Source organism: Solanum dulcamara, chromosome 4 (genome assembly GCF_947179165.1).
Source record: "Solanum dulcamara chromosome 4, daSolDulc1.2, whole genome shotgun sequence".
Classification (NCBI taxonomy): domain Eukaryota; kingdom Viridiplantae; phylum Streptophyta; class Magnoliopsida; order Solanales; family Solanaceae; genus Solanum; species Solanum dulcamara.
The window spans coordinates 81827202-81969800 of NC_077240.1; the positions used below are offsets into that span (position 1 = coordinate 81827202).

General features: G+C 34.6%; 16 protein-coding genes across 19 annotated transcripts in view; 8 read left to right on the forward strand and 8 right to left on the reverse strand.

Moving 5' to 3' along the window:
- The window catches only part of LOC129887942 (uncharacterized protein At4g14100-like), a 3698-nt gene extending 2107 nt beyond the window's left edge, over positions 1–1591 (forward strand). Inside the window, exon 3 of the mRNA XM_055963198.1 lies at positions 1233–1591. Coding sequence (XP_055819173.1) covers positions 1233–1423 — 191 coding nt within the window. The 3' untranslated portion in view covers positions 1424–1591. The remainder of the gene's footprint in view (positions 1–1232) is intronic.
- A 3700-nt stretch (positions 1592–5291) lies between these two features.
- Positions 5292–8949, forward strand: LOC129887944 (sterol 14-demethylase). The gene is made up of 3 exons (XM_055963203.1): positions 5292–5447; positions 6278–6756; positions 7805–8949. Exons 2-3 carry the CDS (start codon positions 6292–6294, stop codon positions 8801–8803), a joined length of 1464 nt encoding a protein of 487 aa, XP_055819178.1. The 5' UTR covers positions 5292–5447; positions 6278–6291; the 3' UTR covers positions 8804–8949.
- A 610-nt stretch (positions 8950–9559) lies between these two features.
- LOC129887943 (histone acetyltransferase HAC1-like) lies at positions 9560–25759 on the reverse strand. 4 transcript variants are annotated; one of them, XM_055963200.1, is made up of 18 exons: positions 25516–25759; positions 24082–24422; positions 22390–22498; positions 21799–22069; positions 21190–21708; positions 20513–21061; positions 19229–20358; positions 18664–18960; positions 18213–18491; positions 17362–17490; positions 15962–16162; positions 15727–15869; positions 15256–15568; positions 14714–14853; positions 12705–12783; positions 12233–12625; positions 11132–11349; positions 9560–10415 (listed from the first exon to the last, which is right to left on the reverse strand). In XM_055963200.1, the coding sequence occupies exons 2-18, from the start codon at positions 24270–24272 to the stop codon at positions 10301–10303; spliced, it is 5076 nt and encodes a 1691-aa protein (XP_055819175.1). In that variant the 5' UTR covers positions 24273–24422; positions 25516–25759; the 3' UTR covers positions 9560–10300. The 4 variants fall into 4 exon arrangements, with proteins under 4 accessions (XP_055819175.1, XP_055819176.1, XP_055819174.1 ...); XM_055963201.1 differs by having other exon boundaries at positions 19229–20352; positions 20513–21067; XM_055963199.1 differs by having other exon boundaries at positions 20513–21067.
- Positions 25760–32929: 7170 nt separating this feature from the next.
- Positions 32930–47354, forward strand: LOC129887945 (uncharacterized). Its single transcript, XM_055963204.1, has 6 exons — positions 32930–34059; positions 43384–43439; positions 43532–43762; positions 45584–45875; positions 46461–46660; positions 47012–47354. Exons 1-6 carry the CDS (start codon positions 33019–33021, stop codon positions 47163–47165), a joined length of 1974 nt encoding a protein of 657 aa, XP_055819179.1. The 5' UTR covers positions 32930–33018; the 3' UTR covers positions 47166–47354.
- Positions 47355–50644: 3290 nt separating this feature from the next.
- On the reverse strand, positions 50645–54356 carry LOC129887946 (phytosulfokine receptor 1). The gene has a single exon (XM_055963205.1). It carries the CDS (start codon positions 53915–53917, stop codon positions 50876–50878), a length of 3042 nt encoding a protein of 1013 aa, XP_055819180.1. The 5' UTR covers positions 53918–54356; the 3' UTR covers positions 50645–50875.
- Positions 54357–67279: 12923 nt separating this feature from the next.
- LOC129887947 (protein SLOW GREEN 1, chloroplastic) lies at positions 67280–68650 on the reverse strand. Its single transcript, XM_055963206.1, has one exon. The coding sequence runs from the start codon at positions 68516–68518 to the stop codon at positions 67556–67558; it is 963 nt and encodes a 320-aa protein (XP_055819181.1). The 5' UTR covers positions 68519–68650; the 3' UTR covers positions 67280–67555.
- A 3084-nt stretch (positions 68651–71734) lies between these two features.
- Positions 71735–76225, forward strand: LOC129887948 (zinc finger CCCH domain-containing protein 17-like). Its single transcript, XM_055963207.1, has 3 exons — positions 71735–72132; positions 73834–73944; positions 74102–76225. Exons 1-3 carry the CDS (start codon positions 71989–71991, stop codon positions 75959–75961), a joined length of 2115 nt encoding a protein of 704 aa, XP_055819182.1. The 5' UTR covers positions 71735–71988; the 3' UTR covers positions 75962–76225.
- A 663-nt stretch (positions 76226–76888) lies between these two features.
- LOC129887949 (uncharacterized) lies at positions 76889–91542 on the reverse strand. Its single transcript, XM_055963208.1, has 6 exons — positions 91294–91542; positions 90373–90517; positions 89569–90171; positions 78322–78811; positions 77824–77905; positions 76889–77332 (listed from the first exon to the last, which is right to left on the reverse strand). Exons 1-6 carry the CDS (start codon positions 91327–91329, stop codon positions 77129–77131), a joined length of 1560 nt encoding a protein of 519 aa, XP_055819183.1. The 5' UTR covers positions 91330–91542; the 3' UTR covers positions 76889–77128.
- Positions 91543–96523: 4981 nt separating this feature from the next.
- On the forward strand, positions 96524–104265 carry LOC129887950 (uncharacterized). The gene is made up of 2 exons (XM_055963209.1): positions 96524–97253; positions 103680–104265. The coding sequence occupies exons 1-2, from the start codon at positions 96616–96618 to the stop codon at positions 103942–103944; spliced, it is 903 nt and encodes a 300-aa protein (XP_055819184.1). The 5' UTR covers positions 96524–96615; the 3' UTR covers positions 103945–104265.
- A 1619-nt stretch (positions 104266–105884) lies between these two features.
- LOC129887951 (UPF0664 stress-induced protein C29B12.11c-like) lies at positions 105885–111026 on the reverse strand. Its single transcript, XM_055963210.1, has 5 exons — positions 110882–111026; positions 109536–109641; positions 107427–107498; positions 106832–107040; positions 105885–106566 (listed from the first exon to the last, which is right to left on the reverse strand). Exons 1-5 carry the CDS (start codon positions 110989–110991, stop codon positions 106455–106457), a joined length of 609 nt encoding a protein of 202 aa, XP_055819185.1. The 5' UTR covers positions 110992–111026; the 3' UTR covers positions 105885–106454.
- A 3412-nt stretch (positions 111027–114438) lies between these two features.
- Positions 114439–115731, reverse strand: LOC129887952 (transcription factor TCP7). The gene has a single exon (XM_055963211.1). The coding sequence runs from the start codon at positions 115666–115668 to the stop codon at positions 114925–114927; it is 744 nt and encodes a 247-aa protein (XP_055819186.1). The 5' UTR covers positions 115669–115731; the 3' UTR covers positions 114439–114924.
- A 3553-nt stretch (positions 115732–119284) lies between these two features.
- On the reverse strand, positions 119285–122295 carry LOC129887953 (sugar transport protein 10). Its single transcript, XM_055963212.1, has 3 exons — positions 121915–122295; positions 120179–121131; positions 119285–119817 (listed from the first exon to the last, which is right to left on the reverse strand). Exons 1-3 carry the CDS (start codon positions 122042–122044, stop codon positions 119371–119373), a joined length of 1530 nt encoding a protein of 509 aa, XP_055819187.1. The 5' UTR covers positions 122045–122295; the 3' UTR covers positions 119285–119370.
- A 1038-nt stretch (positions 122296–123333) lies between these two features.
- LOC129887955 (thioredoxin X, chloroplastic) lies at positions 123334–125789 on the reverse strand. Its single transcript, XM_055963213.1, has 2 exons — positions 125323–125789; positions 123334–123769 (listed from the first exon to the last, which is right to left on the reverse strand). The coding sequence occupies exons 1-2, from the start codon at positions 125665–125667 to the stop codon at positions 123563–123565; spliced, it is 552 nt and encodes a 183-aa protein (XP_055819188.1). The 5' UTR covers positions 125668–125789; the 3' UTR covers positions 123334–123562.
- A 1562-nt stretch (positions 125790–127351) lies between these two features.
- Positions 127352–132473, forward strand: LOC129887956 (uncharacterized). The gene is made up of 3 exons (XM_055963214.1): positions 127352–127535; positions 129429–129594; positions 131878–132473. Exons 1-3 carry the CDS (start codon positions 127463–127465, stop codon positions 132131–132133), a joined length of 495 nt encoding a protein of 164 aa, XP_055819189.1. The 5' UTR covers positions 127352–127462; the 3' UTR covers positions 132134–132473.
- Positions 132474–134988: 2515 nt separating this feature from the next.
- On the forward strand, positions 134989–139923 carry LOC129887957 (prefoldin subunit 5). Its single transcript, XM_055963215.1, has 4 exons — positions 134989–135305; positions 136383–136486; positions 137703–137780; positions 139513–139923. The coding sequence occupies exons 1-4, from the start codon at positions 135128–135130 to the stop codon at positions 139594–139596; spliced, it is 444 nt and encodes a 147-aa protein (XP_055819190.1). The 5' UTR covers positions 134989–135127; the 3' UTR covers positions 139597–139923.
- A 972-nt stretch (positions 139924–140895) lies between these two features.
- LOC129887959 (uncharacterized) overlaps positions 140896–142599 on the forward strand; it is a 3999-nt gene continuing 2295 nt past the window's right edge. The window contains exon 1 of the mRNA XM_055963216.1: positions 140896–141619. Within this exon, the coding sequence (XP_055819191.1) occupies positions 140980–141619 (640 nt within the window). The 5' untranslated portion in view covers positions 140896–140979. The remainder of the gene's footprint in view (positions 141620–142599) is intronic.

Sequence of the window (142599 nt, forward strand, 5' to 3'; positions counted from 1 at the left end):
ATCTGAAATTTGCCTTTTTGTGATATGGTTACATTCTTTTAATCCTATCAAGGAGAGACAATTACTGTCCAATTCTTCCCCATTCCCTCCAACAAAATAAGGAACGACGAAAGGTGGGGGTAACTTGTTAAATTGCTTGGAATCACTTATTAACTTTCTTATTCACATACATATTAAAGTCGAACCTCTGTATAACGATGTCGTTTGTTTGGATAACTTTTGGTTGCTATAGTGAAATGATGTTATAAAGAACATATAATATAACATAAGATGAAAAATTGATTAAAAAAAAACTGTCATTATAATGAAATGTTGTAACAGAGGATGACTGTTATGGAGAGGTCTGATTGAATAACTCACACTCTAATCTTCTGGCACATTAACATTAAGGCATTAGCATATCCCTTAACTTTGCTTGTGCAGCGTATGAGTTTGTTAGTCTTCTCTATCTCTGTTTTGGTTGTTCCCAAGACTATCAGAAGTTGCTAAAATTTAGCTGGTGCCAACATGGGATAGACACAGATGATTACAAATAGAAATTTGAAACGTTCTTTTTTGTTTTGTTGAAATGGTAACATATTTTTGGTTGTTCCCAAGACTATCAGAAGAGGCTAAAGTTTAGCTGGTGTCATAATAGGATAGACAGATGATTACAAATAGAAATTAGAAACATTCTTTTTTGTTTTTGTTTTGTTGAAATGGTAACATATTTTTGCATATATATATTGACATCAGCCTTGTTACATCAACCAAAATGGATTGTTACATCAACCTTGTCCTTCTTATGAGAAATAAGAAAATGAGTTCATGTATCTTAACTCAATCAGCTCTATAGTATTCATAATCAAATTGCATGAAGTCATAGCTTCATTCAGCTAAAAATGACCTGAAAGACCAACGACGTTTATGGATTAGTCACTTGGAGTTCTCAGACACAATAATATCTCTCCGCATTTGATGGAACTACTAATTAAGGACCAACTTGAGTTGAAGAAATCCGATTTTTATGCTAAACGTAAGATCTAATCTGTTCTTTTGTCAATGTTGTATTAATATCCTGACATATAAAACCCAACTAGCTTTCTGAAGTTATTCTCTTATGTACAACTACCTAACATATTCTGGAAAGTTGCGTACTTTTCTTCACAAACCTGTGCAAAAAAAACTTGTTGCAAGATTGATCTCATTGTTGCTATACTCTTTATAAATAATGCTCAAGTTTAATGTTGCAGGAAGGTCTCTTCACGTAATGACTTTCGAAGTGGGAGCAGTTCTTGAAGACGCAAAATGGCAAGCCCCTGTATATTGTTTTGAGAAAAAACAGGTTAAAGATCACGCTGCATCAGACAACAATATTCTGGAAAATGGCTGGAATGGTATTTTAAGAGAGTTCATTCAGCCACGCGATTATGCAAATAGCTAACTAGATGTTTTTAGTTATGTAAATGTATTTGCCTTGTTTTGCTACCTGTATCAGAAGTGGACTGGATAGAAATAATTAGTTTCATCCCTTACTGTATATTGACAATAAGAAGCTTGCTGAAAAGCAGTTAATCCCATCAGGGCTGTGTGTTACAGTGTTTCTTAATAAGTACGTCGACATCTTCGTGGAACTGTGGAGTGAGTTTCAATCGATTCCGTATCACACAACACATGAAGATTCGGTATAATTTCGTAAATAGAGTCCGGAAAAGATTGAGTGTACTTAAACGTTATCCTTACCAAACAAACAGAGAAAAAAAATCACATTTGGAACTTTGTAATTCTTGAAGGTAAACATATTTGCTCCATGCTATTATATTTTTTATTTATTTAATGTTCGATATTTATATTAGAGTTTGATTATTTCAGATTTGCGTTGCGTAGCAACATGCCATTATATTTCCTTTCTAATTAAATGAGGTAGACCACAATTAATCTTTTTTCTGTTTTCTTCCTAATTTAACTTAGTGCCTAATTAATTTTGAATCAAACCATCTGACACTTCAAATTCTCAATAATTTATGATTCATTTCTCAGTCAGAATCAACCTAAATATTTCCTTCCACCCACCACTTAACTATGGTTGGATGGTTATTATTGTTTTATAATGTGTCGTATCTTATTGCGTTATATTGTATTATTTTAATGAATATAAAATTTGGATAGATTATATTATTTTTTATCATTATATAATATTGTACATTAACTATTTGAATGATGAACCTATAAGAAAAATAGTGTACGAGGTATAATTATTTTATTAGAAAAAAATACTTAATTACACTCATTTATTTACCATATTTTTCGTTACTTCCATTCATTTCAAAAAATTTCAAAAATTCTTTCTTTCCATCCGAATACACTAATTCAGTAATCTGAATACATTAATTTTGATTAATAAATTATCTCTATGTTCAATGTATCATGTTTTAAATGTTACCTGTTGATACATAAAAATCTAATTAACGTATCTGGATTACTGAATTAATGTATCCAGATTAATATATTTTTAAGGAATTTCTATAAATTGACAAAGGTAGGGGAAAATGGTAATTAGCCGTTTACATTGTGATTTATGTAAGTTTCCCATATTATTAATAGGTAGAGTAAAAAATAAAATGTGATTATTAAATAATAAGAAAAAACAAAATGAAAAGGCCTAACAAACCACAAAAATTTGATAAAAGAAAAAGTAAAGACAAAAATAAAACAAAAATATTAAGGTAATGACACGATCACACCAAATCAGTCATTACATAAAATGAGACTGTTTTTCAATACTTAACGATGGATTTATACGGTATAATACAATAAATTTTAACGAATAATTAAAATAAATATTATATTTAACTTAACAATACAATACAATACGAGTAACAACCATCCAATCAAAGGATTAACTAGTGTTTGACCATAAATTTTGGATCAAATTTTAAACACCCATCTCCAAAAAATTATTTATCCATTAAATTTAATTAGAATTTAATTTTTTATTTTATTTTTAAGTTCTCAAAAAATTTACTAAAACCAGTTTTTGCGTTTTTAGGACTTTCACTCAATAACTTTAATTTTTTCTAAAGTAACATACATGTTTAAACACAATTTTAAGTTTTAAAATTATTAATCTTTATGTCTCAATTTATGTTGCACTTTTCCCTTCTCAAAAGTCAAACAATCTAATTTTGACTGTAAATTCGAACATGAAATCTTTAAATTTTTTGACACAAAATATATATACGTAAAAAATAATATAAGTCACAATAATTGTCAATTTAAAATATTATATATGAAAAATTATGATCAAAGATAGATTTATTTGAATCTCGAAATTCTAATAAGGGAAATTTACATAAATATACTACACTTATAATACAATTTTAATACATATTAGCGAGAATAATTTATAAAACTCAGATAATACAAGTTTTATTCATGGATACTTTATTTATCACATATTTTAATACACTTATAATACATTATGTTAATTTCTTATCAAACAAGTATAATATATTTTAAAACACTTATAATATATTTATATTGCATGCATAATTCACTTTTAATACATTGTAAATATATCATAATATTGCTATAAATGATAATAAATAAAAAATATCACTAAAATCAGTAATTATTTATTAAAAAGTATTTTTCCCAGTAATTTTTCCTTCTAAAAATGCCATATAAATTAAAACGTATAAAGTATTTCTTAATAAAAGTGAAGGGAAAAGTAACAATTAAAATTTAAAAAAGTCATAGTAGTAGGGTTTTCCCTCGAAGATATCGACCACAAAGAGTTTTGTCATTTACCAAAATTCCAAACACGTTGATATGGCGTTCTAAGGGAAGAAGGCCCACGGTTTTCTCACGTGATCATTATTTCTTTAAGGCATAATATCTACGATTGAATTTAAAAAAGCATAGGCCACGGGTAATTTGTCCAAGAAAAAACTACTAGAATAAAGATAATAATTATTAGTATACCACTAAGATTATTTTAAATAATAATATTACGTGGTAGGTAACAGTAGAAGAGATTCATTATAACGAGGGAAGTTGTTTTTTCGAATCTAATTTGCATTTATTTGATTCGACGAATGGCTCACGTGTTGTTCTTTAGTAGCGAATTTAAGATTTTTATTAAAAAGATTTAAAAAAATAAAAATATAATATATAGAATTTGAACTTTGAATCTCAAAGTGAATTTTGAAACATCTATAAATTAAGGGTGTCAAATGGGCTTTGGGCTAAATTTGAGAATGCCAGAATTAATTGAGTTAACAAATCAAAATTTGTTTTCATATAATTTGTTTGAGTATCTAATCACAAGAAAGATCATTATATTATTATGACTGCAAAAATATATATCAAATAAAAAATGTCTTTCTAAAAATATTTAAATAAAATTTCTCACGAGTCTATTCAAGTTGCATATCAATTCAGATTTAAAATGAGTTGAACTAAGTAGATCAAATGAACCCAGTTAAGAAAATAAATGGGTTGAACTAACAACAATTTCGTAGCTATCTACATATCATGCCTATTTTTAGTAGTACTCCCTCCGTTCATTTTTATTTGTCTTATATAATAAAAATATATTTTTATTTTTATTTTTCACTTTTAGCATATCAAGAGATAAATAATTTTTTTCTATTTTTACCATCAACATTAATTACTTTTTCATCAAATCATTTTTCAAAGCCTAAGATTAAATATAAATCAATTTGATTTTTGATAAATGACTCATATCAATCATTTTTTTCTAAGAGGCGTGCAAAGTCCAAAATCAACAAGCAAAAGTGAACTAAGGAGTCGTTTGATTGTGAACATGTTATTTCGAAATTAATTAATTCGGAATAAGTTATCATACCATGTATTTGAGATAACTTATTTCATTACTATAGTATAAATTGTGAGATAAACAATCGAAAAACAACCTAATACCTTCAATGAAATGCTGAATAAAATAATCTTATATTTTATCCCAAAATTATTATATCTTATATCTCATACTAAACAACTCCTAATAGTTAAATTTAGGTTCCAAAGCATCACTAACAAGATTAGTTTTGTATACTTTAACTAATATTTTCATAAAGAATATGTCAAATGAACGTAATATAAAAACTAAGAAAGTATTTAACTTAAAGGGTATATCAAATTAACAAGTGACCACGTAATATAAAACAAATAAAATATATAACTTGACACAAAATCTAAAAATTAAAAAAAAAGAATCTTTTTAAAATTTTCAAAGAATCCTATACCCAACACAAACTCTGTTGGATGCCAGACAAAAAGAAAATAGTTAAAGAAAACAGCTGTGCAATATAGTCACCACTTAACTCAACTGGTGGACTGAATCTATATAGCTTAAGCCAAAGGAGTGAGAGAAAAAAAATAATAACTTCAACCAAATGAGGTGCGCCTCCATTTGCTAAAATCTCAATTAATTCTTCTTCATTCAGGTATCCAATTACTCTCTCTTTCTTGATTGCTTTGGAATCTCAGATCTTTATGCTGAAAATTTCAATCTTTTTCAAAAAAGAATTGGGGGTATGTGATGGAAATGGGAATGGGGGAGGGGATTAGAAGGTGGGTAATCGAATGCTAAGATTCCCATGTCAAAGTTTCAATCTTTTCTTGAATAGCATGTTTTATTTTCAGAGCCATGGAGTTAGGTGACACCAAGATTCATCATTACTCTCTCTCTCTCTCTTTTTCTCTCTATGTTTCTTTATTGTTTGTGAATCTCAGATCTCTATGTTAAAGTTTCAATCTTTTGAGAAACAAAATTGTAATGGTAGTGGTAGTGGTAGTGGTAGTGGTAGGGGTAGGGGTAGGGGTATGGGGAGGGGTCGGAGAAGGGGGAGGGGAAGGGGAGATGGTAATGAGATTACGAGATGGGGAATCGAACTCTTACTAACAACGTGAAAGTTCAGATTGTCAATCAACTAAGTTGTTTAAGGATCCCATGTTAAAGTTTCAGTCTTTTCTTGAATTGCATGTTTTTTTTCAGCCTTGGAGTTAGGTGACAACAAGATTCACCATTACTCTCTCTCTCTATTTCTCTTTCTGTTTATTGATTGCTTTAGAATCTCAGATCTTTATGTTAAAGTATCAATCTTTTGAGGAAAAAAATTGGGGTAGTAGGAGTAGGAGTAGGGGTAGGGAAGATGGGAATGAGATTACAAGGTGAGGAATCGAACATTCACTAACAAGGTGAAAGTTCAAATTGTCAACTAACTAAGCCGTTAAGATTGTCATGTTAAAGTTTCAATCTTTTCCTGAATTGCAGGTCTTTTTTCAGCCATGGAGTTAGGTGACAACAAGATTCTGAATGTGGGGTTGCTTTTAGTTGCAACCCTTTTGGTAGCAAAACTTATATCTGTACTAATTATGCCCAGATCTAAGAAGCGTTTGCCTCCAGTGATCAAATCATGGCCTATTGTCGGTGGGTTGGTTCGTTTCCTTAAAGGGCCAGTTGTAATGCTTAGAGAGGAGTACCCAAAGCTTGGGAGTGTGTTTACTCTGAATCTACTGAACAAGAACATCACATTCTTCATTGGTCCAGAAGTTTCTGCACATTTTTTCAAAGCCCCAGAAACAGATCTTAGCCAACAAGAAGTTTATCAGTTTAATGTGCCTACTTTTGGACCTGGTGTGGTGTTTGATGTTGATTATACAATTAGGCAGGAGCAGTTCAGGTTCTTTACTGAATCTCTCAGAGTTACTAAGTTAAAGGGATATGTGGACCAGATGGTCATGGAAGCTGAGGTATACTAAATAATTATCTTTTCTTGAATTTGATTGATGACATTTAGTTTTTGTTTATTGATTAATGTTTGCTTCAGTTTTAATTCTTTCATTATAATGGGCTCATGTCTATGTGCTCTGATTTTGTTTCAAGATAATTTGACCTGTGTTAATGTAATTAAACAAGAAAATGTTTATATTGATTGCCTTAGTTGAAGATAATGTCCTTAGATCTCAGAAATCTATGTTTCTCCAACTCTCCAAAAATGTTGTCCCACCTGTGTCTGGATACTCTAAAAATGTACTAACTTTGAAGGATCCTTCATGCAACTTTGACATTTTTGAAGAGTCTAAGCAACATAGTTAGAAAATCGTCTTCTGCTCTTGGATCTTTCATTCTTTCCCCTCTGTTCCCTTACATTGATTTTCTTGTGATTGATTTTGTTTGGTAATCACTTGTTTGTCTCTTTTAAGACTTCAGTTGGAAAGAATAAGAATTTCCTATCAGATCCTTGGCCTAGTAGGAATTGCATGCTGCCATTCCTTACTGTTAACTGCAAGATTAAGGGCTCACTTTTTATGCAATTAGTGTGTGACCACAACATTTGTCCTTCAGTTTGGGAAGAGGTGGAGATATTAGTTTAAATGAACTAGCATTTGCAGCACTTTGAGTGTGATTAGCCCTTTTTGAAAGGGTGGCTTCAGTTAATCATTCATGCACTCTAAGCTCCCCTTTGGCCATAGATTTTGAAGTTGAAACTTGAAAATTTGTGTTATTGAAGTTGTGATTTTTGGATCTTGATTTGTGTTTGGACATGCATTTTACTTGGAAAATACTTGGAACTTTTGTGATTGTGAATGAAAGTGAAATTTGTACCAAAAACCATAAAGTGGCCAAATAGATATTTGAAGATAAATTTTCAAAATCTGTGGCCAAATGGCAAACACTAGCTAAGATGGAGGAAAAGTATGGCAGAATGCTTTTATACTGTTTGCATAATACTTATAGACCTTGAATAATTGTAATTTGATTGACTGGCGGCGTTGTTCTTTCTTTTGACAAATGCAGGAGTACTTCTCAAAATGGGGTGAGAGTGGTGAAGTAGACCTAAAGTATGAGCTGGAGCATCTTATCATATTGACAGCTAGTAGATGTCTCTTGGGAGAAGAGGTCCGCAATAAACTCTTTGACGATGTGTCTGCTCTCTTCCATGACCTGGACAATGGGATGCTCCCTATCAGTGTTATCTTTCCCTACCTTCCAATTCCAGCCCATCGCCGACGTGACAATGCCCGGAAGAAGCTTGCGGAGATCTTTGCAAACATCATAAATTCTCGAAAACGTACAGGCAAGGCAGAGAATGATATGTTACAATGCTTCATTGACTCAAAGTACAAAGATGGACGGCCAACAACAGAGGGTGAGATCACAGGTCTTCTGATAGCTGCTCTTTTTGCCGGGCAGCACACCAGTTCCATCACTTCCACTTGGACAGGATCATACCTTCTCTGCAACAACAAGTACATGTCTGCTGTTGTGGATGAACAGAAGAATCTGATGAAGAAACACGGAAATAAGGTAGATCACGACATCCTTTCCGAGATGGATGTCCTCTACAGATGCATAAAGGAAGCCCTGAGACTCCATCCTCCACTGATAATGCTTCTGCGTAGTTCACATAATGATTTCACTGTTACAACCAGAGAAGGAAAAGAGTATGACATTCCTAAGGGCCATATCGTTGCAACATCACCTGCTTTTGCAAACAGGCTGCCACATATCTACAAGAATCCAGAAACTTATGACCCTGATAGGTTCGGCCCTGGTAGAGAAGAAGATAAGGCTGCAGGAGCATTCTCATATATTTCTTTTGGTGGAGGCAGGCATGGCTGTCTTGGAGAACCATTTGCTTATCTGCAGATTAAAGCAATATGGAGTCACTTGCTGAGAAATTTCGAGTTTGAACTAATCTCGCCTTTCCCTGAAATTGACTGGAATGCTATGGTTGTCGGTGTCAAAGGTGAAGTAATGGTGAAGTACAAGCGCCGAAAGCTCTCCACTGAATAAGCAGATAACATCTGCATGAATGTAGTAATTTAAGATCACTTATGTTGGTTTGTTAACCTTATTTCTGTTTAATGTTGACGTCTATGTTTAATGTTAGTCCTCTTTGTACTCCTATTTTGAAAAGGTTATAACCCGTTTCTCTTGAAGATTGCAATGACTAAGATCATGTTATTGGAGTATGCTGTTTTACTCTTTATGATTTTAGTTAGTTTGTGTTTTCTTCCATTTGGATTTTATCATATTCTCACCAACAATAAGTTAATTCAAACTGTGCAGGAAGTGACCTTCTGAGAAGGTTTAAGTTTGCATTATATTTAGCAGTAGAAAGGTTTGATTTGCATGTTACACTATAAATGGTCAACAATATGCAGTATGTATTCCACCATTTGTTATCCAATACATATAGGGTGTGCTCCAGAAAAAGTTTTCTTATTTTTTCATGTTCGGTTGGTTCAAAGTTTGGAACAATATCTATTTTTTTAAGAAAAACAAGCTCCTTGAAAAGAAGAAAAATTGGCTTCTAACCAAGCTATCTTCGGCCCATCACTTGGACCTTGCCATATTAGTATTATCCAACAATCCCTCCCCTAACACTTGCCAAACATGTCATGTTGTTCCTGATAATCGAACTCATGACCTTGACTTTGATACTAACAATCATGAGGCGCCTTCCTGAGAGGCCTTGGAAGACCAGCATGAAGCAAAGCAACTGATCCATGTAATATATGCTCAAATGAATAAATCAATCTAGACACATGGGACTAAAGTACCAAGTATCACATCAACTGCTGTTTAATTCCAAGCTAGTTATAGCCAACTATAACATGAGAAATTCTCTCTCTATATTATATCAATTACAGCTTTAAGCTCAACTCATATCATCGCCATACAGATAAAAAAAATTGTCAAGCACAAGTTTTAGTAAGGACTAGTAACTTGCTACTTGTAAAAGTACTTTGCATTTTTAAATAAGAAAATCATCTACAAGATTAATTCCAATCTAAAAACATGGAATGGAATAAGACAACTAACTATTCACACGAAAAGGAAAACAGTTCTGTCCTTCCCAGTGTTTAATGCATGATAAAATAAATCAGGAAAAATAGGCACATTTGCCCTCAAAACAGTTACTTTTGATGGATTACAACAGAATGAAATTAAAAAATCACTTATGAGGTACGGATGGGGGATGCTCGGCATCCTATACACTCCCAGAGATGCATTGTTGACAAGAGCAGCTTGGATAATATAAGCATCACAATGGAGAGAACACACAGATGACCAAGTGAAAGAATATGTCCATGGTGGAGATAACCCAGAGACGGGTAAGTGAAAGAACCAACGCACAAGTGATGGTTAACCAGAATAGCAAAGATCCAAGCTTGTATGTTCGTTAGCAGTTTCCTGTACACTACGAGATCTTTTCTTCCAAAAATAGTCGTACCTCCAAGCACAGTGGTAACACCTTGTATGTCCATTACAACTGGTACATTATGGTCACCCAGCACTGTTAGCAACCTCTGCAGCACGCTGTCTCATCATCTCCATAACAGCAGCCCGCCGCCGAGAATCAGCCTGCTGTTGCAGCCTCCGAAGATGTTCTTTCAAATCTCTGTGTGAACGGTAATAAAGTTGCAATTTTATGTTGTGAATAAGATTTAGCTGATATCAACACTGAGATTAATCGAACCAAGGGGAGAGGGATGCGGGGGGGCAAAGGGATTGCACCTACATTATAAATTAGTTATTTACTTCTATAATGACCTTTACTGCTGCTATGTGACTAGGAGGTCACGGGTTCAAGTCTTGGAAACAGCCTCTGGCAGAGGTGCTAGGTAAGACTGCGTACAATAGACTCTTGTGGTCGGGCCCTTCCCCGGACCCTGCGCATAGCGGGAGCTTTAGTGCACCGGGCTGCCCTTTAATGACCTTTACTGCTATTACTACTGCTACTACCATCATCACCCTCAACCTAGTGTGGTTTGGCTATATGAATTCTCAGTGTGCATTTGACTCCATACATAAACATTTCATTCCAATATTTAATAACTTGTTTATTACTATTATCAATTGTTGTTTTTAATAAGTGATTACAAACGCCCACTTGTATACGGGAGCTTCTCCCAATATTAATAAATTATTTACCTTACAAAAAAAAACTGACTGCGAACACCTATACCGGGAAGTAATAGTCAACTGACTACCACCATGGCTCATAGCATAGTGGTATTGGTGGGAGTCTCCCACACAATAGGTGAGTGCGATTTCCACTCCATTCCCACTTCCCCTTCCCCAATCCCTAGTGAAATTTTTTAAAAAGCAACTGACCTGCATCGTGGCACATGACACTCAGATACTTTGCATGCACGGGCATGGAGTTGAAGAAGATACCACATTTTCTTACAAAGAAGACAACCTCCTGAAGCACGTACTTTGCACTGTATACCATGGCGGAAAAGCCCCTTAACTTTCCGACAGTTTGGATATTGACAATGGGAAGAGCGACACTGAGATGCATGCACCAAAAGGTCAAGCATCTTCCTAAGCTGCAGAGTCAAATCGCAAGATCATTTCAGACTTCACATGTAAGCATAACAAAGAGATTAGCATAGTAACAAGAATGTTTTATCATACAAACCACTGCTTATCCTGATGAAATGGAGTCAATATAGGAAAAGTTTATACTTGAAATTGACACCTTTGAACTGAACCAAACACAAGAGTCCAGGGAGAGTTCATAAAAGTTTTTTGAACGAAGTTCAGATGCCAAGAGCTTGTAGTCGTGGCACAAAAGGAATAGGCTCACATACGTAGATGACATGTTCATATAAGTTAATGACCTGTATAGTTTCTGTAACTTTCAGTAGATTCAGATAGGTGGCCCTTTTTGGATTTGTTTCTGTGACATTTTACCTTGCAACTTCTAGGCATGTTTAGCCTATTAGTTAATATCTTACTAAAAAGGGGAAAGAATATCATCACATGTTCCAGAGAAGTATCAACAGTCTCCATGTAATGATTTTGAAGGAAATTAAACATCTCAAAAGATATCATTATCATTTCGACAGAGGATCCCCTTTGCTTATCCACAGCAAGTTATGTCGACTCACAAGTCTTTTGGATTAAGGTGACTAGACAGACAACTTTAGCCCAAAGGTCATGAATAGACTAGAATATCATCAATGAACTCTACCATGACCTTGTCAAGATAACAGTTAAAAAAACATGTTCATTAGATCCATGAAAGCTACAGGAGCGTTCGTTAACTGGAAGGACATAACAAAAGCTCATAAAGCCCATTGTGAGTCAGGAAAGCTGTTCTGAGAATATTCTTCTCTTATTTTTAACTGATGGCTTGGGGGTGGGGGGTTGAGAGACAGGGAACAGCAAAAAAACCACAACCAATATTAATGGCCAAGGAGAATGCACCTGCAGAACTCGTTGTTGTCTAGCTTCTTTATTCTGAGCATCACGCTCAGCAATGGATGGGTGATGAGTTAACTTGTGAGGATGATCAACTCCACCATCCTTCTGATAGCAAGCATTACACACATCATAATCAGGGCAAGTTTCACACCGCCAACCTTGACCTGTTTCTATGTCAAGATGACAAATATTGCAAGTTGTCACAAATGCCGGTGCAGTGGGATTATGAAGGTGGTAAAGGACCATCATTGAGGAATGTTTAGCACGCCGCAGGGTATCATATTGGTAATGGTTTCCTTGACAAAGGCTCAAAAATGCCTGCCTTGTATCAAAAAACTCACTCTCAAGAATTTCGTCTGGATCCTTGGTATCAGCAGGTACATCATCAATTTCAGTCTGCAAAAGTTATTCCTTAATCATCAACTTCTATAATATAGCAACCCTTGCAAAACAAAAACATAAAAGAACTACTTACTGGATAAAGCATATGAATGTCCTTATGATAGAGAGGATGCCTTTCTCTGGCTTCGAGTTGTTGCTCAACTTCATAGCACCTAGAGAATAGAAGTACAGCTAAATGTTACAAAGAAAAGAATAACCTGCTAGAAAAATTAAGAGCTGTCATCCTCAAGCGGGTTCTCTTTCAAACTTATAAAGAATCTAGCAAAAAGAACTGCAATTGCAGATTGTTTCTTCTATTCTTTTTTCCCTTTCATGCAGAGTAATTAGTGAAGTCAACCTATTAATCAAATATGTCTCTCTTTCTTAGGAAGACCATACAATCCACATAACTTACTAAGGACTACAACCTAAGAAAGGATAGGAACAGCAGGGAAAGTGACCTTCACAAGATACCCCTTGGATGGAAAAGTTAAGGTTATGGGTCTTTTTTTATGCTTTGTTTGCGCAGACCTGCATTCTGGAATCTCAATCTTCTATTCAGCCAGCAAAGAGGCTTGCTAAGAAAGATTCATCTAATTTCATAGACCTGCTAAAAACAGTCCTCTACAGCATCCCATTATAAATTCAAAATGAGCTATTTTTCAAAATTCATATCTTCTTAATACTTGGGGGTCGTTTGGTGAGAAGGATAACACCAAATAATCCCGGAATTAAATTATAGTGGCACTTAAGTTGGTGTTTGGTTGGCAAGTCCGGGATACGTTATCCCTTCTCTTGGGTGGTATACTAATACCGGGATAACTTATCCCGAGATAAAATTGATAAATGACAAAGATATCCCTTTAAATATTTTTTATACCTCACTTTTCACATTCATATATATTTACATCATTTTTAATACCATATATAACAACATTCACTCTTTATTTTTATGATAATTCTTTATATTTTTCTATTAAAAAATTACACTATATAATATAATTTTTATTTTTAAATTTATTTGACTAATTCTTATGTTTATTTATATTTTGATTTCTCATAAATCCTTTTTTATTTTAACAAACTTAAAATGAAAATTCTATTTTAAAATTAAATAAGAAGAATATTTAAGGTAAAGAAGATGAAAGTTTTATTTTAAGACTAAGAAAATATAAAAAACTAAATAAAGTGAAGGGTATTTTTGTAAACAAACAACCTATTCTTAAAATTTATGCAATGCATATTATTTTGAATACAACAAACCAAACACTCAATAAGAAATAATCTCAGCATAACTTATCCCATCATAACTAATCCCAACATAACTTATCCCATCATAACTTGTATTCAAACCAAACGACCCCTTAGAGCATTACCACCACCTAAAAGTCAAACTAGTTGGTCAAGATCAAGGATTGCGTGCCTTTAGATCCTGTCTTTCTTGACTATGAATCAAGACAAAAAGGTCGGATGTACTTGTTCAGGACAAGTCTACTTTTGGTCATTCTTTCTGAAAAAACAGAATATGCATCCTCTATATCCATATTCTATTCCATGCTATTTGGTACCAAATTAAATAATGTATGCAATAATATTATCTTTCAAGATAATTAGAAAAATCTCCAAAATTATAGATTCTCTAATTGTCACACTTATCTCTAAACTACTCCCTCCGTCACATTTTATGTGGCACCCTTTCCTAGTCCGTCCTGAAAAGAATGTCACCTAACTATAATTAGAAACAATAACTTTAAACTTCCACTTTTACTCTTAATGAAAGAATTTACAACTACACAAATATCTAAGGATTATTTTAGACCACAAATTTCAAAAGTCTTCATTTTTTTAAACACTGTGCCAAGTCAAATGGTGCCCACATAAAATGGACGGAGGGAGTAATTTTTTCATAAGGTATATAACTTCATTAGACTAGAAAAAAGACACTGCCGAGTACTTTTTGTCTAGCATGGTTTTTTCTCTGTTCCCATTTCAGATGAGAAGATCACGTGTCGTTGATTCACTTTCAAGTGTTTAATAAGCATGACTCCTATTAGAAAAGTTTTACTACTCTGATAAATGACATGAGAGAGACAAGACTCATACTTGTCACAAAGCTGAAAGTTCTTGCATTGTTTGCATACCCAACGATTACCGGATACCATTAGAATACAGCAATGAGTACACGCATGCTGCAAATGGACCATAATAAAATCTTCCTTCATTGGAGAAATAGTTTCACCAAGCTGCGACAAGTAGAAATTTGTGAGGACACAAAAGATTGTATACATAAAAGGAGGATGTTGACAGTCCATCAGCTTTAAACATAAGGAACAAAATAATTTTACAAACAGTCAGTGGTTGATAAGAGAGTAGCAATATATTCAAGAGGAGTATCTACAGAGGAAAAATATTTAATAGTTTAAACCGTTCAAAAGCTGCAAGCCACAAACCGCGATGTATCTTTTGATGACTACACAACATATATTAACAGCAAATCAGTCAACAAACACTCATAGAGGAAGTAGAAAGAAGATTAGGAGTAAATTAAGTGTTTAAAGGCTAAAATTACTTTGTGCATTAAAAGTAGATCCTTAGATGATTTCCAGAAAGATCAGATATTAAAGATGTTTAGAGGATAAAATTACTTTGATCATTAGAAGTATATCCTTAGTTGCATTTCCAGAAAGATCAGATTGACCAGATGCTTTAAGAGCTCTTTTTGATATGGTCTTCTTCATAGCCCCCTTCTTATGATGTTTCCTCCCATCTTCCTCTTGTTGAAGTTGATAAATCATATCCTCTGCTGCACCAGGCCAATAGTCCCCATCAAAATAGGGCAGGCGAGCTGCAGTGATTTTAGCTTTACATTCGCCCGTGGTGGTGAAGAAGTGGTCAAATAAATTTGTGAGATCCACAACAATCTTTTCCTTCACAGCTTTTCTTAACATTGATAAATACCTGAATATAAAATAGTGAACCTAGTCAAGAACATATACCCAAAAAGAACAACAGTAACTCACCATATTAGAAGTTCATCAAACCAGATACCCAAGGATTTGAGATTGAAGGACACATTCTAAAAAAATGATAACAAGTCAAAAAATTATTCAGCTCACCACTCTCTGAGTTTGTCAGATTTTGGAGTTTTCTGGATTTCTGGGTGGCAATATAATATATAATCTTCACCCTTCAGTGGAGGACACGCCCATATATAGCAACTTGTGAAACCACGCTTTTTGCAATATTCTAAATATCCAATCTGGAATGATCAAAATATAACAAGAACACTCTAAGAATCAATAATACAGATAAAGAAATCAACAAACAAAAATGATGGCAGAAGAAGATCACCAAAATTTCATGGTACACATATGTGCGAAGGGCCTCGCCAGATGCAGCTTTGATCTCTGGTCTGAAATATTTGACAGAATCTAGATACGAGAGATAAACACGGCGATGATTTGGTTGTGCGCATTCAGATCCAAATTCCTGAACATACATGCCAAAGAGGCAGACTTCTACACCCTCAATTTTCTGAAATAACAATAACACCTGAAGGATGCAACTTATTAGTCAGCACTCAAACTCTGATCACCTAATTGAAAGAGAAATGAACTAAGAAATGACAGACAGAGATCGTATGACCAAATGCTTGACCTACAATCCTAAGACAATATAATAGTGTAACAGTTGCACATATTTTATCTAGCCAATTTCAACTAGCTGATCAATTGATTTATTACATTTATCAAAGAAAAATGAATAGAATTAGTCCACCATTTTATTCCCAAGACAACCATACAAAAATTAACCTCCCAATCCAATTATTGACTTAGACTTCACTGATGTATAGACTTCCCCCAAATAATCTATTCACGACAGAGCTGGAACTGTTACAAAGTTCAAGGGTATTGAGGCAATATTCAGGTGAGGGGAAAATGAATGAATATGCAGGGAACCAAAACAATTTTTTTACCTATATAAAGCTCTCATCAAATTGCACATCAGGAACATAAAATGAGGCGCACGTTATAGAGATGTCACTCATACCAATGATTTGTCAAAAACAGTGTCTCACAAACCAACAATCTGATCTCTACTCTAAACGTATGAATATCTGGTATTAACACTTTTCAATTTCACTCCAATCATTGCACCCAAACTATCAACAACAATTATGTGACGACTGGATAGCCTTTCAGAGAAACTAGTTACAAAAGTTTATTAAAAACATTTAGTCCAAAAATGATATGTTTCGATGACTGTTATTGGAAAACAATTGTGTTAGGGTAAGATGTTTTCTGAACTCATTAAACTAGAAGTATAACCAACTATTATATAAACTTTCAACCAAACCCCTTATTGCATCTTAATGTTATACTATTATCCTTGAAAACATGCATTCAGTTAATACAAAAGCATTTACAATTACTATAAAGATATAAGAAAATATACTTTAAAAAACAGAGTGAATAATAATTACATTTTGAAGAAAATAAAATAAGATAAAATTAATTCTAAAATATCATAACAGTCATATGATTGAGAAAAATGAAGTTGGAAAAAAATAACTCACAAAAAAGGATCTCAAAGTAATATTTAAAAGAATGTGGCTATCGTAGAGACAAATTTGGCTTGCTTTGATTTGTTTCAAACAACAAAGACATCCCAATCTTTTATCTTTGTTTAATTCTGTTTTCACAACCAAAAAACTCTCTGTTGTAGTAATCAAAAGAAGGGCCAAAGTGTACCTTTGATTTATATGGGAACTCCAACGGATAGTTCTCTTCTTGAAAGACCTCGAGAAACCTTGATTTCACTTCTAACTTTTTGTCAACTGATGACACAACTCTTACAACAAGCCCTTCAGCACCAGGAACCTGGAAATAAAAAACATACACAGAAGGTTAACTAAACATACATAAGTGAACAATTGCTGACGAACATATCAATAAACAGAACTTAGAACACCCGAACAAGACATCTTTTCCAAGAGGAAACAAATTTCTATATTTCATTATGAAAATTTTTAAGCAATTGAGACAGTGCAATCCACAAGCTAATTTATTTCCCTACTGTGGATATGAGTGAAAGCTAATATTTGTCTCGGTACTTAATATTCTCTAAGATGAATGCCACATCTGAGGTTATCCAACTCTCTAAAGGAACACATAAAACTGCAAAATGCGAGGACGGGATATTTTACTCTTTTTTTCTGAAAAAGGAAGACAAGTTATATTACTTATATGTCACTTTTTGTTAGAAAGGTGAAGCCGTTCCATAATCCGGACTTGAGCATAATTAACTATTCCGGTAAAAGTAGTCAATGCAGCATCCACCATAAAGACCAGTGTAGTTTTATGATGTTTAGAATGTCAATTTTCGTTATAGCATGACTTCAGTCCTCAAAGCTGTTTTGGACTCTATTATACTGGGGAGGGTACTGCCTTGATGATGACTATCAATCAAAACTATATGCCCATTTACATATCACAACAATGGATTTGGTGGCCACTAGTATCAATGTATCATTCTCTTATCTTAAAGAACGGAACTTTAACATTCTGGCTCTAGTGTTCAAAACACAAGACACTTGACCTACCTCATCATAACTTTTTCCTTCACGTTCTGCTCTTTTTTGTCGATCATCCTTCAAAACCCTATCTAATCGAACCTCAATATGATCACTGAGACATGTGCGAGGGAGATCTTTCGCTCCAAGAACAGCACTCTGTGGTAAGGGCTTACGCTCACCTCTTTCAACCTCTATAATATAGCAATTGGGACAGGTATATTCAGCTTGCCCACCATCATTCCTCCTACCATTGAACAATGCACAAATCTGATGTTGCCAAGCTTCACACTTATCACATTGAACCCACTGCACAAAACAGTAACTTTTATTTTGACAAAAACAATAAAACTATTCAAAATTCAGAACAATGAAGAGAACATTGTGAGTAGCTGGAAAAAAAATGTAGAACAGGATTTTTCAATTAGTTTCTTCAAAACTGAGATCTTCTGAAGTAAATTCCAAAAGGTAAGACAAATACCCATTCTTCAGTTTCCTCGTCATTTTTCTTTTTCTCCATCCTCGCCTTCGGAATAGTGGTCCCATCAACATTAACAATGTCTCCACGAGCCTCATTATAGCATGGAATGCAAAAGTAGTGTCTAGTATCACCAGTTCCAATGGTATAATACATTGCGTTTCGTTTAATACGAGCACCACATGGAGTACAATATATAGGCGGAGGTTCAAAATTTAGCTTCTCAACTGCACATAATTGACATGAATTTTCACTCATGGAATGTTCCATTGCTTGATTTTTTTCTGCTTTTGCTTTGGTCTGCCAAGTAAAAAATAAATCAGAATCTCATTCCTTGAAATGATAACGTACACTGATCAGAAAATCTAGTAAAATATGTCGGTAGAATATATGCCATAGATATGCATAATGTGGCAATGTTTTCTACCACGTCCTGATGAAAAGTAAAACTAAAATTGAGGTTTTAAATGTCTTTTAAAACATCAATCACCTACTCATTTTAAAACACATGATAAAAGTGGCAGTAAATGAGTATGTCAGACAACTAACAATAGCATTCAAGACATACCTGGCCAACCCATCGCCTCAGACCAATAATGTGTTCTCGGACTTGCTCTGGGGTGAATAATTCAGTCATTGATACACCCTTAATTGTAGGCTTCCCAGACTTAGATCCACTGGTGCTTTCAGAGGGTGCTGGCGTATTTTCCTGTTTAGGCTGATCAATGTCCTTTTCAGTCTTAACATTTTCCTGTTTCACAAGACAAACTGCATTACTTGATACAACAGAATCACCATCAGGCTTTCGAATGCAGGTACCATCCAAATTGTCATTCCGTATGTCAACACTCCCAGGACTGACTTGCACAGCCTTAGCAGGAATTTCCATCATTACGTCGGTGATTTCAGATTTCATTGCCACAGCATTGCCATGCTGTTCAATGAGCTGGGCATTTTGGGTAACATGAGACTCGCTAGTGGTAACTGACATAAAACAATTTTCAGTTTCCAAGATAAGAGATTGAGAAGGTTGTTCAATCTTCGTGCGCTTAAGAGAAGGCTTAAAATCTTCTGTTTGAACAGACACCGAACCCTGCTTGGCAGTCAACCTGGAAGCAATTTCAATGGCACCATAGGATCTACAAGTACCATTTGCAGAATTTGGCATGTCAGAATTGCAGCCAGGACGAGCAACTTTCTGTTGTGTCCGTACAAATTTCCTGACAGGAATGCAAACAGGACAGCTTAGATCTCTGCAACGTCTATAGTGATTAATTAAGTCCCTTGTTGCAGGGCAACGAGGATATTGACACTCAAAAGTGCTGCATCGTTCCATATGCTTCACAAGTTTTTGAGCTATTATGCAATTCTTCTCTGCACATTTCCCTTCAGGAGCAGAACATCCACGTGCATGAGTCAAAAACAATAGCCACTTCTGCTGATTGAAATACTGTTGTTCACGAGGAAGGTTATTAAATCTGCAGATGGAGCTGCTTGAGTTATTGGTGGCAACTGCTCTATTACCAACAGGTTGACCGACCGGTGATCTCTCAGTGCACAAATTATTTGGATAAGCTTCCTCTTTCCTGGATGTTCTCTGACACAAATCCTCTTGCGCACTTTGCTTATCTGAGAAGCTGCCCGGTACTTGACTCCCATCTTGCGACTTGGAATACCATTGACCCTGAAATACTGCATCTGAATGAACCCCATTAGAGAAAAAGCTCAAAATGACTCTTAGAATCAGTAACAAACTGTTGTGAATTCAACAATTGATGCATTTGTTCTGAAGGCTGAGACACTGACAAACGGATATCCTAATGACTAGACAGAGGAGGGAGCAACTGAGTACCTTTAGAATGGTCTTCAATAGAATTTGGCTGAAACTGATTTATGTTGGAAAACTGAAATTGCTCTGCATTGACTCGAGAGTGTTGAGCCTCATCATGATTTCCAGGCTCAGACTTTACCTGAATACCAAGATCAGAAGGTAGCTGAGCTTGAGCATAAGCATTACTCCTTGACAAAGTTTGGTGCTGCTGATTTAGCAGCTTCTGTTGGGGTTGAGGTTGAACAAGTTGATGTTGCTCCTGGAACTGCTGAGGCGGCTGTTGGCAATGTTGATGCTGATAGGAAGATAAATGGTTATCTCCCAGTGAATGCTGGGACTGATAGTTCATCTTCGTTGACTGATCAACTGATTGAACCTTTATATTTGGCATCTGCCCAGAGGCAATCAAGTTTGACTGATTGGTAATCAAAGGAGAGTTTGTTTTGGACATGGACTGTAAGGCTACAGCACCCGGCTTTTGATTATTCATGACCATTCCCACAGAAGAAACAGGAAGACACAAGTTTCCAGACCCCGAAGTATCTGCATGACTGATACCATATCTATCACCTGTCGCTAAAAAAAGAAAAAAAATAGTTCTCATATATTATTGGAAGCTTGAAACATATATTATTTGAAGTTTGAAACAATCAGACTGCAGGAGTTATTTTATCAGCACTTGTTGAAAGTGGGGGTACCTTGCATTAATGGTTGATGCTGTTGATCAAAATGCTGCGGCAATGACTTTGGGGAGTTCCCATACGTGGTTGCTGATATATAGCCCTCAGATGCTGAACCATTCACCAAGTGCAAATTGTTTCCAATCATTCCAAGTCCCCCTCCATTCAGAGGCCCAGTTGACTGTCCATGGGATCTATTCTGAAATCCTGACCTGATTCCACCACCCACATGGCTGCCAACCGTATGCAGTATACGGCTGTTTTGAGCAGCAACATGCTGCTTTTGTTGCAGAGCCTGTGAAACAATTGGGGAATCAACACTAGGAAGTGCAGCAATACTACTGGTTGAGTCCAAACTCATGGAAGACTGTGCACTAGTGTTGCTATTCAAATTAGCACCACAACTGGCATTAAACCCCGGAGTGGGGATCATTTGGCTGGTCATTCTTTGCCCACTCATTGATGGTACCAAATTATTCCCACCCGAACTGACCAAGAAATTGGAAGTTGGCTGTTGATATCCATTTGTCAAACAACCTGCAAGGAAAAGTACAAAGTGAAACAAATCCTAAAATAACCTAGAAAATAATAATACCATCAGCAGAACTAAAAGAAAAGCAAATGTACCACTGGAAGACACATTAGCCATTGGCACAAAGCTTCCAGCGTTGACAGTAGAGGATGCAATGGTACTCCCAGCAGCCATGGAACTGTCAACAGATGATGTTCCAATCAGGGCTGAATTCGCACTTTGTGTCATGCCTGGGGTTGGTATCATTGTACCAATGGAGCCAGAAGAATTAACACGTGGGAATCGCTGGTTATGGTTGTTCATCCGAAGGTTTTTAATCAGGACATGTAACCGGTTCTCCAAAGTTGTTAGATTCAAATACTCCTCCTAATAACATGACAATGAGCTAAGTCAATAAGCAAAATAAATAGAATGTATTTTCATCATAATACTTTCTAGGAGTCTTTTAGCTTTATTAGAGATTCTTATGCTAGTAGGAAATACAGAGAACTTCTAGTACTTCCATTTTTGTTTTTGTTTTGTATAATGTTGGCCTGAGATGAATTTAAATGGGGAACATCGTCAGTAGGATCCATATAACAGAGCCCAACTTATTTGGGACTGAGGTGTTGTTATCGTTGCCATCGTCTTTTCATCATAGAAGAAAGACGAAACAACTACATAAAGAACAGAACTGAATAGCAAACCTTTGTTGAGGCACTTTTAAACAAGCCCTCCTCCAAGCGTTTAACTATATCCATAACCTTCTTTGGAGGTTTCTCATGAGCTTGCTGCCGCTGCATTAGATACTCATAACTGAAAAGCAGCAATGTTTCAAAACTCTCATCAGTTCTCACCATAAAAAACTTATCTGAATAGCAGTAGAATCGATTTCATAAATAGTGGTTAAAAGATTCCAAGTGGATTTAGAAGAAAGATGAACCAACACAGACAAGCATCTGTTGGGATAAACTTGCAGAGGAAACATGAAATTAATGAACATTTAGGAAGAAAAGTGAACTCTTTACTTGGCACATAGAATATCCAGCCACTAAATGAATCGTGGAGTCATTAAAAGCACCAAATAATGTAAGAAAATAAAAGCTCTTTACTTTGGTACACAGAAAATACCTGCCTACCAAATTATATACTTCTTCATGTTATCAGCCAATAATTGGGGAAAATGAAAAAATAAACTGATCAATGGTAGCCCAAGAATTGGATAAAATAACTACACACCAAAAAGGACTGACCATACCATCAGCACAGTAAACGTAAATTTACATGCATTCTAAAAGGGCTAGAACCTCCCAAAATCCATGAGTCAACATGGTATATCCCATGTAAGCAGAAAAGCAGATAGTACTCTCTGCAAACTTAAGTAGTTCATAAACAGTGCCTCAATGTTCTCTCCTTCATCCTTCTTTAATTGTTGTATTTAATTAGGAAAACCCATACTCTACCTATCTGAAGTTAAAGATTCACCCCAGAAGGATCTCACAACCAACAATCAAAACTTTACACTAACCTGAGAGAACAGCTTGCATTGAGGCACCTCTCAAAATGTAAGTCAGAAGAGAGTCATAGGAGGAACCAAGCAAATGAATAAGTATCATATCAGTCAAACAATCAATCATGCCTCCTCTGTCCTCCACTCTACTCAAGTCACATTTCATTCAAATAATAAATAAATTGGCTTAAAAGGATGTTCTTGAAGGGGAGCCTTGGAGTAACTGGTAAAGTTGTTGCCATGTGACCAGGAGCTCACGGGTTCAAGCCTTGGAAACAGCCTCTGGCAGAAATGCAAGGTAAGGCTGCGTACAATAGACCCTTGTGGTCAGGCCCTTCCCCGGACCCCGCGCATAGCGGGAGCTTTAGTGCACCGGACTGCCCTTTTTTTAAAAGGATGTTCTAAATCTAGAAAGTTCTCTAAGTATCACCGATCAAAAAAAGAAGGTTCTCTAAGTATCATAGTCGGACTAAATGTCAAATGCCGAAGAATCAACATGATTTGTCACTATTGAGAGGCAATACATGGAAAAGCCTAGGCAGACAAATGAACAAGGACTAGAAATGAAGTTGAGGGAAAGAATGTCTACAATGCAGATACAACACAGTTTATAGTAACATATGTTATTCTCATATGACCTCCTGACTTATTCTACAATAAAACAATATTTTCTTCTCAAGGTGAAGGAAAGCTAGTTATAAGATATGGCTCATCAACTTTGATAACTTAGTCTTCACAGTATTAATAAGTTAGTCACTGACAGCTTGTTACTTTAGTTTATCTACACCATCCAATTCCCACATCCCTCCCTGCCAAAGGCAGCAGAATAATGGAAGGAAGAAAACACCTTGGAGACATTTTAATGGATGCAAAGAACATACTTTCTTACATCTTATTTGATATAAAAAACCGAGCTTTCGAGAACTCAGGCTCCATATTTGGCACATTACTATGGACAACTGGATTTTGCATCTGCATAGAGAAAGGATTTCCACTCTGCTGTGGTAGCCCAGGCAGAGAAGTGCCACTTTGATTTGGAACCTGCCCTGAGATCTGCCCTGACATATGTTGCAAATTCATTTTTATCTTGTATCCTTCCAAAAAACATGCACTTCATAGCACAGACTATAAGCATTCCATCAAATAGATGAGAATCCCACACTTTGTAAGCTGGGAGGGCATATCTATCCAACCATTTTGCCGTGAAATAAATTTACAGTATCTGTAATACTGCAGTCAAAACAATACCAGGAAATAAGTTAAAGAGTAGTTTGCCTGATTGGTCATTGCATATATAAGTACATGAGGTAACAAGACAATCAAATAACCATAATACACTAGTACACATTGAATCTATATCAGTGGTGGTCACTATCCGAAAGGAGCTTGCTAATTAGACAAAATCAATGTGAAAAATCTTTGAGAAGAAAAGACTGTCGAAATAAAATGATACAGGAAAAGAATGACACCGATGACGAATATTGAATCCTCGACTCTACATTAAAAAAATGTCGTGTTTTCTCCTCAATTCAGTTTGGAAAAGAAATATATAGGTCATAAGAACAAAGTACATTCTTTTCTAATTACACTTGCATTTTCAGACCCATGGATCAACAAAATACACTCATCTATTCATGAAGCTAATATTACACTCCCGGAATCTACTTGACTGAGTTCCTAACATTTCCAGCTTGACCTCAGCCAGACACCAAAATGAAAAGAACAAGGGAGCAAGCTCCACCAACTAAAGACACTTGATCCATTTTATTTTTCTATATTAACCAGTTTTTAAGGTTTAGAAATTAACAAATTACATTCTTTTCTTATTACACTGCATTTTCAGACTCGTTGATCAACAAAATACACTCATCTATTCGTGAAGCTAATATTACAATCCCTTACTCGATTGTGTTCCTAACATTTTCAGCTTGACCTCAGCCATACCCAAAATTTAAAGAACTATGGAGCAAGCTCCACCAACATACCTAGTGAAATCCCACAAGTAAGGTCTGAGGAGGGCAGAGAACCCTCAGCTCGAGTAGAGCTAGCTCCACCAACTAAAGATATGTTAAACCATTTTATTTTTATACGTTAAAACCATTTTTTAAGTAAAACCAATACCTGAACAGACAAAAAACTCGAGTTTCTCAGTAAGGATACCAAAAGCCCCAATTTTTCCAGCTAAAATCATCAATTCTATGAATAATAATAACAACCAAACTACAATATGAGCATAAATCCAAACGCAAACACATATTATTAGCATTTTTAATTACATTACGACAATAAAGGTACCGAATCTTCGAATTTCATAAAACATTACCAAACATTCGCTGTAATTCACCAACGTTCGATTGCAGCCGCCTCTGGCGCAGAAGAGAATAAAATTAGTCAAAATTAACGAGCCTTGGAGATCTCCGGTGATAGTAGATGCTTCGACGGAGGTGGCGTTGACGGCGGCGCCGGTGGATGTAGGCTTGCCGTGGTCCTATGAGGTAAGATGGCGATAACCAAAAGAGACTTGAGAATCGAGATACGATAGAGTCAAAGGGCGGAATTGGAAAGCTTCGGGTACGGAAGTCTCATATATATCAGGGGTAGAAGAGTAATTTGACACGTGACATTTTTTTCCCCTTTTATCAATTTTTTGATGAACAATTACTTCATCTCTTTAATACGGGCAATTTCACAAGCAACTTAATTCTGAAATAGAACGATCGATAGAATATATATTTCACATAAGATGATATACTATCTTTTTTAGTAGGCATGTAGTATATATCATCCGTACTCAATTGTTTTTTTCTTAATAATTACATTATGCGCATAGATAAATGTGTGATACATATTATAATTTAATGAAGAAATTTAAAAAAAATCGATACTAATGCGTCTTATTTTCTTTGTCTCGCTTCTTCACTATAATTATCTTTTTTGAAATATTAAATTTTTAAGGCTATTTTCAGTGAGTATTAATATCATTTGTTTAATTTCTTACAACAAGATTCAGATTTAAGCTCAACCCCTAATAAATTTTTTGAATTTTATAAAAATTAATTATTCATATTCGATAAAAAAAAAATTACCGTCAACTTGCAAAGTTATATTTTCACTATAAAAAGTACATTAGTTTGACAGTTTTTTTAATTGTTATGTCTACATTGAATCTTTCCTTCTGAAAAATTGAAATTTTTGGTAAAATTATATTTTATGTATATAATTTTATTTTCTTTTTCTTCATAGACCTTCAAACGAATGACGATGATGGTTTTTTCGTCATCTCGAGCCTCACTAAGTCAATTAAAAAAATATTAAAATTCAACACACACAATTAAAGCAGAACAATAAAATAGAAACGTACCTTCAAACATAACAATTCAAGTGATAATCATTGCCTTGCACAAACTTTAACAAGAAATAAAGAAGAAATCTAAGAATCTTCTAGCGTATATCTATCACAGTGCGTCTTAGGTTGATATAGCAATAAATATATTTATAGATAGGCCAGAGACTTTTTAGGTAAAAAATTTAACTCTAGAGACTTTATCATAAAATATGTGTAGTGACTCGGAAAGTCATTTTTGAATTTTTTTAAAAAATTATTATTTTATCCTTCTCGATAGTTGTTCCGAATTATTTTTGATCAGTTTGCGAAGTTAACTTTGGAAATTCTATGAAAAATTATAATTTTGGAAGTTTTGAGTTTTTGAAAAGCTTAAGTTGTTTAAAAGTGATTTTTGGTATCAACCGGAGCTACGAACCTCATAATGGAATTTCGTCAGTTCCATAAACTCCAAAATGTGAAAATTGATCTAGGAGAATTGTCAATTTCAGGTGGAAAAAATAAAGTTGTCAATTTCAAATTTGAGGCTGTATCGTGGAATTGAGGTCCTAAGTTGGAAATTATTGAGATTTTAGCCTTTGAGTTGACTTTGGTCAATATCCGGAGTTCGGACGCTTCGAATGGATTTCCAACGATTCTATTGGATCTGGGAGATGATTTTAGGCCTATGTGAGGTCTTGGTTGATTTTTCAGAGGTCTCAAACTTGTTTAGATATTTTTGAACCTTAAGTTAGTTTAGTTGCGACTAAATGAATTTTGGATCAAGGAGACCTCGAATTCGAATTCTAACGATTCCATTGGTTTTGAAATATGTTTTATAACCAATTTGCACTATTGGTTCGTGTTTATAGGGTTCCGGATGAGTTTCAAATGTCAAAAAGATATTTTGAAGGTTGTTCGTGCATACTTTTAGCAACGGAAAATCGACTTTTAGCGATGAAAAATGGGTTTTAGTGACGAAATCGCTGACTCTAAGTTAAAAATTTATCCGAACCCATTTTGTATTTTTGACATTTTGGGAGCTAGGAAGGTCCGTTTGAGGTGATTTTTTATGCGTTTTTCTTCAATAATCATTGGGTACGTATTTCTAACCTTATTTTACTCGTTTCTCAAAAATATCCCATTAATATTTCGCAACTTCTATTCACAAAGTAGAGATTTTAAACACCAAAGTAGAAAAAATTGAATATTGTTGATTTGAAGGTCAATTTGGAATGAGTTTTCATTGATTTTTGAGATTTAAGGTCCTTGTATTGTGGGTAAACTGATTTTGATAAAGATTTTTTAAAATTTTGTTTTAAACCGCGTTTCAAATGTGGATTTTGGGGTTTCTTCCTCAAGTTGGAAAATTGGTTATTCTTTGATTTGGAGCTCGATTTTTATGTTTTTTCAACCACAAGCCCCTTTTTACTTGTAGAACATGATTTTTAATTTAAATTCTGATTTTGACCTACCTGATTTCGGAGGAATTTTTGAATGATTTTAACCCATGTTCCTAACCTTGGCAATATGGGTACCGTTGAGCTCCTTTTGATGAATTCTTTCCATTCTTGATAGTTGAAGATCATTTCGGAGCCAGTGTTTGAAGTTAAAGGCTCCAGTAGAGTGTTTGGGTGAAGTTTTTGGCCTTTGAGATTATGTTGATTTGGCTACCGTTCGAAAGAGGAAAGCTAAAGTTTTGAATTAATTGTGATTTATTAAGGCAAGTAAACCTCTATAACTCCATAAATCTTGTAGAATTCTCGAATTTTATTTTTTGTATGTGCTGGAGAGTAATGAAAATGAGGTGATAGGTTATTATTCATGTCAATTGACCTTAATAAAAGAACAAGGATAACAAAAAGACAATGTATGCTATAGTTGTGATCGAAAATGTGAAGTTATTGACTTTGAAATTGATGTGAATTTGATGAAATGCTTGATAGCTCATTGTGATGTAAACTTAATGAAATTATCAACTTGCTTATCATTGATGGTGAAAATTGACTTGAAATACTTGCTCACCGATTGATCCTAATCATGTAATAAAGGGGTAATAAAACGGAAACTTTGATGACTATAGTGATGTGAATGATGTTACTGTTAATGTTGATATGATATTGATAGTGTGATGTGAATTGCATTGATATGAATTGTGTTTTGAAAGTGAACATCGTCATATTCTCATTACTTGTGTGGACATGCCTATTTACATTGGTTCTGGAACACTATGACGAGACCCGATTGTTGTTTATGTCAAAGAGAAATGGTTTCAGCGATGCCAAAAAGAAAATTGTTCCGACGATTGTTGTTTATGCCAAAGGAAAATGGTTCCAGTGATACCGAATGAAAATGATTCCGACGATTGATATTGATACCGAAAGAAAATGATTCCGGCAAATACATGGACCTTGTGCGTCCCCTTAGGTTCCGGCTTGCTAGTCAGCGAATGTATATCATTAGGAAAGACATGCATCACTTTACTTGACATCACATTGCATTGCATTACATCATATCTGTCATCGCGAAGTGTGTAGATAGCCTTTGTTGTCTCTGTGGCTAACATACTTGATATTGATATGACTTATTTGGTGATGCTAAGGAGCTATTGTTTACCTATGTGCCATATGAATTGTGTACTTTAGATTGGGCTAATTTTTGTGCAGGTTTGTTGTTGAGGAGGTTCGACTGTGATGAAAGAAGTTCTAGTATTTTATTAGATTTGTCTGATTTTGTTAGTTGACTTACTAAGTACTGTATTGTTGGTACTCACTCCTTGCTTCTACACCTATGTTGGTTCTGAGCTCGGACAATGAGTTAGAGTCTTTCCTATTCATCCGAGGCTTTTGAAGAGACTTGAGAGGTAGCTGATTGATGCTGACGATCTCCCTTGTCCCTTTTATTATGCTTTGTTCTATTTGAGAAACAAATATATCGTGACTTGTACTTATCTTTTATTTCTGTTTATCTAGAGGCTTGTACACGTGACAATAAGTCTTGGGGGATTATTTAAGTTTGATCAAGTCTTCCACTTTTCTATATCTATTATATTATTTGCTTCCGCATTATTTTCATTTTTTTTGGATTTTAAGTTGACTTATTCTGGTGGGATAAAACAAGTGCTATCATACCCGATTTTGATTCGTGATAATATGATTGCTTTATGGACTTATAATTAATAATTTTCTTTCATGAAGAAATTTTTTGAATATGCATAACCAAAAATGTTAGATGTTATTTATCGAAATATGTGAAAAAAGTAATAGAACACGAAAAAACAATGACTCGATCATACAACATTTAGAATTGTCATATATTGCGCCAACAAATTTCTCAATAATTAAACAAATAACTAAAAGGTGGCTCTCATATTACATGTTGAAATTCAATGCACATAGAGTCAAACACAACAAAATATTAAAGCAGAAACATGTCGTCAATTATAATTGTTCAAATGTTGTGAAGTGTTATTGATCAAGTTCTTTCATGTTATTCTCTAAAAAATTCTTAATATTTTATCAAATAATACTAAATATTGTATTTTGAATTTAAACTTCTTGTGTTGTTAGCTTACCTACAATATTTATTTTAATTGCTATTTATTATATTATATAGTTAAATTTATTATTAGATAACAACGAAAGTTCCATTTTGTGTAAGGATTGATTTGGCATAATCGTATCGTTATCTTATATATTTATTTTAATTAGTCTTTGATCTTATTTTATTATTTACCACACCTATTTATGTATCTTTTCCCCGCATTTTACTAATTTTAAAAAGTTAATCTATGTAAATGGTACCATCTACTCAAATATTATATTTATTTTATTTAAAAAATTAAGAAGGAAGTGCCACCATTTTGCATGGTCGGCCTTAATCTTTTTTGACTTTGTCTTTAATTTGCCGGAATTTCTATCTAAGAATCACTAATATAGACATAGTCCAAGAAAGCAACTATTATTTAATTCACTATATATTTATTTAATAGAAAACAAATTTAGGATTTAAATAATATACTGTTGAGTTCATGAGTTTTTTCATATTCACTTGATTAATTATGGGATTCACAATTTATTATTTGAAATTATTATTTAATAATTTTTAATGTGTATATATATAAGGTCAGAGTCAAAATTATTGAGTTTGGATAAATCTATAAGTTATCGATTATATTCAAGCATATTTTAAGATGAGTTTAAATTATATATACTGATTATATAATGTATTTTTTAGTATTAGTGTAATTTAATTTATTATAATAAATTAATTAGTATTTATTCCAACCTATCAATGAATAATATAATATATAATTATTTTTTAAGTGATTTAATTATGTAAATATTATTTTACGCTATAAGTGCAAGCAATTTGAACTCTTAGAATTCTAAGCAAGTTATTGTCAATCTAATGGATTTATTCAAACAAGAAAAACTTGCAGAAAATATTTAAAATTCACTCCCCATCTGAAAAGCATAACGTGTCTAATACTAACTAATAAACAAGAAATAAATTTATTAGATAAAAGAATAAAATAAATCCATTTATTGACTCTGTCTTTAAGATGAAATTTGAAGAATTAAACATTTTAAGTTTACTGAATAATATATATAAGATATCTTCATTTTTAACCACGTCTTCCATATTTGAGTCCCGAGTATAGAAACAATATTGTTAAGGAGCGTTTGCCCTTTAAAGAAGTTCTACACGACATATTAATCGAGGCCCTAATAGAAATATGAGAAATAAAAAAAGAAGAAGAAAACGAACAGACCTCTTCATTTAAATAAAGAAATTGAGTTGATGCAGTAGCCTTTTCCGACTCAACGAACATATTTGGGCTGAGCTTACGATGGCATTTCTTATCCCCTCAATTATTTATAAATTTTATTCTAGTCTTCATAATCCATGAGAGATCAAACGTGAATATTTCGAATAATTTAAAATTAAATATAATTATAAGGATTAAAAATAAAATTTTAGCAAATACTGAGGAATCAAAAATATCATTACCTCAAATTTAAATGTTTAAAAATGAAAATATTAAGAAAAATAGTGACCAGGAAGGCCAAGTCAAATGCTCACATTAATGTAAATGATGACCTAAATAATAATAATAATGATAATGTTAGGCAACCAACTTATATAAGATAATATGATTATCATATAATATTAAAATAATTAGTACACTTACCACATACCTTGCTAGACCTAGTAAAACACATAACTTATTAAAGTTTTTTTTTTAAGAAAAATAAAATATAACTGTAAAATTTGTTGTTAATCTATTGCTATTTATTTCTTTGTGAGATTTATATTTCAAATACTTGACTGTATATTCTAAACAAGTCTAACGTCCAAATTTGAAATTCGTCTAATATTTTTTAATTAAAATTGTGTTAAGTTTTTTTGTCTTTTAAAATACTGATTTATGATGTTGTCAAAATTGAGTTGGTGATTTTGCCGTTCAATTTTAATCCCCTACGAAACAATATGAGAGACTAATTCAAATTAGTAACTCTACTAATTGATTTTTTCAGCTCTACGCTATTAGTTTTTTCTTTTTTATATGTTAAAAGATAATTTTCCCCTTGCATACCTTTTACTCCATTCGTTTTTTTTCCCACCTTTTCTTTATTTAACCATATGATGTCAAAAAAAAATAATCAAAACCAATTAATCCGATTAATTCTTACATGTATCGTATAAAACTCAATAAAAGAAGCACACTCTCTTTATAAATCTTTTTTTTCTTGAAAATCGAACTCAAATTTTCTAATTAAGAATTAAAGTATGATATTTGAAAAAAGCTAAAATATTAGATATGGATTTGTCAATCCAAGTAGCTATTGGTTAGATAAAATATACAAAAATATCTTTTAATTTTGTAATGTTAAATAAAAATTAGTTAAAAAGAAAAAGATATTTCTTTTAAAATAAAAAAAATAATCAAAATTACCTTAATTAAAAATTCATTTATTAAAACGAGCTATAAATTTGATATATCAAATTTTGTAATTTTCTTTGCACCCAAAGGTGTGGCCTAATGGTCAATGAAGTAATCGATAATTTTGAGGTCTTTAATTCTCGGTTCTGTTTTTGATGTACAGAGTAATTTGATACCCTATCGAGGTGCTAGCCAGACACCACAATCATTCAAAAGAATTCTCCCATATGTTCTAGTCTTGATGGATAAAGTCTGATATCTATCGAGGTGCTAGCCCAGACATTTTTTTTATTTATTCTAATTTTGATAGACATAATTACCTGATGTGCTGGCCGAACACCAGTATCTTCAAAAGAAAAATTTAAAAATATTTTGTAATCTTTTTGACTTCTTCATAGTAAAACTCCACAATTAAGTCTTACATTTTTTTTTCCTTCCAATTTCACTTTGTCTATAAATAGTAATCTCCCTCCATCAACCTCTTCATGTTTTTTCGCCTTCTTAGAATTTGCCATTCCTAAATCTCTTCTCTTTCTCTCTCTCTCTCTCTCCCTTCAATGGAGAAAATGGATTCTATCAATTTATCCAAAACAGAGGAAGCAAAAGCAGAAGTAGAGGCAGAGGCAGAGGCAGAAGAAGGTATAATTTCCGACGAAAATGGTAACGAAAAAGGAAAATCCAATTCAGTTGATTCTGGTAATATTTTGAATTCCGATATTCACGCAGAGAATGAAGGAGAAGGAACGGAAGATATAAATTCAGCTGTTTCTGGAATAATTGATAATTCAGTTAAGGAAAACGGCAACGTATTAGGTGTAATCAAGCCGCATAGCTTGTTGCCGCAGCCGGAGGTACCTGCCGGAGTAGCGGTTATTGTATCTCCAGGTGAATTGAACCGGTCTCAGTCCATGCCAGAGAGTTTTGACATGCCGGCTATCGGGAAATTCTTTCGTGAGAAGAGTAATAGCTTATCGTCGGCGATAACGAAGCGGTTGGCGACGATGAGGGATCAGTTTGACGATGAGAAAGTGGTGATGAAATCGGAATCGCAGCAGGTGACGGAGTTTGACCTCTCCGGAATGAAAGTGATTGTGAACTTAAAACCTCCGGTGAAGAAGCTGCCCGGAAGAGTGAGTTTCTTCTCGAGATCTAATTGCAGGGATTGCACCGCTGTGAGGTCATTTCTGCGTAAGGAAAACCTAAACTATGTGGAAATTAACGTCGATGTCTATCCTAAAAGAGAGAAGGAATTGATTGAGAGGACCGGAAGTGCAAATGTGCCGCAGATATTTCTGAATGAGAAGTTGTTAGGTGGATTGGTGGCGTTGAACTCGCTACGCAATGGCGGGATGTTGGAGAAGAAATTGGCGGAAATGTTGGCCGGAAAATGCCCGGAGGATGCACCGGCGCCACCGGTTTATGGTTTCGACGACGACTACGAGGAGCATAACGACGAAATGGTAGAAATTGTGAGAGTATTGAGGCAAAAGCTTCCAATACAGGACAAAATCATGAGGATGAAAATAGTAAAAAATTGCTTCTCCGGCGGCGAGCTTGTGGAGGTTTTGATCCACCACTTGGACTGCGGCAGAAAAAAGGTATGCCTGTTTCACATTATTACTAAATTAGATTAAGTGTATATTAATTCAATATTGCAATAATCAAATTTAGATATTTGAAATTTTTTGTCCATTTTTTTTGATTTATTCAAAAATAATTATAAACTATAGGCACCTAACATTCACAACGAATTATATTATTCTTCTACTAATCTTAACTAGAGACGCAATCATGAAAATGAACGCTAATTTTGTCATTTTAAATTTTTGAGAAGTCTTACTCTCTATTTCCATTAGTGATTCATATGATAGAATTAGACGTTTGATCAGATTCTACAATTTTTACGATTTTGAGAAACTATCCAGTGCAGGTATTAATGGAAGTTTTATATCCACCTTATTATATACTAATCCGTAATATATATTATAATATTATAAGTACGAAGTATATTTAGAAGTATTGTTCACTTGGCCGAAAAAGAATAATACGATGGTACGGTGTGCAAGGGTCAACTCTGCTAATTTCTATGTACTGAGATAAATATAACTTTTTTGTTTTCAAAATAAATGTTTGGTAACACGTACGCACAAATAAGCATTTTTATAATAAGAAATAACTTTATAAAAATTATAGGCAAAGAAAAATAGTTTGACTTTCTAAATGTAGTTGTGCAGTGGTGCCAAACAATGTTTGACAGAGAATAAAATTTTTGCATAGACGAGATATGTTTTATTTACAACATGAAAAATCCGTTATCATACCTAAAGTATCAATAAATTTGAGACAGATGAATAATTTAGTATCATAAATGGAAATGTATTTTCTCTGAGTTATCGATGACGTGACTCTAAATAAGAGGATATAATAATTGAAGATTAATTTTTTTCTTCTATTTTTTTATTTATTTATTATTTCTTTGTTTCGATTATCATATTATTTGCTGGTACTACTTGGTATTCTCTTTTTCTTCTTATTTTGTTACGCTTTATTTGAGCCGTCTATCAAAACCAACCTCTCTAGGTAGGAATAAAGTTGCACACACAACTATCACTAGGCATTACGAATTTCATTGAATATATTATTATTGTTGTTGTATAAATGGAAGTGTAAATCGTTAATTTGATATTGAACACTTCTACTACCCACACTGTTTTTGATTTGCCATCATGTGTTTGGTATTAACTGAATTAGTTCAAATTTATGCCAAGAAGTCTTACTTTAAATATAAAACGTTTTTTTATTAAAAAAAATTCACACACTACAACCATTCTTGGTTATTTTAAATCGAGTCATACTATGTACTAGTAGCATGAAATGAGTTTAAAGTAGATAGGCCATAGTTATCAGTTGTACTAGCCTCTGTCAATAGCTACATGCTTTGGTCACCGTCAAATGAATAAAGTCGGGCAGTTCCTACCGAATCACACGTCTACCTTGGCCTCACTTAGAACTCTGAAAAGCTCCGTTATCTCATGGTCCCGTCAATCTTGTGCGCTGATAATGAGTATATTACTCACAGTCCCACACGCTATTGAAATTAGTGCAATCAATTGACTTGGAAATTATGTTGGAAATTAATGTTTCTTGGGTCAATTGACAAGTTATTTGGAAATTGGACTCTTAAAGCATTAGCCTTTGCCTCGACATAATCATAGATGCGTGAATTGGTCTTTTCTCCCACGTGCTGAAAGTTATTCACTGTTCCATTTCTTTAGAAAAAAAATACCCCCTTGGAATTATATGATCTTTTAATAGGATATTGGATCTTGTATTTGTTGGGTTTAATTGATAGGTTGAATGGGAAATTGAGGGAAAAAGAAGTGGAGAGGAAATGATATGTTCTCTCTTATTTTATTAAATAAGCTTTGGTCCCACATAGGTGGTGGAAATGAAAAGTCTCCTATTTAAAAATAGAAGCACTCCTTCATGTTGCTAAAGGGTCAAGAAGAGGGTCTCCCCTCGCGCCGTCGTCGTCGTCGCTCGCTCGGCTCGGCTCGGCTCGGCTTCGGCTACGGCTACGGCTACGGCTTCGGCTTCGGCTTCGGATTTGGATTTGGATTTGGTCAATTGTATTCTGTCTTTGGAGACTAAAACCTGTGTGGTTTTCTACTCCGTATGAAATAAATATTCTGATTTGAAGAGTATAAAAACTTCATTGGAATATTAAAGTTCATACTTGTACAACGATTTGAAGAGTATAAAAACTTCGTCGTTGTTTTTGTAAAAGGTCTGATATTCTGAAATATTAAGACAGTTTGTCTATTTTGACAGTGAAAAGAAATGACAAGTGATACTGCTACTACTTCTGCGACTGTTGCTGCAACAAACCGCACTTCTGTGCCACCGGCAGAAAAACCAGGAAAATTTTCTGGAGCCAACTTCAAAGGATGGCAGCAAAGGGTGTTCTTTTGGCTTACCACTCTTGGTATGCAGAAGTTCACTAATGAAGACCCTCCTGTGCCCGCTGCTGATATGCCGGCCAATGAAAAGTTTATGATTACTGAGGCATGGACACAGGCAGATTTTCTATGCAAGGGTTATATCCTAAGTGCTTTGGATGATGATTTGTATAATGTCTACAGTGCTATAAAAACTTCTAAAGAATTGTGGGATGCACTTGAGAAGAAGTATAAGACTGAAGACGCATGCTTGAAAAAGTTTGTGGTTGCTAAGTTCCTAGACTATAAAATGATAGATAGCAGGACTGTTGGAACCCAGGTTCAAGAACTGCAACTTATTTTTCATGACCTTATTGCTGAAGGCATGGTAGTTAATGAAGCGTTTCAAGTGGCTGCGATGATAGAAAAGTTGCCTCCTTCGTGGAGAGATTTCAAAAATTATCTAAAGCACAAGCGTAAGGAAATGAAGTTGGAAGATCTTGTGATTCGTCTCAAGATTGAGGAAGATAACAAAACAGCAGAAAAGAAGTTGCGTGGAAATTCAGCAATTATGGGAGCGAACATCGTTGAAGATGCTGCTCCAAAGAATAAGAAAAGGAAGCAACCTTTTGGAAAGAATCAGGAGCAGAACAAGAAAAAGTTCAAGGGCAATTGTTATAATTGTGGGAAAGTTGGACACAAAGCTCCAGATTGTCGTCTTCCGAAAAAGGACAAGAGAAAGGGACAAGCCAATATGGTGGAAAATAAAGAAGCTATTGATGATCTGTGTGCAATGCTATCAGAATGCAACCTAGTAGGTAATCCCAAAGAATGGTGGCTTGATTCAGGAGCTACTTCGCATGTGTGTGCAGTCCGAGAAGCATTCTCTACTTATTCCCCTGCAACACCTGATGCGACGATCTATATGGGAAATTCTGCAACTGCAAAGATTGAAGGATATGGGAGAGTATTTCTGAAAATGACATCCGGCAAGGTGGTGACGCTGAACAAGGTGTATCATGTTCCAGAAATGCGAAAGAATTTGGTGTCTGCCGGCCTTCTTATCAAGAATGGATTCAAGTGTGTTCTAGTTTCAGACAAAGTAGTTGTCAGTAAGAATGAAATGTATCTAGGAAAAGGCTACCTCACTGAGGGTCTTTTCAAACTAAATGTAATGGTTGTTGATGATAATAAAGTTCAAGCTTCTTCTTACTTACTTGAGTCAAATAATTTATGGCATTCACGTTTAGGACATGTCAATCATAAAACCTTGCGAAAACTGATTAATTTAAATATATTGCCTAACTTTGATTGCAATAAATCAAAATGTCAAGTATGTGTTGAATCTAAGTATGCTAAGCATCCTTATAAATCTATTGAACGGAATTCTAGTCCCTTAGAATTGATTCACACAGACATTTGTGATATGAAGTCTACACCAACTCGTGGTGGAAAGAAGTATTTTATAACTTTTATTGATGATTGCACTCGATATTGTTATGTATATTTGCTTAATAGTAAGGATGAAGCAATTGATGCATTTAAGCAATACAAGAACGAAGTAGAAAATCAATTGAATAAAAAGATAAAAATGATTAGAAGTGATAGGGGTGGAGAATACGAATCTCCTTTTGAAAAGATATGTTTAGAATATGGAATTATTCATCAAACTACTGCCCCCTACACACCTCAATCAAATGGAGTTGCTGAAAGGAAAAACCGAACATTAAAAGAAATGATGAATGCTTTATTAATAAGTTCCGGTTTACCGCAGAACTTGTGGGGGGAAGCTATCCTTACAGCTAATCGAATACTCAACAGAGTACCCCACAGCAAAACACAAACTATTCCATATGAACTATGGAAAGAAAGAAAACCCAACTTGAAATACTTCAAAGTGTGGGGGTGTTTAGCAAAGGTCCAAGTTCCTTTGCCCAAAAGGGTAAAAATCGGACCAAAGACCGTGGATTGTATTTTTATTGGCTATGCTACAAACAGCAAAGCTTGTCGATTTTTGGTTCACAAATCGGACAATCCTGAAATTAATGTTAATACGGTAATTGAATCAGATAATGCTGAATTTTTTGAAAATATTTATCCGTATAAAACTAAAAGTGAATCCTCAAGTGAAAGATCTAAACGACCAAGAGAAGTTCAAAAGGAAAGTAAACCATCCGAAGAGGATCCAAGGCGTAGCAAACGTCAAAAGATATCTACTTCCTTTGGACCAGATTTTGTGACATTCTTGCTTGAAAATGAGCCTCAAACATTTAAAGCTGCAATGTCTTCTTCTGATTCATCATTTTGGAAAGAGGCAATCAATAGTGAGATTCAATCAATTTTGAATAACCATACATGGGAATTGGTTGATCTTCCTCCTGGAAATAAACCTTTAGGATCAAAATGGATATTTAAAAGGAAAATGAAAGCTGATGGCACTATTGATAAATATAAGGCAAGACTTGTGGTCAAAGGTTATAGACAAAAAGAAGGTCTTGATTACTTTGACACATACTCGCCAGTAACAAGAATAACATCTATTCGGGTGTTAGTGGCACTTGCAGCTGTATATGGTCTTGAAATTCATCAAATGGATGTTAAGACGGCTTTCTTAAATGGAGAATTGGAGGAAGAAATTTACATGGAACAACCTGAGGGTTTCATAGTTCCAGGTAAAGAAAGGAAAGTGTGCAAACTTGTTAAGTCACTTTATGGACTTAAACAAGCACCTAAACAATGGCATGCAAAATTTGACCAAATAATGTTGGCAAATGGATTTAAGATTAATGAGTGTGACAAATGTGTTTACATTAAAAATACTCCAAATCATGAAGTCATTGTTTGTTTATATGTTGATGACATGTTGATAATGAGTAAAGACATTGCCAATATAAATGCTACGAAGCGTATGCTTGCTAGCAAATTTGACATGAAAGACTTAGGGGTTGCTGACTTAATCTTAGGAATTAGGATCCATAAAACTCCACAAGGTCTAGCATTATCACAATCACATTATATTGAAAATATACTTGATAAGTTTAAATATTTAAATTTCAATGTTGCAAAAACTCCAATTGATGTAAGTTTTGCACTTCAAAAGAACGAAGGTAAAAGTGACTCACAATTGGACTATGCACGAGTTTTGGGAAGTTTGATGTATATTATGAATTGTACACGACCAGATATAGCATGTGCTATTAGCAAGTTGAGTCGATTCACGAATAATCCTAATCAAACTCATTGGATGGCAATGAAACGAGTCTTGGGGTATTTGAAACACACCCAAAACTATGCTTTGCATTATAATAAATATCCCTCAGTAATTGAGGGATATAGTGATGCAAAATGGATCACCGGATCATCTGAAGTTAAATCCACAAGTGGATATGTTTTCACTGTTGGTGGAGGAGCAGTGTCTTGGAAATCATCAAAACAGACATGCATCGCCCGCTCTACAATGGAGTCTGAATTTATAGCTTTAGACAAGGCTGGTGAAGAAGCTGAATGGCTTCGAAATTTTTTGGAAGATATTCCATTTTGGCCCAAACCTTTGGCACCCATATGTATACATTGTGATAGCCAAGCGGCAATAGGGAGGGCAGGAAATGTTATGTATAATGGAAAATCGCGTCACATTCGACGGCGACACAATACTGTTAGACAACTACTCTCTAGTGGTGTTATCACTATTGACTACGTAAAGTCAAGAGATAATATATCGGATCCACTAACAAAAGGCTTATCTAGAGAGGCTGTTGAAAGATCATCGAGTGGAATGGGGTTAAGGCCTAGGACAAGTCAACATGGCGGTAACTCTACCTAGTAGACTGGAGATCCCAAGAACTAGGTTCAAAGAGATCAAACAAAGTTATGATTGACGGTTCAACATTGTCAAATAACTCAACCCATTCTCGTGATGATGACAATGTTCAGAAACAAAGGATAAAACCTTAAGGCTTTTAATGAGTTAATAAAGCTTTAAAGGTTTTTTAATGATTATCTAAATCTGACGGAAAATAACTAGATAGTGTGTCTATAGGACTACACGTTTAGAAATCACCTATGTGAATGTGAAGTATAAGCCGCTTCAAGGGGAATGACAGTAAAGGCCCATTCTCTATGCATTCACGAAACCAGGCGGTGTTCATGGCTGAAACGAACACAACCGTGAGAACCATAGATGGTTGATGATTGATTGTGTGACTTATGTTGTCTAGTTATACAACAAAGTTCGACGGTTCAAAGATATCGCATCTACCGATTGATCGAGTATATCCTATATAAGTTCACTATGGAAAGTTCAAAGGGAAACCTACTTATCCAAATGCAATTAATCTTCGCTTGTATATCACACACTTATCCGTGCATTCCTTTATCTTGTAGACATTCCCCATTCATGTGGGGGATTGTTGGGTTTAATTGATAGGTTGAATGAGAAATTGAGAGAAAAAGAAGTGGAGAGGAAATGATATGTTCTCTCTTATTTTATTAAATAAGCTTTGGTCCCACATAGGTGGTGGAAATGAAAAGTCTCCTATTTAAAAATAGAAGCACTCCTTCATGTTGCTAAAGGGTCAAGAAGAGGGTCTCCCCTCGCGCCGTCGTCGTCGTCGCTCGCTCGGCTCGGCTCGGCTTCGGCTTCGGCTTCGGCTACGGCTACGGCTTCGGATTTGGATTTGGATTTGGATTTGGTCAATTGATATGATTGATTGATAATCTTTTTGGACCAAATTTTCTTTAAATTTTTAATTAATTAATATTATTTATTTAATTAATTAATTAAGTGGAAAAAAATCCTGACCCGCGACCCGTTTCTTCCCGGATTAATTTAAAATTTCCCTCCATTTTTTTCCAACGGATTTTTGAATGGTTGCAACCTTGTCCGAAAAGTTGCAAACCTTCTCAACAGGCAAACCTTTTCCCAACAGGTGCCTTTTCTGAAAAGGTATCAACAGTCTATATATATCTGTAAAATCTTCAGAATGTTCCATACGAAATTCTGAACATACCATCTTCTTCTTCTTCTTTCTGCACTTCCTAAAATCGTGTGATATACATCCTTCAAGTGGTTCGCTGTCATCAAAGATTTGCAGTACCTCTACTTTGGTGAGTAATCGTTCTATCCTGGGAGGAAAGATTCCAAAAACCTCGGGTATTTTGAGGGGAATAATTTCCTTAAGGACACACTGTGCACTCAGTGGGCTCGATTCTGTTTCTGCATTAATATTTTCAGATTCTGTTTTTATTATTTTCAGAAGTTTCTGTTACTGTTTAATATTTTCCAATACAGTTTTTTAACAGTATTCAATTTTGTGTTATAATTGGAAAGGAGAGAAAAAGATGAGGTTTGCCTCTGGAAAATCCAAAAGCTCTTTCTTTGGGGGTGATAATACCAAAATACCAAGTTACTACATGTAACAAATAGATTAGTCTTTTCTCTAAATATACTTTCTTTTGATAAGTAAAAGAAAAATGCAAACGAAATTAATATTATTAATTTGCTACTATTATGTTCGAAGGGGAGCCTTGGAGTAACTGGTAAAGTTGCTGCCATGTGACCAGGAGGTCACGGGTTCAAGCCTTGGAAACAGCCTCTGGCAGAAATGCAAGGTAAGGCTGCGTACAATAGACCCTTGTGGTCAGGCCCTTCCCCGGACTTGTGGTCAGGCCCTTCCCCGGAGCCTGCGCATAGCGGGAGCCTTAGTGCACCGGGCTGCCCTTTTTTTACTATTATGTTCTATTATTCAAATTCAATCTACTCACTGAGGTCCTAGGAGATGACGTTTTTTCGTCCTTTTCTTTACTGTTTTGCCATGAAAAAGTGACAAACATTTACTTACCAAAAAGAAAAAAGTGACAATCTTTCCCTTTGGATTTTCTTTTTCTTCCCTTTTTTCCAAACACAGGACTAGTTTTCCTAAACAAAAGAGTTTGAGGTTTTTGAAAACATGTGTTACTTTCAAACTTTTTAGTTCTTAACAGCTTACATGAACCAATGAGTGAGTCCTAACGGCTAACAATGAAGATGGAATAGATCATATGCAACTGGAGTTCAATTTCTAATAGATGCAAAAGATGCTAGGTTAATATTCTTCCCATTATTCTTAACGAGGAGATAGCAGGTACATTCTTTTGACACCCAAGAGTATGGCCTAAAGGTTAATGAAGTTGTAATGCAATATAGATGACTAGAGTTCAAATCTTATCAGTAAAACAAATTTAATAGGTTATCTCTTCCCATTTGACTAAGCTAGTAGGTAGCTCAGTGGTTTAGTCGAGGTGCGCGCAATCATTATTGTAAAAAATGAACTGGACATTTTCCTTGTATGAAATTTCTTTGTACTCACTTATTTTTTGCTTCAAATACAATCATTCTTCCATGATCTCCAGTTGAGTAACTTTCTGGTAGCTTGATATTTTAGTTGAGGTGTGCACAATTTAGTCCGGATACTATCATTATTAAAAATGAACAAAAATTTTCTCATGACATTTCTTGTACTCATTTTCTGCTTCAAGTTCAATTGTCCCTCCAGAAGTAACTTTCTGGTGGATAAATTGGATTGGTCTCGGTTTCTAATTGTTAGCGGAACTGATTCTGGAGTTTTAGCTTCTGTGTAGGCCTTAATCCAGTCCACATGAGTTACTCATTGCCTGCAATTTGTTGAAAAAGGAAAGAAAATGGTAGCACAAGCTTTTGGTATTTCATTTCTTTCAAACAAAACATAAAAGTTATTTCAAGTTCAATCATAGCATAGTGCTTAAAATAAGTACAGCAATGTGGAGTCTGGGAAGCATAATGCAAAATGAATTCTAAAAGCTTATAACTTTAGAGATTGAGAAGTGTGCATGCAACATTACCAGTATTTTGCAATGACTTCATCAATTAGCAGAAAGCCATTGATTTTTAAGAATCCTTAACATATTTATCTATGATACTTCATGGACTCATATTTCGAAGTAATAACTATTTGATATCTAACACAGGCTGTGGAAATTGGGAAGAACCTGGCGAGAAGGCATCTTATTCACCACGTCTTCGGGTAAGAACTTGAAAAAGATTTCTAGAATTGCTGTCCATCAGTGTAGATTTGATTCTATTGACAACATTTTTTTACACTACTGTTTATGCCAGAGAAAATGAATTTGAAGATGGAAAACACTTCTATAGATTCCTTGAACATGAACCTTTCGTTCCCAAATGCTATAATTTTCGAGGATCCACAAATGACAATGAACCTAAGGATGCTGCTGTGTTAGGCCAAAGGCTTGGGAAAATAATGTCTGCATTACTTGAGTCTTACACCTCTGATGATCGGCATCATCTTGATTATATAGGCATCAGCAACAGCGAAGAATTTCGGAGGTACCTACTTTTTATCCTTTTTTTGTCAGGAGCTGTTAAGTGACTTGTATTAATTGACAAGCTTTCAGTGATAACCTCCATTTTAGTTTTCCTTGATAAAAAATTCTGTAGCAACTTCTGCTGCAGCTCATTAAGTTATTTTGGTTTTTATTCTTTTCTGTCAGCCAACATGTAGCAGATGATGTCTTCTCTTTTGCTATTCTTTTCTTTGCTATCTTCATAACCCTAGAAAAAAAATTAGGCAGCTTGCCAAATATTGATTTTATCCTTCATATAATCCTTTGGTTGAATCGGACACATGTTACTCCTGTTGTCCACAATTTTGACAACAGGATTTTTGACCTTCCCATTGAAGCTTTCTCAATGCCCCATTTTCTTTAATCCTTTGCTTTGCTCTTCTCTGTATAGTTATTGTTATACAGTTCCCAGAGAGAGATCTTAAGAGGCTATTTTAAAAGAGGAAGTGGTTTCTGTGAATATATATTACTTCTACCAAGAGCTGAATTCTTTGTAACATCATCCGGGATATGAAATTAGAATGTTTCTTTAGAAGTGCTTTTCCTGATCTAAATCTTAGAAGTGAGCAAAATTTCCTTTCATGTTCATTTCTTAAGATTGAAGCTTTCAAAAGGCTCACCAAAGCAGTCTTCCCTATTTCCTACTCAAGATTGCGGATCTATAGCATTCCAGAATGAATCTCTTGAGTTCGGTCCAAGCACCTGTATAATGAAGATAAATATTTTTAGATGAATCAATAATCATAAATTGTAAAGTAATAGTTAAAGCTCTTCTTTGGCTTAGTCCGATAAGTTAAGCAGTTTTGCTTTGAAAAATTCGCAGAAGAATTTCGGGTGGTAAAGAAGCATGACCTCAATACATTCTGGTTACTTCAGTTAATGAAGGATATGGTCTTTTGCGATTGAATAATGTTTTGGAAGAGTGGACTATTACTCTAAGCCTTCTTATATGTGGAAAGTGATTTGCTTTAGTTGCTAGATGTATAGAAGACTTATTACTAAAGGACAAAACACTATGTTGACTTATCAAAGTAAAACAGAACACTACATACTATGTACTATTATACTATAGGATGATGTGCCTTGAATACAGCTTACAGACAACTCCACTTGATGTTCATTTCCAGAGATATACCTAGGTGCCTTAGCTTCAAATGTCTCCTTCCACACCATGGGAAATTAGATGGAATCTCAACCTCCCAGAAATCTTTTCTCCTGGTAGTATAGTGTGGATTAATTTCATCCAGAGTATGTATCTCTTGATATCATTGACTGAAAGATGTCTCAAAGTGCATACCATATCTCGAATTCTGACTCAAGCCTTCCATAAGCTAATAGCTTCCCATTTAAACCTTATTATCATTGTCCATCTCTAGTTCACCATATAAAGCATTTAAGTATTCTTGCAAGACCCCTAATCTTTGAATAGCATTCTGGTTCAAAGTTAAAGGAGGTGAAATCATCTGCTAGAATATCTTAATCATTACTTCTCAAACATTGTTATAAGTGAGTTTGTACCTTCGATATAACCTAATTAGTCAGGTTTGCATCATGCTGAGAACCAAACGCTAAATTCATAGTCAACTTACTATGGGTAGTAGCAGAATATCTCTTGAGAACTCATCTCTTGACAGACAGACACCTAGTACATCTCTATGTATTTGGCTGGAAAGAAAAAGCTAATCCATCTCTTTTCTTTAGTAGGTTTCACAGTCCATTTCTTTAATTAAACACAAACCAAGACCTTTATATAAGATGGTGGGTTGGTATGATATCTAATCTTTCTGCTGTCTCATAAATGCAGATATACAAATCTGGTTCAGGATCTCCACAGGGTTAACCTCCTAAATCTTTCAGCAGATGAGAAGCTAGCGTTCTTTCTGAATTTGTATAATGCTATGGCCATTCATGCCGTAATCAGGGTTGGTCATCCTGGAGGCATGATTGATAGGAGAGCGTTTTTCTCCGAGTTCCAGTACATAGTAGGTGGTTATTCCTATTCCCTATCAGGGCTAAAAGATGGCATACTAAGAAGCAACCGTAGAGCTCCTTTTTCTCTGATGAGACCCTTCCCTAGCGGAGACAGGCGTCTTGAGGTAAATAACCCTCCCCTGTTTCTTATTTTTCTTTAACTACTGGTGCAACTGTTTAATTGAATACTTTTTATACTAAACATGTACGATGATTCAGTCACTCGAGTTTTTGATGGACACAATGGACTCAATTTGGGCATTTAGCTCAATTACTTTTACATTCATTTTTTCTCCTTCACTTTACTGACAATTTCTATTAGGCAATTTAGTCAATGTTTTCAATGCTTAAAATTTAGCAGCTCAAGTTACAGCCTGATGTCAGTTTAAGTAGGCATTTGAATGATACTATAGTTATAAAAAAAGAAGAGTTTTTGACATTGAAGTTTCAAGAAGCTGTAAGAGTGTTGTGTTGGGACATAAACTTCACTAGGAGAAAAATATATGTGAAAGTTGAAGATTTGTGAGTGAAAACCGGTACTGCAGTATTTCACTTGAAACTCAAATACTGAGTTTTGGGAACTTCATACTGTTTCACTCTCCCTCGGGATTCCACTGTAAAATCTTAAATGTCTAATCATATAAAACCAGAATCCATGTTAAATCTACATTATTTTTCTAATTTTGTATCAACGTACTTCCCATGTGCAGATGGCATTTCAGAAAGTTAATCCGTTAATCCATTTTGGACTGTGCAATGCAACAAGATCAAGTCCAGCAGTAAGATTTTTCACACCTCAAAACGTCGAGCCTGAACTAAGATATGCTGCAAGAGAGTATTTCCAGAGGGATGATGCAATGCAAGTGGATTTGGCCAAGAGAACTGTCTACCTTAACCGAATGATCAAGTGGTAAAGTTCTTTCGATAATTTTCTTTTTCACCCCTAAGATTTGAGGAAAAAATACATGAGGCTACCCCTTATCCTTTACCAGAGGTCTCCAGTTCTAGGCCTGAGAATGAAATCACCTTGTGTATTTGATCTAGCCGAGGGTCTATCAGAAACAACTTCTCTATCCCACAAAGTTAGGGGTTAAGGTCTCCCATACATTCTACCCTCCCCGAACCCCACTTGTGGAATCATACTGGGTATTTTGTTGTTTGGCACACTAGTTCAAGAGTCAGTATAAAGCTTAAACCCGCCCTGCCCAGCCCCGTTGCCATTCATGAAGAGTCTTATGTATCTCCCATATTCACTTTGCAGGTACAATGCTGATTTTGGACAGGAAAAGGAAATACTGAAGTGGATTACAGGTTATTTAGATGCAACTAAAGCAGGTCTCTTGACACATCTTATGGGTGATGGTGGACCTGTTAATGTTGTTTATTCAAGTTTTGATTGGTCTATAAATGGTTGACCAAAATTGTTTGCTGCTACAATAGGTAAACTAACTCTAAGGGGAGCACTTCAGTTTATTTTTTTCTTATAATCCCTCTCATTGTTTTAGTATCAATCTCTCAATATATCATAGGATAGTTAAAATTTGTGTATAGCAAGGGCTTGTTAATGAATTGCAGGTTTGGAATGAGTTCTTTTTTCTTTTAACCACAAATAGAAAGAGTAAGACAATATCAAGATATAATAATTATATTTTAACTTTTTTTAATTACCGCGCAATGCACAAACAAATTAACTAGTTAAGTAAAAAACTTTTGGAAATATCAATCATCAATGGATTATCACTATCACCAGATAGTACTACTACCATTTAAAGGTAGATAAACTGTCGTCTACCAAATTCGACTGACTTTTGGTATTTCAATCGTTTGAAATTATTGATAGTGATTTTTAAAAATAATTTTATCAATTTATTTCTTATTTTAAAATTTTATACTAATTTTTTTTCTAATAGTAATTGGTTTTAAAAATTATAAACATTTTAATTATGATAATAAATAAATATTTTTATATTTTAAGATATAAATAAAAATAATATAATTAAACACATCTTTTAATTAATTTTATTTGTACATATAAATAAAAAATACTATTAATATTTTAAAACGGAAGAGTACTACCATTTAAAGGTAGATCAAAAACCGTTGTCAACCAATAACTAATATCAAAATTTATCTTTACTATTTTTGGAAAACAAAAAATGTAGTCGAACTCTTTTTTTTTGGTAAAAAGGAAAATTTGCAGTCAAATATTCAACTCGAAATGGAGAATAAAATAAAAAATAGTGATCCAAAAGCCATAAATGCGTCTCTACTCTATACCACTAATTTTGACTAAGAATTCTTGCATTTATTTGGGTAATAAAAACTTACCTTGGCTTACGCCGGCTTTTGTCCATTTTTACTTATCTATCATAAAAAAATTTAGATTAAATGTTTATTTTTATGTATTTAATTTTAAAAAATAATGATATTTTATCGTTTAGCTTTTAATTTAGACGATAATTCCGACATTAACTTCACATTATCCCTGTGAAAAAGTACAAGAAGATTTTGAGCCACCAACACACATACACAATTTTAGTTTCTTATTATAGTATTTATTTATTTATATAAGATTAGACTATGGTTTGTTATTAATTAGGTTCAATTCAACATTTTCCTTGGTCTAGAAAAAAAAATTATTTAGAGGAAATTTGATGGAAGAAGATTCATTTTCTAAATAATTAGTTAAAGGGTTTTGGTTCAGTCTTTCTGTCGGAAAATAAATGTATTTTCAAATGTTTGATTTTAAAACTTTTGTTTGATGAATGATTATTATTTTTAACATTTTCATGTGGATCTTTTTATTTAACTTCTCCTTACTTTATCTTAAGTCGTCACTTGTAAAACTAGGTTCAACTAATAAGCAACATAATTCAACCAAGTTCACCTTATAATAGGAGAATCTTTTTTTAAAAAAATTAAAATATGTTTAGCCAAGCTGTTAATATTCGTCTATTTTAAAAAGTGTTTTTCGAAAAAAGTAATTTTGGCTAGCAATAATATGTATTTGGCTAATCAATTTTTTGAAAAAATATTTTTATCAATACTACTCCTTGATTCAACAATAGTTGTTCATTATTGACTTGACAAATACTTTAAGAAACAATAAATAATAGTAGTATTACTATATTACCTTTTAAATACATTAAATTTAATGTTTTGGTAAATGTATTAGATATTAAATAGTATCTAATAGCACGTGTACAATGGACACAAATGGGTAAAAAAAACCGGACATATATTGTTCAACATCTATTTTTAGTATAAAATAGAATAATAATTTATATTTGACAAACGTTTCAAAAGTGTTTCCGAAAAAATGTAATTGTTTTAGATTCTCAAAAATAATTTTTAGTGCTATTAAAAAAATACTTACTTTTTTCCTAAAAACTTGGCCTAACACCTTAATTCTTTAAAATAAGCAATTTTTTCTATAAAAAAACAAATAACGTTTTTACTTTTTAGAAACTTAACCAAACGGACTACCCAATATATTACAGTAATAAATATTGAGATTTTCAGTAGAAATACTAGGTGTAAATCAAGGAGATGAGTCTCAACTATGTAGACTATCATAAATCAAACATTTAATACTTAAAACCTGGAAAAATCTAGTTAATTTAGTACTATCAATTTTTTATATCAAAATTGTTGATTTGTTCAACAACTAATTTGAACTGTTGGTAGAAAAATGGGAAAAATTATTAGACTTTTTGACAAAATTGTAGGACCCAACCAACAACTTTTTCTTCCTTTTCTCCTTATTCTGTTTCCCGTTAGAAATTTCTGACTTAAAATAGGAAAAATAATAATATTTGGTCACTTGATCCCAAAAAGAGGGGATAGAAGACAATATGTCTTTCAAATGGATTTTCTTTTCAAAAAGAGGGGATAGAAGACAATATGTCTTTCAAATGGATTTTCTTTTCAAGAAGCATTAACCAATAGGAGAAAAATGAAGCCAACAAACAACAACCACAGAGATATATTTAATATAATCTCACCGGTAACGTCTGGAGATGATAGAATGTATGCAAATCTTATTCCTATTTTTGTGGAGATAAAAAAATCATTTTCCGTAGAGCAATGTAGCCAAGAAAAAGAAAAGAGGAGAAAGCTAGACCCCTCCCCTTCTCCTAGCTTTAATAGGAGAGATTTCATACTAATATAAATTAATTAGCTTTAAATGTTGACGCCGAGTTAGGATATCTATTTTTCTTTATTCCACTAGAAAGCCACAAGGCGAGCAAGCTCCCACGGACGTCACTTCATATTAATACCATATGAAATTGTGTAAAAAGTCAAAATTACTCTTGAACTATACAAAATGATACGACTTTTCCCTCCATTAAATGTTGGGAGCAAACGTGTCCCCGTTGCTAGATTAGTTCGAATATGCCCTTATCCACTAATGGGACGTTACTAAAAAAGCATTTTCCAAATGATTTAATCGAACACAATCTGCTATTTTCACAAAACACTTATGATAAGAATTACTCTTTTTTTCGAAAAAAAAGAGGCTCATTTTGATAGCTTGGTCAACTTTAGCAAGTTCAGACCAATTTAGTAACACGAAAACATGTTTGACCCCAACTTTTAACGAAGGCAAAGTCATGTCATTTCGTGTAGTTTAGTGATAAATTTTGGTCCTTTAACAAAGAGGATAAAATCAAGAATATTTGTATGTCAGATGTTATTTAGCCTTTGGTTGTGGAAATAACAACGAAAAAAAACCCAGTGTAATCATACAAGTGAGGCCTGAAGAGGGTAGAGTATACGCAAACCTTGCCCCATCTTTGAAAGGATAGAGACGTTGACCTTCGACTGAACAAACAGTGAAAATATAGGTAACATACAAAAATTAAAGAGAAGAAACCACCATAGAATTGAAAAGTGCATAAAGGAATAAACTGATGTTGTCCATCTATTATTAAGGTAAGATAAAAGTCACATCCAAAATTCACAATGTTATTTGTACATGTTTGAGAAGAAACATAGTATATATAATTCTTCAATTCAAGAAAGATACAAATAGGGGATAAGGTACAAACATTTACACCAGAATACACTGCAATATGTGCAGGACATCCGCTGAAAATATAAGTTATCGACGACAAATTTTCCTCTAAAACACATGAACATCAGGTGGTGTGTTTATGTTGTCGAGCCAAGTAACTAACTGCTGCGAAGAAGGCCTTATTTTAGGAGATTCGTGCAAACAAAGGCAAGCGATTTCAAGGACCAATAGCATTTCTTTAGCGTGCTGCTTGTCATATATCAGAGGATCAAAGACTTCGGTTTCCCTCTTCTGTTTCTTCATTTGGATCACCCAAGAGATTAAATCTCGGCTTGCTCTAGGCTTGCATGGATCCATCGGTCTTTTGCATGTTAGAAGCTCCAAAAGGACAACACCAAAGCTATACACGTCCCCTTTATAGGTAGCTACGGAAGCTTGACCATATTCAGGAGGTATATAGCCTAATGTTCCAACAACATCAGTGGTCACATGAGTGTCGTAGGGGAGAATAAGCCTTGCTAGACCGAAATCAGCCAAGTGAGCTTCAAAATTTTCGTCAAGAAGAATGTTACTTGACTTTATATCTCGGTGCAAGATATGAGGCTCGCACGCTAGGTGCAAGTAGGCGAGTCCTCTTGCTGCCCCTTGAGCAATTTGAAGCCTCAGATCCCAGTCCAATAAAGCAGGTCCATCAACTTTCTCGTGCAGCCAATAATCCAAGCTTCCATTCTCCATGTAGGAATAAATTAAAAGCCGGTCAGTTCTGTACTTGCAATATCCTAGAAGATGAACAAGATTTGGATGCTGAGCTCTTGAAAGTGATTCAACTTCAGCTTGGAATTCTCGTTCCATCTGCCCGTAATCACCTGAAAGCCGCTTGATGGCAACTTTCCTACCATCACGAAGGATGGCCTTGTAGACCAAGCCGAAGCCCCCACATCCAACAATATTTGATTGATCAAAGTTGTCAGTACACTTCAAAAGGTCATCAAGACACATCTCTTTATTGTTCTCTTTGTTATGGAAAAATATCACCAGACTTGAGCCTAAGTCTTCCAGTTCCCTGTTAGAAGCATCCAGCTCCTTTTCGTGATCAACTACTTTTCGACTGCTTGCCCGTACAACAATCAAGTACATAAGAGCAAGAAGAAAAGCCGTTCCAAGACCAATGCCAATACCCATGCCAATGACAGTTCCTTTGCGCCTCTTTCCTTTGGCAACCGAATCACGAGGAACTTGGCTGGAATTTCGACAGGGAGTACCATGTTCACCGCAGAGTCCTAGGTTGCCCTCGAAGCTTGAGGTTGGAAATGTTTGGAACTGGCCTCCAGTAGGAATTTCCCCTGAGAGCTTATTATAAGCCACACTGAACTTTGACAGAAAGCTGCATTGGACTAAAGAGGAAGGTATGTTGCCAATCAGATTGTTGTGGGATAGATCCAAATTCTCTACGCTCGCCATACCAGACAGGCTACCTGGTATTGTCCCAGATAAGTTGTTGCTTTTTAGATCCAAAACATGTAACCTTTTCAGATTCCCAAATTCCGGCAAAATTGCTCCAGTGAGAAAGTTGTTACCTAGTTCCAGTGTTGGAGGGAAGCTAAAAATCTGATTATACTGCAATCCTCTGACGCTTACATTTCTTTTCAAGAAAAAGGGAAAATCTGGCGATGGCTCATTCATCGAGATAGGGCCAGAGATTAGGCTCTTCAATCCAGTAATTTCTTTTGGAATCTCCCCCGTAAACGAATTGTTGGACAAATCCAGATAGAATAGAAACTGGAAATCTCCAATCCAAGGTGGAAGTGTTCCCGTCAAACGGTTCCATGACAGGTCCAACAGTTGCAGTTTTAAGCTATTTCTCAACCACTGAGGAACAACTCCAGTGAGCCTGCAATTAGCAATAATGAGAGCTTTCAGCTTGCTAAACTGCAGGCTAGGATCGGTAGGCAACTCTTCATCCCGAAAATTCAGAGTAAGAACCAACGTAGACAAGTTCTTGCAATACTGTAAAATTCTGAGAGCAGCATCAATGTTATGCATACTGTTATTCGAGACTGAAAGGAATGAAAGGCTATGAAAATTCTTGAAACTTTCCGGAAGTTGTCCAGTGAAATAGTTTCTAGCCAAATTGATAGTTTGCAACCTTGGACAGTTGGGAAGATAATCAGGAACTAACCCATGGAACCCGTTTGTAGCCAGATCAAGCGAAACAAGACTAACCATTGTTGAACAATTAAGCTCTATGATACCCCCTAAAGAATTATTTCTCAAACTAAGAGAACTAACAGTCCCAGAATTTGCCAATGAAGTTGGTATATTACCAAAGAACCTATTTGAATGAGCTGACAAATATGTTAAATTCCCTAATCTATGAAACACATCTGGAATGTTTCCTGAAAATCCATTTGAACATATATCCAAATGAACCAAGTTAGAAAGATCACCAATCTTGCTGCTAAGCTGCCCCGAGAATCGATTCTCTTGTAGAGACAATACAGCCAACCTTGGTAGCGTGAACAGTTCATCAGGCAAACTACCAGAAAGAAGGTTAGAGCCAAGGCAAAAAAGCTCCAATGAACCACAATTCCCAATTCCTACTGGAAGACTACCATTAAAATAATTGACCCCCATCTTAATAACAGAAACTCTAGTTGAATTTTCACAAATACCCAAAGGAACTGGTCCCTCAAAGGAATTATCAGATATATTGAAAACTTGGAGTGAAGGCAAGTTTATGTTATTAGGAAACAAGCCAAAGAAATCATTGTTGCTCAAGTCTAATACTTCTAATTTAGACAAATGCAACAGTGTAAAAGGAACAGGTCCTTTGAGGAAATTGTGAGATAGATTAAGGGTTCTTAGCTGATCCAAATTGCTTAAAGATTCAGAAAGTTTCCCATTTAACCTTCTTTTCCCAAGCTCCAATTTCACCACCCTCCCAGAATTACAAGTAACACCCACCAAATTACAACAATTTGTTGAATTCCCAAAATCCCAGAAATCAAGAACTGTCTCCAAACTCTTCACAAAACCCTCCAGAGCTTTCAAATCTTTTGGATTACATGTCAAGTTCTGGGGATTTTGAGATTGAGCTTGTAAGCAAATCCCAAGAATCAAAAAGATCACATCAAATCGCAACATACCCATCTTCTTAAAACTCAAAAAGAACACAAAAAGAAGACAAAAAAAAAGGGACTTTTCACATATTGATGAGAAACCACACAATTTTTACATCAAGATTGTTCATTTCTCTCAGTATCAAGCTTCAAGAGCAAAGAAAACACCACAAAAGTACCAATGAACAAGAAACAAGAAAAGGGTACTTAACAAAAGTGATGAATGAAAGGAAAAACAAGAAAAAAAATCAAACCTTTGAACCACAAGGAAGAGAAAAAATGGAAGCTTGAGGTATAGAAACAAAAAGGGTATTTTCTTGTTTTGTTTGTTTTTGCTTTATTTTGAGTTCAAAACTCAACTCTCTTCTTTGCTGGTCCAAATAGGGCTGCTGTTCTTTGCTATTCCATTATATCCCAGTTGGGGGACTTTACACATTCACACACGGAGAGAGGAGAGAGAGCTATGCAATTATTTTTAACAACAGGAGTTTCCTATATTTATTAGTAGTACTTCCTCCTCTCCATTTTAATTATTGTGATAATTATTATTTCTTAAAACTTAAAAAAAATAAAATTAATTAATTGACTAATTGAACTTTTATTTTATTGGTCAAAGCTTAATTCTCCGCCTTGTAATTCTCTTAACAATTTTTTCTTTAATCATATCCCCAATTTCCAAAAGTAAATAAATGCATAATACATAAATATGACTTTTAACTTGATTTCAGTTGTCAACTATGATCTCTGATTTTACTAGTGCACAAATAGACACTAAACTTGTATCATATCCCCAATTTCCGAAAGTAAATAAATGCATAATACATAAATATGACTTTTAACTTGACTTCAGTTGTCAACTATGATCTTTGATTTTACTAGTGTACAAATAGACACTAAACTTGTATAAAGTTGAATAAGTAGACATACGTGTCTTACGTGATATAATACACATAAGACTCCACATAGGACACAAAATTGTCATATAGGACGATTGTATTTATTTGTTCAAATTTTGAATAGTAAAAGTGTCTATTTGTGCATTAGTAAAGTTAGAAGTCATAGTTGTAGTTGAATCCAAGTTAAGAGTCATACTTATGTATTATGTCAAAAAAAATAATTAAAAATTCAAGATATATCAAATATATTCTTTGTCCACTTTTACAATTTTACTAATCTATTATACTGAAAATAGATATTTAATTTTACTTATTTAGCTTGAAAAATCAAGATAATTTACCGTTTCTATTTTATTCTTATTATTGAAGACTATTTATTTTTTAATATTTAGATAACATATAATAAATAAAAATGATATGTAAAATTATTTTTTATTATATTTTACAAATCTAAAGTCAAACGTGAATAAGAAAAAATGGATAAAAAAAAAAGTATTTGCTTTCACCTTTATACTTATTCGATAAATAAGGAAAGAAATTAATATGATAAAAATGGAATAGTATTAAACTGAAATTAATAGGTTAAAAAAGGTTAATTTGATTAATTTTTTTTCTTCAAAAGATGTGGAAAAAAAATGACAAGTAAATACTAGGGCTATATATGAGTCATTGGTAGTGAGAATAGGGGTGGAGTTCCAATAATTAATAAATTAATTAAGTTTGTGGCTTTTTTCTGCCACTGAAAATTAAAAAAGAAGAAAAGAATTAAGTGGTAAATTAATGGACCAATTTGTATATTGAAGGGAAAATGTTTAATAGGGGTCAAGTTAAATAGTCAAATTTGCCTATTGTATATCATTTATTATATCATAAGACTTTAGGTTTAACTTTATTTATATCGTTAGAAAAAAATCTTATTTTTTCCTTAATTCTTGATGAAATTCTAATGTGAAAGTAACTTTAAATCAGAATAAACAACTATAAAATAAATATTAATTTTTTTTTTCAAAAAGTTGAAAGTTGGAGTTCACTAACTTCACTCATTTCGTATTGAAACTCTACTAATGACACCTATAAATACCATATAATTTGTTAACAATAAAAGTACAATATACCAATAAAACAAATATTTTAAACATCTTTTGATTGCCACTTAATAATTAAACAAAAATACCAATATAAATCATGAAAATGCTAGTTGAGCACTAAGGTATACTTTATTTTTTTTTATCTCTACCAAAAATATTAATAATATTTTTATCAAAAACTTTTTTCCATAAAAAAGCCAGCACTTTTTCTTGTTTACTAAGTCAGCCCTACATTTTCTTTTTTCTTTTTGGCGTATTGCTATAATGAAAACGAAATCTAAGGAGAGAATAGTATAATAGTATTATTCTATTCGATGCGAATTTAAATTAATCAAAATTCAATATAGATATCGAACGTCAGATAGAAAACTAAAATAAATGAGACTAGACAATATATATAGCGGAGTGAATTGGATCCTTTCATCTTTAATTATAAATTTGGAGTTCGAGTATTAAATTAAAAACCTTTTTCTTTTTAAATAAACTTACATAGCGTGAATAAATTATTCAAGATCCCAATACAAATATTGAAAAAAAAAAGAAAAGAGAAATGAGTAAGAAGTCAAAAGGTTGGGTAGGAAATACGTATACTTTCGAGTTGGTGCGGTGGTTGTTTTGCATCCCATTTTCAACACTTATTTGTACTTTTTATTCGTAATTATCTGATATTTGAAATTTATTAATTCGAGTAATTCAAATTTGCATTCCACATGACTTATTAAAGCAAGTACTCTTTTCTTTCTTTTCATAATTTGGGGTAAAAAAAATAAAAATAATTTTTTTGTGTTTTTTTAAAATTCGTAAAAAATTATGACCAAATATGTTTTCTAGAGTTAAACTTCGAAAAGAATTAAAAGAAAATTCATGACTAAATATCCCCTTAGTTTGGTTTTCAAAAAACAAATCGTACGTGTTTGGTTTACATTTTGAAAAACATTGTGATTAAATTAGGTTGCTTTCCTAGATTTTAATTTATACATACATTATATATTTTTGTTCGAATCATATGATTGTCAATAAAACACCTAAAACTTTCTAGATGTTTTATTAAAAAATTAATAAAGGTTCACTAAACAATAACAATAACATATATAGTGAAATTTCACAAATAAAATAGAAGAAAAAAAGAACAAAAAATGAAAGTGATATTTTCTATAAAGAATTCTATTATTGTCAAAATTGTAGGTTGAAAATAAGACTTTTGGTTGATTTCTAGTTCCAAAAGACCAACTACCATTGATTCTTAGAGTTAATTAAGTATATAAGGTATAATATATATTAATTAAAAAAGGTTATAAGTATCTATCTCAATGAAAGGTAATACCTTGAGTATATTTATCATTTCATATGTTGTACTCCCACTGATTTATATTAGTTATCATGTTTCGCTTCTCGTGAGTCAAACTAAGTGAACTTTAGTTAACTAATATATTAACATATGTTTTTTTTAGCAAATTAACATTAGAAAAATTACAACTTATTTGTACTTATCGTCTAATTTTTGAAAATCAAAATTTTAAATATAAAATATTGAGCTGATCTAGTCTAATTTAGCTTTAAAAATAAATCGAATTAACTTTATCAAAACTAATTTCAGATCGAGGGAGTAGTAGTCCGATTTTATAAAATACATTTAAAAAAAATGTATATATGGATTACAAATAAAACAATAATAATACGTTCACAGCTAGGAAAGACAATTTTAGGAACAAAAAGTAAACGGAAACACATTATTAATTAATAAATAATCATTCATAATATCAAAAGTAGAAGCTAGAATAACTAGACATCAAATGTCAAAAGAGAATTTTTTTTTAAAACAAAATAAAGTATAACTAATTGTTTGAAATTCTTGAACATACAAATATATTAAATTCAATAATAATCTTTTTCAATAACCAAACTTTTACCAAAATTTAAATCAAAGTCAAAATTCTTCATATCTACTTTTCTCCAATAATAATTCTTGCATGGCTTATATATAAATTATGTCCTTGTGCGTCGTAAATAGTTGACTTCCCATGGATTCACATGGAACAATTTCACAATTATATTTTTGAAGTTTTCATTAAAATATTACAAAATTTTCAATTGATATATCATAAAGAAATACAACTTTTTAACTTACATTTTCTTTTTTAGTTAATCTCCAAAAGAGACCCATTTTCTTTTTTAATAATATATAATAATAATATCAACATTTTATTCATGTCGGGTCTATTTAATTGACAAAAAAACTTTTATTGACGTGAGACCAAACTATTAGTGAAAAAACATCGGTAAAACACCTTTAAAACATAGACCTTAAAATTTCAAAAATTTCATCGCCATGAAGCAGGTATTTTGTTCGGCTTACGGCTTCATTCCCAAAGTAAGGCTCGTGGCTGTATATTTTTTCTCAAATTGATTCCTAACAGGAACAGGATTGACAAATGTCATTGTGCGTAACACATTAAATTGGAAGTGGAATGAAGATAATGCGCTTTACTCTTTCATTTGTAGCTGGATTAGTTCTTTGATTGGGCTAACTTGAATCAGTTTAGTTATTCACTAAGCCTCGTAAAGAAAGTCAGTCCTTTCATTTCTTTCTGAGAATAGATCCCTAATAGCTTATAGATGAGGAATTTTTCCACTACGACCCTTAGGCGAGCTAATCAGTCTTGCTTTGCCAAACAATTCCTCCTCACTCTTCTATTTATTTACTTTTGGGTAACTACTGGTACCTGATCCCGTCGGCTCGACATTTTTGCAAGCACCGACCTTGCATATCGACAAGAGGTCTGAATTTTAAAAATTCCCCGGCATTAAAAAAGTACATCGACGAAGATGTGTCTGCTACTTTGCTTCTAGTCTTATTAGGAATAGAACCTCTTTTGATTAACTGATTTTAAGTACTTTTACGGAAGAAAAAAATTAATCACTTTTGAAGTGTTTGGGTAAATTAAAAAATACTTATAAACATTTAGTTTTAAATTAAAATGATAAAAATAAGTCAAAAGTCATAAATCAATCCAAACAGACTCTTTCAAATTAAAATTTTAAAAATACCATCGACACAAGCAAATACATCAATAAAGAAAGTATATGCTTCTAACCTCTTATTAGTATTGATAATATGCTAAGATGTTTGTGCAATTAGACATTATGAGCAAAACTAGACCTTTTAATTGTGTTTTGGCCCACTCTTTAAAGTTATTCTTCTTTTTCGTTTTCTACCTTTTTAATGGGTCAATATAAAGCAAGGCTATCGTTTAGATTTTGTTTTTATTTTTAAAAAAATTGTGCAATTATAACCTCTACGAATAACAAAATATTAGACTATTATCTAACATCACTACATTATGGTCTAGCTTTTTTCTAACATAAATTTGTTGTTAAGTTTAAAAGAGATATTTAGAGCATAATCTAAAGGACATTTATTAAACAATCGACGACTAAAATAGGGACAATTAGTGAAATCTTTTGCATTTTCTCTAATTAAAAAATAAATAAAATTTGACTCTCAAAATTATGAACAAAATTTTCTTGCTTACATGCATGAACCACTTGATTCAATAGTAAACTTTGTTACAAAGTTTTGACTTTGAAAATTATGACAAAAATTTTCTTTGTGTCCCTCATGATATTTGTGCGTGTAGAATGAGATGAATTGGGACACATAATTATAATATACTCTTATTAAGATAACTAGATTATAACCATCATAGATTTAAAGCAATTAGTAATTTAAATAAATTAAAGATAATTTAAGCTTTGAAACTAAATTGAGAATGGTTATAATTTTAACAAATGTTAGTGAAAACTTTCTTGATTGATCAACTTTTGGTCAATTTGTTTAGTGCTTTGTAAACTTTGTGGGGGGGGGGGGGGGTAGGGGTAAGCTAAAGGTAAGTAATTATTCATACTTGATATTTACGTCATATCAATTAATTTAATTTTAATTGTTAAAATTTTTTAAGTGAGAATTCATATTATTTTCATCATGGTTAAGTAATAAAACGTGTATGATTTTTTTGTTTTTGTATTTATTGATAAATATGAACATCATATGCAAATATTTTTTACGGTAAAATAAGGATCATTAGTCAAGTCATAATTTATACTAAAAAATTAAAATATAAAGCGAATAAATACGTGAAGAAACCAAGGAAATTCAGTTTATACATAAAAAAATAGTATAATTTTTCAAGGAAGGACCGTGAGGTTTCTCCACCACTACTAAGGGGGTTGAGTTAACGTAACTTGTTTTTATTCTATTTATGGAAATGAAACATTTTTTTTTTCTTCTTTCACTAGAAGGAGAAATTTATAGTGATGGAAATGAGCATCAAAGATACACAAAGTGCAAGATATATATAATAAATAGTAACACAAGCATGCACAATGAACATGATTGCCATTGGCTTAATTCTTTGTGTCTCCCCACTTGTTCCACTATACAACTTTTTATGTAATCTAACAAGGTTAAGTGGACAAGAATTACCCACCAATTTATATAATATATATATATATATCCCATTTGCTTCTTTTTTAGTTTAATTATGATCTTTGTGCTTCATTTGGAAGATCCACTTATGGTTATTTAGCAAATTGGGATATCTATAACAACAAAGTGATTGTATCCACTAAGGTTTTTGTGTGGTGGATTTTCAGTAGATTCAATGAAGCCATGATTTCTCTTATTGCTTTATTTTCAGAAAGTCTTTTTCCATTATTATGAATGAAGGGCAATTCAATTGAAGTGATAGAGTTAATACGGATAATAATAACAATAACATATTCAGTGAAATATATTCGATAAGCATATTAGTTTTACCGATAGTCTAGCTGGATTTTTAAGGAGGAAACATTTCTAATCAAGATTTTCTTTCATATTTTAGAGCTCGAACTCGAAATATTTGAGTAAAAGTGGAAGGATATATATTATCTATCTCACCACAATTCTTGGTGATCTTTTCTTTCGAGTGACTAATTAAAACGTCCCGGGTTTTACATATATTTAACTCTTTGTTATAACAAGCTATGTACATTCTCCGTCTCAATTTATGTGATAGTGTTTGATCGAGCATGGAGTTTAACAAAAAAAGAAATATTTTTGAAATTAACAGTTTAAAATGAGTCACAAGTATTTTATTGTGGCCATAAATCATATTATCAAGAGTAAGATTAAAAAAAATTAAAATTAAACTATTTAAAAATATACCAGTACAATTTTGATGTTGTAGTTCATCTCCTAACATTACCCACATTTCCATTATTTTTAGGGTAAAAAAAAATATAACACATAAATTGAGAGAAATGAAGTATTATATTTTCTAATTTTGGAAAATATATTATTCCATCCGTATAGTTTATATGATGTTTTTTCATGTGGAATATTCTAAAATGTTTGATAACATTCTAATAATATCTATTCTTTACAACTTTTAATTTTTTTCTTAAAGAAATTAAAATTCTATTAGTAATTAATCAAATTTTATAAGTGATGTGAAGATTTTGTTATCAATTAAACTTCACTATAACTAGTATAATACATAAGTTAAAATCAACATATATCCCAAACTTTGCTTTCAATCAAAATAATGTCATATAAAATGAAATATAACAGGATGACATTGTTTACTGTTTGAATTGTAAATTAACTGTCTAATCATGTAGAAAATAATATTTCACTTAGGTTGACATCAAATCATGACTAATTAAGTTGGAAGTTCATTGAAAATGAAGCAAAAATGATGAGATAATTGATTTTGTAGTCAATTAAGAGTAGTGTCATCACTTTCGATTTAGTTAGCTTTTACTCTTGTTTTTTTTTATGAAAAAAATTTAGCTGGGAGCGCTATCACTGAATGAGATCTGCAGTACATAATTTAAATTTAGTCAAGGCTTCATAGGCTCCGGTGGAAAATCCAAAAAAAAAAAAAAAGCTTTTACTTTTTTCAGAAAAATTAGTTGATTTTTAGGTTGTGTTTGGTAGGAAGGAAAATGTTTTCTTGAAAAGAAAAAAAACCAAAAAAATAAGTGAATTTCTTATTTATTGTTTTGTGTTTGGTATATATAAGGAAAAAATATATATTATTCTACGAATATTTGTATATAAAATAGACAAATACTAAGAAATATCGCAGATAGAAATGTGGGGTGGTGGGGTTTAGGCTACACGGGTGGGGTGAAACTAAAGTGTATTGGAGGGTGAGGAAGACACAATTAATGTGAAATTAAGAATGTTACTTGTGGAATATGTTTCCCTACTTTCACTAAATAAGTAATTTACCTTAACTTTAAGTCATTACATTAAATGAGCGTTTGGACATGCGATTGAGATCATGATTTGAAATTGTGTCGAAATTCTCCAAAAAACAAGATTTGAAATTTCAAATCGTGATTTTAAAAAAATATTTTTTTAAAATGTAAAACTTGATCCCATAAGTTTATATTTTTGTTAAAAAAAGAAGACCATTTTAAGTTTTGCAGAAAAAGACTCATGTTTGGTGTGAAGAGATTTTTCGTACCATATGAAATGACTACATTAAAGAATAACTAGTTATTACTATTGTTGACTAGTAAATCTTTGTAAAATTATGTATATTTATAAGTTTGTAATCACACATTTATTTTTATAAAAGAAATATGAAAGTATGTGATTTATCTATATTGTGCCTTAGAATAGTTTAATATTTTATTTATGAATTATGATTTGTTCATTTGGTAAGATTATTAAGAATTGGCTAAATTTTGATAAGTTTACAAATTATGGAGTTTCACTTGGCTGTATTCTGACATTATTTTATATAATTTAAAAAACCCTTGTTTATTCAACTTAATGTATGATTATCCAACAAACTTTGATAAGCTTACACTTGTCCTAATTTGGTACTTTAGAGAAATGCAAATAATACATACAACAACAACAACCCAGTGAAATCCCACATCGTGGGGTCTGGGGAGGGTAGAGTGTACGCAGACCTGACTCCTACCAATGTAGGACGGCTGTTTCCGAAAGACCCTCGGAATGCAAATAATACATATGTTGAGGATATAATTTTAAAAAAAAATATCACTTGAAATAATATAATTATGTATGTCTTGCATCGACTTACAAATTTATTGATTTGTAGGTGTGCAATTATCGTGACGGCATACAGTAAAAAGTTATTTAAAATTATATCAAAATAAATTTTACAAGGCGATAAGGCTGACTCCAACTTATTTAAGATTGAAGCATAGTTATTAAATTTTGAAACTTTTACTGACCTTGACTAATATAAACTCTCATCATTTTTTATGGCTAATTGGGGGGTGGGGGGGGGGGGGGGCAGACTTTCTATTAAAATTTTCTTTGTTTTAAGAATTTGAATTCAAAATTAACAATGGAGAGATCTAATTTATATTGCATCATTATTTTAGTGAGTTATTGATGATGCCCACCACTCTATCCACTAGGACCATGTTTAGGATTAAAAGTCATAATCCACAATTAAAAAGATGAAGATTACATTATTTCTCCTTAAACTTTAGTTTGTAGCTAATTAATAGTGGGTGATCAATATAATTGCCCTTCATATGGATGGATCATAGAAAAAGATTAGTAAGTGTTTTATGTTGTAAGAGATAAATTAAACCTCAAAAGGTGCACTACTAAGATTATTATACTCTATGTAGTTTATATTATAAGGTAATTTGACTTAGATTACATTTATTTATTAATACAAACTTTAAGATCTCACATGGATTATGCACCAACTTTTGATAATCATATTTTATTAAGTGAATATATAGATAAAATATTATGAGGAAGAAGATCTTCATAAATCTATATCATGGACAGCCTATACAAAACTATATTTACTTACAATGGCTTGCATATGCAAATTAGCTTCATTATTACATGGAAATTTCATTAAGGATTTTTAAATTATCATAAACTTTTAAAGTAGATATTACTCCGTCTAGCATTTAATTTGAAGAACAACTTTGAAACAACGGTAAAATTACGTTTTATAAATTACATATTCAAGTCGTGAAATTAGCTAGTGATATTTATGTTAGAATAGATTGTCTGAATATACAAAGTGTCTTGACTTCTTTTGTCATTACCTTGAAACACAACTTTGAACGAAACATATTTTTGAAATTAAAAAAAATGTTTGAGGAAGTTAGCTTACTTTAATTTTCTAAATAACTTAAAACCAATTACTAGTAGAATAAGATAATTTAATATTATTAATAAATAATCAAGATTCTAACATCTACTCTAACAAGTGAAAATAATAGAGAGTCACAATTTTATAAATATATTAATATATATGTCAAGCGTAAAATAGATATAGCATATAATAAAGGAGAGAGAATTGCTATTATTTAAAGTTGAGGGGAAGTTGAATTTTTTAAAGCATATTTAAAGGGTTAAAATGATTTTCACCCAATAAAGATGCTTATGTCCTGATTAAATGATTTAGATCTGGTTTAACTATTTTTAATCTAATTTGGAGTCCACCAATGTCTCTAATTCTTTGTTACTACCTTTTCCAATTTCTAAAATTACTTTCACTAGAACATGAACATCTCATAAGCAATGTGGCATTTAAACAAATATAAAACAACCTTGTAAGGGTTGTACTGTGATGGATAACAACAACTACAACCCAGTGAAATTCCACAACGTGGGGTCTGGGGAAGGCAAAGTGTATGCAGACTTGACACCTATCAAGGTAGGACGCTGTTTCCAAAAGACCCTCGGCTCAGTAAAATCATAATGTACCGTGATGGATAGGATTTCTTTATTATGTAAAATATCGGTCCATATGTTTTACTTATCATCTTGTTAGTCTAATTTATAAAATTACCTAAAATGGCCATTCGGCCATATTTTTTTTCCAAAAAAATGGTCACGCGCCTTTTCTTCTTCTTCTTCTACGTCTTCTTCATCCTTCTTCTTCTCTAGCATCTTCTTCGTCCTCCTTTTTGTTGTTCTTCTTCTTTTTCTTCTTTTACATCTTCTCCTTCTCCGTTGCTTCCCCTTTATCTTTAAAATTTGACGTACCGCAAATGTAAATCGTTTTGAGTGAATTATATGTCAAAAGACAGGAAAGATCGAGATGATTTCATATTTAAAATTTGGAATTATTGAGAGGTGATTTTGAGTTGGTCGGAATTGAATAGTCAGTGTATACTTCATGTATAATTAAGCTATATTCAGTTTTTTGAGTGTCTCATAATGTATAATCAGGGTATAGTTCATGCATATGTAAGTTATATATATTGCATAGTCAGCATATACATGATTATATTTGTTGTAAACTAATTGTTTTATTATGTATATTTGAAACTATCCCTTTCCTTTATTCATATAGTACCAACTTCGAAAAATAAAATGTATGAGTAGCAGAGTTGAGGATTCGAAAAACTTACACTCAAAAGACACCTTCAAAAATTCTCTTCCAAATGATAATCGTTTGTCTTGTTTACATTTACAATGGGCAATCTCAATAATGAGGACCGCACGAATAACAACAACATATCCAGTATAATTCCACAAAGTACGGTTTGGAGAGAATAAAGTATACGCAGACCTTATCATTATCTCGTAGAGGTAGAGAAGTTTTTTTCGAAAGAGGACTGCACAACTAATGAAGGGTAAATTTGAAACTTTTTTATTGAAATATTTTAGCTCATGGAAATACACTTATTTCACACTGATTTGCCAACATCAACAGTAAAAATGAACTCAAAATATAATGAAGAGTAAAATTAAGCAATTTTAAGTAGTACATGACTAATTTGGTGCTTTCCTCAAATTAGTCAGCAGAACATTGTTACAGACACTATGATCAATGGTTAGTTGAGTAACCAAATATAGTGCTGTCTGTTTTGAAAATCAATAGAACTTTGTGGTTCGAGCTTTTGTCGAACCCAGATATAACAGGAGCTTAATGCACCGAACTGCCTTTTATTGTTTTGAAGATCAACTCCTTATTAAGATTCACAAAGAGGACTTGGCAAGACAACTCTGTATACTTCTGAGCAATTGGTGCTATATGAGTACTAACATTCTTGAATTAGTCTCCGTCTCGGTTTTCAACCAAAATGGTAGTCTCCGTCTCGGTTTTCAACCAAAATGGTTGATACTTTCAATTTCATGATTGTATCCCAGGCTGAACACAACACCCTTCTTTCACATCTTTGGCCTAGTTGGTGTAAATAACTCCCTATTCAGTGCTATGCATGATTTCTTGAATTTGGTCCAAAATGCTTATTATCTTCTCATCTTTCTTCGTAAGCAGAAGATTTTCAAGGTTACTCTTTGTCTGAATCTTAACTCCATTTCCATCTTTGTCCAAAATGATCACAAAGTATAAAATTGTTCTATTTCGACAATCCAAGAGAAAATTTGGCCCTTTTCCCTTTTTCTTTCTCTTTTCCTAAACATTTTGTCCTTGTATGCCTAAATATACAACATAGCCGTAGCTAGATCATTTGTGTCTTATCAAAATCATGTTATTAAACCATGTAGGTCACAACTCACAAGACTTGACAGATCCATCTCTATAAAGTGATTCTTACCTATCAGAATATAAAAAGTGCGTCCACATTAGTGTAAACTTAAATGTTGCCTTTCAATTTGATTGTTTGGTTTTGATTTAACACAGTTTAAGAAAAGTAAAGTAAGACTTTTGAATCTCATGGTCTTAATTAAATTAAGATGTGCCAAAAAGGAAAAGACATTATTTTTTTAAATGGTCTAAAAATGAAAGCTTTGCCTGCATCTGATTCTGATTTAACTAAACACTACAAATTAACCAAGTAGGTGCAAAGAGTTGATCAGAAGCGCAGCTTTGCACATTTCTCCATAACCAAAACAAATTGATGAACTAGAACTTCATAGCTAGAGAATAGGTGGGGGTGAAAGAAGCTGAGAAGCACTTAAATAGTTAAACTTACAACAATCTGCAGAACAACTAACAGACAGACAGATAGTTTGGAATTTCAACATCTCTGCAACTCAACTTGTTCTTTTTGCAAGAACAAGCACTAAACTGTAATACAAGCAACACACACTCAAGGAATAGTCATTTCTTTTTTTGACAAGTAATTTGGGAGTAATCATATCCAAAATGTTATCTAGACATTTAAAATTTGACTTCCTGATTCCGAGATGTATCCGCGAACACAAAATAGCTAAACAAGTTTAGAACAGTGATGAGCTTGAGTTGTAGGGCTAACCTTTTCTCTTCTTTTCACCACTGGCAACCACAAGTTCCACAAGTAGAACACACAAAGATAGTTTATAAAGTTATGTCATGCTACATGTTTAGAACAGTGATGAACTTGAGTTCTAGGGATAAAAAGAAACCTCAGCCCGAGATACATAAATAAAGTTCAGCTAGCTAATCACAAGAACAGGCCATGAAAGGGCAAGTAATCTAAAATTGATTTAACTGTAAGTCAAGAGACTAACCAGAAATCACCTGCTGATTCGAGATACATATAAGAATCCGTCTAGAATGTCACTAGACTCTAGCAGTTATTCTTTTATTTCATTGTCTAATCTATCTTCATCTTATACTAGACATAATTTAAGAACAAGTAATGTATACCAAAGTTAAAGCTTCCACCTTTATCGAAAATTTGATTTGCTGCTTAAAGCTATGAATGTAAACCACCATAAACTCCATTTCATCGAATTCAACTCTCTTTTTCATCAGTTCCAAAGAGCTTCATCCGGGACAAAGCTGTTCTCAGATAACCTTCCACCTCGAATTTCTTAGGGGAAAGCTCGCGATACTTAGCGAATTGCTCTCTAGCCTCTTTATTCCTGTCAAGCAAACTGTAAATCATTCCTCTACAGAAATATGGCCTGAAATCTTTAGAGTCCTCCTTCTCAAGCTCGTCGTAGCTCCTCAATGCTTCCTCAACATTCTTCTGCAAGAACTGCACCTGTGCCATTATAAACCGAATATCCCTACTTTCCTTCACTTTGCTCTCTTCCTCAGCTAACCTCAATGCCTCCTCTAACCTCTGAATCACCTTCACCCCCTCACCACACCTGTCCATCAACAATGCATTCTCAAACAACGCCTCGAATGAAAGAGGGGTTTTCGATAAAATCTCTTCGAAAACTTCCCTTGCATCTTCAAGCTTCCCCATTTCATTCAACAGCCTCGCCGTCAAGAATTTCCATTCGGTATTCCCCGGCTGAGCAGACGACAACTTCTTCAGTATTTTCAGGCTCTCCTCGTCCTCTCCTGATTCCAATTTTTCCTGTAAGAGGTTTTTTAGGGTTTCAATGGCTTCAGGACTGGATTCTAAAAACTGGGACAGTGGAGAATCTCCTTCTTCTACTTCTTGCTGTTGCTCTTCCATTACAGAAGACGGTGGGGTTTCAGCTCTTACCAATGGGGTTCCAACCGGAAATTTCCCTAAGGCTACGGCGGCGAAAACAACGGCGACACCAACGGATTTGAGAGTAGAGATTAATGGGTTTGACTTAGAATTTCCATTGACGGAGGCTTGGAGGACGAATCTTCTGCTACAAGTCTTAGGAGCAGTTTTGGGGATTGTGAAAATGGAGAGACGGGATGGTGAATTGGGGTTCGTGGTGGAGTGGTGGAAGAACGATGATGAACCGATAGTTAAAGTGGAGTTCATGGTGGTGGTCGCCGGTGAAAGGTCGTTTCCGGCAGGGATGGAGGAAAGCTAAGGTCTCCAAAAGGTTTTAGCAGTGTTTGGTAGGGTTTTAGATTTTTCAATAAATTACAAAAAGGGTTAGGTGAGATTTGTTGTACTATTCTCGTGAAGATAACTAACCCGATATGAGTCGGGTCAAGGTTGACAAGCTTTTGAAGAAAGTTCACGTGATATAAAATATGTATTTTGGCTTAATGATAGGCATAACTCAAGAAATAAATTCAAGGTATTGTTTGGGTATGTTTGATATTAGTAATTTAAAATCAGATTGATTTGAAATTAAATTTTTATTTTAATATGTAATTTAACTTTTTTTAAAATTGTATTATTTCTCGTATACATGAAAATTTGACAAGTTGTGAAAACTATCAACGTCAATTATTATACTATTTTATCAAATAAGCAAATCATAATTTATATACGTTGACTGAATACATACTCACGTCATCAATCGAAGGATGGGGGAGAATTGTGTGAATGATGAGATCAACCTAACCTAAAGTAAGGCTCTTCCCTCCTCTCTTGATGGCGAGTTTTGATTGACTCATACTAGGAAACAAGATGTCAAAGTATATCACTATTTTTTTTTTTATAAATAAATATTTGTGATTACAAATTTTTAAATACATTAATTTTATAAAGATTCATTACTCATGAGTAATAGTAATTAATTATTCTTTAATATAATTCTTTTATATGGCACGGATAATTTCTTCATGCCAAGCATGCATCCTTTTTTTTTTTTACAAATTTTGTAATGATGAGTCTTCTTTTTATAAAATATAAATTCGTGGATCAAATTTTATATTTAAGCAATTTGAAATCCTAAATCCTTTTTTTTCTTTGAGAAAATTAAAACTATAATTATAATTTCAAATTGCATGTTCATTGTATGAATATCATAAGCAGGTCTCATATTAAAGGAAAGGGAAAAGTGAAGGGTTGTATAATATCGAGCATAATAAATGCATATAGTAACAAATATATGAAATATGTTAGGTCAAAATGAATAATACGTATCGTGAATTTGAACCGTATCAAGAAAAGAGAAAATTAAAGTCTAATAGGAAAAGTAGCAAACAAGTGTAAGTGTTTTTTAGTTGGGCGAGTTGCACAAATATGATATTATCTTATCGGTTTTCCGATTTGATAATTATTCAAAATATTTTTTTCCCTCTATGTAACAAAAAAGTTTTGGTCCAAATATCTTTAAATTGAACAACATAAATAGTAAAATGATGTGACAACTTTGACACATAAGTTATGCTAAATCAATGATTTCATGCTAGAGTGATATGAATATGTTATGTTGAATTGCTCATAAATTACATCGGATGATCTTAATTTTAGAGCTATAAATAAAAATAAAAAACATAAATTTCAAAATAATGACATGCAAGTCATAACAAATCAATCGAATTTTATGTTATATCCAACTTAATTATTTTATTGGATAACTTACAAACTTTATAGACTTGTCATGAAACCATGAATATTACAATGCCAAATCATGAACCCTAATTTAGTGGCTGATTCTTTTATTCATTTTTTTTTGTGTGTGCGCATGTAATAGCAAAGTCTATTTCTTTGAACTTCTACTTATTTTTAGTCCATAACTAATTTTTCTAGTCTTTTAAAAAAGAAATGATAGAAAATAATTTAATTTTAATTTTGTATTCCATTTAAGAAACTAATTTTGTATCCCATTTAAGAAACTTGTACAAAAGAGCCATGACATTTTGATAAATACATATTGCATCATTTATAAACAATTTAACAAAATAAAAGAATGAAAATTATACTAAATTTATGACATACTCTTGAGTAATTTAAATTTGCATAAAAACTACAAGGGGTCAAATTGGTTGATCAAAAGATTTTTTAAACAATAATTTTAAGTTAAACTCTCTCCATGCTTTCTTAATGTAGCTTATAGCACAAGGGTCTTATTTAGTGCAGATTATTTCTCTTGTGATATTTGCATGCTAGTACATTGAAACGAGATTTACCTTATGGTTATACAAAAAATAACAACTATGAATTTTCTTATCATAATTTTTTTTTTACATAAAACGTCACTTACAGTAAAACACTTCATTCACAAGACTTAAATAGGAGATTATAAAGTATTTACTATTTTATTACTATCTTTGATTATTACGACGAAAACACGATTTATCAAACGGTGTGTCAATTGACATCTTTTTGCTCATAAATAATATAGAATTAATAGGATAGAAGATTAGTGGCTAATCATTATTGCCTAATTTGTTTTCTTATATAGATATTATTGTTATTATAATTCTCATACTATTTTGTTTTTCAATTTTATTACTTTTTTTTCTGATTATCATATTATTTACTGTTGCTATTATTTTCTACCTGACTTCTCCGTTGTTGTATTTTATTTTCATACCTAATTTTGATATTTAATTTAATTGAATGTCTATAGAAAATAATTTCTCTATTTTTACAAAATAAGGTAAGTTTGTAAGTTCGCTTATACATCAGCCTAGGACTGTTCAAAATCGAAATGAAATCGATATTTCGAATCGAAAAAAAATTATTGATTTATCGGTAATGGTTATTGATTTAGCAGTTTCGATATGATTTTTTATTTTTTTATTATTGAATTATCGGTTCTAACAGTTTGAGGTTTTTTCTTAACAAATTAATCAATAACCTAATAGTAAATTATATTTATACCATCTGGTATACAAAGTCCTTGACTTAGAGTTAAATTTCAAGTCTTTGAGTTAGGGTTAAGTTTCATACTTTTATTTCTGGTTGTCTTAAAGTTTTGATTATTCTACGATGTGTCCATATTTGCTTTTAGACAAGATGCAATCTATCAATTTATGTGCATAGTTCATTTGGTTTGTCACCTTATTTCTAAGTAATTTTTAATGATTTTTTTGTGTCAATACGATTAAGTCGATAACCGAATGATCAATAACCGATAAATCGATAAGTCAATATCTTAATATTTCTATAATAATTTAGTATGCCTGCAAACTAACAACTGATAAGTCGAATCGATCAACTTTAAAGTCAAACCGAACCAAACTAATGCATATACAATCCTACAGTAACCTTCTGATACTCCACTTATAGAATTACACCGGAGTATTTTGTTGTATCTATTTGTTGTATCTATTTGTTGTTTATAGAAACAACAAAAGGAAGTTAAACAATGATATTAAAAGCCTCTCTTCTCACACACACACTGTGCAGCAGGGGTTACCCTCATCTTCTCTTCTCCTCTCTTTCACAAACCCTTGCAAATTCAGATTTTTCATCTGATTTTTATATATATATATATATATATACACATTGTACCGGAGCTGCCACCGGAAACCCTAGATCCACCGTCAAAGATTTTCTTGAAAAGGATCTATCTAGTTTTCATCGAAAGAAACCCAACATCAATTATGGTTGGCCCTACGCCGCCGCCGCCACCGACAGAGGTACCGGCAACGGCAACGGCAAAAGTTCAATTATCAGCTGAAGAAGAAGCTCTCAAGAGTAACACCGATTGCGTCTATTTTCTTGCTTCTCCTCTCACATGTAAAAAGGTTTAATCTTTTCGTTCTTAATTATCGATCGAGTGTTGTTTTATTTTCAGAATTATTTGAATTTGATGCCCTTTATGTTTTTTCTTGATTTGTTCAAGGATCTGTGTTGCAAGAGATAAAGATTGTGTTTTTAATCTTTTCTTTCCCGTTAATTTCAAGATGATTTTTGTGTAATCGGTAAACCTTTTTGTTTTGGCGGCTGTGGTTTTGAGGAAATCTTAGTAGTTCAATTGGTTGAGTACATGAACTTTCACGTTGTTGGTGAGGATTCGATTCCCCCACCTTGTAATCCCCTCCTCATTTCCCCTTTCTCTACCCTTATTTCATGATTCTGTCAGTTTAAAGCTTAAAAGAATCTTGATTTTATAAAGTGAATTTGTTTTAGCAACTTCTTTACATGATTAAGGTTTTGAGGTATATACCTGTAGTTCTCCCAGTAAGAATTGTCTGAAGCTTGTCCATAGTTCTGTGCAAACTATTGATTCTTTTTCAAGTCATCATTTGTTACTGGCTTAGCTCTTCATTTTAAATTTCTGCAATGCTTATATGGTTGTCGAGGGTCTATTGGAAACGGTCTCTCTATCTCCGAAAGGTAGGGGTAAGGCTGTGTATACGCCACCCTCCCAGACCCTACTTGTGGTATTACATTGGGTATGTTGTTGGGATTACACCTTGTCTGGTTGCGATCCTAAAACCATCTATTACATGGTGTGATTGACCTTCTGTTGGAATGTTTAGGTTTCTGTTAGGTATTAGGAGCTTGATTTTTACTTTTAATAGGAATTTGTTTTGTTTCTGTCGCTTTTATGATGGTTTTATCAAACTGGATTGAGTCAATCTTGGAGCAAGTTTAAAGTTGGCGATTTCAATAGCGACAATAAGTGCATTGGTTCATGAACACGTATAATGCTATACGGATCACGGGCAATCACATTTGTCTTTATCTTCTTTGTCGGGATGTTTTGCATATGAATCTATTGGTTGTGTGTATGCGTAATCCCTCTTATCATGTTAGACAAAGTTAATCGATGCAACACGTGCAACTACCGAAATTGTTTCTCATTTATTTCTCTTTTCGTAACTATTTGGTAAAAACCACTTGTGTACAAATGCGTTTAGCATCTTTCTTTATTACAGGATCTCTGTTCCTCTGTGTGTGAATACATGTATGGTGGATTTCTCCACACTATAAAATGTTCTAAAGGGCCGTACTTTACATGGATTAAATAAATAATCTCGGTAACAAAATTCAGGATTATATATCCCACATTTGATTGGATTTTTGTTTCCAATATAAGCAACACCGGGGTTATTTTTTACCAGGATTCAACATGGATTTTAATACCGGATTAGCAAACCATGGATAAAACAGCTACCGACCAAAGTATCCTTGGTTACCTTTTACTTTTTTCCTATTTACTTAAAAATATGGGTAAAAATGTAAACAGAACTTTATCCAACTTAAAACCAGACACATGTTTTGCGTTATACACCTTATATCTCATTTTCAATGCAATGAACCAAACTTCATCAAAAAAAAAGATGCGTTTAATAATCCAGGGATTATTAATCCCAATATTACATGTGGGCTTTATAATCCTGGCATAACTTTGTATATGAACTAAACGATCCTTAATGAACTAATTTACATCTATGGATCTAGAAGTACTCTTACTGATGGTTCAATTTTTTTGTTAACAGGGAAGCGAGTGTGAGTACCGCCATAGTGACATGGCTCGGCTTAATCCAAGGGATTGCTGGTTCTGGTTGAATGGAAACTGCTTAAACCCAAAGTGTGCATTCCGACACCCTGTGAGTTATTTCTTTCTCAAACTGCTCTAGTTTCTTATCATCTCCGTGCTATAAATATGCAAAGTTCCTTGTCTTCATGTACATATGGAGTTTCTACTTTTACTAGCAGACGTATATTGCTCTGTATTTCAATTGATTATTAACCTTTTCCTTGCAGCCTCTTGATGGTTTTTTGGAAGCTCAAGTTCCAACTGCTATGGGATTTTCTGCAACTCCCGTGGTATCTGTTGCACCTATGCCACAGGTTCCATATGCTTCTAATAAACAAGCCGTGCCCTGCATATTTTTCCAGCAAGGGATTTGTCGAAAAGGTGATAAGTGTGGATTCATGCATGCACCAAGCTTTGTATCTAACAAACCTACACAACCTCCAGTGTCTGCTGCATCTAGTGAAACTTCAACTGTTAAGAAGGCATTTGGTGGGGTTGAAAAGTCTCTGCAAGGCCCAAAACTTTCACAAACAAATACTCTGAAGCCTGGTGAACTACCTAACCCTGTGGCAAAACTTGAAAATCATCTGACTAAGAGAGATAATACCTTTGATAAGAGGTTACTGCCACCAAATTCTATCATAAACAAAGAGCACGCCAGGTACAAGCCAACAAGTGCACCTCCAACCAATGGCAATCCTCTCAGTGGCCCCAACAGAATACTGCATCCGGTTGGGATCTATGATCACAGCATGCAATACAAGGATGATGAAATTTCAAGGGAGCCTTCTCCTGGTTTTGATGTTCTTGTGGATGATGAGCTCAGAGGTTCAGATTATTATCATGATGAAGATCATTATGGTGGAAGAAGGGAAAATGGGGGGAATGAATATGACATGGGCGATTCGGCTGATTATGATTCAGTGGCAGATATTGGCCGAGATATGTACCGGGATGTGCATGGATATGACTCATATGACAGGCTTCAGGGTCGCCATGCTTGGGAGCAGCATATAGCTTCTTCTGAGAGAAGAATACCAGGTGGATCAGCTCATCCTGAAAGGAGACGCTATGGTACAGTAGCTAGCCCTGAACATGTTGAAATGTCAGATCTGAGACATCGGTTATCGAAGCATAGGAGGGGTAATGGTTTGAAATCTGTTATTGGTCATGACTTTTCAAGTGAAAATCATGTTGAAGATCATCGAGCCAACAAGAGCTCTAGGAGGGATGTGCACTATTTACCTTCACATGATAGTTCTCTTAGTGGTCGCCTTCGAGGAAGAATAAAGCTTCCAGTTCGGTCATCTTCTCCAGCTGATAGGGCTGAATTACGGTTGGATAGGGCTAGAGACCGTGGCAGATTGTCTTCAGAAAGGGCACAGCCGTACTCTCACCAAGGAAGGCCTCGAGACAGAATAAAGGGAAGACTGCAAGAGGATCTCAATAATGATGGCAGAAACAACAGAGTTCCTCATCTAAGAAGAGATATAATAAATGTCAATAATTCTGACTTCTTGCGTCCTAAAAGTCTCGCAGAACTTAAAGGTAGGAAAACTGCTGAGAGCAATGAGCAACAACCCCTAGGAAAACGGAAGTTCCAAAAGCTTGATAGCGGGGAGGATTTATCATTTGAAGGACCAATGCCTTTAAAAGAGATTCTGAAAAGGAAAAGAGGGGGTGAAGGTGGCATGTCCTCTGGTGGGAGTGAAGAGGATCAAAATGAAAGAAAACACCAGACAGAAAGGACTTCCATGACTGCAGGGAATGTGGATTTTCCTTCTGCTGTCACCAAGAATGGATCTGACCTTCCAATTCAGGAGGAAGAATCTAAGTTTGTACCCAAATCAGTGGATTACCAATCTCCTTTGCACCGCAGTGAAAATGAATTCGAAGCTGAAGAAGAAATGGTTGTGGAAGGAGCAGACGCTCAAGACCACAAAGGCTATGATCAGAGGGATGGACATGATGATGACTATGAGCCGGCTGAAGGTGAAGATTACAACTTCGACGAAGGTGACCCCGATGATGAATTCTTGGATGAAGATGATGACGACTTTGCAAAGAAGTTGGGCATTGTTCACTAATAAACGTCGGGAGATTCATTTGCTCTAGCTGTATTTGTTTTCTATACATCTGTGAGCTCTTTTTAGGTTCAATGCGCATATTTAAGTAGGGAAACAAACTCTTTTTTTTCTTTAGAAACTTTTTTTCTCATGTATTGAACTCTGTGACTGGATGGATAATTTTCCACCAGCTAGTTGCTGGGGAGTTAGGTTTGCCCAAAAGGGTCAAGACTGTATGTAACCTTTTAGAGTGTTAAACAGAAAGTGCATTTGCAGCTTTTGCTATATCCTGTCCTCAAGTTGCTGGATCAGTTTAGCTTAACTGGAATTTCCCTTGCATAGTGACTAGGGTGATTTTCACAAATAAGTTAATATTTGCCTTGCCACAAGTCCTATCGACTTTGGGACTTAACTGTTCACAAGTCTTGACGGACCATTAGAATTTCTAATGGAGAAGCGGAGATTTGCCTTGCCACAAGTCTTGGTGAATCATAAGGACATTATTACAATTTTTTACACAAATTCTGATGTATCATTAAGAGTAGTTGCACAAAGATGGTCTAAATTTACAATTTGTTTTAAAATGGGAACAAGAATCCTTAAAAAGGACACCCAACAAAAATTCTTGACAGGAAAGTGGGGATTGGGCTCTAATTATAATGAAGCCTACTCATTACTGGGCCAATAGTAATTGGGCCTTACTATCCTATACATTATCAAAGTAAAACTTTATTCATTCCCCATACATAAAACCCTTCAGGTGTGTAAGGTTTACGCAAACTTTACTCCTACCTTTGTAAGGTACTGAAGTTTTCGCTAGACCCTTGACTCAAAAGAAAAGTCATCGAAACAAGGTATCAAGAAAATATGACAGAAAAATACAAAGTAAATGAGACAACGGATAATGCTACACATTACTGAATAAGAGACTACACAAAATACTAAATCCATGGACAAGAACTTCGAATTAATAAGCTTGGAGGAACCCTTCATTAATCAAATCACAATTGGTCATAGTAGAATGCCTGAACTTCAACTTCCATTGATCAACAATTACATTTAAAGTGGCCAACCAGTTGAGTTTGTACAAGAGCTTCAAGCATACACAATGCCAGTGTCCAACTTCACAATACTAGCTTAGTCAAAAAGCAAAAATATACAGAACATTTTATAGTGATTTGTAGCTCTTCAGAAGCACCAGCGGCAGCAGGAGAATGAGCGTGGTAAACGGCCAGTTTTACGAATGTATTCTGCTTGCTTCTCTATTTTTACAGCATGTTTGTTTCTCCTGGCTTCTGCTGCTGCCAGTTTCTCTTCAGCTTTGTACCTCACAGCAGTTAGCTTGTTCATTAGCTTGTCTTGTGCTCGTGCCTTCATCTTTTCCACCTCCACCTGAAAGCAAAAAATGTTTAGTTTGCGAAAAGTTTCTCTTCGGCTTTATGAGGCACACTTTCCTTCTTAGTTTGTCCAAAAAATAATTTTATCTTTCTATAATTAGAAACAAAACTTTAAAATTCACCTTTAACCCTTAATGAAATGATTTATAGCGACACGAATGTCTAAGGCTTGTTTTAGACCTACAAATTTCAAAATTCTTCCTTTCTTTCTTAAACTTTGTGCTTAGTCAAACGGTGTCACATAAATTGGACTGGAGGGAGTATTATTTATCCAAAGAATTACATAAGAGGATGTGAAAAGCAGGTCTAATTTTATCGTTTTCAATAATTTGCACTAAATCACAAAACAAATAAAAAACATGCAAGGTCAAAAGAGAAACCCCATAAGTCATCTACTTCTGGTGCAGAGAGCTTTAGAAGTGAATTTTATACTATGTAGATGGCTGAGCTAGAAGCATGATACTTGATAGCGCAAAAGATAATTACCTCAATTTTCCTCATCTCAGCTTCTGTCTTTGCTTCTTGATGATTTTCCCATGCTTGTATCTTGATTTCTTCTCGTTTAAACCTGGATAAAGATAACCAGCAAGTCATACACTATGTAGCAAATTGAAAGAAGCAATTTAATAGAAAACCCAAATAAGCTTCCATTGAGAATCAACATTTATCAACTAATTGTTGGTTCTTGTTTTTTTCTCTCTTTGGATAAATAAGCTTTCATTAGATGCTCCAGAGCATACATAAAGAGCACGCACCCGTCATCATGAAGAATGAAGTGCAGCAGAGGCTGGCGAGCATCTTAGGGATAACTACAAACTTGAATAAGCTAGCAAATCTTTCTTTTAAATATATAACAGGATCAATATCATTAATGAGGCTCCAAGGAGGTCCCATGAATAACCTAGCTTGACTTGTAGCTATATTCTAAACCTCAACCAAAAGGCTCAAGAACTAAAATAAGATTTCTAATTTCCCGGAAATTACCTGGCCAAGTACTTCGCTTTCTCTGCATCCTCCCAAGCAGCTGCACGTGACTCAGTGACAGTTGTATTTTGTTGGCCTTGCTTATCAGTTTTTAGCAAGCTGGATGCATTTCTATCCTCACCATCTTTGCTAGCCCAGGCAGCTATATTCATTTTACCAAGTTTAGTTCCAAGTGCCATGATTTCTCTTCGAGTTTTCATCTGTAATTCCTGGTCAGACAACTCATTTGTGCAAGCATCCAAATTAGCATTTGAAGGACGAAAAGGAGAGGAAGCTGGTGCAGCTCCTGGAGTTGATGGCCGAGAAGAAGTTGGGCTGCGAGTTGGTGTTGTTGCTCTCACAGGTGTCCCTGTCCTGGAAGGTTCCTGGCTTGCAATTGGAGTCATTTCCGTGCCCATATCTCGCATCGAGACTGACCTTGCAGTCGATGGTGGGGGGATAACAGTTGCACTATGTATAGAAACAGACGAATCATGACGGCTCAGATTTACTGCAAAAATATATAGTCGTTTATAATCTTGCATCCAAAAGTTCATCATATTTCAATAATTTACTGTGGACGATCATGAATCAAGTAAGAGGTAAAGGCACCATAAAGCTTAAGTTCCATGCTTATAGAAAAAATTTACAGTTGTTGTATAGAAGTATTTAATCACCTGCACATTCATATATGTAGGAAATCTTCCATCTTATATGTGTTTTGAGCATGTGTACAAGTGACCATATAGGAATATCTGTATAACTAGGCCTCATGAACATCCATTTTGACTCTAATACAGATACATCACATTTCAATTTTTAGATTTAACTTTAGAACTAATGCAAGAAAGACAAACCGAAACAATTGTGTTAAAGGAGATACAAGTAATGATCTACAAAGAGAAATACGACAAAAAAATTCATCCCCCGAATCTATTAAAAATCTCAATAAATATCAGGCAACCGAACAACTCCCAGATCCAACAATAAGGAACCCAAATGCAGGAATGAAATCCAACAGGAACATTCCAATGATAACACCCCTCACTTAAACAGATCCATGAATATAATAATATGGAAATGTAAGGGAGGGAATGGTCCTGACTTTAGAAGAAATTTTAGATCACTATTGGGATTGGCGTAAACCACCGCTAGTAGCCTTGCTGGAAACAAAAATGCAGGATTTCCAAGTGATCTAAAAAAATGGTGATCCAGCATTTTTGTTTCTAGCAAGGATACCAGCGGTGGTTTATGCTAATCCAACAATGACCTAAAATTTCTTTTAAAGTCAAGACCATTCCATATTATTATATTCATGGATTTGTTTAAGTGGGGGGGGGTGTAATCATTGGAATGTTCTTGGTGGATTTCTTCCCTGCATTCAGCTTCCTTACAGTTGTATTCATTACTAAAACATAGTTCCCTATTTTAGACTTGCCCGGTCACATGATATCTATTGAGCTTTTTAATAGATTCGGAGGACATATAATGATGAATTTCTCGTTGTAGATCGTTACTTTTATCTCCGTTAACACAATTATTTTGGTTCTTGCATTAGTTCTACAGTTTCTTCTATTTCCTATTTCCTGTGTGTTCGTAGTCACTGGTCATAATGGAACTAGTTTTATGGGTGGGTGTACCTAAGATGAGGAATCTAAGTTATTTTGCACCTAAGCTCTCCATTGATCCCCTAGTTGGAAACAAAACCGCAGTTCCCTGTGCTAGTCCTATCATTTGCCAGTGATGGTACAAGGGGCCCTATATCTTGGATGTTCAGGTAACCTGGTGGGGGGTTGTCGCTGCCTTTGGATGGGTTTGGTGCATGGGATTGTACATTGGTGTCTCCCATGTTGGAATGTGAAAGATCGGTAAACCCAGGAGCTGGTAGTTCATTGGTGGCTGAAGGGTTGTCGACATCCATAGATGGATGTTGTAAGTCTCCATGTCTCTCCTCATCCCCTCCGACACAATTTGAGCTTTGACGGAAGGATTTTGTATCAATAGCATCATTTCTTGATTTTCCATCAAGAAATGCAGTGTTAGAGAGTGGCCTTGGAGATCCATTTTGACCCAAGATGATGGATATTGGCAGCATCATGTATATGGTGGTTGCCCCCTCACAGCCAAACTGTCTACTGGTATTAAGGGAATTTGGAGGGAAAGTGAAGTTTGTTTGGTTTAGATTCATGGTTGATTGAGTGGATAGAGAAGAGATGTTCGCTTTTGTCAGAGATGAAATTGTATGGGTCTTCTGGTCATTGATATTTAAGGAAGGTAAATCTATTGTGATAGACTTTATGAGAATAGAAGTATTTTAATCCTTCTACTCCTAGTTCCAACATCCTAGGAATATTAAAAACTACTTCTATTCCCATAAATTCTATCACAATCGATTTGCCTCCTTTAAATATCAATGACCAGAAGAACCCATACGATCTCATCTCCGACAAAAGCAAACAACCTCTTCTCCACCCACTCAATCAACCATGAATCCAAACCAAACAAACTTCACTTTTCCCGCCAATTACTTTAATACCAGTGGACAGATTGGCTGTGGGGGGCAACCCCCATCTACATGGTGCCGCCAATACTGGGTCTCCAAGGCCACTCTCTAATACCGCATGTCTTGATGGAGAATCAAGAAATGATGCTAGCGATACAAAATCCTTTCGTCAAAGCTCAAATTGTGTCGGAGGGGATGAGGAGAGACATGGAGACTTACAACAACCATCTATGGATGTCGACAACCGTTCAGCCATCAATAAACTATCAGCTCCTGGGGTTATCGGTCTTTCACACTCCAACATGGGAGACACCAATGTACACTCACATGCACCAAACCCATCCAATGGCAACGACAACACCCCTCACCAGGCTACCCGAACATCCAAGACATAGACCCCTTGTACTATCATTGGCAAATCCAGGGACTAGTGCAGGGAACTGGGGGGTTTTCTTCCCAACTACAGGACATGTGAGATCAATGGAAAGCACAGGAGCTCAGATACAAAACAACGTAGCCTCATCATCTCAGGTACACCCTCCTGTAAAACTAGTTCCTTTACGACCCATGAATACGAACACCCAGGAAATAGAAGAAGCTTTATAACTAATGTAAGAAACAAGAACCGAAATAACTGTGTTAAAGGAGATAAAAGTATTGGATCTACAAAGAGAAACACGACAAGAAATTCATCTTTATCTGTTCCCCAAATCTATTAAAAAGGCTCAATAGATATCAGACGGTTGTACAACTCTCAGCTCCAACAGTAAGGAACCCAAATGCGGGGATGAAATGCAACATGAGCATTCCAATGATAACACCTCTCACTTAAGCAGGTCCTTGCATACCATAATATGGAACAGTAGGGGAGGGAATGGTCTTGACTTTAGAAGAAATTTTAGATCACCGATGGATTGGCTTAAACCACCGTTGGTAGCCTTGCTAGAAATAAAAATGCAGGATCACCATGTTCCCTGTTATCTAAAACTTGATGATCTTGCATTTTTGAATCCAGCAAGGCTAGCAGCGGTGGTTTATGCCAATCCAACAGTGATCTAAAATTTGTTTTTAAGTCAGGGCCATTCCCTTCCCTACAGTTTCATATTATTATACTCGTGGATTTGTTTAAGTAGGGATGTTATCATTAAAATGTTCTAGTTGGATTTCATCCCTGCATTTAGGTTACTTAATGTTGGATTCATTACTAAAACATAGTTCCTAATCTGAGACTCTTACGGTCACCTGATATCTATTGAGGTTTTTAAAAGATTCGGGGGACAGATGAGGATGAATTTTTTGTCGCATTTCTCTTTCTAGATCATTACTTTTATCTCCTTTAACACAGTTATTTCAGTTCTTGCATTAATTCTAAAGTTTCTTCTATTTCTTGTGTGTTCGTAGTCACTGGTCATAATGTTACTAGTTTTACAGGGGGTGTACCTAAGATGACGAGGCTACATTGTTTTGAATCTAAGCTCTCCATTGATTCTGTAGTTGGGAAGAAAGCCCCAGTTGGCAAATGCAGGGAACTGGTAAACCCATCCAATGGCAGCGAACACTCCCATGCACCAAACCCATCCAATGGCAGCGACAACACCCCCACCAGTCTATCCAAACATCAAAGACACAGACCCCTTGTACCATCACTGGCAAATGCAGGGAACTGGAGTTTTCTTCCTAACTACAGGACAGGCGGGATCAATGAAGGGCACTGGAGCTCAGATGCAAAACAACATAACCTCATCATCTCAAGTACACCCCAAGTAAAACCAGTTCCATCATGACCAGTGAATACGAACAAGCAGGAAATAGAAGAAGCTTTAGAACTAATGTAAGAAACAAGAACCAAAATAGATGTGTTAAAGGAGATAAAAGTAATGATCTACAAAGAAAAATAAGACGAAATTCATCCTTATTTGTTGCTCGAACCTATTAAAAAGCTCAATAGATATCAGGCGACCGTATAACTCTCAGATCCAACAGTAAGGAACCTGAATGCGGGGAAGAAATCCAACAGGAACATTCCAATGATAACACCCCTCACTTAAACAGATCCATGAATATAATAATATGGAACTGGAGGGGAGCGAATGGTAAGAAAGTTTAGATCATTAATTGATTGGCATAAACAACAGCTGGTAGCCTTGCTGGAAACAAAAATGCAGGGTCACTTATACATTTTATCTTTATTTCCGGTCAATTACATAGAGATGTACTAGGTGTCTGTCTGTCAAGAGATGAGTTCTCAAGAGATATTCTGCTACTACCATAGGAAGTTGACTATAAATTTAAAGTTTGGTTTTCAGCATGAAGCAAACCTAACTAATTAGGTTACATCGAAGGTACAAACTCACTTATAACAATGTTTGAGAAGCAATAATTAAGATATTCTAGCAGGTGATTTCACCTCCTTTCACTTTGAACCAAAATGCTCTTCAAAGATTAGGGGTCTTGCTGGTAACGTTCTTATAATACAAATTCAGTAAGGAACTATCTTCGGGATGGAGGAGTTGTGAATATGCTCTGGAATTAAGTAATAAGAAGGGCCTTGGACTTAAGTTCAAAGTTCCTATTTCCAGCATAGGGGCCATAGGTTGCTTATAGATTTCATCTTTATTTATTGAGCTTTATAAAAGATTCGGAGGACAGATAAGGATGAATTTCTTGTCGTATTTCTCTTTGTAGATCATTACGTTTATCTCCTTTAACACAATTATTTCGGTTCTTGTTTCTTGCATTAGTTCGAAAGTTTCTTCTATTTCCTGTGTGTTCATATTCACAGGTCATAATAAAACTAGTTTCACATGGGGTGTACATGAGATGAGGAGGCTACATTGTTTTGCATCTATTGTGATAGAATTTATTGAGTGTAGATTAGCATTTATTGTAGTTTAATCTTTCTACTCCTAGCTCTAACATCTTAAGAATATTAAAAACTATAATAAATACTACTTTTATCTCATAAATTCTATCACAATAGATGTGCCTCCTTTAAAAATCAATGACCAAAAGACTCATACGATCTCATCTCCGACAAAAGTGAACAACTTCTTCTCTACCCACACAATCAACCATGAATCCAAACCAAACAAACTTCACTTCCCCACCAATTCCCTTAATACCAGTGGACGGATTGGCTGCGGGGGCAACCCTGCCAATACCCATCATCTTGAGTCAAAATGGGTCTCCAAGGCCACTCTCTAACATTGCATGTCCTGATGGAGAATCAAGAAATGATGTTAGTGATACAAAATTATTCCGTCATAGCTAAAATTGTGCTGGAGAGCCATGGAGACTTACAACAGCTATATATGGATGTCGACAGCCACCAATGAACTACCAACTCCTGGGATTACCGTTCATTCACATTCCAACAGGGGAGACACTACTGTACACTCCCATGCACCAAACCCATCCAATGGCAGCGACAACACCCCCACCAGAACATCAAAGACATAGACCCCTTGTACCATCACTGGCAAATGCAGGGAACTGGAGTTTTCTTCCCAACTACAGGGCAGGTGGGATCAATGAAGAGCATCTCAAGTACACCCCTAGTAAAACTAGTTCCATCACGACCAGTGAATACGAACACGCAGGAAATAGAAGAAGCTTTAGAACTAATGTAAGAAACAAGAACCAAAATAGATGTGTTAAAGGAGATAAAAGTAATGATCTACAAAGAGAAATATGACAAGAAATTCATCCTTATTTGTCACCCGAACCTATTAAAAAGCTCAATAGCTATTAGGCGACCATAAGGAACCCGAATGCAGGGACGAAATCCAACAAGAACATTCTAATGATAACACCCCTCACTTGAACAGATCCATGAATATAATAATATGGAACTGTAGGGGAGGGAATGGTCCTGACTTTAGAAGAAATTTTAGGTCACTATTGGATTGGTGAAAACCACAGCTAGTAGCCTTGCTGGAACAAAAATGCAGGATTTCCAAGTGATCTAAAATTTGGTGATCCATCATTTTTGTTTCTAGCAAGGATACCAGTGGTGGTTTATGCTAATCCAAGAATGACCTAAAATTTCTTTTAATGTCAGAACCATTCCCTCCTCTACCGCTCCATATCATTATATTCATGGAATTGTTTAAGTGGGGTTGTAATCATTGGAATATTCTTGTTGGATTTTTTCCCTGCATTCAGGTTCCTTACGGTTGGATTCATTACTAAAACATAGTTCCCTATCTAGGACTTGTACGGTCGCCTAATATCTACTGAGCTTTTTAATAAATTCGAGGAAAGGATAAGGATGAATTTTTTGTCGTATTTCTCTTTGTAGATCATTACTTTTATCTCCTTTAACACAATTATTTCAGTTCTTGTTTCTTGCATTAGTTCTAAAGTTTCTTCTATTTCTTGTGTGTTCGTATTCACTGGTCATAATGAAACTAATTTTATAGGGGGTGTACCTAAGATGAGGAGGCTACGTTATTTTGCATCTAAGCTCTTGTGCTCTCCATTGATCCTACTTGTCCCGTAGGTGGAAAGAAAACCGCAGTTCCCTGTGCTAGTCTCTGCATTTGCCAGTGATGGTACAAAGGGTCTATGTCTTGGATGATCGGGTAGCCTGGTGAGGGGTGTTGTCATTGCCATTGGATGGGTTTGGTGCATAGTTCACATTGGTGTCTCCTATCTTGGAATGTGAAATAACAGTAACCCCATGAGTTGGTAGTTCATTGGTGGCGGAAGGGTTGTCAACATCCATAGATGGTTGTTGTAAGTCTCCATGACTCACCTCATCCCCTCCGACACAATATGAGTTGTGACGAAAGGATTTTGTATCACTAGCATCATTTCTTGATTCTCCATCAAGACATGCACTGTTAAAGGATGGCCTTGGAGACCTATTTCGACCCAAGATGATGAGTACTTGTTGGGTACTGGTGGCGTCATGTAGATGGGGCTTGCCCCCACAGCCAATCTATCCACTGGTATTAAGGGAATTGGTGGGAAAGTGAAGTTTGTTTGGTCTGGATTCATGGTTGATTGAGTGGGTAGAGAAGAGGTTGTTAGCTTTTGGCGGAGATGAGATCGTATGGTTCTTCTGATCATTGATATTTAAAGGACGCAAATCTATTGTGATAGAATTTGTGGGAATAGAAATAGAATTTATTGTACTTTTTAATATTCTTGGGATGTTGGAACTACGAGTAGAAGGATTAACCGCTTGAACTAGTAATATTTATTGTAGTTATGTTGTTCTGACATAATGAAATAATAAAAGAGAGAAAAGGACCAACTATCAGATAGAAGAACATCACCATTCATGTAATGACTACATCTTGTACATAACTAGGATAACGGCCTCAGTTTTTGATAAAAAATTTCATGAAAAAGATAACATTTGTCATTTTGTATTCATATAGTGCAGCAAGTATATCAAGTTGTAGAACTTAGGGGCCGTTTGGTAGCTGGTTAGAGTTATGCATGTATTAGTAACGGAAAAGGGTCATATTTGATGTTGTACTCTCACAAATAAGTCATATTTGCTCTTCGTTATGCTTTTTCAACATATTTGTCCTTTTCATCCAACTTTAAGGTCATATTTACCCCTACAACGTTAAATCCCCATGTCCTCAATATATTTGACCTTTTCTTCCAACTTTAGGGTCATATTTGCCCTTATACTTTTCAAAAAAAGGTTATCTTTACCTTATGGCATTAATCCTCATGCCCCACCTTAATTTTCTTATGTGATTTACGGGGCATATTTTTTTTAATTAAATTTATTGGCCCTATTACATGTCAACTTATAAGGTGCTCAAGGCGATTTCTTTTTTTGTACTTTTTCTTCGATGATTTTCTACCGGTAAATCCAAGTTGATAGTAACATATATAGGAAATAAACTTTGAATCAATTCATGAAATGCTAACTTTCTTCATTACGAATTTGCATGTGATTCGACAAACATGATCTGCGACACAAATGGAAGGCGTCTTAAAAGTAACGATGTGGAAATTTAGTGATCGTGAGTATTCTACTACGAAAAATTCTAGAGAGTACGTAGTAGTGATCGAAGTTTTCTAATTTGAGGTAATTATCTTTTTATAATAGTTGTAATTTTCTGATTTAGAAAAACAATGTAATAAATACAAACTGTTGGAACAACAATTTTCTATCGCAATAAAAGAAGTTAAATTTTAATTTGGACGAGATTTGAGTGGTGAAATCATATCCGCCATAGATAGGATGAAGTTTTTGAATTTTAATTTTTTAGTGGGTCAGATTAAAAGAGTTTAAATAAGTTAGTAAATTAATTGGGAAAAAATATGTCCCAGAGGATCCACATAGGATAATTAAGGTGAGACATGAGGATTTAACGTAGTAGGAATAAATATGATTCTTTTTTTAGAGTACAAGAGTAAATATGACCCCAAAGTTGGATGAAGAGGACAAATATGTTGAGGACATACGAATTTAACATTGTAGAGGTAAATGTGACCTTGTTTGAGCGTATAAGGGCCCATTATCCCCGAGTTTAGAAGGTTACTATTGGTCCAAAGGGCGGGTCACAGACAGATTTCTCGGTTATAAAAAAAAAAGACAAATATGACCCTAAAATTGAAAGAAAAAGGTAAATATATTGAGGACATAAGAATTTAACATCGTATGGGTAAATATGACCCTTTTTGAGAGTATAAGGGCAAATCTAACCCTAAAGTTGGATGAAAAGGGCAAATATGTTGAAGAAGTATAATGAAGGGAAAATATGACTTATTTGTGAGAGTACAAAAGCAAATATGATCCTTTTCCGTATAAGTAATGTAATGATTAGTTATGAGTGAATTTATGTATTATTTTATACAGCTATTAGTTATGTAAGGATTAGTTATTCATGTATTAGTTATTTCATTTTCTATCCTACATAAAACACTACATAGATTCCCTCATAACGTATACATGTATTAGTTATGCGGGTTTCTAAATTGTCAACCAAACATCATATTAATTTTATCCATAAATAACTTATTTCTTATCTACCTACCAAACGTCGTATAAGTTATACGAAAATTAATATATTAATAACTTGTTCCTTATCCCGCTACCAAACGACCCCTTAGTATTCAATCCAGTACTTATAAGACCTTAAGAGTGCCCCGGCACATCCACAATTGTTAGTAATTACAAGAGTCTCTTGGCATTCCCCTAATGCTAGATCTTATAGTTTCATACAACTAGGTCAACATACCTAGTGTAATCCCACAAGTGGGGTCAAGGGAGGGTAGGATGTACGTAGACCTTACCCTTACCTTTGTGGGGTAGGAAGATTGTTTCGATAGACCCTCAGCTCAAAAGAGAAGTTATTGAAGCATGGTTGCAAGAAGATACCAACTAAAGATAGTACAATCATACCTAAGAAAATCATGATAATTTTACTCACTTATTTGCTAATACTTTGTTGTCTAGCAGGCTCAAATAGTTATTGTAAGTGCCAAAGGAAGTTCAAGTGAGTCAAGAATAAGGAGAAAAAACGTATTTCCCCATCTTTCAGTGAGATGGCTTAACTTAGGAAATATAAACTGAAGATCAATCTGAAAATGAGCAGTTTCCATTCTCATGATGATAAAAGTCAAGACCCAAAAGTCCAAAAGTTACATGCATTTCCAATTACTGAAAGTATGAAGACTCCATGCAACTTCAGACTTATTAGTAACATTAAGGATCTAGTGCAGACTGCAAAGACGTTTACTAAATGATAACATATTCTGCCTCCCCCAATAGATTTTGTCTTGCTCTTTTTCGGCCACCCAATATTATCTACTTTCCTTAAAAGATACTTCCCTTTTATAATTCCTCCTTGATTACATTGGTACATATGCTTAATCATGCAATGCAGAGTTAAGAAGAGAAGTAAAGTTTGAGAAAAGAGAGATAGAGTTTAATGAAGAAATATATCAGCCTAGTGTAAAGAACTTAAAAAATAAATGAGTGTGTCAGCCTAATGTGAAGACTATAGTAATAAAAGCAAAAGTATGCAGCAATAAGGAGGTGTACTAGCACTTCTAGAAATGTTCAGCCGTGAGGCCAGCTAAATCTTCTATGTGTACCACCTTGCTGTCAACCATTGAATGTAGAATCTAAATCACAGGCTTTTACATTTTCAATAAGATTTCAGTTATTCTAGAACATTTGAATGCTTCAAGTATCAATACTTTTTTTTATCAGTACTCCAAGTATCTATATTTGTTTTGATAAACAACAACATACCCAGTGTAATCCCACAAGTGGGGTCTAGGGAGGGTAGGATGTACGCAGACCTTATCCCTACCTTTGTGGGGTAGAGAGGTTGTTTCCAATTGACCCTCGGCTCAAAAGGAATGTTATTGAAGCATATTTGTTTAGATATTCTCAACAATTATTAGACTAAACAATATTATGTGCATCATCCCATTAAGTAAACACAAATGTTCTTCAGTGCATGGAGGAAGCCAAGCATTAAAAATTGAATGCCAAATGAGACAACAACAACAACAACATACCCAGTATGACAAATGAGACGACTATTGAATATAATTGTGCAACCTCTAAATAGAACGTGCTTCACACAATAGAATGTAAACTATAGATGATAACAATATATTTATAAAAAGTACACTGAAATTAGCAATAATACTATTTCTCATTCTTGGACTCAATTTATATTAAGAGTAGACAGAAATCTTTTCCAGTCACATGTAAAGGGATTAAAGCTACAATGCAAGGTGTTGGTTGATAGGGTATGGCGCATCAAAATTAGTCTTACTTGCTGATTGTCCGATGGATTTTTCAATCATGAGCACTGGCTTAACATATGATTCAGCAATTGGGTGCGGCTCAGCTTCCCAACTCACGAACTTCTGAACTCCACTGTCCTTTGGTTGGCCTGAGTCTATCTGTTTTGTGTCAACAGGATCCTCATAAGGAACCAATCTTTGATCAGGAACCTCAACTACAACTTTTGTAGATTGTTGCCGATAGCCATATCCAGAATGACTAGTCTTGCGAGATCCAACAACTTGACTGCTCTGCCCAGTCTTCGGCCTATTAGATGTTGGGCTTGCTATCCATTTTTGTGCATCATCCCATTTGGAAGGGGCAGGTTTTGAGAAATGAGCTAGGGGCACTCTCTGTGCAGCCCGCTCAGCCTTTTGAAATTCAAAGAGCGGAGATAAAGTACCAAGACTATCGTTTACACTATCACAGTCCAAAATACTGTCATCTTGAGACCTAATTCTTGTATTAACCAAAGATTGATCTTTGATTCTCATGTCATTAATCATCTCCAATGACATTGAGGAATCAACTGCTAAGGAAGTAGAATTCTCAGGAACAACAGTTACATCTTTGCAATTCTCCAAATTACAACCTGGCAAGCGAAAAACAAGTACTTGCATTCAAACTAACATAGTGTGTAAACAAGCCAATAGCAGACTATGCTGGAAGAAGTTGATAATCAGGAAAATCAGTCTAATTTAAAAAAGGTAAGCACTAAAGCAAGAAATAAAGGTACTCCCCTAAGTACAAAATCTCATTGCGTAATATACAAAACATCAATAAATTACTATACCAGAGTCATGGATCTCAGGCAAATGGGATCTCAAGGACACAGTAGCATATTCAAGCTCTTGATCTTCTACTACGTCATCCCTTCCTTCTTGTTTTCTCTTCTTTTCTGCTCCCAACAGCATAGACCTCAGCTTCCTAGGAGACAGCTATAACAAAAGAAACAAAATGGAAGGAAAAAAAAAGCTTAATTTCCTAAAATAAGAAATGGGGTTTACATAGAAGGTGATAGCTCTGTATAACTGTGTGCAGATTCAATGGATCAAAAGTTGATTTCTTTTTCAAACAAAAGGGAATAATGCAAGAAGTAGAGAAAAACAAACAAAACCAACAAAACTAAAGTAGGAAAAGACCAAATGTGATGAAAACGAAATATCAATGTGTTGCTCTCTTACCCTTTTTTGGCCTTGAAAATTAAACCCACATTGGGGAAAGAGAAAAGGTGAAAAATTGCTTTCAACCCACCTCCAACTCAGAGAATGTGTGTTATACTTCAAGTCATCAAGTAGCAAAAAAGGTGCAAGCTCTTAGGGAGGGATTAAAAAAAAACCAGATCACTAAGCCAGTAAAGAACCAAATTAACAATTAAGCAGTACATAAGGCATCAGGGTTTAATACCCTTTACTGCATTGTCACTCACTCGGCAAAATTCTCAAGCTCAAAATGTCAATTTTTTATTGAAAATTGAAACCCCACATTGAGGAAAGGAAAACAAAAAGTTCTTTTTTTTGGCTTTCAACCCAGATCACAAAGGGGTTGCTCCGATAATAAGCACCCTCCACCTACAACCCTGAGATTGTTGCTCTTAGAGTCCGGATTAAAAGAAAAACCAGATCACAAAGCGAGTAAAGAAGCAAGAAATTAACAACTAGCGCATCTACTGTTACTCCCATTGTTAAGAACCTGCAAGATTAACAAGCTTTACCTGTAGATTTGTCTTGTCGATTCTTTCATACTCCATTTATGTTCATCCAATTAAAGGGCCCTGCTCCTTCTTCTTCTTCCCTTAACTTGTGATTTTAGGCCTGTGGGTGTGACAGTGTCTCTTTCTCTGAGAAAGTCTGAATCTTGTCGATATCCTAATGGACAAAAAGAGAAAGAACATTACATGTATTTATAAACCTTTATTTGTGCCTTTTTAATATACTGATCATAAATGTTTTCATTTGTATTGTTGATACAGTTCTTTTAAAACCTTCAACAGGTCTTGTCTTAAAAAAAAAAAAGTAATTGAAGTGCTGAAAGTTATTTTTATAAATAAACAGTTGAGTGTTTGGATAAAAGTGCTTAAATGAGAAAAATGATGTAAATTTTAGGGTTAAAAGAATAAAAAGGATAGTTTGGAAATTTAGTTAAAATATAAGGGATATAAAAGTAATTTCTATGGTCAAGGAAAATGACTTTAAGCACTTAGGAAAAAAATTCTAACTTTTTATTTTTGACTGACTTTAAGAACTTTATGACTTAAAATTAGCACTAGACAAATACGTTCAAAAGCTAAAAAGGAGCTTTAAGTTGGTTTTGACATCCAAACGGGCACTAATTGTCCAAATAGAGGGAAGTAAGTTAGATGGGGAGTCATTCTAAAAGTCACATATAATAAATATAGTAATAAAAATAAAGAAAAAATATGTGCATATTAAAGTGGTCAATATAAAAAAAATGAGTAATATAGTTGAAGTATTAGCAATAATATATGAGTTAAATAGCTTTAAATTATACATCTTAAATAAAGATGAAGTATTAGTAAGAACAACCTGTAAAGCCATAGTTAAATTTCATCAGACAATAAATAGTAAAGTTAGTAGTAAGAGAAGATGGCTTAACTTTATTAATATAATATCAATATATAATAATATTGTGTTTGAATATAGTAAAGGAAAGGATAACGATTTAGCTGATAAATTAAGTAGATTACAACTTAAAACTAACTAATGTAATGTTATTTCAGCATGAGACCAACTGGTCAATCGCCAATAGACCAAGGCAAGGACATAGTCCCACCAGACTCATACGCTCAGACTATATTAGGTAAGATAAATTTTAGACCTCAAGGTTCAGTTGAGATGATGGAAAGAATTTACTTTGGTAAGTTCAATTTAATTTTTTATCCTCAATGTAACCTATCATTTAGAATAATGCAGAGTGTACCTTAGGAAAATCCCAGAAGTGTTTAGTAAACAACCTGTGGATAGCCTATAACAAGAAAGACACTAAACATTTTATTGCAACTACTAATGCTTTATGTCAATGCTTATCAGATAAAAATAGAGAGGATAAATTTAAATATTACGTTATTATACATGGAAAGACAAATGGTGTTTTCAGACTTGGATCGAAGTAGTAGACTCGATAAATGGATTAAAAATTCACTCTTTAAAGGTTTCAATAATTTTACTGAAACTTTAGACTCTGCCAAAGGAATGCTTGGGCCAAAGTACTATATTTCTTCAGCCCTCAGACAAAGCCCAAATCAAACTCCTCAATACAATATCCAGAAAGATTCAGACAAAATAATTTTTTTGTGACCACTGTTCTACCATAACTGAGGCCTTCAAAAGACTCTATGCAAAAAATGAGGCCCTCATTCAAGAAAATATGAGACTAATGAAGCAACTAGAGACATTCAAAAGTAAGTTTGCTCCTAAAATTGATACAAGCGTTCCGACTCCAGAAATGAGTTCTCCATCTCACTCAAAAATGGATGAGAAGGGTGTGCATTCCCCTCTAAATGCTAAGAAAATCATTGTATCGGATAATGGTTTCTGAGAAAAATCCACCAAAAACATTCACAGAAAATATCCATAGGCTAACACTTACGAAAAATTAAGAAAATCGCTTGATTCCTGTAGCGCGGCCCTTAAAATGCTCCTAAATGTTGTAAAAGTCCGTAGGCCACCGAAGCCGCTCCCTACTCCATACAAACGTCCCCATGCACTTTAATAAAAAAATACAGCCCGAGCCCCCGGGACCCCAGCATCCGTGGGTTACACCCACGAAAAACTAAGAAAACCACCTTATTCCTGTCATGCTACTCCTAAAATGATCCTTAACTCTGTAAAAGCCCAGCATCGTCTGATTCGTACAGCACGACTCCTAAAATTCTCGTAAACACCGTAAAAGCCCATTCGGGGCCACTGAAGCCGCCCTTAGGTCCATACAGATGTCCCATGCCCTTTAATTGATAAAATGGCTTGGACCTTGGCACCCCCAACATCCGTGGGATAACACCCACGAAAAACTGAGAAAATCGTCTGATTCTTGTCGCGCTACCCTAAAATGCTACTAAACGTTGTAAAAGCCCAGCCGGGGCCACCAGAGCTGCTCCTAGGGTCCTTACGGACATCCCCATGCAGTTTAATAAGAAAAAACAGCTTGAGCCCGTGACACCCCAGGATCAGTGGGCTAACACTCACGAAAAACTGAGAAAATCACCTTATTGTTGTCGCGAGCCCCTTAAAATGCTCTTAAACGCTTTAAAAGCTTAGTCGAGACCATTGGAGCCGCTCCCCAGGTCCTTATGGACGTTCCCATGCACTTTATCAGGAAAAAACGGCCTGGGCCTTCGGCACCCCATCATCCGTGGGCTAACACCAACGAAAATATGAGAAAAAGTCTTTTGATTCTTGTCACACGATCCCTAAAATGCTCTTAAATGCTGTAAAAGCCTTGCTAGGGCCACCTGAACCGCTTCTAGGTCCCTTAACGACGTGCCCATACACTTTAATCAGAAAAAGGGGTCGAACAGCATTCGTGGGCTAACACCCACGAAAATTTGAGAAAATTGCATGATTCCTGTCGTGCGGCCCCGTAAATGCTTACAAACGCTTTAAAATCTCGGTCAGGACAACTAGAGCCATTCCTCGGTCCTTATGGACGTCTCCATGCACTATAATCGAAAAATAAAGCCTGGACCCTCGACACCGCAACATATGTGGGTTAACATACATAAAAAAGTGAGAAAATCATTTGAATCCTTTCGTGCGACCCCTTTAATGTTCCTAAATGCTTTAAAAGCTCGGCTAGGGCCACCGAAGCTGCTCCTCGTGTCTAAAAATAAGTTCCCACATACTTTAATCGAAAAAAACAATCTGGGCCCCAGCACCCCTAGCCTCCATGGGCTAACACCCATGAAAAACTGAGAAAATCGTTTGATTTATGGTGTGCGGCCCCTAAAATGCTCCTAAACGCTGTAAAACCCCGATCGAGGCCATTAGAGTCGTTGATCGGGTCTTTCCAAATGTCCCCATGCATTTTAATTGGAAAAAATGGCTCGGGCCCCAACACCCCTATCATCTGTGGGCTAACATCCACAAAAAACTGAGAAAATTGCCTTATTCCTGTTGTGCACCCCCTAAAATGCACTGAAATATTGTAAAAGCCTGGCCGAGGAAACCTGAGCCCCTCCCCAAGGCCTTACTGATGTCCCCATGCACTTTAATTGGAAAAAATTGCCCGAGCCCCCGGCACTCCAGCATATGTGGGCTAAAATCCACGAAAACTAAGAAAATCGTCTGATTCTTATCACACGACCCTTAAAATGCTTCTAAACGCTGTAAAAGCCCGCCCGAGGCCATCGGAGTTGCTCCCTGGATTAATATGGATGTCCCCATGCACTTAAATCAGAAAAAACAACTCGAAACCCCGGTACCCCGGCATCCATGGGCTAACATTTACGAAAAAACTGAGAAAATTGCCTAATCCTGTCGCGTGCCCCTAAAATTACTTCTAAACGGCTTAAAAAACCCGTTCGAATCTATTGAAGCCGCTCATTCGTACGGGCGTACCCATGCACTTTTATTGGAAAAAATTGCCCGAGCTCCCGACACTCCAGCATCCGTGGGCTAAAACTCACGAAAACTTAGAAAATTGTCTGATTCTTATCGCACGGCCCCTAAAATGCTTCTAAACGCTATAAAAGCCCAGTCGGGGCCATGAGAGCCGCTCCTTGGATCCTTACAAACGCCCCCATGCACTTTAATCAGAAAAAGCCCAGGCCCCTGCACTCCCCAGCATACGTGGGCTAACATCCACAAAAAATTTAAAAAATTGCATGATTCCTGTCGCGCGGCCCCTAAAATACTCCTAAAAAATCTAAAAGCTTTACCGGGGCCATCAAAGCTGCTCTTGGGGTCCTTACGGATGTCCACATGCACTTTAATCAGAAAAAGGCCTGGGCCCCTGCACCCCTGCATCTGTGGGCTAACATCTACAAAAAAGTGAGAAAATCGTCTGATTCCTGTCGTGTTGCCCTAAAATGCTAGTAAAAGCTGTAAAAGCCCGTCCGGGGCCATCAGAGCCACTCTATGGGTCCTTATGGACGTCCCTATGCACTTTAATCGAAAAATATAGCCCGAGCCCACGGCATCCTCCAACATCCGTGGGCTAACACCCACAAAAAATTAAAAAAATTGCCTAATTTCTGTCGTGCGACTCCTAATTTACGGTACGTTAAATTTTAAAGGAAAAAAATAACAAATAAGAAGAAGAAGATGAGGAGGAGGAGGAGAAGAGCGCAAAACACAAAAAGAATAAGAAGAAGACACAAATGGCAGCATGACTTGCACTCCGACTGCAATAAAGAAGGCCGAGTGACTTATTTGTTTTATAGATTTTGTAAATTCAACTAAAAAAATGGTAAGTACAATTTATAAACTGACATTTTACATAATTTATTTTTAATTTTTATTAATTTATTTATAAGAATGCGCTTAATGCGAATGACAATGAATAACCAATTTTGAAATTAATTTTAGGATGAAATCTTCAAAGCTATTACCTTTCAAGTAGAGCTTCTTTCCAAGACAGTCTTGTCCCGTCTAGACTGCCTGCTCGTTAGCAAGTACCTCGAACTCTGCCTCGTTCGTTCGTGTGGAGAATCTCTCTCGTTACTCATAATTTCTTTCAGGTGATATGATGCGTCACAAATAGAATGGAGTAGATTATCCATCGATCCACGTTAGAAACTTTCATTTCTTATAAGATTTTCATTAAATCCAAGTAATGATTATTTTAAATAGTGTCTACTATCCCATCAACTTTTGAGATAGCTTATTTCGAAATTCGTTATTTTAGAACTATAATGCTATTTTATTAATTTCAAAATAGTTAATTCTGAAACAATTAATATCTAAATAATTAATTTTGAGGTAACTCATTACGTTACGGAACGACACCTTACTTATGCAGTTGGATTGTTAAATTGATTGAAAAAAATCGAGCTGTCAAAATCATAACCCCACTGAAAATGCCCCCGGCGACTCCTCAATCCACCACCGCCACCACAGCCGCCGCCTCCGGTTCCGCCGCCAATCACCGCCAAGGAAACTCCAATTCCAACCTGAACCCTAACAAAATTGACCTAAAGAACCCTAACAATTTCAACAGAGCAACCAATTCGCGTCTCCTTTCCGTGGATACCGATATGCCCGACCCGAATTCCTCGACCGGAAATGCCGCCGGACGTCCATCTTCTTCGAATGGCTTAACGCCAATGAAAATTGACGGATGGGAGGAGGATGCTATTATGGCGCGGTCCAAGTATCTGCATCGAATGGAAGTTCTCAAACGGAGGCATCGACGGACTAAGCAACTCCAGCGTATATACAGAGATTGTTACTGGTCTTTAATGGAGGAAGTCAAGCTCAAGCATAGAGAGTATTGCTGGAAGTTTGGAATGAGTACTTTTCAGGAAGACGAGGATAAGAGTAATAAGGATGGTACTTTAGGCACTGGAGAGAACAATGGCAATGCAGTTAACAGTAATACGTGTGGAGTTCACGGCTGCAAGGCGAAGTCAATGGCTCTTACGAACTTCTGTCATATGCATATATTGTCTGATTCCAAGCAGAAGCTGTACAAGGCTTGCACTTATACCATCAAAAGGTTTGCTTGTTATTCTTTTCTTTATGTTTCATACATTTATATCTTTGTGTTCTGCACATATCTAAGCTTTATGAATAAAAATGTCTTTTCTTATGTCTGTGACTCTCTATTAGATATGCTTATCCTCCCCTAGAATATCTAGCACTACATGTTATTAGCTCATCAAAACAAGGAATATATAGTACTCTTGCTATTAGGTTATCCTGATTCCCAAGTATAATATTATGCAAAATCTGCAGACAGTGGAAAAGATAGTATCTTGTGTGAGTATGAACGCGTGAACTATCCTGCTTCGAGAGTAATTTGTGTCTCACAGATGCGTCCTTTCTGAATTGTTTCTGAAGCAGAATTCATACGCCCGTGCCCAATTTAATGCTTTATTGTTTGATATAAAGCCGGTCGTTTTGCTTGCATATAACCAAACGATCTCATCTTTTTTCTTCAAAAGGAACTTTGCTAATGTAGGATCTAAATATTTTTTGTCATTTGCTGATATTTTTGGAGATAATACCTTTAATGAGTGACATTGGTTGCGCACACTGGATCTAGATCTGCAATTTACCAAGTTGTGACTTGTTAGTAAAAGTAATGTTGTTCTAGTTCTTGCACGTGCATAATGTGTTCAATTTACTGATTAATCTGTTCGGTTATGGCTCTTATTCAATCAAATCAACCATCTATGTCTCAATCTTATAATAAAGGGATCGGCTTTGATTATGGCTGAATTAAAATGAGAAAAAAACTTGTTTGGTGATCATGTCTTTTACTCAACAACTGTGTGAGCCCAATTAGATAATTTTTGCTTCATTTTTGTCGTGCTTATGAATGAACACTTGTTAGCCCTTTGTTATCATTTCCATTTATGAAGCAAACTTTCATTTCATTTAAATGATTCACCAAATTGACATCGAAGTAAAATGCTTTTTGAACAATAAAGTTGGGCTCGATTAGCATGCTTCTCAGTTCTCATCTTTGTCTGATCGTCTCTACCCTGTTTCCATGGAGGGCTAAACATGCCAATGCTGCTCCTTGCTTCACATATACACGTTCTTCCTCCATTTATCTCCTTTTATTTCCATAATCGATATATCCAATCTATCTCTTCTACTAAAGCACCAAACTTGAAGAACCAACCGTCCACCGTAGCCTCAAAATGTATCAGACAGTTGCATCATGGATATTTGTCCACTACCTCCTAAATAAAATTGCACTATATATCAATGTAATTGGGAGTTCTTCTACTTTTAATTACTTAAACCTCTAGTACTGCAAACCTAGGATGTCCTCAATTACCTATTCTATAATTAGAAGATGTCTCTTCTAGCACCAAACAAACAAACACTGGAGTAATCTCCAAATTCAAGCTGGACTACCATCAAAGAATACTCTTTTGTTAGCTTAGCCTTAAAAGAAAGCTCTTTCTTCAGTCCAAAAATCCATATTATAGCAGCATATAATTTTTTATTTTTAAAAAGAATCTTGTCGGTGCTTTCTTATAGCTGACTTTAGTTGTCTTCATATCATGAAAGTATTCTACGAAGATGGGTGTCCATTCATCACTCTGTTCTCAACTTTACCTGGATATAGTTCTGCTGACTTCTTCTGTTACCATAGTGTAGCAATGACAAGTTGTTTCTTTGGAGCTTCTTTGCTCCATTGATCATCTCAGGATTTTTACCTGCATCTCTTCCCTATGTCAAAACTGTCTGCTTTATGAAGATCTCATCTCTTTTTAAGTGCCAGCACCATGGATCCATCTTCCATTATCTGGTTCATATTAGCAGGTGATTACTTAGTGTCACTATCTGTCTTCTTGCATTTTGTATCTCTAAGACTAATTACCCTGAAGATCTGTTTCAAAGTCAACTAGAATACCTGACCAGTCGAAACAAATAGGAGCAGGGAATTTGCCCGTTAACTTTGATAAATCATGTACTCTTTGCTGTTTTACTCAAATAGAAATCTCCTGTAAAATTTTTAACCTATCATGATTGGATTTGGTCACAAAAGTCTTTCAAAGTTTGTAAAAGGCAGTGGAAGAGTATTCTTTTCCTTTTCTTTGGTTGGTGAAGTGAAGATATAAAAAGCTAAAACTAATGGCTGGCACCAAGGTATTGCATAAAGTACAGACAACATTGGGACTGAGATAGATTGATCAATTTACATGCTATAGCGACTATGTGGGGGTAGAAAAGACAAAACAACACTTGCCAAATACAAGTTTAGTCACTGCAATGAAAGAAAGTTTGGGAAGATCCAAATGTGTTTGACTTCTTCCATGGTATGAGCTTTGCACTACAGTACAAAAGCCTAATGTACCCAAATTGCACTATATGCATTATAACGTCTTAAAGAAGCTTCTGTTGTGTTCTCTCTCCACCACAAAAAATAATTACAATTGGGAACAGTCTCCTGTCACTTACATTTGGATTTTTGATTCATCATACCTTGAACAAGAAAATAAACAACAACAACATACCCTGAACAAGAAAATGAAATGAAAAATTAACAGATTAAACTTTCCAAAGGCTTCAATTTTCTTCCATTAGCAATCAGATACTTTGATCCCCTTCGTTCTCACTCGGATTCACACCTCTGACTCAAAAGAGGCATTGCATTCTCTTCCATCCCATTCATATCTCTATGTTGCAGTGTTAATATCAGACCACCATGCGCTTCCTACCTCACTTTTATCTTTAGAAGTAGTGGAAGAAAAGAATGAACTCCAGCTATTCTGTAAGTCCCTTTCGCTAGTATGATTAAATTCCTTAGCTTCTGTTCCTTGGATTAATCAGAAAGACTTTGGAAACTTCGCCAACCCCTTCTAAGTGTTTCCGCTGGTACAGGTTTGCTTTCCTCATTCTGTAATTTTCTCTTTCTGGTGATCTCATCTAAGCTTCTGATCCTCCTCTACATTCACTAGTAATCAGTTTTAACTTATTTATCTCTCCTGAGAAAATCGGACATTTGGTGAGTTTGAAACTAACTCCTCTTTCTGGTGCGTGGTTTTCCATCATTTGGCATTTCCTTTCTTTCACTCTTGTATCCCTCCTGAGAAATCCAACATTTGGTATGCCTGAAACTAACTCCTCTTTCTGGTGCGTGGTTTTCCATCGTTTGGCATATCATTTCTTTCGCTCTTGTCTACTGTGTTTCCCTTTTTAATTAATTCTTTTGATTATAGTAGTTGGGTAAATAATCTGGCCCAGGCTGACATTTCACTCTTAAAAGAAAAAAGAAGGAATTTGGTGCAGGTAATTTCCTACTTGGAAAACATGTAGCCCGTCTTGATTTCTGAGTTTTGGCCAGTTTTTTGAAATATTTTTGGCCCATCTGAGGTGATTTATATTGGTCAGTTCTACTGATGTTGTCAATTGCTTCTTGCCAGTTGCACTTCTATCCCACACCCGTCAAGTTTATGCAAATCCCAATGTCCGTCCCGGTGGTATTACTGTAACTATCTTTTAGAACTCCTATAGTATCAATTTTTAAGAACTGTCTCTTTAATTATTCTGTTTGCTTGGGGATTGAGTCTAGGAAAATCCACACCATTAAGTTGTGGTTGCATAGAATAGGTTTTCACCAAGACTTTCACTAAATTTCCTTATCTTATTGTTTCTTTTTTCCAAAATAGATTGTGGTGAAGTTATGATATTCTTACTTCATTATTTAAAAAAATAATACCGTGGTGAAATTTTGAGTTCACCGATCTGATTTGTGCTTTCATAAAGAATAAAGTAAAAAATCTTATTAAAACGTGAGAACTTCCATATACAAATAGTCTACTAAAAAGTAGAGAGGCTACATAATTATAAAGTCATTCTAGCCCCCAGAGCTTAACACTTAAAGTGTGGTTTAGACACATCATAGATCCGAAGTGTAGAGGCGAGTTCATACTCCCATAGTTTTGAACCCGTGAGCCAACTTGGGTAGAAGTCACGAGAGATTTCTCCGATGTATAAAAAGTTTATAAAGTTATTCTCTGTTCTTTAAAAAGTTCTATTTCTCTCCTTCATACAACCACATGAGAGCTCGATGGGCAACTTCTCATGCCCTAAGTCTTTTCTTCCTTCTTCTAAATCCGAGCTGTGTAGTACATTTTCAATTTACCCAACATTGTCCACTGTACTCCAAACCAGTGTAGGTAATGCCACGTGACAATGCAACAGAAGTTAGTCCACATCTTCGCCCAAGCATTTGCACACAAAGCACTGGCTAACATATGTGAGCCTCCACTTTCTCAAGTCCTCAGCAGTCACTATCGTTCACCTTGATACCAGCCAAGATAAAACACATGCTAAGAATCCAGAACAACAAGTGAAGGAAGCCCGAGTTCTGTCTTAGAAAAATTATGTGATTGTATGAATTTATTGAGTACAATCCACCTCTCCTCACCCCAATTTTTATTTTATTTTTTTGAAAATGGTAATGTTGTATTCTGTAGCATTAAGGATATGCTGGTGGCCTTCAAAAAACTGAGGGGGAACAAAAGAAGAGAAATAAAATACTTACAAGGATCCTAATAATTCTACAATCAGTTCTGTTTACTCTAATCCTCAACCCCAACTTGATGAGTGCTGGTTAGCATATGTTATCTTCTGCTTGTAGAGCATTTCAGTTGGAATTTGTCTTCCTCTCAGCCTTGTAGGTTCTTCTGAGTATCAGATCCCAATGTACTTGTCCATCTTGTGTTCTACATATCTACTCACCGCATCTCATCTCTCTCGCTCGATACTTTATATATGTTGTAGAAAATGACCCACAAGGTGTTTTCTCCAACTACTTGTGACCCCAAAAACTATAAAAACTGATTCTGCTGCCATCCCGTTTGTGTAGCACTGCCGCTTAAGTCTTTGCACTTCAGGATGTTTTTTCATAGTATACGAATGTGACAATTGGTGTTTCTCCATAGTCCTCAACCAAAGAGTTGCATGATGTTTCAAGTCCTCCATCACCCATTCATGTCCCATACTTATATGTGATTCACAACCCTCCATAAAGCCTGCTCTTTGTCTTGAATCTCCATAATTTCCTAGTAGTGATTTGTTGATATTCTCAAGTATTTCAACTTAAGTCCTCTGAATATTCTCAAGTCTTTGTAAACTTTTAGAGTGCCCTAGCATCTTCAGTTATTTAAATTCCCTTTTAGGTTGAAGTGAGCCCCTCCCAGTTCCCTCGCTCTTCTCGAAAAAAAATTGAATTACCTGGCCGTCATCACTTCTTGCTGAAGTTACGACACGACTCCCTAAACCTTTTTTGAACTTTTGGACTTCAGATTTTCCTCAATATTCTCAGTATGTACTATGCCTCTCATTGTGGCTTTGTCGTCTTGTTCTATTAAACAGTTCTTATTGCACTTGGAACAGGATAATCCCACAGCGGACCTTGTCTTCTCTGTTTTCCTCATCCATTCGTCAGTGCAATGCAGGATGAGAATCCAGGCAGCCATTTGAAACCAAAAAGTTCCTTTTTATAGATATATGCAGCAAAAACGGAGTGTGACAGTTGTCATCTTGGGAAGAGAAAACAACTTTAGCTAAAGGTTGCCATCTGTCTAGTAAACATGCAATTAGTAAAAATGTATGTAATAATGTGATGCTTTAGAGTTGTCAACAAAAAATGTGATGCTTTAGAGTCACGATTAGGTGTAAAAGTACGCATTTCACTTGCTAGCTTCTGTAATTGAAGACTATTAGATTCTCCTTTTAAAAACAAATCCAAGTGACAGGTGTAAACATGTTTACCATGGAGAATTATTCTAAACTTTACAATGTACAGGCAATGTTATATACTAGAAAGCTGGAGCTAGGCCTGTAACAGTGTTCTCGCTCTCCTTCAATATGTAGACCACTGTGGATGAGCGGCCTGTTGTTGGGTTGCTTGCATTGAGGCTATGTGCTTCAGTGTGCTCTTCTTGTTAATATGGGTGATCAACATAACCTATTTGCTCAGCTGGCTTTTAATCGTGGTGACTGCTGGCTGGTAAGTTGGTCCATCGGCGGGGCATTGGTGCTAATGGGGGCACAGGTACATTAGGAACATGTGATGCTCTGATGTTTTGGTTGCTTGCACACTGAGGCATGGCTGAAGGTGCACTTGTGTTATGAGTCATGGAGTATAGTAGGACAACAACCTGTGACAGTCGTCTTTTTTTGTATAGTCTCTACATGTAAAGTATATTTTTTGTTTCACATGGCGTACTAACTTGCAATGTTTTGCTGTAATCTGAGCCTATCTCGGAATGATGGCTGACTGTATCTGGATGCATTCCTTTTCCTTTCTTTTCTTAAAGTTAACAACTGATGCTGAGATACCCGGAAGTTCAGATTTTGTGGATCCTAATCATAAAGCATTGACAGTTAATCTTATTACTAGTTACAGAGGTAATATTACTTATTGATCATGCCTTGTCGCTTCATTTTGCAGTTCGCCAACAGGGCCCATACTTTGTGGGAAGCCAATATTGAGGTCTGCAGTTCCTTCCTACTGCTCTCTTCATTTTCAGAAGTCTGAGAAGCATGTGACACGGGCTTTAAAGAAGGCAGGCCTTAATGCTTCCAACACAAGTAAAGTAGCCCCCAAGTTTCATGTTATAGTTGCGGAATATGTTAGCCATATCCAAAAAAAAAGAAGAGCTGCACAAAACGCAACTCTAGAGATCGCCGAAGTAAAAGAGGAGAATAGCTCTTAAGGCACGGCATCACGTAAAACTGAAGCCTGTATATTTTCTTGGCAAGTTGGTGATGCAATTATAGCAAGTATATTTGGTTAAATAGGATTTCATGTGGGAAGACGACGAATGATTTGGAAGAGAACTTGTATGTATAAAGGGTACTGCAATCTAACCGAATTTAGTCTAATATTGAGCTTGATTTGTTCAATGTGTTCTGCTTATGTTGGTGTTCTTGTGAATCCATGCAATGTTGGAAGATTATGAAACAAGAAACACACAACAATTCAGTTGTATTTTAACTCAATATTTTTGTTAAATAAAGTTCATTTTTGAACCTGACATCTGCTGCTAATAGTTGCTGCAGTTCTTACTGCACTTTTTTTTGTTTTTTCACCCGGTGTCCGGTACTCAAATTGGAGCTCGACTGAATCCGAATTCGCACGAGTGTAACTGTTTGTTTTGTTTGCTCTCAGGAAGGATTTGATATTGTTTATGCCTTTATGGAAACAGAGGAAGCTTTTTCTTCTATTTAAAAGATCTGAAATAAATTATAAGCTGATCTTTGGAGAGTTCTTTTTCTTCTATTTAAATTGTAAAGAATTGTGGTAAACCATTGCTGGTCACAATTTTCTTCTTTTACACATTTTGTAAGGGCAAACAGAGGATTATGTACTAATTAGTCATTGCTAACTTTGAATAACATTTTATAATGTATTTTTTTAAATCATATTGACATGAATATAAGTACTTATGGTAGTAGTTTTTGGATAAATAAATTTTAATTTTAAAATATGGAATTAGTCTAATTCAATTTAGGTTTAAAAATTAGTCAAGTTGACTTTTAAAAAGCAAAAATACAACATAAATTGAGACAGAGAAAATAGTGGATCCTATTTTACCCTTTGCCTTACCATTTCTTTTATAATAACTCTACATATATTGATTACCTTACCTTTTTTGGGGGGGGTGGGGGGTGGGGTGGTGATGGTTGGAAATTTAATATTATAATCTTATTTCCAATATTATGAAATAATGGAAATAATATAATTTATTCAAATATTATATACATAAAAAAAAAAAATTACTTTGTGAGACTACACTAAATACATTGTTGTATTATATTCATCAAAATAATACAATATAATCCAATACAAGTTTATTTGAGCAAACGCGAATTTTATTATTAAGAGATCAGTCTGTAGGAATTGGGATGTATAAGAGAATCTAATACATATATTAGTCATAACATTATTTAATCTTTGGTTTAGTAGGACTTTTAGCCTATGCATAGCTAGTTATACATCCTATTCAGTATTATATACTTTTTAACTACTACATTGCAAGTCATAGTATTAACAATACAATGATTATTAATACATAGATAAGCATAGTTAAAGACCACATTGTCTTTAATACACCAAATTAAACAGTGAATAAAGAATAATCTTATCATTACTAATACATCTTATTCAATATTATTCTTATGCACTTTACCAAACGACCGTTCATATCAAGCTGGTGGAGTTTAGCACTTTCTGCCAATAGCATAAAACGTAAATTTCTATAAATGCATAGCATTTCTTGAGTCGAGGCAAACTAAGGAATCTCTTAACTAACAATTAGGCCAAATCATATATGTTAAATTTTCTATATAAACACTGATCTAATTAATGTTTTTGACGCAAACACAACATTAACATAAGTGGTTAATTTCATTTCTATCATCACACACTTTTATTATACAATTGCCAACTTAATTAGTAATACCATGGCAAAAATTGTAGTACTAACAACAATGACCTTCTTGTTGTTGATGATTTTGGGACTTAGTTACTTTCACATTACTAGTGCTGTACCCAATGGCAATGAAAATGGCAATGTACAAGTATTTCCTGCACGGAACCGGCATGAAATAGGATTTGATGTACAAGAATTTCAAGCGCGGAATGAGCATGAAATAGAAAAACAAACGAATTTATTGAGTGTAGCAGGCATGCGCGCAAGGCTACAAACTAGTTGTTCTTGCTACAATTGTGGTACCTTTCAATGTTATTGCAGAGGTTGTAGCTCAGAAATGTGCTGCATATAACAAGTGTTTGATCATAGAAAGGAGAATATTTGAATAAAACATATGTTACATGTACTTTCGGTTAAAAACATATGTCATGTATTTATTGAATAGATGTAAACGTCATGTGGGTTGGGGGTGTTTCTGTACTCCTTTTGTTGCTTTTGTGGACACGCATAATAATGAGTTGATGTATTTTGGACTACATAAATGCTTCAGCAGCATTTTAAAGCCTATATGTTCCAAGGTCTGCTTGAAATGTTTTATTTTTATTTTTTTATAAAGAAATGGAAAAGACCTCCGGGGAAGGAGGTTTGGATGAACCACCTAGCTCCACTCCTGCATCGTATACAAAACAAACTCACAATTTTTCTCTGTATGGAGAGATCTGAAGGCATCAATCAAGCAAAAGATGCATCTCGCGCACAAGTTGCATTATCGGGTTAACCTGAAGCAAGAGCTATCTAGACGTTTCAGCAGTAGGCTGCGACTGGTACGTATGACACCTGAGTCGAGACTTTGGAGTAGGCTGCTGCAAGAAGATACTTGTCGGATCACTGGGGTCGACATAACTGCAAATTAAGAAAGAAAGAGTTTTGAAATTTATGGTCTAAAACATATTTCGACGCTCGATCTCTACTCCTCGAAAGCGTCTTAGAAAGTTATGTGGGGTATAAAATCATCTCATTAAGGGTAAACGGAAAGTTTAAAGGTAAATTGCTTCTAAATATACAAATATCTCGTTCTTTATGGGACAAACTAGAAAGGAGAAAGTAATGCATAAATTGGGACAGAGGGAATAGCTTCATTGTACAAAAAGCAAGCAACGTGACATACGCATATCTCGTCATCTCATCGACTGGTGTTTTGGTTGCGTCATGACGGGGATCTATGCAATGCTTTTCCCTTGATCGACGGTAGCGTCGTCTCACTTTTCCGATTAGATTGAAAACTTTTGAGATGAAAGTCTCACAATCACATTCCTTGAACAAAATTTTAAACGAATGAGGAATGATCCTGTTTTCATTATCGTTAGCAGGTATAACCTGAAATAGTCTAAAATCAGTCATCTGAAGTAGGGTAGATATATAGTCTATGAATAAATAAAAGCATAATACATAAATGTGTCATTTAACTTAGGTTTAGCAGACATCTATACCCTCCAACTTTGAGTGTGCACAAGTAGACACTTAAACTTGTATAAAATTGAATAAGTATACACACACGTCCTACATGGCATAATACAAGTATAATGCCACATAGGAAGCGAATTGTCATAAAGGATGCTACGTAAGACTTATCTGTCTATTTGTTCAACTTTATACAAGTTTAAGTGCCTAGTTGCACAACCAAAATTGGAGGGCATAGATGTAAGCTGGGGCCAAGTTAAATGGCATGTTTACGTATTATGCCATCTATCTATTATACTTACCGGATTCACATATCCAGAAAAGTTTTTGCAGAAAAATATTGGTTGATTTAATTTTTCACCATGAACAGAAAGCTGCAGAACAAAGTAAATTTGGGTCAGACAGAGCAATTATCTCCAACAACAATAACAAACCCAGTGTAATCCCGTGGAGTCTGGGGAGGGTAAAATGTATGCAGACCTTACCCTACTTTGAGAAGATAGAAATGTTGTTTTTAATAGACCTTCTGCTCGAAGAACGATAAAAAAGGGCAGTAGTAACAAAAAACAATAACAAAATAATAAGATAACCAAAGGCTAAAGGAACAACGTGTAATAATAGAAATCTAAAAATAATGAAAAGCAAGAATAGTACTCTTTTTTTTTATAACCGTCATGTCTGGGCCAATTTGCGTGCACCTCGACTAATTTCAGGGGATACCTGCCACTTCCCACCAGTAACAGGTATAGTAACATGCATCAGGTAACTCTATTCTCCAAGGCTAGGACATATGGCAAAAAATCAATTATTGTTTTTGTCTCTGCTGTAATTTGAAACACAAGAATAGTACTAATACTCAAAGAAAGGAAAAGAAAAATGCCTGATTTCCTACTAACCCTCTATCCTAATTCTCGACCTCGACACTAACCTATCAATTATCGGCTTTCTAAATATTGTTTTCTTCTTCCACTCGTCAATAAAACCCCTGATTTGGTAGGCAATATAATAGACAAAACTACATAAACTTCAAGTAAGAGAGAAAAAAGGAATTCATCAAGGTATGGGAAAAACTCCTACACATAAATGTGTGTATGTATAAAAAAAAAAAACTCCTCCTTTGAACCAACTAACTCTTAATGCCAGATCAACCTCTGCTCTTATTTAACTACTTCAACCATTTTTAAATTGAGTCACACAAATATATCAAAATCGAGACAGCATGTAACAACAATAAGAACAGAGATACAAGCAAGTAGTGAAGCACAACTCGACTATGACAACATTGAATTGAACCAAATATATGAACTATCTCACATTACATAATGGTAGTCATCCAAGTGCAGCGATACCAAACGTGGAAAAAAATTACAGAAGCTTTATTAGTGCTTTAAGCACAAAGAGGAAATAAAGCGTGATTGAAGGGAATGATAAAAGATATATATGTAGCAAAAACCAAACAACAACTATTCAGTGTTGCTCCCTTCAAGACAGAGCATATGGGCGATGAGATGCACACCTTAACGCCGTGTGCCTACACAGAAGCGCCGCTTAATGAGGAATATTGCACAACCTATTTTGCAGCTAGCTTCAGATCTTAACGGCCTTCAACAATACTATTCAAGTCTAAGACAGTTACCCCAACAAACAATTAAGTTCAATTCTAAGACAGTTACCCCAACAAACAATTAAATAGACAACAAATGCAGGAATTCAACACAGGCGATATTGCTTAGCTAGAACTAACGAACAACAACATACCCAGTGTATAGTCTCATAAGTGGGGTTTGGGGAGGGTAGAGAGGTTGTCTCCGATAGACCCTCGACTCAAGAAAAAGTATATCAAAGCATGTTAGAAAAGGAAACAATGGAAGTGAAGAAACCATGGCAAGATATTATTGAAAGCAATACAAGACAATCTGTAAAAAGGAAAGGAAACAATAGATAGTAACAAAAATCGAAGGCAAGAAACTACACGAGAAATACTACGACTACTAGTAAGGAAAGATAAGCAAGACAACGCTAGCTAGAACTAACCGGACAACAGTATATCAGATATAGGCACGTGCACAGTCTTGAAAATTCAAATGTTTAGTACCTTTGGAACTTCATTCAAGATTCTGGACAACAACTTGAAATATAGTCCTATAAGACTATAACATAAGAAGACTAGCCACTCTAGATTTTTGAGATATTTAAACAAAAAAGGGCATATGGTTATCTTGGAACCTAAAGACATCAGCCTCACGTGTTGCAATTTTATTGGATAAACTCAAATAAATATAAACAAGAAACGAAGCAAACAAACAATGGTACGAATTTGGGGTAGAAACCATTTTTCGCACATGATTCATAAAGCGTATATCTCCTACAGAATCAGGCAATCGGAAGCTAGAAGGACGAGCATTACATACCAAAGGAATGTCAAAAGCAATGAAGTTGTCACTAGGGTTCTTTGCAACAAAGACCATCCGTATATTCGACAAGTAGATGGTTCCTTTGGCTTGTACTTTTCCTAAACTGCAAAAACAAAATATTCACAATACATGTCAGCCCAGATATCATTAATGGGTTAAAAAGTCAAAAATTGGAGGGAAAAAACAGTGAGAAATAACATTCAAAGTTCCCTAAGTTCAATACAGTGAGAAAGCAACAATTACAGAACAACTAATAACTACCGCTCCATCCACACTCACTCGATAAACTAATGCATCTACTTAATCTCGTGAAAATTAAGCATAACTATACAAATATATCCTACGGGCCAACGTGCACGGATCAACTATTTCTACAGGCTACTTGTTACCTACCACCAACACAGGTACCGGAAAACTCTATCCACCAAAGCTTGGACAAATAGGAAGAAAACACCTTGTGTTTTAGCCTCCACTGGAATTTGAACATTAAATCACATCCTTGGGTGACTCACTCAATAAACTTAATGCATCTACTAAAAAAAAAAAAAGCAATCTTGTGACAATTAAGCCCAACTATACAAATACATACTTCAAATTCCTTCAGTTAGCTAAAAGAATTTTTGTTTCCCAAGATCCTAATATCAGAACTACCAGCATTTTGGGTTGATTCAAAAACCATGAAACTAGATGAAACCACTTAAAATATAGGTATCACAATGGAAGAATGCAAAGAAGTATCAATGAGTACCCACTTCATGTCAAGGCCAGCTAAACTAATTCCACGTGCTACCCAGTGGCGGAGCCACTTTGAGTCTCATTCGGCGGAAAATTAAAATTATACTATCTATACATAGTTAAAATAACTTTTATGTATATATAGTAGATGTCGAACCCCTTCGACTAGTTTGTATGTCTACTTTTCAGATTTTGAACCTCCTTAATAAAAATTCTGGTTCCTCCACTGGTGCTACCAGTTACCCCCAACACTACTATCGGGTAACTCTATCCATCCAAACTTATTTTTGTCTACGCTGAGATTTGAATCCGACACGTCATATTTCTCAACTCACTTCATTAATCCCTATGCCACAATATCATGTTTTAAATTAAATCTTGGGCCGGCCTAATTCACAAGCCAAAAGCTAACTCAAAAGATGGAGGATTGAGGATTCCATTCATTCATACATACTTGGATGGCGCACTCAATAAACTTATTGCATCTACTAAAAAAAATGTAATCTTTTTCTGCCCAAGATACTAATTTCAGAACTATATCATCATATTGGGTGGATTAAAGAACCAATTAAAAATAAAGAGAATAGAATGGAAGAATAAATGGGTACCGAGGGATCTTATTGATCTCAAATTCAATTTCATCGCTTGCGAAAACGAACAATTCATTGAGAAATGGAACTGGCATTCCATGAGGAAATAATTTTGGATTCACTGCCATTTTCAACCAACAAAAAAAAAACAAATATTTTCTTTGTTTTTTCTTGGAATAGTTTTTGATGTTTTCAAATTTCTTGTATTTATGGGTAACTCTTAAGACGTGTATATCACGTGTACAACTTAATAAATAAAATTATCTATTTGTTATCCGTGTTTTTAAATTATAAACTAAATAAATATTGTATTAGTTTATAGGAGTGGTAGCTCGTATTGGGCAAACCCAATGCGACGAGCTCAACCTAGTAGGCAAGCTACTTGCTTTCGCTGGCAAGGGATTTTGAACTGAGACCCCCAACATGGAAGTCCCAAACTCAAACCACTGGGTCACCCCGAAGAATTTAAATATAATATTTATTTTGATTGTTATTTTAAATTTGTTGTATTTTATCATTAAATTCATCATTACGTAATGACGAAAAGTCTCATTTTGTGTAACTGATGATTTGGTATGATCGCATTGTTACCTTCTCTCGTCTTTTTTTTTTCTTCCTTATTTTGACTTTAGTAACTATTTAATAATCATATTTTATGAATTGTTTTACCTTTTTATGTTAGTTCTACTTTGCACCATACTTTCTTTTTAAGAAAAACTGATAAAAAATCTATTCAAACCTTATATTTATCAAAACAAACAATACGATACATTATAAAAACAATGCATAAACATCATCAAAACATAGTGTAAAGTGCTATACTGCTATTGCTATACACTAAACATTATAAATAAATATTTACAATTAAGTTATTTATTACGTAATTACACATAATAAGTATAGTAATTAATAATCTAATAAAAATTCGTTGATACCATAAAAAATCTTCACATTATCAACAAATTAGAGTTTATCACCTTCATAAAGAAAGTCAAAGAACCCTATATAATTAATTTAGTCTAACCGTGTTGTGATGGCGATATTAAAATTAAACACGATTTAAGGAAGACTTATGGTATAGATTTATATTTTTATAATATCTAACCTATGATATTAATAATATTTTCAATTAAGTTGATGTTGAATTGTGTTAACTTTCTAAACTAATCTTAGCTACTTCTCTATTTTATTTTGAAGGTGTGTTTGGTACGGATGAATATTTTTTCCAAATTTTTGGTTGATCAAAATAGTTAACAAAATATTTATCTCAAAAAAAAAAGTTTCTTAAAGATTAGAAAAAAGACTCTCTGCCTAAGTAGAAAAGACAAGTTTCATAAGCAATTTATTAATGCAGCATTTTAGAATATTCTGATATCTTGTTTATGAACTATAATTTGCTCATTTTTAGTAAGATTGTATAAAAATTAAGAAAGCTTTCATAGATTTCACCATTTGTGGGATTTTCATATTTATGAAAAACAAATACAATTTAAGAAATCTACATTACATGTCCAAACTAAATTGATTTCATATCGCAAGTCCCAACGAACCCTAATATAAGATTTTTCACTTCATAATAAGGGTTGGGCATGAAATATTTTTCTGACGGGCTGTTTTGGCAGAACCCATATTAACCCTTAAAATTAGATTAGCCCAAACACGACCCATTAACATCAAATTGCACCTGTACACCTCGACTATTCCATTAAGTAACCAACACAGCTATCAAATAACTTTATCCACCAAGGCAAAATGCAGAGTTAAAGAAGATTTCCATATGATCCATGTTGCCAATTCTTACTCATGTTACTTCTCCTTATGAACCTCAAATGCAACTGCACCAAGGAGCTCCCACTATACATAGTTGCAGAGCCATATTGTCGTCGTCGAAGGGTGGTCAATTAAACATCCTTCATCAGAAAATTATGCGGTATATATAGGTCAAAAATTACTCTTTATACATATATATATTAAATCTTGAACACCTTTGACGAAATTACTAGCTTCACCACCGACTATATACCGATTGCACCATCAAGAATGATGCAAAAGATATCGCAGCTTAGCAGTAGACATATTCAAAAGGAGTTCATATTCAACAAACACTTGACATTCTCAAGCTAGTATTACCAGCCAACATATTTCCGATACGGACACTGAACGAGTACCTTTTCGCCGGACTAATGTAGAAGAAAGCTATCGCATGTGGAGTCCAAAAAATGTACTACTTTTGAAGGATCCGACACACTCAGGGGCATTTTTGAAGAGTCCGAGCAAATAGTTGGACTGTATGTCTGAAAGCCTTCTTCTGAAAATAGTATCAAACAAGAAAGTTAAAATCTAATAGATCTCTCAGATACTAGCAATCTTCACAACAACGACATGAATTCTGCATATAGTGACTTGGTTTATAAAGAAGCACTCTGCAGCACCTTATACAAGGGAACCAATGTAAGAAAACAGAACGTCCTGCACGTCTCAAAGACGAAAGAAAATCTTTCCTGCCTGCACATAGAAATTCTTTTTAAACAACTAGGTGTTAGCAAATCATTTCTTTCTCTTGGTTTTCGAGGTCCGATTACCACATAGATGCACGGAATCCTCTTAAAATTCTAAGATATCAAAAAGATAATTACCAAAGCTCAAAGTATTAAACAACCTCTAAGCATCTGCTTAACTATTTAAAACGATGTAAGGTTAGTTTTACCCCCTTAAAAAGAATATTACCTGCTGAAGTCTTTGTGGTAGTTGAAAAGAGTTCCACAAGTCCAGACGATGCCAAGCTAGAGAGTTCAATCTGATCTTATTTCACCAATTCATTTTCAGAACTTAAGCAAATTTTCACCAGAAGAATTCAAGCAGCAAAAACATCAAATTTGTAAACTTTAGTAAGGAGGTGAAACTTGCAAACCCATGGGAGTCCTCTAAATATCAGCCCATCTTCAAGCCAAGAAATCTTTACAATCAAATAATAGATATAATGTACATATTATCAAACAAAAAAGCAAAAAGCTGAATTGCATCCTTAATCTAAGATGCTGCAGAGCGGAATTTCAACCGCTTTAAGAAAATATAGTACAGCATGCTGCAGTGCGGACTCTTGTCCTCCTCCAACTTGAAGTAACACATGATTTAACAACTAGCTTCAGAAATCTAGTCTTCTGAGTACTACTGAGCAAGGTATAGCATGAAGATAATAACAGAGACTTCCACATTATCAAACAGTTCTCAAGTTGAAACTCAAGCTTCTCGGCTTCAAAATGTGGCGTTCACTGCAAGTTTATATGTGGAACAGATAGTAAGCCACATAGACATTTATTTACCAAGACTAACTACACAAAAGCATAAATGGTAAGTACCAAAGGTGACTCTTTCGTGTATGATGTTCAAAATCAGCTAATACATTTCAAAAGCATTTACTCTGTTCAATCAAGGCTCTAGACGATGTCACAGTTACAACGTCTATAGCACTCTATTGATTTCAATCAATACACTCCCAACGATTTCATTTTACACCTTACCGTGCATCACTTCACCAGTGACAAGTGAACCTTTTCATACACGAGAACACAATGTATCTAAGGAACAAATTCCATAACACTCAATTGAGTTTGAGAGATTATCTCACACTTAAAGTAAGTTTCAACAAATTACAGAATTCAATTCATCAGAAACCTCCATGGTTTCGTTACAAAAAACATTCATGTGGACTACAAGTTTTCGTAGACCACACACAAATACCTATCTTCTCCACTCACCATTATCTTATTGAAAATGGTCAAGCACTTATTGAGTAGTTCTGTGCTTGTAGTGGTAATTCCAAACAAATTCATGATCACAAGAAACTCCCTTGGATTCTTGCATCTCTTCTTCTTAAACGAACTAACGAACGAACAAACAAACACTCTAATCCTAGCAATAATTCAACAAATTGCAACAAAACCTACCTCCATTTCTCACTCTCACTACACTATCTAATCCCTAAAAAATTAACAATACAACAAACAAGAACCAACAATACTCAATTTATACATATCATAAATATCAAATACTTCATATCTTCATTGTCCATCGTCGTCTCTTCTCCCTGATGAAGCTGGTACGGAACCCGAACCCGACAGAGAAGCTAGCAAATTCAGATGCCCTTGAGCTATAGGAAAGTAATTCCCAACTCTACCAGCTGATGCCTCTTCCATCTGCTGCTGAAGAAATCTCGACGGCTGCGAATTCAAATGTGTCGGCACCACCATCTCCGGCGGCGGTGCAGCGAAACTCCAAACTTGTCCAAAATCCGACCTAGCAGGAACAGCCCAAAATCCAGCAGTAGGACCCACATCCTTATCACCACTTCCGTTATCAACATCCTCAGACCGTAAACGCTTCCCGAGTAAAAACGGCGCCGGAGAAATCAACGGATGTAACAACGACGGCGACGACTTGTTGTTATTATCCATCGGAGCAGAAACAGAAACAGAAGAAACGGAATTTCGTAAGGAAACTGAAACAGTAGAGAAGCTAGCAGGTATAGTACCAGTACCAGTAGCTGCTATAATCGAAGGTTCAGCTTGACGTAACAGCCATTCAATTGTTTGTCCATCAGATTTATGACCTAATTCACGAGTAAGCTGAAAAACCCTAGCAGCACAAACAATTGGCATCCTTATACGTCTTCCTCTTCCATCGACTTTACTATGCCGGTCCTTCGCCGGCGGTTTCTTCACCGTCAAAGCAACACTACTATTGGCGGCAACTCCACCGGAAGAATCGAGTAAAACGCCGCCGTTTGGTTCTACCGACGTCGCCATATAGAATTTTCTGCTGAGATAAAGAAAAATAAACAACAATTATACAGAAGAAATTGAGGGGAAGCGGGGGAACACGTGGTGGGGGGGTGGGGGGTCAAATGATTGAGAGGCAGGAGCTGGTGGAGACAGGAGAAGGGCACATGGTTGGGTGGGACCTAAGTTTAATATTTTGGTTTTTTGGTTTTACGCTCGGTGTGCGGTATCTGCATAGAAACCTCAATTAAATTTAAATTTGCAGCGAGAAGTTTCCTAACGTTCTCAAGACGATTTCGTACCAGAATTCAAATTTTAAAAATTATAATTAAGAATGAAGAAATACTTATAACTCTCTGAAATAATGGTTATCAATGAAACCATGTTTAAATGTATCTTGATTTTATTTTGTGTGATACACATTTTTGAAAGGGAAAGTTAGCATTACTACTTCTCTTTGATACCATCAGAGTATATCGAGCAGTTTCGTTAAAACACTGTATTTTCCTTCTTGATACCATCAGAGTTTATATAGACTCTCATGGTATCAAGCGTGTATTTATGTCAGTGTCCCTTCCCTTGTTCCTTTTTGATACCATGAGGGTATATTATACTCTGATGGTATCAAAAAGGAAGAAATAGTGATTCAGCGAAACTGCTCGATATACCATCAGAGTATATTATATACTCTGACTTTCCCTTTCAAAAATCTGTATCACACAAAATAAAATCAAGATAAATTTAAACATGGTTTCATTGATAACCATTATTTCAGAGTATATCGAGCAGTTTTGTTGAAACACTGTCTTTTCCTTCTTGATACCATCAGAGTATATATATACTCTCATGGTATCAAGCGTGTATTTATGTCAGTGTCCCTTCCCTTGTTCCTTTTTGATACCATGAGAGTATATTATACTCTGATGGTATCAAGAAGGAAGAGACAGTGCTTCAGCGAAACTGCTTAATACCATCAGAGTATATTATATACTCTCATGATATCACGCGAAATAGTTAAAAGCAATGTGTATGAAAGTAATGGAGTATCCAATGATAAATAGTTTACTTTTGGGGTATAACAATAACTATACCCTTTTTGAAATCTATATTTAAAAAAACATGTTATACATTCATAGAGTAAATCGACATGCAAGTAGGCATAATTAGTGACGTTTGATAGAGTGTATTATAAGAAATATTATATATATTAATTTTATGTATTAATAATATTTTATTTGATATGTTTTTTTAATCTACGTATAATTAACACTATTGTATATTAATGTGTTTTCTTTGAGCTTCTTTGATCATGTTCTACAACAACAACAACAAAAACACCCGGTAAATTTCATTAAGTGGAGTCTAAGGAGGATATAATGTACGCAAATCTTACCATTACGTCGTGAGGATAAATATATTGTTTTCGAAAGACTCTTGGCTCAAGTGCATCAAATCTAAATAAAAGAAGAAGAAAATAATGAAAAAAATATAGTCATTAATAAAAAAAGCAGTGCAAAGTCTGCAAGAAAAAAACTCTAATAGCAGTAAATAGTGTGATAACCGAACAATAAAAAATATATGACAAGAACTATGAGGGTATGACTAGTACTACGATAGGCACTAACAAACCTAAATTTTCGCAAGGCAAGACAATCCTCCACCCCTACTATTTCTCTATTCTAATACGCGACATTCGCTCCTTTCTATCTAGAGTCATGTCCTTGATAATATGAAGTTGCGTCATTAGCTTTTTAACTTATAAACCACTTAAAAAACTAATTTAAACACCCCGTAAGTAAACTTATACACATTCAAAGTAGATGGATATAAATAATAATTGAATTCAAGATAAAAAAATACTTTTATATATTATGTCTATCTAAAATATAGGCACGAAAATTAAAAAGGAAAAAAAAGTAAAGAAGATAAGTGAGAATTTAAGTAATGGTTGTTAGGATGGGGGGTCCATTTTCTGGGACCTACCAAACTCAATACAGAGTGTGGAATTTTTTGTATTTAAGAACTTGAAATTGATCACTGAATTCATTTACTTACTATGTCTAAGTTAGTCCCACATTTTTTTATTTTTAATTTGAAATCCCTTGGAAAATTTGCATCTATTATACTTTGAATGCGCCTAAGATAAATGCCCTTTTTTTTTATAATAGCTTGCAAATATAAAAGATATAAATTTTATTAGGTAAGTCTAATACGATAAGATTGATTGAGAAGATGTTAATAGTGTGCATGAAATGAATTTAACCTTTTATAATAGTTCATAAATAACATAAAAAATATAAATCATACTAAATAAGTTTAATATAATAAATTCGATAGAAAAAATATTGATAATAAAAATTATTTTTTGATCCTTTTTTATAAAATATCACCTATTACACCAGATCAGTCATCCTAACCGTCCACAAAAGTTATAAGGAGGTTCTCAACCACATTTTGTTGATGATTTGTTTGGTCCATTCTAGTTGTGTATTAAATGACCTGTTTGTTGTAGTCACTAATCTCACTATACTCAAACTTTTATCCCTTTTTTGGGGTGGCTTTGAATGAACTTTAATGCAAAGTTTATTTATTAGTATTTTTCTCTTTTTAACTAAAGTGGACTATAGAAAGTTTCCATGTGTTTCACAGGTTTTACCAAAAACAAATAAAATTCATAAAAAAGTCATCATATTCAAAGGGGTGTAGAAAAGTAGAAAATAATTACCACTCCTTATAGCACACCCAGGATTTTGAATTGTTATTGCGAGTTCAACTCTGAAAAAATAATTCTTAATTAATATTTTTTTAAAAATATATTAAAAAAAACGACAAATAATGACAAATAATTTGAGATTGAAAGAGTATTTGGTATGGAAAAAAATGTCATTCGCAAGAAAAAGAAGAATCTTTTTATTTATTTTCTTATTTTGATAAATAAGCCAAAAATATTATTCAAAAAATGTTTATATATAAGTTGGAGAAACGCTATTGGAGATGATATGCTGGGAGTGGAGGATCCAACTCCTCTCTATTTGACTTTCTCTCTATATTCTCATGTGTATATTTAGATATTTGACATTTATCTACTGTTTTTAAATAATCGTCTTCTAATTAAAATTAAAGAAGTATATATTGTACTTTATAGGTTCACACTCTCATTAATTGACATTGATATGAATCTTATATATAGACGTAAAAATATAATCGAAAAAGTATAACATCAATGAGTTTCTAAATTTGTGGAAGTTGAGCTTTACCTGAAGAGTGGTTTCCAAAGTAAGCCCCGAAATATAGTTTAAAATGTTTATAATTAAGTTAAATTTAATCTAAGCTTTTAATTTTTTTTACTAATAAACAAATGTCATTCATTCAGATATGCACGTGAGTGAGGAAATAGAAAGAATATAAGAAGTCAAATTCATTTCTCTTTTTGATCGCCGCGTTAGTTTCCACAATCACCCCTTTTGTTACTTCATTTGTTCTTAGATAGGTACATATTCTTCTGAATTAATTTGAATAAAGAGTAGAAATATACAATTTTGTAAAAGGTGAAGAATAGTTGCAAAATGAAATGGATTCTTATTAATAATAACATAACATTGACAAAGCACAACATATTACATGATCAATAGCATTAGGCAAGCAACAAAAAAAAAGGGGAGTAGTTTATTAACATTATAACTTTAACAAAAAATCACATTCGAAAAACAATAATATTTACGATCCATTTTAAACATGAGCATTGTTATTGTTATTATCGTCAGCTGGGGTGTACTTCTTCCAGAACCAATGATTCTTCCAAATCCTCGTTACTTCTTCGATAGGAATACCTTTAGTTTCGGGGAGGAAGAAGAAGATGAACAATGTCATTATGACAACGAATCCGCCAAAGAAGAAGAACAATCCGAACTTCATGTGACAGAGCATTGTAAGGAAGAGTTGTCCAATAACAAAGGTGAAAAACATGTTGACAGAGACATTAATGGATTGTCCTGCTGATCTAATTTCCATAGGAAAAACTTCACTTGGAACAAGCCAACCTAATGGTCCCCATGACCAAGCAAATGCAGCTACATATACACAAATAAAGGCAACTGTAATGTTTCCAAGTCCTTTGCTGAATGAACCTAGACCATCCATTCCAAATACACTGCTTATGATGGAACCAACAGCAATCTATAACAAAAACAACAAGAAATGTCAGTTTTAGGATTTGAAGTTTATAAGGTCGTAAAAGTTGTTAGCTTCATAAGTAGTACTCTATCTGTACTGTGCTTTCAATGTAGTTGTCTATATTCAGGATTTGAAGTTTATAGACGGTTAAAGCAAAAGTTGTTAGGTTTATGTCAACTCATAAGTAGTACTTCATCTTAGTATATTGTATTTTTAATGTAGTTGTACGGCGTTACAGTCAAATAGTTATAGATATTAAGTGAATTGAGCCAAAGTTATTGGGTTTATGTGAACTGATAAAGTAGCAACTACTCCATCAATCACATATTGATTGTTTCATCTATAAACTATTGAATTTTGTTACCTGGCAGATAATCATGAGGGTACCACCTAGAAGGAACAAGGCTCTCCTTCCAAATTTATCAACAGTGAATATGGATATAAGTGTGGCGACGACATTGACCACTCCGGTGATGACAGCTGTCATCAAGGCAGCCCCGTCCCCAAAACCGAGTGTTTTGAAGAGGACGGGGGCGTAAAACATGATGACATTGATACCAGTGAGTTGTTGGAAGAAAGGAATGAGGACCGCGATTGTCAATTGTGGTCTATACCTTGGTTTCATTATGTTGCTCCATGGATTTTGGACTTGCTTAGACATGTCACTTGCTATGATAAGGTCCTCAAATTCGTTGTCCACATTACTTGTACCACGAATTTTTTGTAACATAGTTTTGGCTTCTTCTTTCTGTCCTCTATCGATCAATGAATTAGGTGTATCCGGTAGGAATACAGCTCCTACGGTCATGATAACAGCAGGGACAGCTGCGAGAACAAGGGACACTCTCCAACCGTTTTTCTTCATGGTAGAGGTACCATAATTGACTAAATTCGCCACAAATATGCCTATTGTGACAGCCATTTGGAAACACACGTTGAGCGCTCCTCTAAGCTTAGGTGGAGCCATTTCTGAGAGGTAAACTGGGACAGATTGATTGGCATAACCAATGCCAACACCTAGTAGTAGGCGCCCAAGGATGAGTACACCCAAGTTCATCGCTGCACCATTCAGGACGGCGCCTACTAGAAAAATTAGACCACCAATAAGCATGGAGATTTTTCGTCCAAACGCTTTCGTCGTTATTGAAGCTGCAAATGAAGCAACTAATGCTGCTAAATAGAGTGATGAGGTAAAGAGTTGCAACATATGGTCATCAAATTTGCAATATTGGCTTCCTCCTTCTTTCAAGGATTTCTCCTTGTGATACACATTTGGGAAAAATTTGAGCAAGAATTCATCCATAGATGTCACTCCTCCTGCAATTATGAATCAAAATCATCAACAGTAATATATAAGCAGCGAAGGTACGAAAAAAGACGTTTTACTTTATGTTCTTGATTCAACACACTTTTATAATAGTGTCTTAGTAGGTAGAGGGTGGTTTGGTACGACTAAACATATATAGGCAAAAGTATGGAAAGAAAGGGATTCAAAAATGTGTGTTCTTAATGTAGTGTCCTAATAGATAGAAGGTGTGTTTTTTACGACTAAAAATGTATAGACAAATATTAAAAAAAAAGGGATTCAAAGAATGTCGTTAATAAAGGCATTTCCCTGTATGTTTTTGATTTGACACAGTTTTACTGTAATGTCTTAGTAGATATAGGGTGTGTTTGGTACAACTGGAAATATTTTCCCCAATTTTTTTTTTCAGAAAATAAGTACGTAATTTTTCTATGGTTTGATTACAAACAAAAACATTTTCCACTAAAAAAAAAAGAGAAATGACTTTTCATTTCATGTCACTTTGTTCTCAACATAATTATTACCAATTTTAAATTAAATACTCAACAATTTCATTTAATAACACTACTCAATTTGTTGATATCGTTATCAATATTTAATTAATAAAATAAATGTTTTCTTTGGTTAGAAATATGTTTCTATCGGGAATAAAATAGAAACAAGGATAAATGAAAGGTAATTTCTTCTCTTTCTAATTAAAAAAATATCTTTCATCGTATTAAACATAGAATCCTTTATAAAATACAAGCATATTAAAAAGCACGTATCAAATAATAGAAAATAAAATATATTACCTGAGATACCAATGTCATAACCAAAGAGTAGACCACCAGTGGCAGCAACCAAACATGTCATAATAACAAAAGCTGTAACCTTTCCTTCATAGTCACCACCACCACCACCTCCTGCAAATCCTCCTGCCATCTTTTTATGAATTTATCGAAATAAAATCTCTAACTTTTTTTTTAAAAAAAAATAATTAAAATAATTTATATACAAATTCTTTTATGAGTTTTCCTATTTGATAGTGGGTGTGGATACACAAGATTAGTTTCAAGGGATATAAGAAACAAAGGCCTTTTTTAAAAAAAAATTCAATAATCTTTTTCCTTTTTTCTTCTTCTTGAGAGTCCTTTGGATTTATTTTTTCTTTGTTTTTATAATATTTATTTTCCCTTGTTCTACATGAGCACGGCAAACTTGTTGCCTGCCCTGTCTCTTTAATTTGCTTGTTATTTTTCTAAAAACAAAATTAATATAAGGTATTTATAAGAGGTGAAAATCATGAATCATCCATAAAATAGGGCAAATTCTTAGGAGATGTGATGATGGAGAGAATTGTAAGAAAAAAATGAAACTTTATCCATATAAAATGTTTGTGGATGATATTAATTTATTGATAATTATTTTTTGTTAAATTTTTACTGAAATCAGTAATACTGGCTGAAGAGGTCAAGATGATTATTCGTTTCTACCATGAAAAATGGGAGTAATATTAGCCCTTGTTTGTAATCTGACTTATTTGCTCACTTGATTTTATTGCATTAACAAAATCTCAATGAAATTAAAGGGAATTTTTTTTTATGTCAAACTCTTGTCCTATTGCTTAGATTTATTTCATTGTTTAAATTAATCAATATACACTTTAATTATTATTTTACTCATTTTATTTTCTTTTTTAATTTAATTAAGACATAAATACTTCATATTGTCTCTATTTTATTTTCATTAATTCAATTTCTTTTGGTTTTGGCATTTAGGACTTTAGTTACATGATCTTATCTGTGGTATTATTATTATTTTTTAATCATAATTCAACAAATACGTTTTTATCCTTCTATTTCTAAATTGTATTGCATTTTCTCAAAAATCATCACATGCTCCCAATCTTAAGTTAAGCACACTCAATGTAGACATAACTCTAATTCACATGATAAGTACGTTTTCCAAGGCTTGATGTGATGTCGTAGCTCGAAAGACAAATTTATTTAGGTCTTGGCCCAAAACAGACAATACGTGCTACAGGGCTTTTGAATAAGTAAAAAGTAGTAGAATATCACTGTGACTTCTACAGGGTACAGTCTCTAGCACATGAGCTTCTGATCAATAAATCAGAGCTGTTCTTTAAGTCAACTGCTACTAGCATTAAAAGAATATTAGCTCGATGCACAAAACATTCTGTGTTAGCAAATCAAATTACATAAATTTGAAAATATGCAATTATTTTCATCATATAGACAGCTCAAATATACAAATCCAAACAGGTTCGCGCCATTAGACAGCTAAAATATACAATGCATCCCCATTATTCTTGGCTAGTCAAGGAAGCAAATCAAATTATAGGCAAAAACAGGATAAACAATACTAACAAGACAAAAAAATTGCCTCTCGTCGATCATAGACTGATGAAGATACCAGAAATACGAATCTTTTGCCAAAATGTCACGCGATAGAAACTGTCTTTAGAAATCCATCAAGATACTCCTTGAGTTTAACTTTTGTTATCGCGCCTTCCCTTTTGCTGTCTGGAACTTCCTTTCCATCTTTGAAGAGAATCAAAGTTGGCAATCCATATACTTTGTACTCTTCTATGAGCTTTGGACTCGCGTCATGATCTATCTTAACAACAGTGATCTTTTCTTTGTACTCCTGAACGTTGAAAGTAAAGGAAATAATGATTTCGGGAATAACATTTACTTCAAAATCAAGAACAAGAAAGACCAGAGACGGAAATCGCTTAATGATTCAAGATTCAACACAAGAAGACATAACTATGTACCATTATGCTGATGTATTCAAATGAAAACGTGCTATACTAAAATGAGAAGAGCTCTCGTTCACTGGCTCCTGCGTGAAAATTTCTCAGTCTTTCCTCATTAAAAGTTCTTATTTAAATTACAGAATTGTCAATCCGCGGTATCCTTTAGCTAAAGGCTTTTGGACATTTTTCTAGACACATAATAGCTTTTCGAACTCTACACGAAATGGGAAAAATGGCCTTGAAGAGAACATTTCAATAATTCAAGTTAAGCAAACATCACAAATGATATTTGAGCAAAAAGAAAAAGATATTTTCCATCATACCAAACACGCCTTTTAGCAGTTTAACATGCTTATTGAAGAAAAAATTGAATCTTTAACTCTACATGAAAGGGAAAAAAGGCCTTGAACAGAACATTTCAATAATTCAAGTTAAGCAAACATCAGAAATGGTTTTTTTAACAAATAAAAAGAAATTCAGCATACCAAACACAACTTTTATTAGTTTAACATGCTCATTAAAGAAAAAATTTGAACCTTTAGCTCCATATGAAATGGGAAAAAAAGGCCTTGAACAGCACATTTCAATAATTCAAGCTAAGCAAACATAAGAAATGATCTTTTAACAAATAAAAAGAGATTCCTTCCTACCAAACACACCTTTTATCAGTTTAACATGTTCATTGAAGAAAAAATTGAATCTTTAACTATATATGAAATGGCAAAAAAAGGCCTTGAACAGCACATTTCAATAATTCAAGTTAAGCAAACATAAGAAAGATCTTTTAACAAATAAAAAGAGATTCCTTTCATACCAAACACACCTTTTATGAGTTTAACATGCTCATTGAAGAAAAAATTGAATCTTTAACTCTACATGAAAGGGGAAAAAGACCTTGAACAGATCATTTCTATAATTCAAGTTAAGCAAACATCGGAAATGATCTTTCGGCCAAAAAAAAGTTATTTTCCTTCACACCAAACGCACCTTCATTAGCTCAACATGCTCATTGAAGAAACAAATTGACAAGGGGAAATTGAAGATTTATAACAAGAAGAAGAAGAAGATACCCAGTGTAGTCCGTCTAGGGAGAGCAGAAGGTCGGCAGACCTTACTCCTACTTCAAAGGTAGAGAAATTATTTTTGATAGACCTCAGTTCAAGGATAACAGTCCAAAACAGTTCAGAAAAAGCAGTAAAGTGAAAGCATATTCAAACATTCTAAACAGTAACTACTGAAAAATAATACAATAATCAAATACAAGAAGCACCATATAGTAACTGAAAATGAAGTACAAGAAACTACACAATACTGTTACTAACGAGACAATACACACTACTAGAAACAAAGATTTTTTCCACTGCGAATCAATGAAAAATTTGTGCTACAAAACACGATTTTTCAATAGAATTCGAAGAAGAAGAAGAAGAAGAAGAAGAACCTCAGCAAGGGATTCCATAGCAGGAGCAATCAAACGGCAAGGTCCACACCAAGTCGCTACAAACTCAACAAGTACAGGACGATCCGACTTCAAAACGACGTCGGAAAACTCATCCTCCTTAATCTCCGTTAATACACCACCACAATTTATCCTCAATGTCGAACAATTTCGAAACCCTAACTTTCCCCTTCGATTTCCAATTGAAAACCTAACTTTCTTCCAACCCAAAGAAGAAAATGAAGAACGAAAAGGAGAAGTGAAATTACAAGTTGTATTGAAAGAATGCGTCATAGGATAATAAGAAACCCTCGAAGTTGAAGTAGCGGCGGAAGCCATTATCGCCATTGTTGAATGCTTCGAGAGAACTTTTTTCAGTTATCTCTAAAGAAGAAGATGTTTTTCGGTCCACACCTTTTTTTTTTTTTTGCACACCAAATAAAGTCTCCAATGATACCGCGCCACTTGGTATACGTTAAGTCGTATGAAAAATAATTTTTCTATCTTTTCATCATGCGGAGTTATGAGAGGTTAGATATAGTGAGAACAAAGAAAGGCTGAGGTAAGTCGAAGAATTATTAGAAAGAGATGATTAGCGAGGATATAACCTTAGGTGTGATGACGCGAATAAGAGTGTCTTGATATTAATTTTATGTTACTGCACACACCAAACAATATATAACATAGTCCAGTAATGCCACGCTATATAATATACGTTAAGTTGTGTTGAAAATAACTTTTCTATTTTTTCATGAGAATTTGTATAGAATTGAACCGAATAATAAATAGTCATTGATTAAGCCAATGTTAAACACCATAATCTAGAGGAAATTAGCGGAAGCTTTGCACAATTATTGTAAAGTTATGTGATTAAAATTGATTTCTATTAGTATCAAAGTTATATATGTACTCTATAATATAGAAATAATCCACATAAATAATGGAGAACTTATGAACTTTCGAAATATTTTTTTTGATTATTAGAATGAATGAAAAAGCAGCTTAGATTTGGATGGTCAGAAAATGTGTAAACGTGGCCCTCAAGATCTCATATGTACCATTTTTATGTGAGTATTACTTTTTGAGAAATTTATTTATTTATTTTTGCAACTTTTTATTTTTTATTTATTTTGGGGACCAATAATCAGATACGCATTGTTAAAATATTTGATTAAAAATAAAAGAGTATCTATTACTTTATCAAAATATTTAATGATCCTGTAATTTTAATTGGTTAATTTTTTTTACATTCTTTTAAAGAAATAAAACAAAATTTTAATACTAATTTCTTTAGTTAAACTTTTGTTGTGCAAAATAAGTTTAAAAAATGACTTGAACACTAACGTCCGAACTCCGAACTTATAAAAAATAAAATACTCCTCATTTAATTTGCTTGTTCAGTTTTGATTTTGACTAACAAATAAGATATTTGAATTTACTAAAAAAAAAATTTATTTTGTGATTTTAAAAATGTCATGTGAAAATTTAAAATTAAATGGTTATTAAAAAAGAAAAAAAAATATTCTTTTTGAAATGGATTAAAAAAAAGTATAACAAATAAATTAAAACGAAAGGAGTACAATTTGTCTTCGTATTTTGGAATACGCAATCAATGTGTAATATCTTTTGGGGTATTTTTGGATCAAAATATTGATGACAAGATATTTTTGGACCAAACTATTTGTTACTGAATTTTTTGTTCAATTTTGCATAGTTTAAGAATATTTTGATCATTTTTTTTTTTTATAAAAAAATTAAAGAGTAGAGTTAGATGCATTTACACGTGCCAAATCGAGAATGAATTAAATATCCAAATTATATATTTAGCTCTTAAAAGAATTCATTAGAGTTTCATTCATATACAACAACATGTTGAATATAATTACACAAATAATGTTTGGTTAACGTATCTAAATGAACAAAACTTAAAATCTAAGGGACACATATGTATTTCATCCAAACATCATATACTAATATTGTTCATGTTACATAAAAGAGGACAATAGCTGATCAATCTCAAAACTTAGTGGACCATTTTAGTTTTTTTTTCTGAAAAAGTCCCCAATAAATATTTTTGTACCAGAACTTTCTCATAGTCACCGGCGCCGGCGCAATTCCTCCGGCATCCGAGACCTAAAGAGAGATGAACAACAAAGACGACGAAAAGCATAAAGAAGAAGAAGGAGAAGAATCGCCATCTCACTCTCAGCAAACAGGTAACAATTATGTTTGTAACTGGTAGAGCTTGTGGAGGTTTTAGAAATTCGCCTAATTATGTTCTTCACCGTATGGGCGAAATGGAAATATCTAGTGTTTTTAACATGCCTCAAGCTAATTTATGTTATTGTATACGTTAGTTGTATGGCCACCTCAACTAATTTCAGGCGATACGTCACCTCTCACCAGTAACAAATATCAGGTCTTACTAGTAACAGATATCAGGTAACTTTGTCTACCAAGTGAGAAGAAATTACCTAGTGATTTTTGTCTCTGCTAGAAATTGAACCTGAGATCTCACGGTGCTCAATCCACGTTATTGACCATTAGTTTGAGTTGAGGCATAATTGATTGATGGATTGACAGTCTAAGTTCCAAATGTAAAATTGACCTTACTGATACAATCTGAAATTGGAGCTCACTGAAAATTTAACAAAAAATACTGTAGAGAAGGAATTGCAGGAAAGAGTCTAAAGGGCTTAAGCTAAAACTGAGGCTGATTCGTTTCTCAAATCGATGATTACAATGGGATGAAAAGATATTATGTACAGTCCTAACTAGTTGTATACTTGTGTTAGAGAAGCTAAAATGCACTACTAACTGTGATGAGAGCGGGTCAAGAAGGATTGAGATGCTTCTAGGCTGGCAAGCTCTGAAGATGAGGTGCACATTACACTTTAAGTGAATCCCGTATAGGAATGGAGAGGAAAGTGAAGAACTTTATAAGACATAGCTCAAGTTCATATGGTAAGCACGCTTTTGAGGCTTGATGCAGCGTAGCCCAAAAGATAAATCCATGTGGGCCTAGGCCCGGACAATACGTGTCATGGGCTTGGTTCGTGACACTACCTAGTCCATGAATAATTTTGCTAAAATGATTTGGAATAAGGTCATTCAGGGGGAAGGTGGGAGTGACCTTCGTGACAAGATGAGGATAGCGAGACTGAGATGGTTTAGACATTTAAAAAGGAGGTCTGCGGATGCATCAATGAGGAGGTGTGAGAGGTTGGCTATTGTGGGGGTTAGGAGAGGTAGAGGTAGTCTGAAGAAGAACATGGGGAAGTGCTTCGGCAAGAAATGACACACCTCCAACTTATTGAGGACATGACCCTAGAGAGGAAGGTTTGGAGTCCGAGGATTGGGGTAGAATGTTAGTAGTAGCCGAGTGTTTTGTCACCTTTATGTGCGAGAGTCATGTGGCTATTCTCCTGTTCTCCGTTCTTGCACAATATCCTACACTTTGTTTTTGTTTATTGGTTACTTGTTGGTCATACTTCATTGGTCGTGTTTATCTTACCACTTTGTTGCAGATATGTTTACTTTTTATTTTATATGTTTTCTTAGCCTGTTTTGGTAATGGATTCTTCAATTCTCATTATTACTTGTTGCTTTATTTGATTTGTTTATCTTGCTATTTTATTGTCATTATTTTCCTTTCCATCATGATTTGTCTACACTTCTTTTGAGCCGAGCGTCTATCAAAATTGATCTCTCTAACCTTCAAAGGTAGGGGTAAGGTCTACGTGATACCCTCCCCCAGACCCCACGAGTGGGATTACGCTGGATATGTTGTTGTTGAGATAAACCACTTGGTTTTAAATGGCTCATCACGTGCTAGAAATTCAGATCATATCACCTACCAACCCTGACTATTAACTTTTACCAATTAGTGCTATAGAGTGTAGACTTCCTAAGATCCCTTTATTCCCCTAATATTTTCTGTTTTCGGGTGTATGGAGGATAATTTGTTGCTTATACTGTTAAATTCAAAAGCCAAATCCTCAGGACTGTTGAGATATGTGAGTTTTACTTCGGATGAAACATTCTTGTTGCATTATTTAGTGTAATATGGAGTTATTCTCTAATTTATATTTAATTTGTTGTTTTGTCAGTTTCTGATGATGATGAGATAGATTACTCCGTCAAGCCAGAATTTTATGATCCAGAACTTGATGACAAAGATGAAGTCTGGGTCCAAAAGAAAAGGGGTGGTCGTACTTCTGATGCCATCCTTAATTGTCCAGCTTGTTTTACCACCCTTTGTCTAGATTGTCAAAGGTATGGCCTTTTTTGTTTCTAGAATATCCCTGTGATTCGAATATGAAAAACAATATAGTTGATTGCATGTTTCTGTTACTTTACCAATTACCACTGGAATTGTTGGTATTTTAGATCTTCTTCAACCAATTAATCTGTCAACTATGTTCAATTCCAGTTGAGTTGTGTAGGCTGTATGAATCATCTATATCCATCTGCTTAATGGAGGTCCATTTGATTCCAATGCTAAGAGAATAATTTAATAAAAGCAAGAAAAGTGTGGCACTGGAACCCACCCACCAATATCAATCCTGACAGAAAAATCAATCAAAAGCGGAGGTTGATGTTTGCTTTAGTGTCCTTGTATTCTTGTAAGCTACTCTGTAACCATGCTTCCGTCGAGTATCACAATGTTTACTTTTTTGTTTTATCTGAAGGGTCTGATCAGAGATTTTGTAAGTTGACCCAGAGAGAATTGCAATCCTGTTTCTTTGGGGTGTCACTGTGCATAATCTAAAGTTGTAGCCTTCTACACCTAAAATGAAAGACGCATATGACACTCAGTTTTTTGAGTTTCTCAACTCTATTCATGAACTTTTAGGAGAATACCCATTTAACACCTTATCCTTGCCTGAGTTTCTGTCACAGTAGTTTGGGTTTGGATGATTAAGGGGTTTGTCTGATCTGTGTGATATGCTAGTATGCTTGAGAGAATCATGCCTTTTCTGTGACACGGTAGACATCAATTTTTAAATAGAACTTGAGAAGTCGCCTTTCATGAACAGGAGATAGGTAGCGTTGAATAATTTCAATCAGCACAAATATTATCGGATAAACAACATAATGCTCTTATGTCCTGTGTGTCCAGAAAATTTTGTTTTAAGTTTGACATGGTGATAAAGTAATCAATTACAAGGTTCTTTCAAGGTGGTTTGTCTGGCTGTCGATTTTTAAGTGAATGTCTTTAATTGAAAGAAAGGGAAAGAAAGGAAAGAAGAGGATAGGTGGATATTAGTTTTTGAGTTCGGGTAGATTTTAGAAGACAAATAGAGAAATGATTAAACACTTACGCCTAGAGATGTTTCATTAAAGGAACTGCCAGTTGTCCAGTCAGAGTTGGTCAATAACACCAAAAGACTTCAAATCTGTTTTGATTCTTCTTCCGTTTTCTTCGCTTTTAAAAATAAGTAATGAGGTAAAGTTTATAGATAATTAACACTTGCACTAGCGACAAAGGTAAAATTACATGTTGTGAAGCATATTCAAGTGTCAAGTTGCATCAAAAATCTAACAATGAAATACGTCTATGTTTAAGGTTAAATGTGTTTCTCTTTTTTCTTTCAAAAGTTCCGCTACTTCTTTCAAGCCAATTAGTCCACCAGATGGCTTGAGGAATGGTATTCCAAATCTACTTTGACCTCTTGTAAAGTTCCTCTTTTTCCCTACAAATCAGCAAGTCTAAAGTGGAGTTTAGCATTGTCCAGGAATTGCAGAAAAACATGATCGAAAGTTGGCTAGTGATCATGTAATATAGGAAGAGTTGGTTGATGTCTTCTGCATGCTCTTCATACATTGGGAATCTTGCAATGTAGAAAGACGGTTTCTCTGGGTTTTTTGGCTTTAGGAAAGAATGTTAGCCAGAAGAAATCCAATCTGTTTTCACCTAGCCAATGTAGAGGAACCAGCTGAACTATAAACTCATTTTAATTCTTCTTCCATTTTCTCTGGATTTCTTTCACTTTAGGAAATAAAGAACGGCAAGTTGAAAGTTTTTGTCGCCAGAACAGCCAGAAATATCTGATCTCTTTGAATCCGAATTTGAATGTGGAACCCCTCTTTTGCTAGCAGGTGTTGCTGAATCTCTATAGGCCTGAACTTGAAGTGCAACAGATCTTGTTGAATCTTCGTATTGACATTTATAAACGGGTCTGTCATTTTTAGCTCTGAACAAGAGGGATCAAAAGTGCAACGTTTGAAAATGAAATTAACTTTCTGAGGAGGTGGATGCATTTTACAGGAAGCTTTTGGTATCATTTTCTTGCTATACGTCGAACTAATGAACCTTTATGACATTACTCAGTTTAATTATTATCAATCGACTTGTAAACTGAAATCCTGTTGAGTCACCATCCGATTTTAAGACCATTGCTCTGCATTAGCATGTAATTCATCTTCTGTTCAATCAAGAAAGTGACTTGGTGCATTTTACGTCTGATGCAAGCTCTCTTTGCTCCTTTTCGTAGCTTTTTAGTGGGTGGGATAATAAATCTGCAATTCAGAATTGATGTAATCATGATGATGCAGGCACGAAAAGAATGTTACGCAGTACCGAGCAATTTTTGTAGTCAATTGCAAGATCAAGAGTGAACAAGTGGTGGCACAGCTTGGAAGCAAACGAAAGAGGGGTAAGAAAGGACGTGGATCTTCTGAGGCTGAAGCAGGTTCTGATATGGGCGAGACATATAAACATGTATGCTGTTCAGTTTGTTCAACGGTGGTTGGAGTCATCGACGAAGAAGAGGTGTATCATTTCTTTAACGTTATTCCTAGTGAGTCTTGACATGTTCCTCCTGGAAATGGCCTTAAGCTCTCAGGATATAGTTTGTTAAACATACGTTTTCGGCTGCACATTGCTGTTAACTTATGGGGTCAAAGAACACTTCTCATTTATCTGGGAGGGTGTTTTTAATAGTATGTTGGGCTGCCAAAAAATTGCAGTTTGTGCTAAAGCAAAAGCTTCCTTCCTTAATGGAGGATGGTCTACTTCATGTATGTATGGCAAAATGATGGAGAATAAGTTGAAAGTTGACACCAGACTGTTTGATTACTTATGATTTATGATCACTTTTTCCTTGATCAATAGTAAAGTTTCTAATAGAGTTAGTTATATATTTGATACAGGAGAAGCAAGAATGATATTCTTTTTTCCTTTTTAGCTTGAGAATTTTTCTTCATCTCTTCAATTTGTAGGGGATCCATTTAGTCATTTGGAGGATTGAGTACCCCTGAAAACACAACAAGTTACAACCAATTACTGTCAAAATAGGTGATTTTGAACTTTTGATCGTCTTTATTGTAGGATCAGACCTTTAAAGTCAAAAAAAAAATCAAAAATATGTTAAACCAGAAATTTAGAATTCCAACTTCAGACTCACACGTTGGAAGTTGATTATGAGGTGATTAAATTTAAAAAAATATGAATTTCGATTAGTTTTAAAATAGGAGTCCTAAAAACACTAAAAGTTTGTTTGGATTAGAAGTAAGTTATAAGTGGATTAGTAATATAAAAATTATTTTGCAATGATTAGTAGTGACGAGATTGTTATGCAATATGTAATTAATAAAGAATGTGTCGTTATAATAGATGAATTAATTACTCTAAAAGGAAATTTTCATCTTTAAATAGATGGATTGACGCGACAAATTCAAGGTGCGGTGCCATGGTGTATGCTTTTCGCGGATGACATAGTCCTGATCGATGAGACTCGCCACGGAGTTAACGCTAAGCTGGAGGATTGGAGACATACCTTGGAGTCTAAAGGGTTTAAGTTGAGTAGGACAAAGACAGAGTACTTAGAGTGCAAGTTCAGTGAGACACCTCAGGAGGTTGATGTTGAAGTTAGGCTTGGTGCTCAGGTCGTCCAAAAGAGAAGTAGTTGCAAGTATCTTGGGTCTATCATGCAAGGCAGCGGGGAGATTGACGATGATGTCACACATCGTATTGGGGTAGGGTGGATGAAATGGAGGCTCGCTTCCGGAGTGCTATGTGACAAGAATGTGCCACCAAAACTTAAGGGCAAGTTCTACAAAGTGGTGGTTAGACCGGCTATGCTGTATGGGGCGGAGTGTTGGCCAGTTAAGACTTCTCACATTCAAAAGATGAAAGTTGCTGAGATGAGAATGCTGAGATGGATGTGTGGGCACACCAGGAGCGACAGGATTAGAAATGAGGCTATTCGGGACAAGGTAGGAGTGGCCTCGGTGGAAGACAAGATGCGGGAAATACGACTGAGATGGTATGGACATGTGAAGAGGAGAGACACAGATGCCCCAGTGCGGAGGTGTGAGAGGCTGGCCATGGATGGTTACAGAAGAGGTAGGGGTAGGCCGAAGAAGTATTGGGGAGAGGTGATTAGACAGGACATGACGCAGTTACAGCTTACGGAGGACATGACCTTAGATAGGAGGGTGTGGAGGACCCACATTAGGGTAGAAGGCTAGTTCATAGTCTCGTTATTCTTCTCTATTCATAGGTGTAGTAGTGCATTACGATCTCTTGCGCTTTGACTTCTGATTTCTGTTATTTCTGTTATTATTTATTACTTTCTATGCTTTGATTACTCAATTTTACCTGTGACGCTTTCATTATTTATTTAATCGTTATTTGTTATTAGTCTTTATTTATTTGTATTTATTTGTCATCTGTTTGTTATTTGTTTGTTGTTTTTCTCATAAAGCTTTTAATTTTCTATTCTTATCTAACATTTTTTATGCATTTATGCTTTTACTGAGCCGAGTGTCTCCAGGAAACAGCCGTCCTACCTTGGTAGGAGTAAGGTCTGCGTACATTCTACCCTCCCCAGACCCCATGTTGTGGGATTTCACTGGGTTGTTGTTGTTGTTGTTGTAAATAATTTAGTAATACATCTATTTTTGTTTGCGCGCACCTCGACGATGCCATCTTCAACTATGAACTACCAACAAGTACAAAATAATTCTATCCATCAAAATTAAGATAAATAAAGAAAAATATTTTTCACGAAGAATATTTTTCTTCGTAAAGAACACATTCTTAATTTTGATATTACTATATGTTGTTTGGTACATTCTTAGTGTTTGGTTGTATATTATAAGTTGATATAATGATATTAAAATATTGTTGATTTGTTGCAGTAGTTGAAATTTGAATAAGACACCAAAATATAAAGTTGATATTTTTATAAATACACAATAATAGATTTTGCATAATGTAGAAAGCTCGATGTTTGATAGACTTTAAAATATTCAAAAATGAGAGAATAAAAATAGTGAAAGGAAAATAAAAAAGGTAAATATAAGAATAATAGCGAGGGTTCATGACAATTATCTGACCTCTTTTATGCTTTTACTGAGCCAAGGATCTTTCGGAAACAGTCGTTCTACCTTGATAGGAGTAAGGTCTGCGTACACTTTACCCTCTCTAGCCCCCACGTTGTGAGATTTTACTGAGTTGTTGTTGTTGTATTTAATCTTATGATATTTAACATTTCATGTGGAAAGTTAGAATTAATTATTTATTAACATGAAAAAAAATATTTTATTAATACAAAATAAAAATAATAAAGGACAAACATGTAAAAATACTTGAAATATTTGATGTTTTATGAAATTAAAATAATCATAAATTAAAATAAGGACCCCTACTACTTACTATTTTTTGCGTTGGACACAACAGAGGCCGCAGTAAAAAGGACTCCAATAAGCTAAACTGTTCAACACTGCGAGAGGCTTCTTCAGCCATCAAAGCAGCAGCAAAGGTTTTTTTTTCTTTTGAGTAGAAGGGTGTCAATAGAAAATGGCGTCTAGAACACTTGAAATAGAGAAGATGAGTGTGGAGCAACTGAAGGCACTGAAAGAACAAGCCGATCTAGAAGTGAACCTCCTTCAAGATAGTCTCAACAATATCCGCACAGCAACTACTCGACTCGAAATCGCATCTAATGCCCTTCAAGATCTTTCACTACGCCCTCAAGGTTCGTGTTCATTCTTGTTCTGGTAAATATCCTTTTGGGAATTAGGTGTAAAATATTGTTTTTTTTTAATTTACCTCTTGGTTCTGCTTACACTTTACCCTCCCAGACCCCACGTTGTGGGATTTCACTGGGTTGTTGTTGTTGTTGTGAAATTTATAATATGGGTTTTGGTTTTTGATACTGTGTTGTCTTTTTCAGGGAAGAAAATGTTGGGTTGTATCAATCTTGTACCGCAAAACACCCTTTTAAGAATTAAAAGATTGTTCTTTTGATTTTATTGTGAAATTTATGATACGGGTTGTGTTGTTTTCTAGTGTGTTGTCTTGCTCAGGGAAGAAAATGTATCCCTCTTGTACTTCAATACACCATTTTAGGAATTAGGTGTAGAAGATTGTTATTTTGACTTTATTGTGAAATTTATGATATGGGTTTTGGTTTTCTTGCTCAAGGAAGAAAATGTTGGTTGGTATCCATCTTGTAATGTAAAACACCCTTTTAGGAATTAGGTGTAAAAGAGTGGGCTTTTGACTTTATTGTGAAATTTATAATATGGGGTGGAGATGAGCTTTGCTCAATTGAGGAGTAGTCTCCGATCCCTTATTTTCATTTGGTGCACTCATATAGTTCCTGTTTGTATAGAGCATTGGGTGCTGTTTGGAGAGAACCATATTTTGCAGGTCTCTCCTTTTTGGTATTTTCTCTTGTATATGGCCAAGTTGACCTTGTTATTATCAATGAAAACCTTACATGATCAACAAAAAAATGATATGGGTTTTGTTTTTTTATACTGTGTTTTCTTGCTAAGGGAAGAAAATGTTGTTTCGTATCCCTCTTGTACTGCAAAATCCCTTTTAGAAATTAGGTGTAAAAGATTGTTCTTTTGATTTTATTGGGAAATTTATGATATGGGTTTTGGTGTTTTCACTGTGTTTTCGTGCTCGGGGATGAAAATGGTAGTTGATATCCCTCTTGTGCTGCAAAACAAGCTTTTAGGAATTAGGTGTAAAAGAATGTTCTTTTGATTTTATTGTGAAATTTATGATATGGGTTTTGTTTCTTATTGGATATCTTGCACAGGGAAGAAAATGTTGGTGCCTTTAACAGCGTCTTTATATGTACCGGGGACACTAGATGATGCTGATAAGGTTTTGGTAGATGTCGGCACTGGATATTTTGTTGAGGTCTGTATTTATCTGTTGGTACATCTGTAATTTCTGCTAATTGAATCGACATATCTACGATCTTTAATCTAAATTTACATTTTTTTGTGGTGTTTGGTGGTTGATGGGTTTCTGGGGTGAATTAGGATGGGGAGAGCATGGGAGATGCTTCTGTGCATGCAACTTAAGTAAAGATGACTTCTCTTTTCATGTGTATAATTATTTCCTAGCAAAGTTTTATTTTATATGCAAGTGTTTGATTTCCCACAGAAATTAAGGAGTTAAATTTGACTTGTGAATTATATCTGTGTAGTGAAAGAAAATAAACATAGTAGTTGAAAAGTTAGTTTGATTTAAGTCTTAAGAAAAACATATCATAATTTTATATATTGAATAGTTTAATGAACTTGTATTTTTTGGAAGCTGAGTAAGTTGTATAGAAATGTTGGTCTCAAACATTTTGAAGTGTAGCAAAATGGAAAGAAAGTCGTATGGGGGAGCATGTAAGAAGTTCATTGTTAATGTACCTTGGTTGTGTGACTGACGTACTTTTTTTGGATTCTTGAGGAACGTGAGACTGTTTAAATTGTGTCGTTCTTGGCAGATTTTATTTTTCCTGTTTTTTTTTACCTTCTCTCTTTAGAGCTCATAATTGATATCGTTGGTTTGAGGAGTGTTATTTGCAGAGACTTGAGTTTTCCTCTGTGCTAATGAGTTGTTTATTTTCCAGGAAAGTGTAATGGATTTTGTTGCAATATATGCTGAAAGCAATGTAGTTATGATTCGGAAAATTCTTTCTACATGCTAAATATCTTTTTATGGTTATGATCTTCTGTTTGGACTGAAAAAGACGTCTAGTGGACACTTATTTTGACCTTTTCTAGTTATTTGGTTTTCTTAGGTTTAGGTAGTTGGATGTTTATTCTAGATTTTCTGATCTTTGTAGGTCTAAGTAAGTTATATTTCTCTTCAAAGATGTATCTTTCATGTACTGTACCTAGAAGTATGTTATATGTAGTTCTTGGATCATCCATTTACCTTAAACTTTTTCAAGAAACGAAGCAGTGATGTCTCACAAATTTAAGGGGCTGTTGTGGTAGCTTTATCGAAAAGAACACATTCGTTATTCCATGCTTCAGTTATTTCATTTATAGAAAAGCCATATATTATCTTTTCACATGGTCCTATTGCTAGAAGGTTCAAACCCTAAGATTGTGTTCTTTCTTTATTTCAATAGAAAACTATGACAGAAGGAAAAGATTACTGTGAGCGGAAAATCAACCTGCTAAAGTCCAACTATGAGCAGCTTCTTGATGTAAGTATCTGTTTTGTTTTACTTGGTGGAGCGAATTTATATGCAAGTTTTGAGCTGTTTATTTTAGTTTATTTATGTACTGATTTGACATAAATTCTCCATGCTAGAAACCTTCTAAGGGGTTTCATTTCTGGTGTACTGAGTACCCTATCTGTAACAATCCTACCTGATATTTCTGTTGTACTATGATTTGTGAGATATCATCTTATTCATCTATCTAATGTAACCCAACCTTCTGTACAGTGTGATTGATGTGAGAAAAATTAAAGTGAATTATTTTAATGGGTTCCAAGGCGTTCTCAGCCATGTACACCTACCGCAAATATACAAGAAGTTGGTTTTAAAGGACATCATTTGGCCTCTGTCAATGCATGTGCGACACACACACTAAACTCATTGAGAAACATCATTACGAACAGTGTGATTACTGTCATAAGCTTAATTTCTGTTGTAAGGAAGAGTTCAGAAAAATAAGTTGGACATTTAATATCTACAAAAAGGTTTATAAGTATTCAGTAACCTTCTCTTAGTCAATTGCAAGTGGTTTAGAAAGAATATGTACTGCCTTTCTCCTCTGTATCTCATGGAAAGATAGCTTAGCAAGCTGCTTACCCTTACGCAAAAAGCTTGCCTTGCAGGATTACCCACCTTTAATGTGGACTTCATGGATGTCTTCTCTCAAGGACAGATATCATTAGAAGGATATAGTGTTTATATGCCATTCTGTTTTTGCTTTCTCATTTTTATCACTTCCACCTGCATTTAGGTTTTGAGAGTAGGGTGGTGAAGATTGTCTGAAGTTTTCCCCTTCATGTTGTTACAAGTTTTATCCAGAACAGGTTTCTGAGAAACCTGCTTCATTTCCCTATCAGAATTTTGGCTTTTGAAAGCTGTTGCTATTTACAAAATGAAATAGAAAAGAGTTTCAGAGGTATCAAATGGCAACATAAGTCATAAGTTAAACCTGTTATCTTTAAATATAAATCCCACCTTATTCCAGATATCTTTGGAATGCCTACTACTACAAGGTTGTATTCCTCACCTGCTCATATAACTACGCTAAGTTAAACCACCACACTGATATATGTGATAAGGCTGTGCTAAAATTTCAACAATCTGTGTTCCTATACTGACCTTAAAGTGGTGCTGACCTATCAATTCTTTCGTACTTTTCATTATCGTAGTTTCCTTCCCGTGAAAGGTCTTTTTGAGACATGAGGAAACATCACCAATTCAAACTGGATTCTGGCCTACCATTAGTGTAAATTGTAGCTTCAATATTCCTTCAAATGGTTCATTTATATTATATTTTATTCCTCGGACTCTTCAGATTCTTCCCTTCTCTATGTGCTACCTGTTCTAATTCAGGTTTTTCCTTCTGTTGTGACGTCGTCGTTCTCCTTCCTTCATATTTATTACTTCCCTGTTCTTGTCCTTTTTACTCTTTCCCCTTGACGTTCTCCAGCAACTGACCACTCCTCTACTTCTATTCTTTCCGCGCATTTCCAATGTCCTTGCTTAGCTTCGCATCAGGAAGTAGGAATTAACCGAGAAAGCAAGACAAACAAATTGAAACAGAGGGAGTATCTTTCTATCCTTTAATATATGTTGTGCAGATGATATTGCGAGGATTTTCCTAGGATTTATAGTTTGACAACAAACAACTCTAATCATGTTTTTCATTTGTTATTGAAAGCACAATTTCATTTAGTAATCATTTGTACAAATGCAGGTTGCAACAAAGAAGAAAAGTATTGCTGATGAAACTGGTGTTATCTTGCAAGCTAAATTGAGACAACTTGCTCCAGCACAGTAGATCATATTTGCTTTTTTCCTTTTTTTGGAGGTTCCTTCATTGATAACTCAACGAGTTCATATCTCAAAGAACTTTACGAGTACCGAATTATGTCTAAATTGGTATTACTTGAGCAGAAGTTCGAGTGTTCAGCGTACCTCCCTCCATTTCACCCCACTTTTCCCGTGTTCCTTTTACCTTTTGTGAGAAGCGGATGATTCATCATCTGTTCCATTGTAGCAAACATTGGTTGATGACAAGAAGTTTATGATTTACCTTGGAATGTCCTTTAGTGAGTGAAACCATGGTACAGTTGTACTATTACTGCAACTCAAGTTTCTATTTTAACTATGGGAGTGTTGTGTATATTGGAAGACGAAACATGTTACAGTAAAACAACAAGAATATACGCAAAGTGGGGTTTGGAGAGGCTGGTGTGTATGCAAGCCTTACTCTCCTACATAGGTTTTTTTTGTTTTTGTTTTTTGAAAGACCCTCGGCTTAAGATTAACATAACGAGTTTGAAATTGTCATACTAAAAAAATGTCTGGAATTTGGAATTGTTATGCCAAACTTAAGTGAAAGTCGTAGTCGTTACTGTTTGGGTGCACACAAGGTAAAAACTCTGCTCTTATGCAATAACTCATAAACTACACAGGAGAGGTAACATGCATTGGGCAAGCCCAATGCGACGAGCTCAACTCAGAAGCCAAATTCCTTGCTTTTGCTTTTGCCGGTAAGGTGTTTCAAACTTGACACCTCCAACATGGAAGTCCCAAGCCCAAACTACTGGGCCACCTAACTTTTTAAATTGTATTTTTTTCATAAACATGAAAATTTTCAAGTTGTGAAACTATCAAATGAGCAAACACTAATTCATCTGCGTTGATAAAGATTCATTAGTTAACAATAATAGTAATTAGTTATTTTTTAATATAATTATTTCATTCGGTATGAACAATTGCTTTACATCGAGCATGAGTTTTTTTTTTTCAAAAATTAAAAGGGATGATGGATGCTTTTTTCTTTTACAAATATAAATTGATAGGTCAAGTTTTACATTTTAAAAAAATGAAAATAAGATTTGAAATTTCAGATTAAGATTTTTTGAGAATTTCGTATTTGAAATAATAAATCGTATTTCCAAACACAACGTATGTGTTACACGGTTAAAATTTTGAGATTTAAATTTTTAAATTCAATATGAATTTGAATATAAAAGCTTTAAATTTTTAAAATAAAATTTATATATTTAAAAATTTGATAAACTTTTGAAATTTTAAATATGTTGCATAAATTGGGAAGTATTTATTTTTTCATAGAATATAAAACAAAAAAGGCCTCTCGACCTTTACCTTTCTCTTCATTCTTCCTCTTTCTGCATAATTTAGAATTTGTACAGAAATGGAACCTCATCACAACCCACCACCGTCCACCGCCTTCCACCACCACCACGACGACGGCGCCGGCGGAGGAACCTGCGTCAACTGCGGTGGACCCACCGCGTTCCCATCACCGCCTCCTGATCCTAACCCCAACTACATCCCCATCCGTGCTCCAGCCATCAACCTTCCACCAGCCAATAACAGAGAAATCATCATGCGAACACCAGTTCCTCAATCACAGAGAGTCTTTCCGTTAACTGCTCCTTACCAATTCCAAACTCCGGTGAAGAAAATCCACACCCAAAACGACATCGTTCAGTTTCAATCCTCACCCACTTGCCAAAATTTCCTCGGTTTCGTCGTTTTACTATCGGAGTCCATTCGTTCCCATAAGCTCTCAGATCCTTGTCATGAGTCGCCTGTAGTGTTAGCCATTGTTTCCGTGCTTGAAACCCTAAGTGTCTACGTTGATGAGATCCCTTTAGCCCCACAGTCCTCTCGATTCGGGAATTTGGCGTATCGGACGTGGCATGAACGTATGAGTTGTGATGCTGAGTCATTTTTGCTTCAGTTTCTGCCTCCGGATCTCCAGTCGGCTACTCTTGAGCTTGTTCCTTACTTTACTGATAGCTTTGGGAACTCCAGCAGAATTGATTATGGTATGCTTTTTTGAATTTTGATTGGTTTATGTCCTCAATCCCGAATTAGTTGAGCTCCACTATGAAAATCCTCTGGAGAAGCTCACATATGTAGTGTTAACTATGTGCGACTAACTGACGTTAAATTCTTGGAGTTTTTGTTGTTTTTCTTAGAGTAATCAGAGTTGCGGAAACTTTTCTTCTCAAACAATTGGAGAATGAGTACTTGTTTATGGTTTAGTTGTACTATTACTGTTCTAGAGTAGAGAAATGAGTTCAGTTGTGTGCTAATAAGAGGAAATGTAATTAATACTAAGATGTGCTTTAATGTTAGATTATTGATAAAGTGTTATTGTTTAGTAATATATGATACATTCATCTCAGCCTATGCTCTGTCACACCTTTTTTCTTGTGGGATTTATAATGATGTGTAATGTAACAATCCTGTATACGGGAGTTCAACCAGGTTAATAAATCTACTTCATAAGAAACAGAAGATGTGTTCTATATCAATCATAATGCATAATGTAGTTTATTAAAAGAGTCATAATACAACAACAACAACAACAACAATCCAGTGAAATCCCACATCGTGGGGTCTGGGGAGGGTAAAGTGTACGCAGACCTTACTCGTACCAAGGTAGGACGGCTGTGAAATCCCACATAGTTGAATCGTTGATGTGTCTTCCCTTAGCAATCATTTCGCAGTGTTCTCCTCATTTTCCTGTGAGATAGTGTTGGTGGGGATGTAAAGATGCATCGACAAATACTTTAACAAGTTTTAATCATGTTAGAGGGTATACAATAAACCATTTCTAAAGCTTTTCCCCATCTAGAAAAAAATAGTGGGTCTGTCCTGTTCATAGGCACATTTGCATTTTGTGCTTATGTTTAGGTGATTGAACATGAAAATTTTGTTTTCTTGTTGTGCTGATTTACATAGAGTCTTGATGGAGAACATAGTAGCCTATCTTCACCATCTGATTCCTTTTCTTGATATA

Excerpts from the sequence above, each read along its gene's own strand:
- LOC129887944 (XM_055963203.1), top strand. The coding sequence starts at position 6,292 with ATGGAGTTAGGTGACAACAAGATTCTGAATGTGGGGTTGCTTTTAGTT. Across the intron at positions 6,757-7,804 it reads AGATGGTCATGGAAGCTGAG|GAGTACTTCTCAAAATGGGG; the intron begins GTATACTAAATA and ends TGACAAATGCAG.
- LOC129887943 (XM_055963199.1), bottom strand. The coding sequence starts at position 24,272 with ATGAATTTGCAACATATGTCAGGGCAGATCTCAGGGCAGGTTCCAAAT. Across the intron at positions 22,499-24,081 it reads TTTTTTATATCAAATAAGAT|TTATGAGTATCTAATGCAGC; the intron begins GTAAGAAAGTAT and ends GCTGCTTTTCAG. Across the intron at positions 14,854-15,255 it reads ATATACTTCTAATGATCAAA|CTTGGTGAAACTATTTCTCC; the intron begins GTAATTTTATCC and ends TACTTGTCGCAG.
- LOC129887945 (XM_055963204.1), top strand. The coding sequence starts at position 33,019 with ATGGAGAAAATGGATTCTATCAATTTATCCAAAACAGAGGAAGCAAAA. Across the intron at positions 43,440-43,531 it reads CTTATTCACCACGTCTTCGG|AGAAAATGAATTTGAAGATG; the intron begins GTAAGAACTTGA and ends TGTTTATGCCAG. Across the intron at positions 45,876-46,460 it reads GCGGAGACAGGCGTCTTGAG|ATGGCATTTCAGAAAGTTAA; the intron begins GTAAATAACCCT and ends TCCCATGTGCAG.
- LOC129887946 (XM_055963205.1), bottom strand. The coding sequence starts at position 53,917 with ATGGGTATGTTGCGATTTGATGTGATCTTTTTGATTCTTGGGATTTGC.
- LOC129887947 (XM_055963206.1), bottom strand. The coding sequence starts at position 68,518 with ATGAACTCCACTTTAACTATCGGTTCATCATCGTTCTTCCACCACTCC.
- LOC129887948 (XM_055963207.1), top strand. The coding sequence starts at position 71,989 with ATGGTTGGCCCTACGCCGCCGCCGCCACCGACAGAGGTACCGGCAACG. Across the intron at positions 72,133-73,833 it reads CTCCTCTCACATGTAAAAAG|GGAAGCGAGTGTGAGTACCG; the intron begins GTTTAATCTTTT and ends TTTTGTTAACAG. Across the intron at positions 73,945-74,101 it reads AGTGTGCATTCCGACACCCT|CCTCTTGATGGTTTTTTGGA; the intron begins GTGAGTTATTTC and ends TTTTCCTTGCAG.
- LOC129887949 (XM_055963208.1), bottom strand. The coding sequence starts at position 91,329 with ATGGAGTATGAAAGAATCGACAAGACAAATCTACAG. Across the intron at positions 78,812-89,568 it reads ATCCATCGGACAATCAGCAA|TAAATCTGAGCCGTCATGAT; the intron begins GTAAGACTAATT and ends ATATTTTTGCAG. Across the intron at positions 77,333-77,823 it reads CTGAGATGAGGAAAATTGAG|GTGGAGGTGGAAAAGATGAA; the intron begins GTAATTATCTTT and ends TTTTGCTTTCAG.
- LOC129887950 (XM_055963209.1), top strand. The coding sequence starts at position 96,616 with ATGCCCCCGGCGACTCCTCAATCCACCACCGCCACCACAGCCGCCGCC. Across the intron at positions 97,254-103,679 it reads TGCACTTATACCATCAAAAG|TTCGCCAACAGGGCCCATAC; the intron begins GTTTGCTTGTTA and ends TTCATTTTGCAG.
- LOC129887951 (XM_055963210.1), bottom strand. The coding sequence starts at position 110,991 with ATGGCAGTGAATCCAAAATTATTTCCTCATGGAATGCCAGTTCCATTT. Across the intron at positions 109,642-110,881 it reads GAGATCAATAAGATCCCTCG|TTTAGGAAAAGTACAAGCCA; the intron begins GTACCCATTTAT and ends TTGTTTTTGCAG. Across the intron at positions 107,041-107,426 it reads TTTCTGGATATGTGAATCCG|GTTATACCTGCTAACGATAA; the intron begins GTAAGTATAATA and ends AGACTATTTCAG.
- LOC129887952 (XM_055963211.1), bottom strand. The coding sequence starts at position 115,668 with ATGGCGACGTCGGTAGAACCAAACGGCGGCGTTTTACTCGATTCTTCC.
- LOC129887953 (XM_055963212.1), bottom strand. The coding sequence starts at position 122,044 with ATGGCAGGAGGATTTGCAGGAGGTGGTGGTGGTGGTGACTATGAAGGA. Across the intron at positions 121,132-121,914 it reads TTATGACATTGGTATCTCAG|GAGGAGTGACATCTATGGAT; the intron begins GTAATATATTTT and ends TCATAATTGCAG. Across the intron at positions 119,818-120,178 it reads CCCTCATGATTATCTGCCAG|ATTGCTGTTGGTTCCATCAT; the intron begins GTAACAAAATTC and ends TTTTTGTTATAG.
- LOC129887955 (XM_055963213.1), bottom strand. The coding sequence starts at position 125,667 with ATGGCGATAATGGCTTCCGCCGCTACTTCAACTTCGAGGGTTTCTTAT. Across the intron at positions 123,770-125,322 it reads CTATGGAATCCCTTGCTGAG|GAGTACAAAGAAAAGATCAC; the intron begins GTTCTTCTTCTT and ends TTCAACGTTCAG.
- LOC129887956 (XM_055963214.1), top strand. The coding sequence starts at position 127,463 with ATGAACAACAAAGACGACGAAAAGCATAAAGAAGAAGAAGGAGAAGAA. Across the intron at positions 127,536-129,428 it reads ATCTCACTCTCAGCAAACAG|TTTCTGATGATGATGAGATA; the intron begins GTAACAATTATG and ends TTGTTTTGTCAG. Across the intron at positions 129,595-131,877 it reads CTTTGTCTAGATTGTCAAAG|GCACGAAAAGAATGTTACGC; the intron begins GTATGGCCTTTT and ends ATGATGATGCAG.
- LOC129887957 (XM_055963215.1), top strand. The coding sequence starts at position 135,128 with ATGGCGTCTAGAACACTTGAAATAGAGAAGATGAGTGTGGAGCAACTG. Across the intron at positions 135,306-136,382 it reads TCTTTCACTACGCCCTCAAG|GGAAGAAAATGTTGGTGCCT; the intron begins GTTCGTGTTCAT and ends TATCTTGCACAG. Across the intron at positions 136,487-137,702 it reads GCACTGGATATTTTGTTGAG|AAAACTATGACAGAAGGAAA; the intron begins GTCTGTATTTAT and ends TTATTTCAATAG.